Below are 143,562 nucleotides of genomic sequence, written 5' to 3' on the forward strand. Positions count from 1 at the left end.
GATCACAACCGCACGTTTTTACGAACTCCGTCCATCAAACGGTGCATAAAGTATGATTGGTAATATGCACACACGTCATGTACAAGTGCAGTTCGTCAAAAATTATTAATAATCGAATTATATTATTATTAAACTATTCTTAATATGCATATGACCAGCCGCGAAATATTCTTTTTACTTATAAAAAATAATTAATGGAAGATAAAAAGTTAGAAATCACTCATCAAATCAACACTCGTTTACTGACCTGATACAGATGTCAACCATGAGCTGCGGGGGAAATGAGGCTCGGTGCATCAACGAAGATGGATGATCGATAACAGTAATATCTATTTTAGAGAAATATTAGATTAATTGTTTATCTTTAAAGGTGAATAGACTAGAGCTCTTTTATGTGTATCCCAGTGTAACTAAATATGAATTTTGTATAAAAATAAAAAAGTTAGTTATCAGTATAGCAAGAAAAAAATAAATTATTTTTATTGAGGTCTCATAACTTTCTATTCCTCAATTTAAATATATGATGGGCTACAATTTAAAGAATATTTTTTTTTTTGAAATATATGTTGTTGCTGGAATTTGGACCCGGAGGCGACCACTAGGCCAGGAAGGAGGAGCTCCGGTGAGAATCGGGGAGCGCACGACGTCCTCCGGGAGACCTGCAAGAAGCCGGTGGCCGGAGTTTCCGGCGCCGGCCCTCCGATGCTTAAGTCAGAGGGGCAAGTGTATGAACGGAGGTAATAGCGAATAGTCAGAATTTCAATCTCCCGGCCCCCTCTAAAATGGAGAAGTTCCCCTTTTATAGAGGGGGCTGGGTTACCTGTGATGTGACGGGGCAAACGGTCTGTCGTACAATTGGGCATGCAGTAGAAATTAATGCTCGATCGTATGAATCAATGCTGTTACTGTAGGAGATTAGGCCAAAGCTCTTAAGTCGTCGTGGAGTCATGCCATCATTCGTAGCCAAGCAGGTTTGCCGTAAGAGGCTTGATGTCCGTAGACAACAGAAGCCATACGCTTTAATTGTTGAGTAGGCTGAGGGCCTGCAGGGGCCATGCGCTTTGATTGTTGAGTGAACCGGATGCCTGCAGGACCCATACACATTAATTGTTTGACGAAGGCAAGGCGTAGTCTTTCGGTCGCGCTGCGGGGGGATGTGACCTCAGCGCATAGGTCGGGCATCTTTGGGTTGGTAGAGCTGTTCGGATGCTTCCAAGTCGGAGGGGATCTGCTCGATCGGCTTCAGGTCGGAGAGGGTCTGCTCGGTCGGCCTCTGCTCGGAGGGGGTCTGCTCGATCAGCCCCTGCTCGGAGGGGGTCTGCTTGATCGGCCCCTGCTTGGAGGGGGTCTGCTTGGTTGTTTGTGTGGAGTGATTGATTAAAACCCTATTTGATTTTGATGAGATCAAAGCAATTGAGTATATTTCTTGTTTACTAATGAATTCAATTAAGTGTTTCAGTAAAAATCTTGTCTAAGTGTCTCAAGACTTGGTTCATAATTTTTGGATAAGTTAAGAAGACAGCTTGAACCAAAGTCTGAGACTCGAGTCGACTCCAAGCGTATCAAGTTCACTGGCACGGGCTCGAGTCGACTCCAGATCTGTACGAGTCGACTCCGACTGAGAACAGACAGAAGAACAGAAAGCTTCAACTCAGAACCTGTCAACGAGTCGACTCCCAAAGTGCGCGAGTCGACTCCGATGTTCACCGAGTCGACTCTAGGATAGTAAGAGTCGACTCCAAGAGGAACACAAAGAAAAAGTCAGAGAGCAGTTTTCGGGTCTGAGATTCGAGTCGACTCCAGTGAAACGCGAGTCGACTCCGATGGATGGCAAGTCAACTCCAAAGAAGGTGAGAGTCGACTCTCAGAGGAACACAAGAAAAAGTCAAGAGCAATTTTCGGACTCTGAGATTCGAGTCGACTCCCGCAATATGCGAGTCGACTCCAAGACTCCGCGACCATCAACAGACAGAAGACCAAGTTACTGCCTCTGAGATTCGAGTCGACTCCCAGACAGCTCGAGTCGACTCCAAGACAGCTTCACATCAAAAAGGCAGAAGACCAAGTTTCGGAAACTGAGAGCCGAGTCGACTCCGAGGAAGTTCGAGTCGACTCCAAGACTGGACGAGCCAAAAGACAGAGAATCGGGAGTTCGGGCTCTGAGATTCGAGTCGACTCCCAGGACAGTCGAGTCGACTCGAGTGGATCAAATTCAAAATTGGATCCACGGACTTCAGTGGATGAGCCGACTCCGAAATTGCTAAGTCAGCTCCAGAAGTTGGCGAGTCGACTACAGGTCAAGACGAGTCGACTCCCAGTCGTGAAGGCAACTTTAATTCAAATCTGGAACAGTTGCCGAGTCGACTCCGGAAAAGCTTGAGTCGACTCCCGCTACAGCCGAGTCGACTCCTGATCGCGCGAGTCGACTCTAACCCACCAACGGACACATTGTCAGGCTGCGCAGAGTGTGCAGAACGGGCAGAAAAAGCTCTCTAACGGCTAGTTTCCGTGGGGGTTGGTTTAAATAGCCACAGAAGACTGTAGCAAGGCAGAGAAGAACCATTCCACTCCAACTAATCAAGCATTCAAGCTCTGCAACGTGTTCTTCAACGAAAAAGAGGAAGATCTGCATTTACTGCATCCACCTACATCTTCCCAGCAATTAAAGCCTTCTCCTCCTGCATTCAAGTCGACTACTCACTCAAGAGGAGACCAGAAGTTTAAGAAGCCATTCCTCTTCTCCAACCTAAAAGCGTTTGAGGCTTCTTAACTTCATTTATTGTTCATATTGTCTTTTATCTGCTTTTGAGAAGCTGTATTTTTCTGTTTCTTCTTTTTATTTACACATTGTATTTGCTTGGTTCAATCGGGGGATTGAATCAAGGGGATTGAGGTTGGTTGGTGAGCCGAGTGTAAAACCAACGTGTGTAAGGGTTCGATTGTGATCCCGAGAAAACAATCGGGGTGGTTTTAGTCGGTGAGCCTGGGAAAACCGACCGAGTTCGTTGTGAGCTCGTAAAACAACAAGTTTGGTTGTGAGCTTGGAAAACAACCGGCTGTAATCCAAGGGGGGTTATAGTGAATTCCCAAGTGAGACTTGGGGAGTGGACGTAGGAGCAAGGGTTAGCTCCGAACCACTATAAAATTTGGTGTTTGTGATTGCGTGTCTCTATTCTTCTTCCTTTCATATCACTCACAGCACATAGTAATTAATTAAATAACTTACACTAGTTTTAATTACTTATCCACATCGTTTTAAATACCCAAATTATTTTAAAACCCAATTCACCCCCCCTCTTGGGTTGTCTATCTGGGCAACAAGTGGTATCAGAGCCTAAACTCTTCCACCCAAGAGTTAAAAGATCAAAATGACAACCCCATTTGGATCTTCCTACATTGAGGGTCAGTCCACCCAAAGACCCCCTTTCTTTAATGGATCCGACTACTCATACTGGAAGGCTAGGATGAGAATATTCATCCAAGCCGAAGACTATGAGATGTGGACCATTGTAGTAAATGGCCCATACATCCCATCCACATATGTAGAGGGTATCACGGTACCCAAATTAGAAAAGGATTGGGATGAACATGACATGAGAAAGGCACAACTAAATTCTAAAGCTATGAATGTGTTTTACTGTGCCTTAGACAGAAATGAATTCAATAGGGTCTCTACTTGCAACTCTGCAAAAGAGATCTGGGATAGACTTGAAGTGACCCATGAGGGCACAAATCAAGTTAAAGAATCCAAAATTAATATATTGGTTCATAAGTATGAACTATTTAAAATAGATTCTAATGAGACAATCACTAGCATGTTCACTAGGTTTACTGACATTGTCAATGGCCTAAAAAGCCTTGGCAAGAACTATACTAACAGTGAGCTTGTCAGGAAAATCCTTCGGTGTCTACCAAGGTCGTGGGAAGCTAAAGTGACGGCAATCCAAGAAGCCAAGGACTTGAACAAATTACCACTCGAGGAGCTTCTTGGATCCTTAATGACGCACGAGCTAACCATGAAGCAACACAACGAGGAAGAGTTCTCCCACAAGAAAAAGGTAATAGCTCTGAAATCTACTTCATCTAACAAGGAATTATCTTGCAGTAGCAGCAGTGAAGGAGAAGAACATGAGGAAGATGATGGTGAGGCACTTCTTGTGCGCAAGTTCAAAAAATTCATCAACCACAAGAAGGCTTATCATCAAAGGAGAGGCCCCTCAAATTCCTACCGCAAGGACAAAGGTAAGGAAAGGGAAAATGAGGGGATTGGGTGCTATGAGTGCAAAAAGCCGGGACACATCAGAGCTGAGTGTCCCTTACTAAAGAAGGGCAGCAAGTACAAGAAGAAGAAAGCCCTTGTCACCACCCTATCGGACTCCGACACATCATCTTCATCATCGGATGAAGAACAAGAAGAGAAGGCCAATTTCTGCTTCATGGCCAATGAAAATGAGGTAACTTCCGAAACACAGCTTGATTTTACATTTGATGAACTTTATGATGCTTTTAATGAATTAATGATAGAATATAAGGCAATAAATCTTAAGAATAAAGAACTAAAAATAACTAATCAATCATACCTACATAAATACGATAAATTAGTTAAGGATAAGGATTTAATCACTAAAGAAAATATAGAACTTAAGACAAGCAACCAGCTTTTAACTCAAAAGACTAATACCTTAACTAAAGATAATGAAAAACTAACTAAGGAATTTTCAGAATTTAAAAACCATAAACAAATCTTAAACAAGGATCTAACAAACAAACTAAATGATCTAAAAATAGAAAATCAAACACTAACTAAAGAACTTAACAAATATAAATCCTTAGTTGAAAAATTTACATATAGTTCTGAAAAGTTAAATATGATACTCAATAGTCAACGAGCGGTATTTAATAAAGCGGGTTTAGGATATAAACCAAAAAATAAACAAAAACTTCTTAGTAACTTCTTTGTTAAAGCTGGGGAAACTAAAACTAAGAAAATAACCTGCTTTTGTTGTGGAACTATAGGTTATAAAGCAAATGTGTGTAACTTTAGGAAAGGTAAATCAAGAAGAAAAATTAAAAGGGTATGGGTTCCAAAAGGAACCAACTTGACTAACCATGAAGGACCCAAGAAAACTTGGGTACCTAAGTTGACATGATTTGCTTGTGTAGGAGTGTCTTGCAGCCAAGGTCAACAAAAACTGCTGGTATTTGGATAGTGGCTGCTCAAGGTACATGACGGGTGATAAGGATCAATTTTTCACCCTTGAAGCGAAGAAGGAAGGTGCTGTGACTTTTGGAGACAACAACCAAGGTCACATCATTGGTATTGGTAAAGTTCAAATCACCCCTTCAACTTTTATAGATAATGTTAGATATGTTGATGGTCTTAAGCATAACTTGTTAAGCATTAGTCAATTATGTGACAAAGGATATGATGTTATGTTTAAACCATCACTATGCATTATAACAAACCCTAATGACAATAGTTTAGTTTTTAAAGGGATTAGACGTGGAAATGTATATGTTGTTGACCTAGAAGATCTTGCAAAACATAACCAATGTTTAGTTGTTAATGAAACTAAAGATAATGATGCCAGTTGGTTATGGCACCGTAAGTTAGGTCATGCAAGCATGGACACAATAACTAAACTAGTTAAAAGAGATTCCGTGATAGGTTTGCCAAAATTAAAATTTGAAAAGAACAAAATATGTGAAGCATGTCAATTTGGCAAACAATCTAGGAACTCATTTAAATCCATAAAATGTGTCTCTACCTCTAGGCCTCTAGAATTATTACACATGGACCTATTCGGACCAACTAGAACAACAAGCCTAGGTGGAAATAAATATGGTCTAGTTATTGTAGATGATTACTCTAGGTACACATGGGTCATGTTCCTAGCACATAAGGATCAAGCATTTTCTGTTTTTAAGAAGTTCCATAAGGAAGTAACAAATGCTAGAGAGTCTTCAGTCATAGCCATTAGAAGTGACCATGGAACTGAATTCGAAAATCAGTCATTTGAGGAATTTTGTAGTAAAAAGGGGATAACCCATAATTTTTCTGCACCTAGGACACCACAACAAAATGGAGTTGTGGAAAGGAAAAATAGGACTCTAGAGGAAATGGCTAGAACTATGTTATGTGAAAGTAACCTCCCTAAGTACTTTTGGGGAGAAGCCATTAATACTTCTTGCCATATATTAAATAGAGTTTTATTAAGACCCATCATAAAGAAAACACCTTATGAACTTTGGAAAAACAGAAAACCAAAGGTTAATTACTTTCATGTTTTTGGATGTAGGTGTTTTGTTCATAATAATGGGAAAGATAATCTAGGTAAATTTGACTCTAAATCGGATGAAGGAATATTCTTAGGTTACTCTACAACTAGTAAAGCCTATAGAGTCTTTAATAAAAGAACCTTAGTTATAGAAGAATCTATACATGTTGTATTTGATGACTCTAGTGACATCTCCTCTAGTAAGAAAGTTAATTTTGATGATGATGTTGAAATTCTTGAAGAAAAGATAGATGAGATGGCATTACAAGATGATAATCAAAAGTTGAGTGAAGGAGCATCATCAAGCCAAGAGGCTATTGTAGATCATGGGCTAACTAAAGCTTGGAGGTATGCTCACGGGCATCCTAAGGAACTAATTCTAGATGATCCATCTCAACCGGTTAGGACTAGAGCATCCCTTAGAAATTTAAATAACCATCTAGCTTTTGTCTCACACTTTGAGCCCAAACACATAGAAGAGGCCGAAAATGATGTAAATTGGATAAATGCAATGCAAGAAGAATTAAACCAATTTACTAGAAACAAGGTATGGAATCTAATAGAGAGACCTTCTGAATATCCTATTATAGGCACGAAATGGATTTATAAAAATAAACTTGATGAAAATGGAATTGTTATAAGGAATAAGGCTAGACTAGTAGCAAAGGGTTATAATCAAGAAGAAGGTATAGATTTTGATGAAACCTTTGCTCCTGTAGCTAGACTTGAGGCTATTAGACTATTATTAGCATATGCATGCTCTAAGGACTTCAAACTTTTTCAAATGGATGTAAAAAGTGCATTTTTAAATGGGTATATTAATGAGGAGGTATATGTAGAATAACCTCCTGGTTTTGAAAATCATCAATACCCTAATCATGTATATAAACTGAACAAAGCACTTTATGGTTTAAAACAAGCACCTAGAGCATGGTATGAGAGACTTAGCAAATTCCTATTAGAACATGAATTCTCTAGGGGAAATGTAGATACAACCCTATTTCTGAAAAAGCAAAACAAAGATATGTTATTAGTACAGATTTATGTTGATGATATCATTTTCGGTGCTACTAACAATCGCCTCTGCGAAGAATTTGCTGATTTGATGCAGAGTAAGTTTGAGATGAGCATGAGGGAGAGCTGAACTACTTCCTCGGGCTTCAAATCAAACAGTCTGAAGGAGGCATCTTCATCAATCAAGCCAAGTATATCAAGGAGATGCTCAAGAAGTTTGATATGGAGGGAAACAAGTCAATCAGCACCCCCATGAGCTCATCATGCAAATTAGATCAAGATGAATCAGGTAAATCTGTAGATCAAAAACTTTATAGAGGTATGATAGGATCCTTATTGTATCTTACTGCAAGTAGACCTGATATTATGTTTAGTGTTTGCATGTGTGCTAGATATCAGGCTAATCCTAAAGAATCACATCTAGCTGCAGTTAAGAGAATTTTTAAATACTTAATAGGAACTAAGAACATAGGGCTATGGTACTCTAAAGAATCTAGCCTAAACTTAATAGGATACACAGATTCAGACTTCACTGGATGTAAGCTTGATAGAAAAAGTACCAGTGGGTCGTGTCAATTTCTAGGAGAAAATCTTATCTCATGGTTTAGCAAGAAACAAAACTCGGTTGCATTATCTACTGCTGAAACTGAATATGTTACAGCCGGGAGTTGTTGTGCTCAAATCTTGTGGATTAAACAACAATTAGAAGATTATGGCATTAAACAAGATAAAATTCCCATTAATTGTGATAATACAAGTGCCATTAATCTAACTAAAAATCCAATTCAACATTCAAGAACTAAACACATTGAGATAAGACATCACTTCATAAGAGATCATGTATTGAATGGTGATGTGACACTCCAATTTGTTTGTACTGATAATCAATTAGCAGACATTTTTACAAAATCCCTAAGTGAAGAGAGGTTTAGTGTGCTTAGGAGGGGATTAGGAGTGATTGATCCATCCTAGTGGTGGTTTCCACTAGATTCATTGATTTTGATGACTAGATTGTGGTTAAAATAGAGTTTCTTTTCAATAATCATCAAATCAGATCATACTTTAGTGTTTTTCCCTCATTTGGCACGATTATAGCATGATTTTTAGGTGCGTGCCAAGGTTAGAGACGACTCAAGTAAGTTTCAGAGTCGGCTCCTAAGGGAGAGTCGACTCGCGCATTTGCGGGAGTCGACTCGCAAAGATGGCAGCAGAGGGGGAGTCGACTCGCATATAGTCGGGAGTCGACTCGAAGTCTACAGGCGCATAAGGAGAGTCGACTCGCGCATATTCTGGAGTCGACTCGAGGTCGAGTCGACTCGCGACTCAGTGGAGTCGACTTGCAGTCGGGATCCGACTTTTTAACCCTAGATTTGTCGTTTCGAAAATACTTTTCTCTCAAGCCGCCACTGTTCAAAAGCCCTAGAGCCGACTCCTAGGTCGTCCCCGATCGTCTCCAACCCCTTTTCCGTCGATCTTTCACCGGTTCTTAGGTTTTTCATCCCTTCCTAGGTCGCCCCCGGTCGGTCCCAAGCCTCCTCCGTCGACCTTTCTCCGTCCTTTAGGTTTTTCATTCCGTCTAGGTCATAATGCCGCGTAAGACCGTTGTCCGGAAGAGGTCCCGACCCAAGGCCGGTCCCGAGCGGCGCTCCAAGGTGCGGCACGATCCCGCGAGGCAACCACCTCCGGCTCGTTCCCCGCCTAGGGCGGTTCCCGCGAGGCCATTGGCCGGGAAGGCCGTCACCACCGGGAGATATGTCGATTTCGACTATCTCTCCCGAGAAGGGTTCACCATAGGTGATAGGCTTAGGGCACAGGGATTAGAGTACTTCCTCACTTTAGATCTCCCCACTTACCCTGGCCTTGTTAGAGAGTTCTATGGTACCGTCCATCGGGAAGATGGGGGTATCGAGGGCACAGTAGCCGGTGTCCCTCTGTTTGTTACGGAGGATCTTATTGCCCACATCCTCCACCTTCCATTAGTAGGGGTGGCTCCCACACACCCTGAGGACAGGGTTGAGGCCCTTACGGCCGTTCTAGGGCATCCACCCCAGTCACCTCTAGACGAGGTTTCTGCTAGCTCACTTCCGATTGAGGTGAGAATCCTTTTGAGTATACTGTCTAGGTCCATCTTCCCTAAGACAGGGAGATTTGATTTTGTAAATGAGAGAGACCTAGCTCTTATGTTTTATATTCTTCAGGACACCCCGATCAACTTCCCCAAACTCATCTATAGGTATATGTGTGAGCCCCTAGATAGACCTAGGCTCACCCTCCCATACGGCATGATATTCACCCTTCTGTTTAGGGAGTACGAGATTCCCATTCCTGAGGGGGAGCCCTTTTGCGCATTGCGATGGACTGATCGCATGCGTGCAGGGACCCTACACAGGATGGGGTTTCGGAAGAGAGAGGGGATCTGGGTTAGAAAGTCGTCCCTCACCTCACAGACCACCAGACCTTCCCCCAGTCCTGAGCCCGATTCAGACTACCCAGACCTTCCAGACCATCCAGATCTTCCATCCACTCCTGCTCCTACCACCTCCGCCGGACCCTCCTCCTCAGCTCCACCCACTCAGCCTATGGAGGTCCGGATCTCGTCTGAGCAGCTCCGGGAGCTGCGGTAGGAGATAGTCCGAGATCTGCTCCAGGAGCTCCGGGGTGCGGTGCCTACTCCCTCTCCTGCGCCCACATCTTCCGCATTGGTCCCTTCCCTGACAGCCGTGACAGACATGACGGCTGAGGTGCGGCAAGAGATATACAACATGAGGACCTTGATACAGGCCCAGTTCCACAGCATGAGTGAGGTCACGAGCACCACTCGACAGATGCGGGATGACATCGGCCGTGACATGTCCACCACCACCGCAGGGGCCGAGCGCTTGTCGAATGTGCTCATCGACAAGCTGGACGGACTGCAGAAGTCAGTACTCGAGCTGGATACGACACAGAGCAGGGCCATCCAGGCCATCATTCGCCAGCTAGAGAACGTGACCAATGCGGTCCAATCACTCGTGGAGCGCATGCCTCGAGGAGATACATCCTCGAGAGGAGGAGCCACATCCTCGAGAGGAGGAGCCACATCCTCGAGAGGAGGAGATACATCCTCGAGAGGAGGACCTACATCCTCGAGGAGACCGTAGCTACTTTTTGTATTTTGCTTTGACATATATTGCTTTACGTTACTTATTGTATTCTGAAATGTACTTACATACAAATTAATACAATGAGTAGCCGCATTTTTCTTCAATAATGTGCCTTTTGATCTATGTTTGATTATGTGTTCTGTTTACCTTCTTTTTGATATGATGACAAAAAGGGGGAGAAATATGTAAAAGGAAGAAAAATATGCATAAAATATGTAAAAGGAATCAATGGAAATCAATAAAAAGATAAACTTTTAAAACACACAAATTTGTTCTAAGTGGATTCGGTACCCCGAGGCTCATAATCTCTCTTTTGGGGCTCCTAATGGAGTAATCTCCAGAATCTATTCAAGGGATATTCGGAGATTAGCTGAATCCTACTCAAGAACAAATTGATAGATTTTCCCTCTAAAAACCAAAATTTCAGTTCAAAAACTTCAAAGCATTAAAAAGAAAATTCAAAGAATCAAAACAAAGTAGAATGCATATCTTGAGGGGGAGAATCTGAATTTTAATCAAGCAAAATCATTAATGACATATAAGCCAAACAATTGATTGTATAATATGAAGGCTTATATAATTCCAAATGAAAGGGGGAGCTTTAACTCCGAAATTTATTGTTTCACTCCTTTCAAGCTTGGATAAATTGAATTACCAGACATTTGAATTCATTTATGGATTTTATTTCATTGTTTATTATGCAATTCACTTTACATATACTCAGTGTTTTGTCATCATCAAAAAGGGGGAGATTGTGGAGTGATTGATTAAAACCCTATTTGATTTTGATGAGATCAAAGCAATTGAGTATATTTCTTGTTTACTAATGAATTCAATTAAGTGTTTCAGTGAAAATCTTGTCTAAGTGTCTCAAGACTTGGTTCATAATTTTTGGATAAGTTAAGAAGACAGCTTGAACCAAAGTCTGAGACTCGAGTCGACTCCAGAGTATCACGAGTCGACTCCAAGCGTATCAAGTTCACTGGCACGGGCTCGAGTCGACTCCAGATCTGTACGAGTCGACTCCGACTGAGAACAGACAGAAGAACAGAAAGCTTCAACTCAGAACCTGTCAACGAGTCGACTCCCAAAGTGCGCGAGTCGACTCCGATGTTCACCGAGTCGACTCCAGGATAGTAAGAGTCGACTCCAAGAGGAACACAAAGAAAAAGTCAGAGAGCAGTTTTCGGGTCTGAGATTCGAGTCGACTCCAGTGAAACGCGAGTCGACTCCGATGGATGGCAAGTCGACTCCAAAGAAGGTGAGAGTCGACTCTCAGAGGAACACAAGAAAAAGTCAGAGAGCAATTTTCGGACTCTAAGATTCGAGTCGACTCTCGCAATATGCGAGTCGACTCCAAGACTCCGCGACCATCAACAGACAGAAGACCAAGTTACTGCCTCTGAGATTCGAGTCGACTCCCAGACAGCTCGAGTCGACTCCAAGACAGCTTCACATCAAAAAGGCAGAAGACCAAGTTTCGAAAACTGAGAGCCGAGTCGACTCCGAGGAAGTTCGAGTCGACTCCAAGACTGGACGAGCCAAAAGACAGAGAATCGGGAGTTCGGGCTCTGAGATTCGAGTCGACTCCCAGGACAGTCGAGTCGACTCGAGTGGATCAAATTCAAAATTGGATCCACGGACATCAGTGGATGAGCCGACTCCGAAATTGCTAAGTCAGCTCCAGAAGTTGGCGAGTCGACTCTAGGTCAAGACGAGTCGAATCCCAGTCGTGAAGGCAACTTTAATTCAAATCTGGAACAGTTGCCGAGTCGACTTCGGAAAAGCTTGAGTCGACTCCCGCTACAGCCGAGTCGACTCCTGATCGCGCGAGTCGACTCTAACCCACCAACGGACACATTGTCAGGCTGCGCAGAGTGTGCAGAACGGGCAGAAAAAGCTCTCTAACGGCTAGTTTCCGTGGGGGTTGGTTTAAATAGCCACAGAAGACTGTAGCAAGGCAGAGAAGAACCATTCCACTCCAACTAATCAAGCATTCAAGCTCTGCAACGTGTTCTTCAACGAAAAAGAGGAAGATCTGCATTTACTGCATCCACCTACATCTTCCCAGCAATTAAAGCCTTCTCCTCCTGCATTCAAGTCGACTACTCACTCAAGAGGAGACCAGAAGTTTAAGAAGCCATTCCTCTTCTCCAACCTAAAAGCGTTTGAGGCTTCTTAACTTCATTTATTGTTCATATTGTCTTTTATCTGCTTTTGAGAAGATGTATTTTTCTGTTTTTTCTTTTTATTTACACATTGTATTTGCTTGGTTCAATCGGGGGATTGAATCAAGGGGATTGAGGTTGGTTGGTGAGCCGAGTGTAAAACCAACGTGTGTAAGGGTTCGATTGTGATCCCGAGAAAACAATCGGGGTGGTTCTAGTCGGTGAGCCTGGAAAAACCGACCGAGTTCGTTGTGAGCTCGTAAAACAACAAGTTTGGTTGTGAGCTTGGAAAACAACCGGCTGTAATCCAAGGGGGGTTATAGTGAATTCCCAAGTGAGACTTGGGGAGTGGACGTAGGAGCAAGGGTTAGCTCCGAACCACTATAAAACTTGGTATTTGTGATTGCGTGTCTCTATTCTTCTTCCTTTCATATCACTCACAGCACATAGTAATTAATTAAATAACTTACACTAGTTTTAATTACTTATCCACATCGTTTTAAATACCCAAATTATTTTAAAACCCAATTCACCCCCCCCCCCTCTTGGGTTGTCTATCTGGGCAACAGTTTGTGCAAGCGTGGCGACTCATATTTTCCCCCAACATATGTCATGATCCGAGATTGAGAATCGGAGGTCGTGGCTAGGAACCCTCCTCACAAGCATGCAAGGCATCTCAACATCATATCATGATCAAGCATTGAAATAAATTTAAATAACTAATGTTCAAATTTAAATTTAAATAATTAGAACCAAATTTTAATATTTTACAAAACTAACAATATTTAAAAGATCTTATATCAAACTCTAGTCAAATTCTGAACTAAAGTAAATATGTCAAACTTTGCCTCTAATCACTCTTCCAACCGTACTATTTTAGTTCTTAGAATCTGAAGAAAAAAACAAATAATAAGCTCGACAGCTCAATAAGTAATGAATACCTTAACTAGATAATTCATATAATATCATAAGATACAATATTAAAGTATAAATTACCATGAATCAGTGTAAAAACATAACTAATTCTGTTAATCAATTAAAATCTATATCTTCCAAATATTCAAATATATAATCATAAATCCGATTCGAAACAAATCGTATTCAATTCAACAGCCTTTAACTATGGCCCCACTTATACTCTATAGCTAGGCCAAAAATAAAACCGCACTTATATCTAGTAAAGTAGGATAGAATACTGCACTTATATCTTGTAAAAGGGCCAAAAATAGAATCAGCGAGTTCAATAATAATCGAAGTACCAATGTATAACCTCCAATTAGTAGAGTCTAAAACGTAGTTATGCTAAAAGTTCAAATCTAATACATGTCAAAAAATTTTATTAAAAAAAATATGTATCAAAATCCAATTAAAATATGCATAAGCAATGTACAAACAATAAAAATATAAAAATAGTCTAAAAAATATTACTCTGAATTACATATTTATTTTTCATTCAAAATGCCATCTCATGAAATTCATAAATCACATAAATCGATTAACAATTTATTTGATATAAAAATAATACTATATAAATAAAAAATTAGAAAGGACAAATCATTATTTACTTTGCAAGTGAAACCAAACTATAGGTCTACATAATTTCGATAATCTCTCTTCGAACCTAAGACTTCTGCGTGGTCTAGCAGAAATTATGATGGAGGAGGAGTCCATCTTCTAGTTTACGTCAAACAAAGCTCTATCCCTTTTTTCGATCTCCTGCTCCAAGTCGAATAGGATTTTTTTTCTTTGTCTCCTACTCCAACCCTTACATCTAGACCGCCCAAGTAGACTAGGCTCAATTTCTTATAAGTTGTTACAATATATATATATATATATATTAGATATTTAATAAATGTATATTAGGTGTCTTGATATATTTGTTTCATCTGTCTCATACTCAAGATCAAGCGCAAAATTATCTCAGACTCCCTGAATTACATCATTATTTATGAATAATCTGATTTTTCTATACAAAATTAACAATCAAATAAAACTTTTATAAGATATTTATTAATTGAAATAAGGTTCTACTGTGATATAGGTGATTTGTTCAATCTAAAAGAAGCATAGTCTAATCATGCCTTGAGGTATCTATATCTAAAGAACTTTGCAGTTTTTTTTTTTTTGTTATTGCTAGGACGGACAATTCATATGTGACGAGTACGAATATATCTAATAAAATTAGAAAACAAAATATCTCGAAGTGCCCGAGGTAGCTTTCTATCTTCAGCCTACACGGTACTATCTGTATGGCTGGCCATATAGGCGGCCACCCAATCCGCAGCCCCATTAATTTTATGGAAGACATATTTGGCTTGAAAGGCCATACCATCCCTCGTCATCACCCAGATGTCACGAAGCAGACGGTGGTCGTCATCCATACCCCTCGGACTCCTCTGAATCCATCTGATAACCATGGCCGAGCCGCCCTTCAGGATGACTAAACGAGCTCGCAAACCTAGCCGGACATGTCGAAGGTCTACCCACACGACCTCAACTCTGCACCAGAAATCGAAACATCGAATATCTGGCAGCCACCTGCTGCCAATATCCTGGCATTCGGGTCTCTCATAACAAACTCCGCGCCAACTTGCGTACCTTCGAAATAGATCATTAAAATTAACCCACCAGAACTTTGCAGAGTTCGGTGTTGGTTTATTATTATTTTTTAATAAATAATGATTATTCCGTAACAATAATGTGCGGGAGTAAACAAAGTCATGGGTGGGATCATCCCATAATTAGCCCCAATAGATCTGTGTTGTAGTGTTCTCTAGTCTACATAAATTATAGACCAGATCTTCTTTGATATCATTTGTCATGGCTTAGGACCTCACCAAAAAATACTAGCCGGAAGGTATTTTTGAGGGTTTCTTAGTCCTGTATAAGTATCCAAGATCGGCGAATAACCGATGTGGGACGAAACACATGCCCGCACGGATCGTCACATACTCCCCCCTATTCAGGCCCTAACGTCCTCGTCAGGCTAAGTGTTCTAATTTATTCAAATCTAATCACAGGTACTACGATAGGCCCATGGTCAGCCTCCATGAACCCGTCTGCATTATCCGCTAGTTCACATAGGTTATGGGCTGGGTCCGCTCTGATACCATTTATCATGACTCAGGACCTCATTCAAAAGGGCTAGTCGGATGGTATCTTTTTGTGTTTCTTAGTTTTATATAAGTACCCAAGATTGGCGAATAACCAATACAGGAATAAACACCTGCCTGCATAGTTCATCACACACTCCCCCTATTCAAGGCTTCAAGCCCTAACGTCCTCGTTAGGCTAAGTGTTCAAATCTATTCAAATCTAATCACAAGCACTATGATAGGCATGTGGTCAGCCTTCATTAATCCGTGCTACAGTATTTCCTAGTCCACATAGATTATGGGCCAGGTCGGCTTTGATATTATTTGTAACAACTCAAAACCTCATCCAAAATAGCTAGTTGAAAGATATTATTTGAGTTACTTGATTATGTATAAATACCTAAGATTTATCCAATAAATAACCAATATGGAACTAAACACACGCTCGTACGAGTAGTCACACATATAGTTCGATAACTGGCTGGGCTGGCAACGATAACTATGGGTAAGGCAACTATGCCATTGGAAAGATGAAATTGTAATGTACACAATTTTAGGAGGGAATGTTGCTAATTCTAGATCCATACCTTTAACATACATATATGTGATTTATGTTAGATATATGGCTCTCACTAATGTTGTCCGCATAATAAATTGAATCTCGTAAATATAACTTCCATTGTAAAAGTTGCAATTTAACATAAATATCTAGTGCTTCCTGACCTCGATGGAGTTATCATCTCAGTCTCTATTGATGATCATATATAGCAACGTACCCAAAATTTCTGCTTGGAAGATAAATTCTGTGTATCCAAAAATATGCATGGCTCTCTTGATAGACTTGGCTTCTGGCCTTCAACTTGGGTTTTTATTTGATCTCTAATCACTTATCGGATCTTCAAGAATTGCTGACGCATCGTTTTTGCAAGTTTACCAATGACATCTTCTCAATAGATTCCTGTCGTAGATTTATCAATAATGGAGTTTTTCTTTGCCCGTTTTATATGGCAATGTGAAAAGCAGTTGTGCTCAAGAAGATGGATCTTTTCTTTGCCTTGCCTTCAAGAATAGACGGTATACAGCCAAGTTCTCGCCAAAAATATGTTCGGCTGCAAGCTTTGAAAGTCCCATCACAGTACAAGTATTGAAACCTCTTCGCATCTTTTAATTAAGTGCCCTTTCATTAGAAGCATTTGGTACCCTTTCAAACTTAAGCTCGAGTTGGTCAGATGGTGCGGGAGTTCGGCTTAAGCCTGACTTATTTTTGTGGCTTAGTTTTTTAAATTTAAATTTTAAATCGATTTTGGTTTTGTCTTTTAGCAAACATAGTGTCATTTAAAAACATCTCTTTCTTCTTTTTAAACCCTATCAGATCCGAGAGTTAAAAATCAGAATATCTTTCCTATTCTTCCTCTTCATATTTTTCTCTATTTTCGTGTTTCTGAGCGATTTTGAGTTGTTTGCTAGTGTCATTGCATCTGTGAGTGTACTTTTGGAGTGATCTGGTTGTTATATCCTGAAAGCCGCCATTATCTGCTGTACCGAGACTCATTCTCCGAGAGATGCGATCTATTTTTAAGGACAATGACACCATGCCGCAACCGATAAATTTTTTTTTTTTACCATCTATTCTTCCCATAACATGTTTTAAATCACTTGAAGACGTAAAACTCTCATTGTAATCACTACCTTCTTTTCTTTTTCTTTTCGTTTAGTCATGCTTTCACTTCCTTAATAAATTGGGGAAGCTTTCTTTATTAAATATTTTAATATTTAGCAGTCAATAATTGTGATGGTATTTTTCAATCATGATGTCATATGACATTGGAAACATGATGTAATGTTGTTTTGGAGTTGGTGACCTTAGACCAATCGTGCACGAGCAAGGATGAGCAGGAATGCCAAAGCGAAGGAATAGGTACAAAATCTCAAACTTTGATATCAAACAATGCAGTATAAAAGAACTATACGGTGAAACACAATGCATTTTTTGATACACCCCTGAAAAAATTTATTAACTCATATATATTATATCTTCATTTCTTCACTATCAAAGAAATAAATGATTGATAAAACAACAAGCACTTCATGTAATCCTTGAAAAAAAAAATAAAGTCACATTAAAATTTATTTTCTTTTCACTCTCATGTGCAATTCTATTGGGTTCCATCCATTGACTCTATCTTTAAAGACAAATATTTTTCTTAAAAAGAAGATACTTATGCCCTCTCCAATGACAACAGATTTTTGATCATCAAAACCGTGAAGGATGATGAAGAAAATAAACTGAACGAGAAGAATCCTAGGAGCCGTTTGTCCTTTGTCCCACATCGGCTACGTGCAACATGTAGATAAAGTGCGCTTGGAATAAAAGGAGGTGGGAGCAGGCCGTTAAAATCATACCTTTCTCGGCCTTTTGGCTAAGATCAAGTGTAGTATCTGTTCTTATCAGTTTAATATCTGATACGTGGGCCATTGGCCCACTATGATATTAAATTAATTTTTCTATGGGGGAGGGCCCTTCACGGTGGCCTGCCACCGGGGCCCTCGAGCGTCGCCCATGCGTTGCACTACTGCACGGGCCGGGCGCACCCCACTACCAAATCTAAATTGCAAATAGTACCCTCCCTATTGGACTGGGCCAAGGCTCTCACGACTCTACTGTTGTTTAATTTTCATTAAACAATCGAACTTGAATTTTTGGAACAACATTTGCCCCTCAAAAACAAAGAAAGTCGGATTTCTCAGATTTTGATTATATTTGCTGATGATTCTCATTTCAGCAAGTTCCATGTGATTGTTTAGTGTTTAGCAAGGTTGTTTACCAAAAGTTAGACAATTTACATGATTATATCATGTGATGAAACAACACAATGTCAATTTTAATGATGAGTTTAGGTGGGAATTAGTCAGATAATCCCAAGAACACTATTGGGATGTGAGTGATCCCTGAGAATAGCAAAAGTCACATGTGTAAAATTAAGTTTTTATCATTTGCTAGTTGAGTGTCAAAGTAGAACCCCAAAGTCACTTTGAGGCTTAAATCAACTTTAAACTGTTTTAAACTAAAATGATCAAAAATGACTTTGGCTCCCAATGGAGCTAAAGTTTTACTTTCAGGTGGCGATAGCTTACTGACTTTGGATAGGTAGGTTATATTTTTATTGATAAAATATATCATAGTGATAATTACTAATAATACTATTATTATAATATATCTTTATATTGAAATATAATAATATATATTATTATATGATGTATTATTTATTATAATTAATAGTAATTTTACCAAATTATTATTAATTATATTATTTTATTGATTTCTATATTTAATTAATAATATATTGATGAAAACTTATTGCAAAACTTACTATTGAAAAGTTCATTTTCAATGTCCTTATGCTACAATGTCAAATATTACATTATAAAATATTTATTGATAATTTGTCTGATTTTTCGAAATATATGAGATAAAATTATAGATGTAGTTTTCAAGAGAGACAAAGAGATCAATATGCCGCATTTGAAAATTTTCTAGCAAACTCCTCGCATTTGCTTAAATTTTAATATTATACCGTATCATAGAACCAATTTAATAAGAATTGACTTGTATTTTTTTTAATTCAATAAATTAGATAAACATGGCTAAAACTATTGCAAGAGTATTGTAAACTTGCTAATAAAGTGACCCCGAATTTTAGTTCGGACTGTGCTTTTTCTTTTTTTTTCCCCTCCAAGCAAGAGATCGGGGGATTAATTCTTGATTGGTAAAACCTGGACTTCAGAATTAGCCAATAAATATTCTTTGTCCGCCTGCCTCCAGCCTCAGCTGAGTGTGAAACGGCAAAAAATTCTGGACCATTTGATCCAATAACGGACGGATCTACGCGACATCAAGCCGTTAAAAAGATTCTCCTTTCCCACGTTGCGAGCCGGAGACGAGTCCATCGCATGGGGTCCACAAGATGAACCTTTCTGATTAGACCCACTAATCATGAACAGTGACTGGGGTTTGCCTGCATAAACTCGATCATGCGTTCAAAGGCTTTCCGATCCAAAGCTAGCAACCATCTGTTCAGGATCCAAGGGTTTTCAATAACATAACTTTTCTTTGGGATGTTAGTGTCATACGAAAGTAATTTTTTATAGACACCTTTAATTATTATTATTATTATTATTATTATTTGCTTAAGCATATAAGCAGACGCTTTTACCTCGTCACTTATCAGCAAGGTCAAAAGTACATAAAATTCAACCCCGCTGTCTAAAGTTTTTCTATCAATAATTATTAAAAAAAACATTATAATGAACGGCAGAAAATTAGCTGTTCAAGACAAGAAACAGCCTTTTCCCCGTACCACGAAAATTAGCATTCAATTTAACGTGGACCCCCACCACGAGTCACAAGATTATTAGCAGAAACATCTCCGTTTTTTTTAATCTGTCCTCGAACGCTCGGTTCACCCCATCCGCATGGCCACAGCTGGCCCAGCATAAACTTATCGTCGAAACGACCGCATATAAACTTCCTTTTGTGCGCAACCTTAAACGAACAGACGAGATTCTTCCACACGTGTGTGATCAACGGCGGATCCAAACAGCGCATGGAATTCCCAAACGACTCACGTTCAGCTTCTCCTCTTCTTGCGGACTACCGCACAAATTCTTTTTCTGATTCTTTATTTGATCGACAATAATTGTTAATAAAATAAAAAAGGAAAAGAAACGCTTTTTTTTTTTCTCCTTCTCCTCTATAAAGCCGCCTCCCTTCGCCTTCATTTTCTTCTTTTGTTTCTTTCTATCCATTTCCGTGTTCTTCTTCTCTGATCGGTGGGCGGCAATGGCGGGCGAGAGGGAGGAGAACGTGTACATGGCGAAGCTCGCCGAGCAGGCGGAGCGCTATGAGGAGATGGTGGAGTTCATGGAGAAGGTGACCGCCGCAGCGGCGGCGGCGGAGGGGGAGGAGCTCACCGTGGAGGAGCGCAACCTCCTCTCGGTGGCCTACAAGAACGTCATCGGCGCCCGACGGGCTTCGTGGCGGATCGTGTCGTCGATCGAGCAGAAGGAGGAAAGCCGCGGCAACGAGGACCACGTCGCGGCCATCCGCGACTACCGTGCCAGGATCGAGGCCGAGCTCACCAGCATCTGTTCCGGGATCCTCAAGCTCCTGGACGCAAGCCTCATCCCCTCCGCCTCCGTCTCCGACTCCAAGGTCTTCTACCTCAAGATGAAGGGCGACTACCACCGGTACCTCGCCGAGTTTAAGACCGGCTCCGACCGCAAGGACGCCGCGGAGAGCACTCTTGCTGCCTACAAGTCCGCCCAGGTTTCCAGTCTTTCTCTAGTTCTCGTCTCCCCTCGGTTTAGGGCTCCGATTCGATCCGGTGATTCGATCTGCTTGTAGGATTAGGGGTTCGGAACTGGCTCGGAGATCCAGTTGTTTGATCTCATGCAATGCTAGGGTTAGGGTTAGGTTATTGATTTGATTTGTTTTGATATGGACGGGTGGTAATGATTTGTTGGGATGATTAATCTGATGTGATGCGATAGGATATTGCGGCGGCGGAGCTGGCGCCTACGCACCCGATCCGGTTGGGGCTGTCCCTCAACTTCTCGGTGTTTTACTATGAGATCTTGAACTCGCCGGACCTGGCTTGCACTCTCGCGAAGCAGGTGAGCTGAATGGATCTTGGAATTTTCAGTTTCTGGTATTTTGATTTTTTTTTGTTCTTTTAGTTTATAGTTCTTTTGCTATTATTAGAACGTTGGTTTTTGACTTCCAGAATATATTTCACATATATAAATTCGATTCATATTTAGATCCATAATTTGCCAATCAATGATACACATTTGGAAAAATAGCTCTGCACCTAGAAGATACACAAGGTAGACAATTCAACAACTGAGTAGATGACCTGAGACCACATTGTTCCCTCATTCTCTTGTAATTATAAGATATAAACATGTATGCATGATGCGATGAATGACAAATCTTGAGCGATGCTGTTCGTGAATTGTACTCCTTTAAAATGGCAATGGACTTATGTGATGTGATTTGATGGTCGATGTGTGTATTTAAATGATGTGTGTGACAAATGTGAATGCATGCGCCTACTTAAGATGGTTTGGAATGCACTAAATTAAATAAAGGAAGGGCGGCAAGGTAGTCTTTTATCTGAGCTCACAAGCTCATGTCTATATGTATATTTTGTAGGTAGATGCTAAAATATTGATTATTTTTATGAAAATTCCCCTTTCTTTTTCAATCTTTCATGTTTTGCTTCTGACTTTCAGCATGTATGATATCATTGATTTGGTTTTTGTTTTCTTTTCTTTGACTCTGCTGTGTTTTGCTCGGGGGGCAATTTCCTCCTTTAAGAAAAAGAGCAATTTCTTTTCAACTGCAGGATATTTGTTGTAGTAGCTGTGGCATGATTGAATGAAATTGGGCACCTCATGTTCTTTGATTAGGCTATAATAGTGGAGAATTCTATTGGGTTGGAAGGTTTTTAGTTTCTTCACAACTAAAATTTTTGGCCTCACTCTTTTTATACTTAGGTGAATGCCCTTTATTAGTATTTGGGTTCAAATTTTGAAGTTGTTGCTCTTTTGATTGAAGGTGATTTCCTTTATTTAGTACTTCAATTCAAATATTGGAGGATCCTTTATTTGTTTAGGATATCTATCTCATTCACAACTGCATTTATAGTTAGGATATTTCCTTTTCCTTTTGTGGTCGATCGGAGTTATAGTGCCTCTCTTCTCATTGTGTTTATTCAATGTTGAATTACTCCATCAGCATGTAATCAGAATGCCTGAAGTAAACAGTTTGTTTGAATATGTACTATAAAATTGGGCATATAAAATATGCTATTGCTTTAGTCAAGTACTTCGGAATAATTATGTTTAACAATCTGACATGGATACAATCTGATCTTCTGACAATCTGATATGTCCTTCATGTCATTTGAATGCTGGTATTATTTGATTCAAGGAGGGTTAGCCTCTCTCTCTCTCTCTCCCTGATCCCTCTCAAAAAAAAAAAAGATCTTTTATTAGGGTTATACTTCAATTTTAAATCACCTTATTCTATTAATTCATTTGGGACAAGCTTTAATGGATGTTTTTGGCTTATGACGGCTTCTTAAAATTTTGTTGGTCCCTTTAGGTTAAAGTTCCAGTATTATTTTCCCTTTTTTGGTCGAGCTTTTTCTTCCATCCGAAAAAAATGTAGAGGATCATTTAAGCCCAGTATTTCTTCATCTTGTGCTATCAGGCACTTCTTTAGATCCTTGAATGGGAATTTCATGCAACTCTTGATGTATTGTCAAGATATTAATCTTACTTTTCAATTGGTGCTGTTAGGCATTTGATGAAGCGATTGCAGAGCTGGATACGCTTGGTGAGGAATCGTACAAAGACAGCACTCTTATCATGCAGCTCCTCCGAGATAATCTTACCCTGTGGACCTCAGACATGCAGGTCTTTGAAAGTTTAAAATAAGTAGCCTATATTTTTTTTATCTTTAATGTGTGATCACATTCACTTCAAGAATCCAATTAATTAGTATCTGTTGTTTCCAGGATGATGGGGTAGATGAGATCAAAGAAGCACCCAAGCATGAGGATGAACAGCAGTAGGTGGTATTTCATTGGTTCCTCATAGCTGATCAAGGGTCCCCGCTGATTTGCCCCATTAGAGATATAGATATTACTTCTTCTCATCTGGCCGCTTGATGTCTTGGCATTCCATTCGTCACCTATCTACTGCCCTGTGAAGTTCCAAATATCATTTTGTTTGTGTTTTTGGTTTATCTTGCTCTCTCTGCTTTTCCTCTTAAATTTGAATCTTTTGCTTTTGCCTGTTCCTTTTATCATCATTAGGTTTGCTGCTGTTGGGTTTGAATTTGAAAATGCCAGACTCTGATATGTTGGCCGTCGAAGCCCCCTCTTTTATGGTATACAATGGCTTTCCTGGATGATATGTAATGACAGACTTCATCTCATGTTATTTACAGAAATAGCTTATGTACAATTATGTGCCTGCTTTTGTTATTCGTTATAGTATTATGCTCGATGAGCTCATTCAAAGGAAAATCTCGACAGGCTGTTTTTATGACAATCCCAGGTATCAGGCTCTTCTTGGCTGAAAAGTTCTGCTTGTTTGTAGAAATGGGCCAATACTCCTTCTGCCATCACTTGTTTTTTTTTTTTTTTTTTGGCTGAAAAAAAAAAAGGAAGGGGGGAGAAGGAAGGGACAAGCCCACTCCCGCGTAGCAGCTCTCACCCCGCTAGGAGAATGTTCGGCAAAAATGACCGTGTGTTGGGTATCCTAGCCGGTTTTACTCATACCCTTTCCACCCATGAGTCCGGCTCGGTTATTCCTCTGGGCTCTGATACGAATACCATGTGTTCTGGCACCACCGAGCCACTCTAGGTTGTGTCATCGAAAAAGAAAGCCACTCTAGGTTCCATCATTGACATCAACTTCCGACACTAAAACATGACAGCATCGCCACTAGGATAAATGTTTTGCAGGGTGAGCTGCAAGACCAGTCAAAGTGACGACAAGCCACGTTGGCCAACGTCTCTTTTTTATGCTTTCTATGGGTGCGGAGTTTGTTGCAGAACCAGTTGATCCATATCCATCTCTCTCGGTCACGTCATGTCTGTTGGTTGTGGAGTGAGGCGTGCACCCAATTGGACCGCATGGGCTTGGGATTCCATTTTTCTTTTTTTAATAAATTTATGAAAGGGATGTTCGTGGTTGACATCTCGTGCGGCAAGCAGGAATTCATGAACCTCCTTTTTTTTTTATTATTATTATTATTATTATAATAAGATAGATGCTTATGCACAAATATATATCCAATAAAATTAAAAAATAAAATATCAATAAGATTGCTTTTCGAAAGATATGTCTGGCACCTTGGAATACATACTCTCCCAATCCTCCAAATATCGTGTAGGAGCGAATAAGCATTAGCCGACCTCATCTAGCCTTGAATCGACCCGACTATTGCGGCAGAATCATCCTCAACGGCAATGAGATCAACCCTCAAGATCTATCTCGCATAAGTAATACCTGTCCAAGCCATCCTTAGCTTCGCTCCAAAAATTGAGATAGTGAAGATCGGACACTCGCCTATAATCATTAACTCGGAGTCCGGGCGTTGGATCACGAACCTCGCTCCTGCTCTACTGCCGTCACCAATTACACTACTGTCGAAATTTACTTTGAGGAAGCTCGGATGGGGGCTCTTAGGTGATGAAAATCAATTAGGCCGCTATAGGAGCAAAATAGGAGTTTTAGGTATCCCGAGCTATCCCAGTCTCTCGAATAGAAGATGGGTTAGTGATCTCAGCAGCCTGAATCAGAGCTCTCTCTAGAATGAACCTCACAGCCTGACTGGTCTCCTCGAAGATGAAATCATTCTTGCCTTGCCAAATGCGATAGGCAATGTAAGCAACTCGGATACTCCAAAGTTTGGATGACACTATTAATACTACCCCACAAGAACTCAAGGAAGGTCTAGACATGCATCCTCAACTGAAGGATCACCGAGGTTGAAGTGGTGAGCCTCCATACATGCATTGCCCTCCAGCACTGGAACAGAACATGTCCAACAGTCTCATCATCCATATCACAGCAAGGGAAGGTTGGAGGGATGTTAATCCTCAAGGCACTCAACACGCTCTTGGTGGGAAGGCTACCTCGGCCACCTTCTAGATAAAAAAAGATAACTCTAGGATGGACCCCAAGCCTCCAAATCCAAGTACCATCTAGCCTCCAAGGCGGCTCCCTCTATACAAATCATAGAGATCCTTCACCCTTACCTTTGGACTGTAGGAAAACCTCCAGACCCACATATAATGATCATCGAAAAGGAGAATCGCGAGAGAAAGGACCACCATGGCTAGCCGATTGCCGTGGACAACCAAATTAGTGTTACACGTCCTCTCTTCAGGAAGGAATAGGTCACAGACACACATGCTTATTCTAGCGTCCATGCGGACCATGGTTGGCCACCGCCTTAAGGGTAGGTCAGAGAGCCAACCATCCTCTATCATGTCCACTAATTGGCCATCCTCTATCAATCATCCGATGTTAGGCATCACATTCGGAGCATGGGCGCAATTTTCTTTCTACATGAAGTAGCAGCTTCGGTTAGCCTAAATATCAGCACCAAGAGTCCACGAGCAATACTTGGCCCTCATCACTGCGCTCTAGAAACCCTCCAGCTCTAGCAGAAATCTCTTGGCATGTTTGGCTATCATGGCCTCTCTCCTAACCAGCAACGGTTGAATACCGAAGCCTTTTTTGCGAAGTGGCTGGCAAATTGTCCCCTAGGCCACTGGGTGCATCCCTACTCCCACCTATGCAAGCCCTACAGGAAACTCATGAATATATGCTCAAACTTCAAAAGCAAGATTTTCGTCAAGATGGTGTTATTCAGAAAGTAAATCTCCTGCTTCATTAGCTAAACCCATTGGTGCAGAGCAAACCAGAACAAGATTGCCCTCGCTAGAAATGCCACGAGATTAACCTGGATGCGAAAAAGCATAGAATTGCTTACCAAGCACAGCCATGCTTGACCGAAGCTTTCTTACCCGAACCAATGGCAAGGTGCGTCAAACTATGTCAAACCATGCACCGCACCATCTTGTGCCAACCTTGAACAAGCTTGTTCTTCATCCTGTTGAACCACAAGGGAACTTCACTCAGGTTTTCACAATGTATATGATTTCACACCAGCCACCAATCTCATAGCCTGGACTCATCTCACGTCCAAGATGCACCAATCTCACAGCCTGAATTCAAACCACTGATAGCTTGCTTGCTAGCAAAACCCACCAATGCTTGTGGTGGAATGCCATCAAGGGCTAAAGGAGCCAGCTTACCGGAGCTGGCGTCTCTAGGACCCAGTTTGGAACCAAAATAAGCATCTCGGGAATAACTGTTGTCATGCAATGCCATACTTAATTTCAGAAGAAAAGAGAGATAAGTGGGAAATATGCAATTTTACTTTTGGAATCAGTATTTCTATCTCCATTTAATCATTACCTATTATTACAGTATAACTGATGTTTTTTGGAATAAGTATTTCTGCTACTGATATGCAGTTGCATCGTTGTTTTTTGATTTTCTTTGTTATATCATTTTTCTGTAAGCTAATCTCTGTTAGCTCTCTGTAACTCTTTCCTCCTTCTTCTGTAATTACGATGGCTGCTTTACTAGCATCCTTTATTATCAAAAAAAAAAAAAACATGGTCAGAAACATAATAATTTTGATTTTTGATTACTCTTCTTATCAACGAATGATTTTGTATGTACTTCCACTAAGCAAGTTTGGGATAGTGGAATTTAAAAGAGATATTTAAATTAGAGATCCTTCGTTCAAGCTCATTTCTCATCAATGTCCTCCGTATACACAGGAAAAAGAAAAAAAAAGAGAAAAAAATGGAAAAGAAAACTCTCTAATAAGATCTCCTTCAAGTCCAAATTATTGTTGGTGAAGAATCTACTTTATCTCTCTCTTCTTTTTTTTCTTTTTTTTTTTTGTTTTTTTTTGGATAAAAGTGGCTACTCATATCATATAACTCTAACGTGAGTACATCTTACCAAATCACGAAAAAGTAAGAAATATAAAGGAGGAGGAACATCTAAAGCAGCATTCAGAGAAAATCTCCAGAGTGCCGGACGACAAAGGAGGCGACCCAGTCTGTTGCCCTGTTCGCCTCCCTAAACGCGTGTGCTGCTTGAAAGTCGCTCATCATCCGAGCCATCCTGCGAGTCTCCCGGATAAGGGAATGATCATCACCATACCTATCTGCCCCTGGAGCCAATCGATTACCATAGATGAGTCTCCCTCGAAGTACACCCGCTTGGCACCAAGTACCAATCTCGCATAGGATATACCCTCCCAGACTGCTCGTAGCTTAGCCCCGACTACTGTAAGCCCTGGCGTGCGCCGTCCTCCTGCTGCTATCATCCTACTAAGATTGTTCTGATCACAAAACCAACCCCTCCAGTCACACCATCCATTGACTTATTGCCATCGAAGTTTATTTTGAGATAACCAAAGGATGGGGGTACCCAAGAAACAAGGGCAAACCGGGGCGCCGAAACAGGATGAAGAGTACCTCAGGTGTCCCTAGCCATTTCAGAAGAAAACACAATAGCAGACGCAATAACCTCCCTCGCATGTATCGCCGCTCTATCCACCACCATCTTCGGAGAAATCCTCCTCCCCTCAAACAGGCCGGCGTTCCTATCCAATCAAATGTAGTAGGACAAGTATGCCATCAGAATCTCTGCCTCAGTAGACCAAAGGCTCCTCATGGAATCTATCAGCATGCAAGTCAGGTCCTGCGCCGAAACCACCAAATCGGGTAGTAGGACTGGTGACCTCCTCTATATCTCTCGGACTTTAGGGCACTGCAAATCTACTTTATGTCTAATAAAACCAGAGTTGCACCTAGAAAATAAATTCATTGGCCTTTTCGATTGTTAGGTTTTACAACAAGAAGTTAGAAATTCTAAAATGAATGAGTTTTATAAAAGGAATATTTATTTTCTTGCTTTTTGATTAAACTTGTTTTATAAGTCTAGCAAGTCAAAAAACTTGACAAACAAAGTAAAATGAATGAAGAAGTAACCAAAATATTTACAAGCCCACGGACTCAACCCACCGCTATAAGCTAGGAAAAGGCCGTCGAACTATTTGACTACATAGCATCCAGCGTGACACGTCGAAATGGGGCAGCGGGCGTTCTGCTTCATGTCAAATCACTCCAGGCTAGAATCAGAATGCTTGGTTGGTAGTCACCGTGGATTTATTCATTTGATTCCAAATTGACTGGGTATCGAACTCAATTTTCGAATTGCGAAACGATTAAGTTCCTCTATACTACATGTGTGACGTGTGAGCTGCCGTTATAACAAAAAAAAAATGATTAAGTTTTTCTTTACGGTAGCCTTTATCCTACAATGGCACGTCGCCCGTTTGTTGCTGCCAATGATAGCCGTTCATGTTGCGATGATGCACCAAGATAACCCATAACAAATGAGGCCTACAGAAACGAATGGTGGTGATCGACGATATATTGTACGCATGCACAACAATGTGGTGTATGCCGTACAGGATATAGTCTTTTTAAGCTTACCTCTACAAAATGGTAGCCTATCCAATCTACTTGGTAATCTTCTTTGCTTTATTTTATCATTGCATTCTTTTTTTTATCTTTTTTGTTAACCCAAAAATTTAGACTAGTTTTAAAAAATAACCTAATGTACTATAATTAGATGTGTTAATATTTTTAAGAATGCACCATTCAATAATAATTAAAGCTAGAATCTTTTACTACTAGATGGAGATGTGTGACCTAGCCGCAACTTAGATAATTGAAGGGAATCATCTTGCCCTATCTGCAACACGTCATTGCTGACTTTCATGAGCGACATTCACCAGCCATTTGGTCACTCAACGTTTATTGTTATTAAGAAACTTCTCAGTGATTATGGTGCAGGTTTCCATCCATACTCTGCATGCGTGTGAGAGAGCAATCCACCCACTTTATAATGACCTAGGTCCAGATATTTGGGGAAGCGTCAGCATATAGTATTTGGACTAATACAATAAGCCCTAATTCACTCTTTGATGTTTGTGTGGATACCTTGTATCTTGGTCCAGAATAATCTTTTTATTTATTTTTTTTCAAAGAGAAACGCAAGAATCCATTCTTGACAACCAATAACTCAACCAACGACACCATTGATTCTTGAACGCTGAAAGGGTTCACCATCATGATACCCATATCAGCAATGAACTTGCCTATCATGGATTGAAGCAACTATATAAATGCCAATCCAATCTAGTGGTGGTGGATGTACTCAGCGTGAGGCAGCTACCGCAGGATCCGCTTCCTCACACCTTGAACAATCATCACACTTCGCATCAGATTTCACCCCTCTTGCAGGGCCCACTAAATTTGCACTTCATATTCACCACTAGTTCTCAATAACATAGCATTCTTCCTATCAAACTAAAAGAGAAAACTTCCTTTTATATAAATAAATATATATATATATATTACTTAAAAGATTTTTTTGAAAAAAATTAAGCCCATCATTTTAAAAATTTTATTTTGGAGAACCACACTTCTGTCTTTTCGTTCTTGTACTCTGTACTTCTTTCTGATCTCATATGCTAAGTACTGTATAGATCCCTGTTGTTTAAAAAAAAATAAAAAATAAAAAATTAGAAAAAAGTTAAAAAAGTATCACAAAATTACAAATCGGCATGCTTATCGGGACCATCCATCACAGAGATTTTGCAGTATAATATTTTTGTCTAGAAGGTGGCTTTTGCCGCTTGATTTCAGGCCCACAGATTTGATAAGATCGTGTTTCATCCACTCAGCTTTAAATGATGACCGCACTGGTGGACCCCCTAAAGGTCAGGGGCAATGGAATTATATATTTTAAGTAGCATGATTTATATATTTTAATAATTTATAATGTACCATCAAATATCTCTTCTATTAAGAAGACCCTCTCATCATCATCATCATAAAGTTGTATAGAAAATACCTTTATCTGCATCCACATCTTCTGGATAGAGCCGCTAGTATTTCTGGTAATAATATAATTTCCTATGTCTAAAAGTTAGTAAATATCTCGATACAATTTTTTTTTTAATTTACTGTGGTGGTAATAAATAATTAAGGAAAAGAGGAATATTTTAATACAATTATTAGACCCTTATTCTATAAATCTTGCAACATTCTAGAGCATTAAAATGGTAATAGAAATAGAAATTGGAATAAATGATTCCCATTACAGCCATTTGGTTAGAAAAAACTCCATTCCCATTCTAATTCTAGAAAGAATAAGAATGCTCAATCCCTCCAAAACTCAATTCTGATTCTTTCCTAGTATTCAAATTTCATTACGATTCTAATTTTAATCATGAACCAAATATGATAGAGAATATGGCCATTCTGATTTTAATCATGAACTAAATATGATAGAGAATATGGTCATTCTGATTCTAAAACTCGCTTGATGAAATGGCTGAGTTTGCAAAATGTGAAAACTGAGTTGGACAACCGGCAACAAAAATCTCTACCTAAAATATTAATGAGATCAGCATGATTAAATCAAATTAGATTTTTACTAATGAAAAACCAAAATAACCCATCTTAATACCAGACTTCGTATCGATACCAATATGTTACCATATTGATATGTCCAATACATATGCCGTACCAATTTAGTACCTATATGGTATGGTATGATCGGTATGTACTGGTATCAACCGATATGGCATTCTTTGATGAAACAATTGATATAGAAATGTATCTGGCCGCCCAATCCTAAGGCTTATCGGCCATAACAATTCCTTTCCCCCGAAGGAACGATTCCATCATTCGCAGGCTCCATGAAGATTGAATGGGGAACATCTAATTGAGTTCTAGCTTGGGCGAGATCACTTCAGCTGCATAGCAGCTCAAAGAATCATAAGGCCAACTTTGTTTTAGCTGTGGGACCGTCAACACTCCGGCATTAGGTAATCCAGCATACAGCCTAAGGTATTCCAGCATATACCTCAAATGCTATTGCAGCAACAAAACCATGGGCAAAGCTCCCCTGAACCATCCATTAAAAGAACTTTCTTGGATAACCTCTTGCATCAATCAGAGCAGCAGATGTTTTTTGCCAGTAAAACAAATTATGGAAGGGTCCAACCTCAAAATTCAGATAAATACCTGTTTCTATGTACCTCGGAGATATGGCTAAAAAACCCTGTTTGCAGAATTAAGATGGAATTAACCTCAATAAGCAACCGAAGAGGCCAAAGGGCCGTCTAAGTCTGATATGGATAAATCTATGAAAACTAGATACAGTCGGATATGACCCAGGTAGATTAGGATATTACAAAACAGTGTATGCATATGAACCACGTCTCCATCATAAAACAATTAGATAAAAACGAAAAATAATGCATACAAATTATAGTAGATTAAGAAAATGTCCATCCTCTATGTGGATTATACCTGGATCAAAACCCATAACGTCTCCCGCCTGGTACACTAATCAACCTAATGTGAACAGTGGGTCCAACAATGGAACAGGGAGGACCTTAAGAGATTAATATAACAAAAGAGGTTTGAGATAGATCGGTCACCCAGTGGTCAGCAACTCAGTTGCAGAATATGACTGACATGATGCTTAAAGCAAAATGATGTTAGAGGGACAGGAAGCAACAAAGTGGCTGCGAAAAGAGAAACCATGAAGGTTATGATGTTGATGGCAAAACATATCCATTAGCAAGCGTGCCAAGCCAGGTATCCTAAAAAGTTACAGAAAGCATGAGGTTTATCCAAAGAAATAATGAGTAGAGATCAAGGTTTGCAATCTCGGTAACAGAGCATACCACGGCAGGGATGAAGGCCACTTGATCAGGTTATTATGATTTTGATCCAACCTCTAAAGGAAACCCTGAGGCAGCTGTAAAACAGTCGAAGTAAACTGATAGTTTGATTCAATATTTACAATGCAAAACTATATGCCGAAGAATTTGGTAAAAAAAATACAAAGTGGACAGCAAGAAGCTAAACATGCGAAAAAAGTAAAAGAGCAGCAGCACCGCCTGCAAGCAAAGGCTGTGGAAAGGAGGCTCAACTGCAAAACAGAAGCAACTTGTAGATGCAAGCATTGTTTCAATTCAGCCAACATGTAGTTTCGTATCAGTATCTGGTACTCTTGATGCCATATATCATGCTTGACTGACCTACCCGAGCCTACTTGGCCCTTAAGTTGGAGAGCTGTGGGCTATCCTTCAGGGTGGGTTGAGTATAAGATGAAGCCGATGAAAGGAGAGCAGAACAATTAGGCAATAACCCTCGCACTATTGTCGGTTGCCAAACACTTTAACCTAATTACAAATCATAAGTTTCACAAACTATTAGTTGGTGTTTTTCTTTTTATAACTAATTTGGTATCAAATTACCTGTAATATGGCTTGTTTCATTATTTTAGATGAATTATTGCGCTTTAACTTGAGAAGATCAATGAATGATGTTGCGGAATTTGCAGGAAAATATTATCATGCTGCAATTAAATGGTTCTCCAAATAAATGCATAAGCATATCCATAGATTACCCTGTTCTTTTTCCCCCCTCGAAAGTGTTCAAGCCCTTACATATGTTCGCATGTATATATGTATGTCTAAGTATATATACGCATTTAGGCATACATATGCATGTATGGATATATGCACGTATATGTACTATAATTTAACATAATATACTTTAACCCAAGATTTACAAACTCGGCTTCACTTGTGATTCTGGTGGGGCAAAATTAGTTTTGGCTTCAGCAATTTCTATTTGATGTTTGATTTCAGATAGCCAAATATAATAGGGAAAATGAGAAAATAAAAGTCATCAAAAAATCACCCCAAAAAAAGCAATTTGGTACCATTTTACGGTCGATTGTGTTGGTTGAAATCTTTGGGTGTGTTACATATCTTCAGTGATCTAACAGAATGTAAACATTGTTATGAAATACTAAAAATAAGAGAAACAATAAGATATAAAAATTGAAAGAAGAGGAGTAGAAGATCATAAATTTAGAGAAAATATATTACATACCATTTGCCATTTGGGCAGATCACTATACATGATATGTATTCATGTTGAAATAAAAAGTTTTCTTTTGGTATATATTAAATTTTATACTGAATTTGGTCATTTTGATTGAAGGATGTAAGCTAATCAAAACTGAACCTATACCGATGAAACTACTGAAAAAACTCAGGCAGTTTCAGATCAATTTCTCTTGGAACTTTAAACACTTGCATGCTAGTTGCCTCCTAGAATGTTGCTGTAGTACATCATCACGTGTTTTGAAATGCAGGAACCAAATCCAACCGTAAATAGGGCTGGAAGTGGGCTTGGCTCGGCGAAGCAATGTCCCCACCCAAACCCAGCCTGAAACTTTTTTTTGGGTTTCGGGCTGAACTTAGAACCAAAATTTTTTCAATAATCGAAGCTCGAGCCTGACCCAAACCTAATTGGGCTGGCCCAAATTAGCTATTTGGGACAATAATAAGTCTGGCACGAACCTGATTGAAATTTAATATTTCATAATACTGCTTCACAAGAAAATGAGCTAGCTAAAAATTGGGCTTTCTCTAAATGATACATGATACATTATTTTCAGCTAAACCCATTTTACTTTGTCCTTTACTTTCTCGTTATTCCTCCAAATAACAACATACAAAAATAAATTCATTCAGGCTTGAATTCGGGCCTAAATTCAGACTCCGTTTCAAGCTTTATTTGCGCTCGGGCTTGAACAGGGCCAATGATATACTTGAGCTCGGCCCGACAAACAAATGGGCTCTACATGTAAGCCCAAACCAGGTCTGAACTTTTTCGGGTCTGGCCCAAACCCCGGCCCAGCCTGATGGACCTCAAGTTGGCCCGAGCCCATTTCTAGCACTATCTGTAAAAGATTATAAATATTTTATTACTGTGTTATATAACATCTTTTTAAGTGCTCATGCTTTTTTATTTCTTAGGCATCATTTCTTTGCTCTTGCACTCATCAAGCTGCTAAGGATTGTTTCAGAGGCTGAAGTCAAAAAATAGATGGATTATAGGTAAACGAGATTGAACAATTAGTTGATTAAAGCAAAAGCAACCCAATCCAATAGCAAAGAGAAACCAGGCTCATGTATTGCATCTTAGATGCAAAACGACAAGACTGACATTCGAGGTGTATGATAAATAAAATCTCAGTGGGTTAAATAGGCCTAAATTCAGCTTAAACCCAACTCAATAATACTATGGTCCAGATATCCGAATTTACGAGTTAGTTTTGGATCCCAAACCTAGGCCTGATTTCCCAACCTAACTGGGCAGTCTCTTGCAAACTGAACCCAATAACCCCAAGAAGACCAACTTTGAAGTTGATGAAAAAACAATCATAAGTTTGAGTTAATTCCATCAAGATTAGATCCAACTTCCAAGGTGACACAGCCACATCCAATAAATGGGTTGCGTTTAGGTTTAAATGGCATATCAAAACCAAAATAACCTAGATTTGGGCCATGCTAGGTAGGTGCAAACCTAGCATAATTTTATACACATCATGTTACGGGGTTCAGTCTCAAGGACAAACCGGCATTGGCATTATAAGGACCAAAAAAAAAAAATCATCAAGGCTCAGTCTCATCATTCTCCATTCATCCGCTCCAAAATTTAAATTTTATTTTGGGGAATTACATAAAAGGGCAATACAATAATCTTACCCCTATGTGGTTAGATACCATAAACAATGCCCAATCTCATCCCCAAAGCAAAGTATGCATGCACGCTTTTACGCTCAAGTGATGTTTCAGAATTTTCTTTACGATCATCAAAATTAACAATCCATTTGGTGCATACTAAGGAAGAACTAATTGATCGACCATCCAATTCAAGATAACTCCATTGCCAGATTGTAACCTTTAGGTGGCTGTCCCGTGCTAGTTTCCCAGGCAGCTCAAAAATAGTGATTTTAACTCCAAAAGTCACTCTCTAGTGGACAGGCAGCAGATCAAGGCAGGCTTATTCCAAATTATACAAACAAAGAACGGAACTATGAGAAAGCACAAGACAAGGCCAGCTTATTATACCGAGCTATTTGATTTCATGGATGACGGAAACGAGAAACAATTTGACCTTTTCTTATCCAATCTCTTATTTCACCTCAAAAGAGGGCTAAATAGGAGCATCAAAACCATTTCACCATAAGAAAACTTGTTGCACACTAACTTCTTCATAAACAGACCAAAGTACAATACAATTCAACACCATACCACCGTCATTTTACAAAAAATATGTATATGGATGTCTAACCAAAGGTATCATTCTTTTCAAGCACCAAACAACAACATTTTTGAAAGGGTTCTACGTCCACATCATCCATTTACAAAGATGAACATATTTTTTTCCACTTTCACCAGCATCAGATCTCTCCTGATGACTTCAAAAATGCTGATTAAACTTTAAGAGTACATATTTACAGGAATTTAAAATAACGAACGCATGGAAGGATATCAAAGATAAACCCTAGCAGATCTGCGGCAGAGAAGGGGCTTACCTTCTGAGCTGGAGAGCAGGCTGATCCAGAGAAAGGAAGCATCGGAGCCCTCCCTTCACGGATCCCCCAACCTCGGGCTCGGCAAGGGCACTCCTGGCGAGGTCGGGAACACCATGCCCGGCGAGAGCATCATCTGGTACGCTGACCGGGGAGACGGCAGGCACCCGAACCCTAACGGCGAAGTCGGCGGGGGGAGCAGCATCGCCGCCGCCGCCGCCGTCGGCGAGGGCACCAGCGGCGGCTGCCCGCCCCCGCCGCTGTGGAGGCGGCGCATGTAGGCGGAGATGGGCGACTCCGCGGCGGCGCTGACGGTGGGGAAGGGGGGGAGCGGGGAGAGGGGGGGCCTCGTCCAGACGTCGGCAGCGGAGGCGGCCGGCGGCGGGGGCGCGGGGGTAAGTGGAGAGTGCTGGGGTGCTAGATGGGCGAGGGGCGGCGGACGGATGCGATGGAGGCGGGAGGTGGCGGCAGGAGCGGCGGCGGGAGGGGGAGGAGGAGGAGGAGGCGCCGCCGGGCGGGGGTGGTGGTGGACGGGGGATCCGGTGAGCTTCTGGACGACGTCGCGGAAGTCGTTCTTGTCGATGTTGTAGACGGGGGGCTGCGACTGCTGGGGCGGAGCGCCGCCGCTATTTATCGCGGCGGGCGGCGGGGAGGGGCGGGCGGAGTTAGGGTTTGGATTTTTGGTGAGTGGCTTAGAGATCTTATAAGAGGCCTTGTTGAGGGACTTGAGGGAGGTTCGGATGTGAGAGCTAGTGGTGGTGGTGGAGGAGGAGGAGGAGGAGGAGGTGGTGGTGCTAAGAGAGCTGCTGGTATTGGCGGCGGCGGCGGCGGCGGGATTGGGGATGGTGGTGGAGGAATGACAGCTTTTTTCCATGATACCTGGGGACCTCTGAATCCTGCCTATAAAGAGAGGAAATCTATGCTAAGGAGATCAGAGTGATAGAGAGGGTAGGATTATAATCCAACAACAAACTCTCCTCCCTTTCTTTCTTGGGGGGATCCTAGCAAAAAATATACATATATAACAGCTGTCTGCGGGGGGTTGGCTGTGAGTTTTATAGAGCTCAGCTCCGCTGGTTGTGATGAGACGGGAGAGGAAGAGTAGAAGGTTTCGAGAGTGCTGATGGGTTGGCGAATGGTGTGAGAGGACCGAGCTTGGGGGGTTGTTGGCGTCTCTTGTAAGAGTTAATTACATGGAATTGTTGTGTAGTGAGTGACTATTGACGTAACAGAGAGTATGTGCTCGGTATTTGCATTTTTATCTGGGAGGAGGCGTTACATGTTTGTTGAATAAACTTGTTCTACAAGGACTGCTTATTTTTGTCCTGTAATCGTCTTGCTTGCTATTGAGTAATGAGTATAATAAGCTAGAAATATCATTCATATTTAGGATTGTTAATGTTAAACTATTTACTTGCTAATGACTGTGAATATAATTATTATACACTGCCGTTGCTGGCTTCTCCCTCATTTTCTCTTAAAAACTTATTATATGATGTCATTGATGTCAAACACAATGTTAGCACATGCAATGTGGAGCATTCAATGCAAGTTTGTTATAGAAATATTAGAAATATATTTTTTAAAATTATTAGAAATAATTTTTTCCCGGAATGGATGAGGTATCTACTATATAGGCAATTTTATACTCTACAAAAGGAAAGTACTCCTTTACCGCCAATTTTTTTTTTAAAAAAATATCCTCGCCGATATCCATAGAGACTAGTATTTTTGAGAAGAAAAACTTTTGGTCCCAATGAATAACGGAAGGGCACCGGTCTCTATGACTAAGTTTTTTTTTTATTTTTTTACTTTATATATATTTAGTACGGAGGCATTCAAAAAAAATTAAAATTGCAACATATCCCAGAGCGAAAGCTCATTTTCTCCGATTTAAAAAATGTTTTTGGAGTCGCCGACCATATACTAGGCCTAAGCCTTGGCTAGATACATCCTTTGTTAGGAATTTCAAGTACCAAAGAAACATTAAATAGGTTGTGAATCATGTAATATCTCAGCAAAATTTTGTGGAACTGTATAATTTTTTTTTATGTGGATATGTTGTTATTTGGAGCAAGAATATTATTTATCGTCTCCGTGCATGACACGTGGCGGTCATCTAAGGCACCGGATAAGGTTGCGAGGAAGGGCAAGAACACGTGCAAATAGTTAAAGTGAGAGGTTGGGGAGAGGACAAGCGTAGAGGGAGACCGTCAAAAGGATGCGTTTTGGAGACGTCGGATGGCGACAACGTCTAGGCGATGTGGAAAGGCACGTGACGAAGGCTGTAGTTTTTGGGTTCCCGTGGATTTTATAATCCTTCATTAAAATAAAGGACCCCATGAAAAGGAGGTGCCTTGACTTGAAAGCACGCCTTTTTGACCGAGTTTGGTGCGGCTCCCTCGTAAAATTTTATTTGGTGTAGTGTCTCTTGGGAAACGTTGGAGAGGGGGGCTGTGATCGACCGTTAATCAATTGGGTGGCTGCAATTGATCTGTGTCCGGTACATGGGATGAGGGGGACCCACATAGACGTGACGCCTGCGAGACCAGAAGAATCCGTGTGCTGCCAAAATCCGGTTTGACGCATCATCACTGAGATCAGCTAAAGATGAGTCCTACCGGATACCAAAGGCAGAAGCCACAGAGCACTGCATGTGTCCCGAATTAGATTAACAATGATCCCTCTAGTTTGTTACAACTTTTTTCCCCACCCTCAATGAGACCGCTTGCGTAATTGTGTTAAATTATACATACATACATACATACATATATATATATATATATATATATATATATACATATATATATATATACACACACACATGCATACATGCATGTACATCCATATCTATACATATATACATATATACATATATACATATATACATACATATCTATACATATGTACATATGTATACATGCATACATGCATACATACATATGTATACATGCATACATGCATAGATATATATGTGTACATGTATGGATAGATAGATATATATGTGTATACATGCATATATATGTGTATATGTGTATACATGCATATATATGTGTATATGTGTATGTATCCATATATATGTGTATATGTGTATGTATACATATATATGTGTATATGTGTATGTATACATATATATGTGTATATGTGTATGTATACATATATATATATGTATATGTGTATGTATACATATATATATGTGTATATATATATATATATGTGTGTGTGTGTATATGTATGGATAGATAGATGGATGGATAGATATTTATTTTCTAATGTCGCAGTTCTCTAATTTCCACAATGTGCACACCTACTTTTGAATTAGCTATCTAGCTAGCAATCTTTCAAAATCATGTGATGCACTTAGTTATGTTTAATTTAAACCAAGCATGGAGTCGGTTCTAAAAATATTGGTGTGTATAAAAATTAATTTTTGCAGCAAAGCAAAATATTTGATTTGTGCCAAGATATATATGGGTGATTGTGCTGGTTATGTACTAGTTTATAGTTGAACAATTTATTGTGGGATGTAGATCATCTCCTAATCTTACTCTAACCTGCCTTGGCTTGGTTGTACATTTATTCAGGGGCGGCCCAATACATTTGGGGGCCTAAGGCGAACTTGCTAAGGAAGGCATTTTTTTTTAATGATGAAAAAATTTAATAAGTATAAAATATTTTAAAATTTTACTAAAAATAATTCTGGGTAGTGTTTTGATGGTTTTAGATTTAATAGAGAAGGGTCCTAGGGGCTGTAACATTGGCTGTTCAAACAAAATTCTTATTCATTGAGTGGTTTATTCAAAAAAAATATGAAATAAGTTTTCTAAGGTTAACACAAATAAATAAAATATAGCCTATCTATAACCTATATTAAGAGACAATCCAGAGAGGGGCAAGAAACTGTGTTTCTTGACAGTTTGCTTGGGTGAGAACTTACGAAACCTCGACGCCTAAAAACAAGCAACTCATATTCACTTTAATATAAACCATCAGACAGAAAGGGGCAAAAAAAATGTAAAAAAAAAGCTATTTTTATATCAGAAGACCATAAAAATAAGAAGAACAACAGAGAGAGAACCTATCTAGACCAATTAGTGTGATCAAAGCAAAGGGCGAATTCATCCAAAGAGTTATAGATTACCCTTGATTCCAAGAGATGTTTGGCCGGATCCGACGGCCATCAGAGCGTACTCGATCTGCACCAGCTTCTCCAAAGGGCTGAATCAAGAAACATGAGTTAGGTTCTGGGGATTCGAGGGTTCGGGAGAAGGATTGGAAAGGGGTGGAAGGAATTAGCGTCGCTTAAGGAATCCCTCTTTCTCCCCAGATCTGGCATTGGCTGCCCTATCCTCCTTAGATCTGCGATGTTGTCATGCTGACCCTCCTCCGCAGACCTTGTGGCTCACCCCCCACCACCCAAAATCTGCGATGGGGGCCCTTCAAGACGATTAATTTTTAAAAAAAATCCGTTCAAGACGATTAGAAGAGAAGAGAGACTCTTCTTCCTCCCTAACGTGGATCGGAAGACTAGATAAGGAGAAGGAGAGAGAGAGAGAGTGATATTAAGGAAGGAAGAAGACGACGCCGCGCTGGAGACGAGTGGATGTTTTTATCCGAAGTGGGATTTGAGAATAGCGAAGGTTTCACTGTTTCCCGGTAATTTTACTGTTTGCGGGCGGCAGTGGGCCTTTCTTCCTAAGGCCCCGACGGTAATTTTAGATTTTACTGTAGCTTTTGCCTGCGGTGGGCTTTCCTCTGGTCTAGGAGCGCCAGTGTAACTGTTACTCTTGTTTAATACTCGTGAATAAACTAGCAGAGAGAGAGAGAGAGAGACAAAAAGGCTTGGAAATATGCTACAATGATTCTTGCCAAACTAAATTGATCATTAGGCTAGTTAAAATCAGATAAGTGCATGCCAAGCTAACAAACATTAAAATAGGTGATGTAGGATAACAAGCCATAATAACAAATTAGTTGTTTAAATGTTTGAGTCTCGATAATAAATTGAAATAATATTTTCTTCTCTGGACTAGAGATCTTTTTTGAAAAAAATAAGCATGTGCGGGGTTGGGCTTGTCCCTTCCTCCTCCTGCTCCCTTTTTTTAGCAAAAAAAAAAAAAAAAAAAAAAGCATGCAGAAGGGTATGTCCAAGGGTTTTAACCTAATGTCATCACGGATAGGTGTCACCTGTCCTTTTATGATTTAAGAGTTCACATTATGTGTACAGCTCACATGCCTAAACTACTCATTAATAATAAAGACATCGCATCATTTGTTATTGAGTTTAAAAGTCCTGATAATTTGTAGATTCCATATATATGCCAAAACTCAGAGTTTATAAATTATTTTAGTATTTGGTAAACCTGTTTTATATTATACAACACCAACTCCCTAATATAATCTCCATTTTAAGCACTAATGTATTTTTCTTACCCTTTATTAGTGTACCTGTCAACTGTGAGGTGAAGAATAGAATCCTCCTTACATAAATTTTATTAAATTTCAAAAATTACAAAATACAAATGTATCTTGTTTTTATAGTCGCAACGATTACTCATGCTATAGTTATCAATATGATGATGAAAAATATTTACAAATTTTGATATTTTTATTCATATCATGGATGTCAAATCATTTAATAAATTTTTTTTCAACTATATTTATCTTTTCCTCAATTTTCTTTTTCTAGGAGCAATGCCACAAGACGATGTTCCTAAAATAAATTTTTGTGATCAACAAGCAGTACTAATCTCAAGAATGATTTCAATAACAAACATGGGAGTGCCATAAATATTGCTGCTAATGGTGGAGGGGAGAACATAATTCTGCTATCATGAACATTGAAATAATGCGCATTAAAGCTATTTTCTCATATTTCTCTCTCTTTTTTTCGTCTATTTCTCAGCTATCTTTCTCAAGACAGACTGCCTACATCATTTCATCATAATTGCAATGAAATGGCAGCTCTCTACCAGCTCTAATGCTCTTCGTAGTGTCGAATATAGATACCTTTAATAAGAATCTTTAAACTTTAGATTGCATCACTCACGTGAGAGGACCAGGGAGAAATGTTTTAAGTTGACTAAAATATGGGCGATGACACAATTGTCGCGATTGATTTGAAAGAAGCCAAACGGTAACATTCAGCCATGAAGTCTTCAACTCTCGAGTGAGATGCATGAAGAAGATTTCCAAGGCCTACGTAAGATTACAAAATTTTCAATTTGTTTCTTCCAAACCTTAGAAGTCCGGGCTATGATTACACCGTTTCCAATGGATCTCCAAGTTGCTCATATTTTATGAACTTTCAAAGTCCAACGAAGGTTGTTATTTTAAAACAAAAGAGTTTTGATAATGACTAATTTTGAATTGAAATGAAAACCAACAATTGAAACAGCGCATGCCCCATATTTTATCAAGCCAAAGAAGATTAAAATAGTCATATATCATGATATCATAATATTTATTCTCAATGCAAATCCACTGTATGCTACTTGGATACATTTGTTCGGGTGACCATTGGCAAGCCAATTTCAATACCATGATTATTAGAAGTTAATGCATCTACAGATTGCAATCTACTTATATTCCTAATGCATGGGCTTTGTAGTTTCTTCCATTCTTCTCTTTTTATCTTTTTTTTAATAATGATGGCTTAGCTTGTTATTGTTTTTTTTTTCAACATGCCGTATATGTTATGAATTTATTTGCTATATTTAGTATCTGATTTTTATGTAGCTTTAGTTAATATCTTACAGGGATTGTTTTGCAAATTGAGTAGTTCAAGCAATCAGATTTTGTTGAAACTAACTATGCCCATTTCCGGGCTTAGCAAAATTTTTAAATATGTTTCCAATTTCTTTGTGTGCAAGAGCATCTTTGCCCTGTACAAGTTGTATCAGTGCTTTGGCAATTGGTTCAGGTTACTTTAACCTAGAGTTGGACTGTTTTTTTCTGGTTGGGTCTAGGATGAGGCTCCATTGCTGCAAAAGCAACAATGTCCCCAATTTGATATTCAGGAATGATACAATAACATAGGCAAAAAGAAAAAGCTAGAAAATTTAATAACTTCGAACTCTTAAAAAATAAACATTCACATGACATTAAAATAAAAATATTATTTAGCATTGCAATCAATCTGTATTAGATTAGCATCCCGACTAAAATGAAATGTTTAATAGAGATTGGAGCATAATTATCCAGTAAAGTTGAAGCCAGAGTATTTTTACAAAAAAAAAAAAAAAAACATAAAGTATGTTTTTGCCATATGAAAATGAAGTGATCTTTTCCGCAAAATATCTAATATTTATTTTAGCAGCAAAAAATCAATTGGCAACAATTGAAAGAAAGTAATGAGTATCTCAGAAAATACTTCAAATTTTGGCAGATAGCCATGATTTCTTTTTTCCATTAGCACCTGAACGATATCTTCATCTTGCAATCAATAATCTGTACGTGGAAGGACCAAGGAAGACTTTGCTGAAGCACCAAAGGAAGTGTCAAAGAGACATCGTCATGGTTTACAATGAGAATTTGGGCTAAATATCATAACCATGAAAGCAACGCAAATACAAAACAAAATTTGAATGTCTTCTTTCTCCACCAGTCTAATATTCTTTTGGGATATTCAACATGAGTTGTTAGCTACCTTCGTCAGAAAAAAAAAAAAAGAAGAGTTGCTAGCTACCTAACCACGCATTTGTTTGGGATTAAAGGGCACTCGACTTGTTCAATGAAATGTAAGGTGGGCGTCCACTGATTTTCTCCTTAAAAGATATAAAAAACTTCTTGGAAAAGGATTATAAAAGGATTTCAAGAAATGTATGTCACGGTTCATTCAAGAAAGAGACCCCAAAAATGATATATTTTATCATAACTCCCATACGAGGCTAAGAAGATACCCAATGCCTCCTACTCTAGATAGGAACGGGAGGCTCTTGGCTGCTTCAAACCTCAAATCGATTCCTAACAACGTTTATATTGTTTTTATTATGTCAATATTAATGCCTTGCAGCTTGCATGTCTTTATAAATGGAGATCCATATTATTTGACGTTTGATTTAAATTATCTTAATGCAAATATCTTGATAATGACTATTTGGTTCCAAATTATAGAAACAATAATCACATGCCTTGATAGAAACCGATCCTAAGAAGATGAGAATAGGTATCAAAATATAATCTCTAGCATCGTCGTCGTACAAACTCATAAGTGCACTTCCAAGGAACTTTTACTTGAGCTAAACAAGAGTCGGCTAGGTGGATAGGGGATTAATGTTGCTCAAGCAAGTAGGGCGTAGAAAGTCTCATGAGAACTTTATCCAAGTAACATCAATTGAACAACAACCTTAATTATCAGGATATTAATTAAATTACTTGCAGATAAGAATGATTAGGTTGCAGACTTGCAGTTCCACATAATTGTCATCTTTAGTGATAATAATTACAACAAGAATGAAGGTCTAAACTGATAGCCGAAGAAAATTGGACGTCTAGAACAGCCATCTGCAGAATGCCTTCTCATAAAAGAGAAACTCATGAGCTGCGAGTCTGGCCTTTCTTCGCTTGATGGACTGCTCCAATTTCATGCTCTCTTTTCCTACTTTCAATTAATGGGCCGTTTGCTAAGTAACCTTATAAATGAAGGCATTACAACGTTATTGTTGCATTCAAAAGGTCGCAATCTGGTTGGGAGCAGTACTAGTTCAGGTCTGGCACTCAGTGGAAACAAATGGTTTTGTTGGAGCTTGGTGCAATTTCCTACGGACTCTGAGATTATGTCGAACTCAAAAGTTGTCATGAAGCATAAGCAGATGTAATTCTATTTTGGAGCATTCTAAAAGCATTATTATTAGCAGCCATGGTGATTTTGAAAAGCAGCAGTTGATCAATCGCAGCCTTCATAAAGAGAAAGAGGATCGAGGAGGAGGAGGAGGAGGAGAAGAATGATGGCAATGATTGATGAACCTCTTTAGAACCCTGAGCTGAAGTGGATTTGAATTCGTCACCGTCTATTAAAGATTATGGAGGAAAACAAGATGGCGCTCCACAGTTTTTAAGTTGTACAAGGTTATGATTGCAAAAAAAAATTTCAAGATAATTGGGAGCTATATAATGTATGAAAGGAGGGTTTGCAACTAGTAATTGACTGCTGTTTGTTCCATTTTCTGAATGAATGAACGATGATTCCCCATCTTTTTTTACATGGGGGAAAAAATTAAAAGAAAGGAAGAAGAAGAGAGGAAAAGAAACTAGTAACTACTGAACCTAAACTAATGAACATTATGACTAATAGGAATTATCTGTTTGATGGAGCTGGGGCCCCGTCCCACACAACAAGGCCCAGATTATTTCAAATTAACGTAAGGCTTGCTCCATTTGGCCCATTTCTGGGCCCTAATTTAAGGAGAAGCAGCTGGAACATTGTCCATTGTTTATGTACTTAGGCTCCATTTGGTAGAACTGTTGGCACTAGAGTTTTTAAAAGTAGAGCCTTTTGAAGTAGAGTTTTTATAAACAATTATTTATTATTTGATAATTATATTTCTAAAGTGCTATGGAACTTTAGTATGTATTTGACAAACAAACCAGAAAAGTACTTTTAGTAAGACAAAATAACCATAAAGGACATTGCATAGTATTATACAACAGAGTATAATAAAATATAATATATATTAATACTTAAATATATGATATAGTATAATATTATTGTAATGTAATATAATATTATTCTAATATAGTTAATATCATATTGTATACTATAACATAATAATATAATATAATTTGATATTATATAACATAACATATCAACGTATTATGATAGAATATAATATAATATTATATTTATAGTATAATATAATAATTTGATATAAAATATTATAATAATTATTATTATATATTAATATTCTATTAATATAATATTTTTAGGAACTAATTTTTGGAAAAAAATATAGAGGCGCACAATCATACTTACAAAAGTGAGTTTTTACGATTTTTTTCTAATGCTTTTCTTGTTTAAAACAATGGATAAATAAATGGAGAAAAGAAATAATATCTTGATGGTGTGGCAAGAGAGAAAGCTAAGACTGATTAGGATTTTTTGTTTGTTAGGGCTCCTACAGATTTTTTTTCTTCGTGCATTATGATATAAAGAGACACTTTCTGTAGTTATATAATTTTATCATAGATATTTTAGTTTAAAAAAAATATAATTTTAAAACAACTTTTCGGCGTGTGCTAAAAGTACTTTTTCGAAGAAGCTTTATTTTAAAGCTTCTTCCAAGTAGACATTTTCAGCTTTCTGGCAAAGCTAAAATAACTATTTGATTTTTTTACCAAACACCCATATTCCATGCAAAAATACTTTTGAAAGACCAAAAAGCATACTTTTGGAGGGCTGAAAGTATTGTCTACCCACCAAAAGCTCTACCAGAGGGACCTTAACCAATTAGCCATTTGCACCTCAAATTTTGGGCCCATACAAAATAAAGGGGCCATTCATAATTTGTACGTTGCCAAAATAAAATTGAACATTAACAGACATGAGAGTTAAATTTGGTTTTTGGTCCAAAAACAGCGTTCTATACATGCAGCAATTTTGGAGTTTGGGACCTTAGAGAAGCAGGCTGATGTTATAAATAAATAATACAATGACAAGTATTGTTCTTGGGATGAAAATTATGGAAAATGCCTTTTCTACCTGTTAAATCTCCGATAAGGGGAGGCTTTGGCTTTGGGTAAATTATCGTGTAACTTGCATCGATAATTTTTCCATATATATGAAGACTGCAATTAGAGTGGCCCTATGACTGCTTGATAAATGGATGCGCATAGGATGGATTCTTCGAAGAACAAAAATCCTCCGGTGAGGTTACCAAATTATGTCATCCGGGGAGAGACTCCCGGCGTACCATATTCCCCATCTCGTGACTCTCACGGCATCCTCAAAACTTACTTGAACCCGAGGTCTTTGTCTCGCCACCACCGGCTACTACCTCACAGCACCATCATCCTCTTCGTGTGAGAATGATAGCATGAGCAAGAGGTCGGGTCCATCTTCTTTTTTTTTTTAATTGAAACGACAAATTTTATATAGCTCTAACGTGAGTACATTATACCAAATCACGATAAAGAAAAAAGTACAATAGAGAAGGTATGTCTACTGTAGACGTCGAAAGAACATCTCCAGATTGTTGGGCAACAAAGAAGGCGATCCAATCTGCTGCCCTGTTTGTCTCCCTAAATATATGTACTATCTGAAAATTGCCCATCTCCTGAGCCAATATGCAAATCTCCCGGATAAGAGAATGACCATCCCGTATCTATCCACACCATAAATCTAATCAATCACCACCGATATACCCGCTCTGTGCTAAGCACCCGCCTCGTATAGGATAAGTCCTTCCAAGCTGCCCGAAGCTCTGCCCCAATAACCGCGAGTCCTGGCGAGCGGTGCCCACCAGCTGGTATCATCCTGTCAAGAGAGTCTCTGATGAAGTCAATCTAGCTCGGATGAAGTACTAAGGAGGCTCCGGTGTGTATTGCCCGGTTCTATACTACATATTAACAAAATAACAGCATTGACTATGTATTACTTAGTTTGAGGTGTGTATCGAGAAAGTATAAGATATGCACCGACAAAATAATAGATGTGTATATATGAACTATTGGATAGGTCTCATCATACCAAGAAAGCTCATTGTGTATTAGTTAGCATAGACTATGTACCGGAAAAACAATAATTAAACGATGTATTCTCTCAATTTAAGGTGTGTATCGATAAAAAATAAGATATATATTAGTAATGTATTGGGTATGTATCATTGAATTAGTAGGACTCCGTCGGTCTATCGTCAATCAAGACTTTCTGAAATTTCTTGTTGGGGCCTGGTATGGATTTGCATTGGTGCTAGGGTCTTCTTTTGTGAAGCCCAAGCGTTGGGAGAGGACGAGATCCGTTCATAATCTTACGTGGGTGAGATCGAAGGCCGATTTGATTGAATTGGACCTTCTAAGCCCAATATTGTTGCAACCACTACTCTCGAAGGAAAAGGTGGCGGACCATAAGGAAAGGGCATAGGATTGTATAGAGATGGAGTATTTAGGATGTGGGGTGGGGAGGGGGATCAGCAATAGTGTTGGAGGAGGGGAGTGTGGTCGCCATTGAGGCCCCTCTTCTTGTTCATCTCTTTGCTCCTTTCTTTTTCTCTTACTTGTTTCGATTAGTACTGACTCTATTAAATAATTTTATTTTTAATTTATATTATATGTGCTTTAGGATCCATGAGGTGGGGTACCTAGCACGCGAAGAGGCCCTTCCTAGATGTTATGCTCTAGTGACCTCAAACAACTTAGTGGAAAGCTTTTTAATTAGCATAATTTTAGCAAATTTTGTAGGAAAATAGTAGGTTATTGTGCTAGTTCTAAAAGACTGCTGTGTCAGTTATGCATTTCGCTCTTTGTTTTTTTTTTTTTGTACAACAACTGCTCACACTGCTATAGGGTGAGTCAACCAACAGAGTCTAGAAAAAGGAGATGACGCAAGGGTGGAGGGGCGGCTACAAAATATGTCCAAAAAATCACTCTTGAATAGTGAGCAGCGAAGGAGGCGGCCCCTTCTATAGTCCTGTTTGCCTTCCAGTACCTGAGGAGTGGATGGCCATCGCCCCTCCATTCCTCATCCCGAATCCACTCGACCACCATCGTTGAGTCTCCTTCTAGAAAAATGTTGTCAACCTCTAGAATGCGCCTCATGAAGGTGATGCCCTCCGCTTTTTAACCAACAATTCTATACTAAAATAGATTTTTTTACCTTACAACAAAGGATATCATTACCCATTCCGAAGTATCCAACTCAAGATACATTAGAATGGTATAAGATTGGTTCAAATAAAATGAAGGTTCGAGATATGCATAGGTATCTTCTTGCTGCCCCTGAGGAGGATATTGGCACTAGTAGAACCTTGTCTACTATTTGGAAGATGATTGCAGATCCCGGAGTTAAGCTCTTCCCGTGGAGAATGGCATAGACTTCCTTGCAAATCTCTATTAGCTGAAAGAGGACTCATTGATGAACGCTCAGCTAGTTGTGATGTATGTGGCCTTCTTGAAGACGTTGAGCTTGTGCTGATTGGTTGCCGTATTGCAAAGGAAACATGGAGGGTGATCTCCCACAGGTTTGGGTACTGTGGCTATTACATTTCATTGCAAGCCCTATTAAATTCTATTAATTGTTTCTATTGATCACACAGTGATGCAGTCGATTATTGGTTATATTGCCTGGATGCTTCGGTCAGTTGGAAATAGCTGAGTGTTTCAAAATAATGCTTCTAATCCTCTCTTGATTGCTGAACATGCTGTAAGGCTGGCTTCAGAATTATATGATCTTACCCTTGATGGCGCGTTGAGCAACTTATAGCACTGCATGGACATCTGCAGCTCCAATAGCTTATCTTCATCTTTTCTTTTGCAGGTTTGCTGGGTGCCCCCTCCCTGTGGGTTGCTCAAAATTAACTTTGATGGGTCTTTGTGAGGTAATCAAGATGGAGCTAACTTCGTTGTTAGAGACCATAATGGCCATTTGCCTCTTGCCGGTTTAAGAAAATTTCATGCTTCATCGTTCCTATGGCAGAGTTAAGGGAAACTTGGGAAGGGCGCACCAATGCCATCAAGTATTTACAGTGCAAGAAAGTAATTTTGAAGGGTGATTCGCCCGGCCATTATCATTATATGGATCAATGTTCTAATGCATTCTATGGCTTCTAGTCCTTTGCTTCATGATATCCAGTATATTATTTGTTCACTAAATTACTTTAGAGCTGAACATGTGTTAAGGGAGGCCAACTTTGTGGCGAATTGGCTGGCAAGCGATGCTTTTGATGCGGAATTTATTCTTCCTTTAAAGCTTAATCTTCTGTTGCAAACGGAGGCAATAGGATTAGGCTATGTTCGTGGGGTTTTTTTGGATGCTGTGCTGTTTTGTATTTTGTTGTTTTCTTTTACTGTTATTTGTTTTGTTTCTCTTCCATTCATTGTACCAAAGGAAAAAAAAGAAGTAGATTACTTCCTTGTCTTGATCTTGATGGCAGATTATGGCTATACGGTAATAATAGGTGACCCACTAACTATTGCAATGATATAAAGAGCGTTGATTACACGTCAGCTTTCGAACTCCACATGAGATGAATGCATGGTGATATCCAATTCATGCAAATATACACTTTATTAAAGTTGGATGCTTGTTTCGATTGAAGTGGGAGGTTGGACCACCTAATATTACGAGGGCTGCAACACTGCTTCTGAGTTTGGCCTCATTATATATGCGCGATCGAGATCCAAAGAAAAGGTCCCACTAGGAAAATTTTCCCCCATCGCTTTTCTGCTATTCTCACTGCTAAGAGATGTTGTTGACTGGCTGTAAACGTAGAGAGATTTCCAGGCTATTTCGATGTACAAAAATTTTACCTTGCTCTCAAGAGCTATTTATACATACATATATACATACATACATACATGTATACACAAAGAATTGCTAGATTCCAGGGATAAGCTAAATCATCTCAGAAAAGTAATTAGCTATCCTTGAAAATGATGATTAGTTATATCACTGGGATGCCCCCTCGCTTTTGGATCGCTCCCGTTCCTTCAGGTTTTTAAAATAGATTCTCCAACCGGCCAACAATTAAAAATAATTGGTAATTAAATGACCCACGCCAACCCTGTAACAACTCCTTATTTTATACAATGGCCTGAAGACCCCAATTCCTCGGCTTGTATTGGTCAAATTAAGTGGGGACAATCTTCCGGAGATCCATCTCAACCACCATGCACGCCAAGCCTGCAACAAGTCCTTGTCTCATACAATGGAAGACCCAATTGCTTTGGCGTGGAGTACTGGTTTGGTTGTGTCAAGTGTTTTTCTTGTCCCTTAATTATTTTATTTTAATTTACTTCTACCCTCTTGCCCTTGATAGTTTGAGTACATAATTTTGACTTCGGTGCGTTAGGCTATTTGTTAAGCATGCCATGTCGCATGACACTCGCGATGGTCGACCGGCGCATGATGGGGACCGGACATGCAATTAAGTGCCGTGCGAGGCTTCTCAAAGCACACATGTAACTCTAGTTTTCCTTGAGAACATGAGAGTCTTTCTCATAGAGTCACGTTGGGTCGTCCTGCATGGAATTGGAGGACATTCATTATTGAATTACTTGATGGTGATATGGTTCCAACTATTGATTATGAGCCGTTGCTATGTCTGCCAAATTTTAATTGAGATGGGAGCATAGCTCAGCCAGCCCTAAAGTCCGATGAAGGCAAGTTAAACAAGCATTAAGGTGTTGGATGCTGCTGGTGGTGGCCTACAAGAATTCTGCTTGTTGGAGAGTTTCTGATGGAGGACCTCCGATGCCTAAGTCAGAATAGAAAAATAACAGTATGGAAGGAAGAGATTTCCATAGAGTGTAACTCTATAAGTAATATTGTATGTATTATATCTTGCGTATCCGAGATCTTCTAGGCTGCCCATTTATATAGAAAAGCTCATTTTGTCATTACCTAACCTGACGTGCCGTGCAATGATGGCCAGATAACGGCCGGTAATACGATTGTGGCGTGAGAGCCAATCTGTATGGACGGTGGGCAGCGCTAGTGGGGCACAGGCCATGGTGCTGTCACGATTGCGGACTGCTAGAGTTATCGGTTGTTGGACTGTTAGTCTTTATTCTCCTCGGTCGCTACCGAAGTCATTCACTTCGGTTGGTTGGCTGCTCGACTGGGGCGAAGTTGTTCACCTCGATTTACATCCAAGGTCAAGGAGATCAGTCTAGCCTAAGGTCAAGATGTCTAATATTTTTTTCGTCACTTGCCTCCTACTTCCGAGGCCGAACTACACTCTAGTTCGGATATAGAAGTCAAGTCGCCACCTCGGTCGAGGGCGAGGCTTTCATCATAGGCAATAAATGCGTCGATCTATCTTCTTGAAGTGTCATTGTATCCGGGTTGTCCCAAGAAGACATCATTGCGGGGTTTCCCTTAAGGCATCATTACTACAATGATCTAGGCAATTCATTGCGCCGTGTCCCGAGCTGACGTGTGGCTTGATCCGCTCGAGTACCCGAATAAGCACTTTGATCAAGGTCGTCTGCGCCTCCATATAAGGGTGGTTCCGCCCTTTAGTTTACACTTCTTACTTCATCTGTTGTTTCGGTTGCGTGCACAAGCGTTTAGGCCTTCGATTGGTACTCCAGTGAATCTCCGTTCCTCCGGCATCGGCATCCCCTGTGCTCCTCCATTTTCTGGTGGGTTTCTGCTCCTTGGCTGCTCCACCACTCTTCTTTTCTTACTCTTTCCTTTCATCTTTTTCTTGCCAGTACGAGTAGGGCTGAGGCTAATGCTTCGAAGGAGAGTCAACAATCTGATCGCTCTTCTCGAGGTCGGCTGTCGTCGCTTTCGGGCAAGGCTGAGTCCAAGGTCCAGTCAGGCCCAGATCATGAGGCATTCATTCTTACTTAGGAGAAAATGGACCTTGTCCGAGCTCAAAATTTTGTGCCCCTCATGTTCACTTTTGAGTTCGCCGGTCTTGGTGACTAGGTGACCAACCCACATCCTTCTTGGCTCGACCTGTATGAGGAGACTCTACGGGCTTGGCTGAGGCTTCCTCTCCACCCCTTCTTTATGCAATTGATGAGGTCTTACAACCTCGTTCTGACCCAGCCGGTGCGAAATCCTGACGGGTCTTAGTCGGTTTCCTTTCTCTTTATTTTCTCTGGGGCATCCCAGCCTCGATTCCCCTCTTCCGGGGATGCTTCACCTTGAAGAGACATCCACAGGATAGCATATGGTGGTATTTTTCTTCTCAAAAAGACCGCTAGTTACTTCGAGGTACTTTCTCTTCCATCCATGGATGGAAAGGGAGGTTTTTCTTCGTTCACTCTGAGCAGTTAAGGGGGTTTGAGACCGAGTAGAGGGTGCCTTAGAGCGATTTGAATCAGCCCTCGAGATTGTCTAATAACGATCAAAAGGCCTTGGACAAGCTTCTTCAGTCTTGATCTGGGATTTTTTTCTTGCGGGAGTTGCTGTCTAGGGAGACTCTAATTAAAGTTGGTCTAAGTCCGCCTAACCCTCAGGGTAAGCTCCTCCTGAATTTTCTCTATCTTGCACCTCGATGTTATTGATGAACTTTATCCTTGGTTTTGCAGCTCTCTTCACCATGAAGACTGACCTTGCACTGATCCATTAGAGGAGGAAAATAATGAAGTGGTCTGCCGCAGCGTCCACGGATGAAGCCCCGCAAGAGAAGAAGTCGAGGGGAAAATCCTTTCCGGCCCCGCTACCGAAGCTACCAAAATCACCGCTGAGGTCACTGCTGAGGTTGTTGAAGTTGCTGAGGTTACCAAAATTGCCTCTGAGATTGTTGTTGAGGTTATCGAAACTGGCTCCGAGGCCACTGTTGAGGCGTCGGTTCTTGAAGTATCCCCCGAGGTGCTCGTATCTCGAGGTAAGACTGTGGTCATTGACCCCTAGGTCGAGGTTGTACCACCAATTAGGTTGGCTCCTCTGGAGGGGGGTCATCCTCGCCCAACCTCCTGTTGCCACAACGTCTCTACGCCGGTCATCCCTCGAGGTTCATGCCTCGACTTGGTCAGATTCGGGCCGTCTATCTTTGACATTTTTTTATCATAATTATTGATAAAGGAAACTTTTAGATGCATTTTAAGTTTTTCAAATGTTTTTTTGCAAATTGTTCGTTCAAACTTACATAAAAATCTCACTACAATAATTATGTTAGGTGAAGAAAAATAGCAAAAATCCATATTTTGCCTATAGAAAATTATATGTTTATAACAAAGAAAATATTCATATTTGTACTATAAAAAAATATTTAACTTATATGAAGTTTTAATTGCATTTACAGAAATCTAAGTAGATATCCAAAAAAATTTCGAAAATAAAGAGAACTAGAGTTATGATCTTAAATCAATAAGAAAGTAATTAAAGATTGATGCCAAAATCATGGGCTTAATGATGGTATTATAACTATTATGATGGCCATTAAAATGGCTTAAGCCACCCCCTTATGTTATTAGGATAATTAACATGAAAAAAATATCACCTGTTATTTTCTATTATAGTGAATGTACATTATAACATAAATAATAACCTTTTTTGGCTTGTAACTTTTTTGGAATAAAAGAGTATCATTTTCAAAAGTCAATTTTGTTCGTTGATATTCTATCCAAAAATAATTGTACCATCCAAAGAAATAATATAATTTTGTCTATTTGAACTAAAGAAAAAATGACACTATTATTTTTCCTCATGGCTCATTATTTGCTATTATAATTCTGTTGCAATAATCACTATATTAGTAATTATTTTCTACTATGCAGTAATCCTTGCATGAAGGATTTGAGAAGCACCATTCTATCTATTGTGCTATCTATCATTTTCTACTAATATTGATTCAAGTCATCATGGGGCTCAATGATGGACCATAGGGCTGAAAACGGATCAAATATAGATCGACAATTAATATATCCATATCCGTATCCATATTTTTCAACGAATATGGATATGGATATGAATATTAAATAGACATCAAAATTAATATTCATCTTTGTTCTAAACAGATACGGATACGAATCGGATATTAAGCATATTCATATTTGTTATAAACAGATACAGATATAAATTGGATGTTAAACATATCCATATTTTTTTAATCTAAATACGAATATAAATTAGATACCATTTTGGATATTAATCAAATTTGAGCAAAATTCAATGATAAAAACTAGCAATAAAGACATGATCATTAAAAAAATAATTAAAAAATATAAGTTTAACAAGTATTTATTAATAATAAAAACTAGCAATTTTATAAAGAAAATATCGCTCAAGGTTACTCGTCACCGAAGCAGACGAAACCTATGGAGCCTCCAAGGTATCTTATAGTTGTCGCCAGTTGTAGTTGTCGGGTGGAAACTAGAAAGTGAACGAGATATTCGAAATTCTAGTTGCTTGAAAACGACTAAGAGTAAAGAAGGACGAAACTAACGAATAATAGTTTTGAGCCTTTCAAGTGTGCGGGGTGATTCAAAGGAATTTATTTGAATCAAGTATTTCGTATTCGGATTACTATCTTAAGTGACAGTCATTCGATATTTGAATTCTTTTTAGTTTAGGTTTGGTTAATCACTTTATTGGTTCCACGATTTAACTTAACTTAAACTTCTCTTTTTCACTTATTTTTGTTATACGGATATTTACATCCGTATCCTAATTTGAAAAAAGTAGGTATATCCGCATCCGTACCTGTATTTTGAAGATTTTTGAATTGAATATCTAGATCCATATCCGAATTTGATAGGACCAAAAAGACAGTATCCTAATCCGATCCAAATTAAATATAAAAATGGATGCGGTCGGATATAATCCGACCCGAATTGAACTCTAAATTGTACAAATAAATAAACAAAAGGGGTATTTGATCTTCCTTCCCATGCCCACATACATCGATACACTTTTAAAATATTTGCTGATAAAAAGTCAATTAATAATTTAAAAGTCTTTATCTTTTGGAAGTCTATATAATTAGTAATTGGTTGGACTAAAATTGCTCTTCAGCCTTGATCAATAAAGGCCACCCACCAAGATAAAACAAATGTATACACACGCGTGAGAGAGAGCGAGAGAGCGCGTGCGAGCTCAGCACCAGGAAAGAAGGTTAGCAGCAGCGCTAAACCTACCGCCCTGAGAAGTTTCCGGCGATTCGTTCGTGGGGCCCCAAAGAGCGCCCCTCAAGTTTCCCGACCCTCAGCTTCTTTTTACCCACCCAACCCGGTGCCGGCTCAGTCGTTCTCGGCCCCACCACCTGACTAACCACTGCCATACCTCTATAAATCCCGCGGTGCCTGGAGATATATCAAGAAAAAGAGACAGAGACAGAGACAGAGACAGAGAGAAGACTTCAGCGATGGAGAACAGCACCACCCCAAAGCCTATCCGATGCAAAGGTATTACTTTTTATCCTTTTAATATCTTTCTCTTTGAGCCCTGAAGAATTCCTCTGAAGCTTTGCTTTCGGGGTGGTAACCTCCAGCGGCGGTGAGCAGAGCACCGGGGGAGCCGCTCCGGATCGAGGAGGTGGTGGTGGCTCCACCCCAAGCCTACGAGATCCGCATGAAAATCCTCTGCACCTCCGTCTGCCACACCGACGTCACATTCTGGCGCATGAAGGTATACATATACCCCCATCCATCCCCCACCCTAGCTCGGCGGCCCTCATCTCACCCTCTCTCTTGATCCCAGGGCTTCCCTGCCGTCCTGCCCCAGATCTACGGCCACGAGGCAGTCGGGTACGTAGATTAGATACTTGATTATAGTTGTTAATTAGCTAGTAATATTATTGACCGTGTGATGAGGATCGTAGGGTGGTGGAGAGCGTGGGGGAGCACGTAGAGGAGGTGGTGGTCGGGGATTTGGTGGTGCCGACGTTCCTGGCACAGTGCGGGGAGTGCGGGGAGTGCGAGTCGGAAAGGAGTAATATGTGCGCGAAGCTGCCGTACCGGGCGGTGGGGATGCCGAGGGACGGGACCACCAGATTCACGGACGCGGAGGGAGCGGTGGTACACGGCTTCCTCGGTGGGGCCGCGAGCTTCAGCGAGTACACCGTCGCCGATGTCGCGCACGTCGTCAAGATGGACCCGGCCATCCCGCCGGAGAAGGCCTGTTTGCTTAGCTGCAGCGTCTCCACCGGTAAGTAGAACGAAAGATGGCGGTAAGAAATGGACGGATGGGATGGGGTTGACTTCATTATGATGATGGACCATAAGGGAAAGGTCCATGATTTAGAAGTCGACCAGTTGGACAACACACACTCTTGATAAGGATTTATTTAACTTGAAGCCTCGCTTCCAAGTAATATTAGAAATTTGATATTGAAAGGGATCTCGTGCGTCAGCTTAGGTATTATTTACAAAATTAATTTATTTATTTATTTGTTTTGGCGGGAATGGAATTATCCTCGACTTTAAAAATCTCACGGCCCAGTTACAATATTTTAGCGATTTTTTAAACGAAAATCTAATATATTTTTTGCTCATTATGTGGCACCTTTGCAGGGGTTGGGGCAGCGTGGAAGGTGGCGAAGGTGGAGGCGGGGTCCACCGTGGCCATATTTGGACTCGGAGCCGTTGGTTTGGCGGTAATATAAAAATTAAATATAAAATAATAAACAATAAGTTATATTTTTGGCTCATTAAATTAATAAGAATGTATTCTTTCAAACAAAAAAAAAGAAACTTTCTCTCTCTCTCTATATATATATATATATACACTCATAGCATGAATAATGGCAGTCTCCATCATACCGGCGACATCCAACCGTATTCGCTACTTGCCCGTCAATCATTTGTCTTAAATATTGATACCATAGTTATACGTGGGCCATCCACGTATGTTAGCCGACAAGTAGATTTTAGTTTGGAATATCTACTTCTTAGATTCGGGAGAATTGCAAATAAACGCACTCCTAAGAATTTTCCACGGATTGTTTTGTTTTTTCTTTTGTCAAAGGCCGTGAGGTGTTTTCTAGTTGTCACGATCAGACAGCTCGCATCTCCGTACCTGGTAAAGCCAAAGATAAGAGCTTAAATCGGTGCACTGTTCCTTGTCCTCCACGTGGAATGGGGGAACATCTAGTTTCCAGTTGTGTAGGAAAAAAAAATTGAAAAGCTTGTTTTTACAAAATTGCTTCTACTCTAAAAAAACCAGAAAAAATTAGAAACTAGATTGTCCAATTTCTCCTAAAAATACTTTTGATTTTCTTTTATTGTAAAAGCACTTTTTAAATAATATTATCGAACCTTTGTTTGCTTTAAAATTTATTAAAATATTTTTTTTGCACAATACTAAACATGCATGTTTTGGGTCGTTGACTATTGCTATTATAAATCCTTTTACTTGGTGATATAATATCTGTCCGTCTGCCTTACTAACGCCATTATCGGTTCATTGTTTTTGTTGGTAATTTGGGCGTAGCAGTTGATAACATGCAAAACCTAGCAATAGTTTCTGAATATTTTATGTTGAACAATCGAATTTATTGACTTTAGGCTAGTTGGTACGTAGTTGTCATGTGGGATTATTCTTGGGAAAGTAGTTAGTCATTTCTTAACTTTTATTGCTTGATGGGCATGACTAGGTGGTGTCCCTCCCATGGTTTCTAAAGCATATATTTTAGGTTTTTTGACAAAATCTGAATCCAAGGTCAAAACATGAACAGTTAGCCTTTGTCTGTTTTTAAAAAAAATCCAGAACAAGGATTTTATGTAACCAAGTATTCTCCGCTTCTATCAGTGGTGATGGAAGGTAGAAATCAAGATATTTGAGATCTGAACTGATGCTTAGAAATATCATATTGGAATCGACCAAGATACCAATATTCTGGTTGATAATTACAAGATTGAAACTTATCAATGCTGGTTTGGACTGTAACTTTGATGTTTATGTACTACAATTTTTCTCAAATGTACATACTTTTATTCCTATTTTATACTCTTAACAAAATAATTATAAGTGGAGATTTTTTCATCAGTTGCTTTGAAGAATTTTAATATTATTTATTGCAAACTGAGGAAGATAGTAATATTCTACTGCAGTATAATAGATTGACCTGGATGCAAAAGATAAGCTTGTTGACAGAAATTATTAAGGAGCATGGTCCAAACTAATTTGTTTCTCTCCAACTAGAAGATAGAGATATTGCTTCCTCTACATTTTTCTTTAAGATAACAACATGCAATCCCATTCTTCTCTCCCACTGCCACAGACTAAGCAAAATCTATTAATTGTTTGCAGGTGGCAGAAGGGGCGAGACTTCGAGGAGCTGGGAGGATCATAGGTGTGGATTTGAATCCTGACAAATTCGAGATTGGTAGGCTCTCCAGACCCCTCATCCCTCCCTTCCATCTTTTTATAGGTTATCATGTATCGATTTATATGGGGTGATCTTGATTATTTTTTTCGAATGAATGAATTGTTCTTAATAGAATAAGTCATTAGAATGAGTAGAACTGCAACGGTGGCAAAGATCTGGGGCTTTAAACCCACGATGGAAAGATACAAGGCTACCCAATCTTGGGCTATAGAATTCTGAAATTGGCTGAAAGAGATCCACAGATTGGGCACGGATGATAGCCGTGCATTTACAGAGAGCAAATTGGGTGACTTTTGTAGCCGTATAACTAAATATGATAGTACAATATCCACCTCCATGTATATCTTATTGTTTTTTGAGAGAAAGGGATCGTGTTCTACATATGCCATACTACTAGGGCTGCAAGTGGATTGGATTAACCCATTTTCGATCTGAAAATTATTTGGATTAGACTTGGATTCAAAAACATGACCCAACTTCAAAACTATATTAGGCTTTAATTATTAAATTACCAATCCGAACTCGAAATGTTTCAGATCAATCCTATACTAGTGTAAGGTATATTTTAGATTCCTTGTTGAATATAAGATGTTTTTTTTCATATAGTTGATCATTGATGTAAAATATGTTTTTATAATATCTACATAAAGCATACTATCATTTTATTTTATAATATATCTATAATGTGATTGAATAATTACTTTACATGCTTATTATGACATGTTAGCATTGTGGATGATCCAATTTGGCCTAAAAAATTTATTGCATAGCTTAATTTAATATTTTACAGGATCTGATCCAATCCTAGATTTGGTTCAGATTTTATTTTCAACCCAAATCAGATATGGATCGAATCCACTCCAACTTAACTTGCTTGCAATGCTAATAATTATCCAAGTCTAAATATTTGAGATATATCATCTAAGATTTAATCCAAAATTTCGGTTGCTAAGCCGAGAACAGTGTGACCATTGGGATAAGCCTCCATTTTCAGCATTATTATTGTAGCTAGTACTTGCTCAGACCAGACCAGCACTCTTGGGTTAGCTTCTAGCTACAATTTTTTTTTTGAATTTTAATATTAGAAAGCAAGGAAAAATCGTTAATTTAGATTATGCGTTGGGAGCTACCAAGCTAAGAATGTGGGTTGAATTGTCAATATTCAGAACATGTTATCTTTGTCCTGATCTAACCAGTGTTTTTTTTTAAAATATATATACATATACTTACATAACATTCAGGTAAGAGACTCGGAATCACTGATTTTGTTAACCCAAAGGAGCTTGGAGAGAAACCGGTTAGCCAGGTTCCGTTCCACATCATTTCCCATTCATATTGTGTTCTTGAATACCATCTACATCAAATTGACAACTGACTAAGAGCTTTCTTTTTCCGTTCCCACACTTGCCAGGTTATCCGGGAGATGACCGGCGGGGGTGCAGATTATTGCTTCGAATGCATCGGTTTAGCATCCTTGATGTCTGACGCTTTTCAAAGCTCTCGAATAGTCTCTCCTTCTCCCTTCTTCTTCTTCTTCTTCTTCTCTCTGTTTCTCTCTCTCTCGCACGCGCACACACATACACACTAGAACACACACTTAGGTAGAACCCAAATTAGTTCGTGTGCTTTTGTGGTGCGTGTGGCATAAGATACACCCTCAGAATCATCACATTAGACAAGATTCAAATTCGATATCCATCCCATGCTTGCATGCGTATGCATAGGAACAATTCATCCGCATGGCCACACATGAATTAGCCTCCATCAGAAGCCCAACCTACGCTATTCTAAAGTCTAGCTTTCCACATGAATGTAATTTGTTCAACTCTAATAGGACATTTTTCATGAGAAAAGCATGTAGAATACCAAAGAATGTGGAATGCCAAACGTTCATTTTCTTTAAAAAGAAAGAAAAATTAATAATTTAAATAGAAAAACACACACGTGCGGTATGATCTCATAATGCTTGATTTCGAGCAATTAGTACTGCTCTTTGATGGAAATTAACCGGTGAAAGATGAACGGAGTGAAGATTCTTTGATTCCGACATACTAGTTAAAATATGGTCTTAAAAGAGTACCTATTTTTTTAAGAATAGGATACTATTTTAGAGCTAAGTTGTTTCCTTGAAAACCTGATCAAGCATATATAGCATCTGCTTCCACACCCATGCATGCGTAAAATAAATATTAAGTGCCATTATTAAGTTATGATTCTTTTAGACTAGGCAAAATAAACTTAAATTTCTTTCTACCGTGTAGTTTCAAAGCATTGAGTAAATAGGAAAGAGAATAGGCACTATTGCTTATACTAGGCACAATCAATAAAAAAATGAGTAGGCCATTGATTTTATCTATAGGTTACAGGAAAAAAATTGACATTTCTATTAATCGGTTCTTTTTTATCTTTTTCTTTTTTAATGTAAAATGCAGGGTTCGGGTAAGACAATCATTCTTGGGGTGGAAATGCATGGCTCGCCAATTATGTTGGATTCTACAGAGATCTTAAGAGGCAAATGTGTTATGGGTTCATTATATGGCGGAATTAAGCCTAAGACCGACATTCCAATACTCGTAAAACAATATCTTAATAAGGTAATCTTTTAACAAAAGTTCGTCTCCTTAATTAGTTCTGTAATGGACTTCCGATTTGAACTATAATTCATTGTGATGTCATTTGCTCCAAGATTTTGAAAACCACAAAATAATTAAGCAAACTAACCTAGTTTAACTTATATTTTATTTTAATAATGATGTTGATCATTTAAACAATAAAGAACTTTTAACTAATTATAACTGAGCCAAAACAAAAGTGATTCTGAAAAATTGTTATGTATCTTTGGCAACTCTAAGCATAATCCAACATCAGTTGCGATGTTATATGACTTGATATTTGGTCATGGTGTTCATGGAATCAAAGTCAGTTTAGACTGAACTAATTCGGCCATAATGTTTTTCGTTTTCACCAAGCCTTGTGTTACCTAATATGATTAGACCATGGTTTAAATGTGAAAATTTTGATATTAAGATTTCTCATCAATTATGTGATAGATGTGCATGGAATCGAAGTTGGTTTAGGTTGGATTTTGTTGGGCCATAATATTTTTTTTCATTTTCAATAAGCCTGTCTTGTGCAATTAGATCATGGTCTCAGCATGATAGTTTGGAAGTTGAGTTTCATCACTAGTTATGTAATATTTGTGAAAATAGGTTTCCTCTAGACATAAGATTTAAGCTAAAATCAACTTGCATGCAACAATTTAAACATAAATTGCTTATTTGATATAATCGAAAATTTATTTGAATATAGTACATTCTACGTTTAGCCGCATCCCAACCTTTATATTAGTTTAAATAACGAATCACTACTCATTTCGGGTTGGTTTTTATGTTGAACAGGAGCTTAAATTAGATGAATTCATAACTCATGAGATGGGTTTTCATGACATAAACAAGGCTTTTGATTTGCTCATCCAAGGAAAGAGCCTTAGATGTACCATATGGATGGACAGATAAGATGAGAAAGAGAAGCCCCATAACATTTATTATTTGTGATTTTGTTTATTGATGTAATAACAAATAAGTGTAAGGGGAAACTATAAATAGCTTTTTTTTTAATTTCATTTTTGCTATTTTTTTAGTGTATTCAATAATTGAGCCTGCATCAAAAGGCCCATCTTGTGAACAACATTGTAATGATGATATAAGTATGCGCGACCGGAGTTTACTCCATACTTCTTCTTCTTCTTCTTTTTTTCGCTCAGACCGTGTATTACACAAATCTAGTATGAATATAGCCACAAGAATCAAAAAATAAAATATTTCTAAAAGCTATATGTACATGAGCTTCCGAGCACAAGGAAAGTCCTCTCGAATAATCCATCACATACGAAGCTATCCAGTCCACCGCACCATTCGCCTCCATGCTTACCATATAATGAGCAACACTATCTCTTACAACTTAAAATTCTAGAGTTCTCATGTATCTAGTGGTTAGATCTCATGGTCTCCTCCAAACAACTAAAAAGGCATAGTTTGTTGGTTGCATTCCCAGCTTCTGACAATATACCTTCTCGGTTTGCTTCCTGTGGCTCCCTTACACAACTACTTACCGTCACAATAAACATTTAGCCATAGAAATCTATTTGATTTTCTTCTAATAGAATGATACAAATTAATGATACATCAAATTCTCTTCTCTCCATATATTATTGCTGGATGCCATAAAGTTTCAACCTGAGAACAATAACTATTAAAATTTATATTTTCCTTTCAGAATTATGGTGGTAAGAAACGGGGACCCACTATTAATTGATCTCAAAAATAACATTTTGCTCTATATGCATGATAAATTGACAGGTATTAATTAGTAGCTTATCTTTATCCTAGAATTCAGGTTATTATTCTAAAGGTAACTAAACACGAGGATTGCGCTCGTTGCGTTGCGGAACTTAACCCAACATCTTATAGCACGAGCTGATAACAACCATGCACCACCTATGTCCGCGTTTTCGAAGGCACCTTTTTCTTTCAAGAGGATTCACGGCATGTCAAGCCCTGATAAAATTTTTCGTTTTGCATCGAAATAAACCACATGCTCCACTGCTTGTGCGGACTCCTGACAATTTTTTTAAGTTTTATTTTTGCGAACATACTTGTCAGGTAGAAAAAAATACCAAAAAATAGTATCTTTCTCACATTTATAATAAATTATTGAGTATTGATTTGTAGCTCGCCTTTATCATAGAATTTATAATACTATTTTACTAGTGTTAAAAAAACAAACTCATAAATAACACTTTGCCCTACATTTTGATGTAAATTGTTAGATATTAGATTGCAGCACGTCTTCATCATAGAATCTGCTATATTATTTTAATGGTATTTTTTTTTAAAAAAAAGGCTAGAAAATAATACTTTACCTTGCACGTCTTTTTTTTTTTTGGTGCAAACCTTGCACGTCTTTACCTATGCTAGTTAGACCGTCGTATCTTTTCTTCTAGAAGCATTATACGGTGGGTACTCTGGTGCATCGCTATGTTGCACCGCTTCTTTTGCAATTCCACCTTTCTGATTTGAATCTCTTTCCCCGCTACACCAGCTCTATCTCAACACCCTTGCTTCCTTAACACCCTCACAGGTTACTTTGGACGCCGACGAGGCGGTCACGGGTGCGGGTTAGAGATCTTCACATTTTACTCAGCAGGGCGCCAGTTCGACAGATTGCAGGTGGCTAGATATGGAGGCTATAGATTCATCCCTGATTGGCACTCTTCATCTGGAAGGTGGCTTGAGGCTGCCTCCCAACTAGGAGTATGCTAGCCCGGCGTGGTATGCGGGTCCTTCAATACTGTGAGGCGTGTGGTGATACCGTGGAGACCACCGAGCATGTTCTTATGTAGTGTCCTAGAGCCTGAGAGATATGGCGGAGGTCTCCGGTCCCTCTACTTGACGCGGTGGCCTCAGCGTAGGATTTGATGCTGGTATTGAGAGTCTCCATGCGTAGCCCTAGTTCGGCGGTGGATAGGATTCTGAGGGCGTATCTGTCCTATCACATTTGGCTAGACAGGAACGCTGGCATTTTTGAGGAGAGGCAATCGCCTTCGAGGATGGTGGTGGATAGAGCGGCTCGACATGCGAGGGAGGTTATTGAGGCTGCCACTGTGTTTTCTTCTGGAATGGCTAGGGACACCTGGGGTACTCTTCACGCTGTTTCAGCGCCACGTCTTGCCCTTGTTTCTTGGGTACCCACACCCCTTGGCTATTTCAAAGTAAACTTCGATGGCAACAGATCAGTGGATGGTATGACTGGAGGGGTAGAATTTGTGATCAGGGATCACTGTAGTAGGATGCTTGCCGCAGGAGGGCGGCGTACACCAAGGCTTATTGTAGTTGGGGCGGAGTTGCGGGCTGCCTGAAAGGATTTATCCTACGCCAGGCAGGTACTTGGTGTCGAGCGGGTACACCTTGAGGGAGACTCTGCGGTGGTGATCGACTGGATTCAGGGGGCTGACAGGTATGGTGATGTTCACCCCCTTATACGGGAAACTTGCAGGATGGCTCAGCTGATGAGCGGCTTTCAGGCAGTTCACGTGTTTGGGAGGCAAACAGGGTTGCAGATTGGGTCGTCTCTTTCGTGGCCCGGCATGCCGGGAACTCTTTGTGGACGTCTGCTTTAGATGCTCCTGTTGCTTTGTTGTCTTTTCTTTCTTTCCTGTGACGTGACTGGTTGTACTCATGTTAGACTTATATGAATGAGCAGCGGTTTATTACCACCAAAAAAAAAAAAAAAAAAAAAAAAAAAAAAAAAGCCACCAACGCCGTGGCCTCTAGCAGGAAACCACCTTGGGCAAACCACCTTATACTTTATTGATAAATAAAATGAGATAAGAAAGCAGGAAACAAAGGAATCTAGAAGGCAGAAGAGAAGAAACAAAATGTCAGACAAAGAAATCCAACTAAAATAACAGCGAAATCGAACAAAAAGATTATTTTGGTAGACAAATTGTCCGGCATCAAAGCAGCCTCCCATTACATTAGAAAATTCATTTGATGGACATGCCAACGCCCCGAATGGCGACAGAAGCTCCCTTTTTTACATCCTAATTTAAGGTCAGCCCGCATAAATCCTTCCACCACCCGTATCCATACATATTATGCGGACCTTTATCTCTTGACACGATGATTATTATTTTTTTTTACTGAAATCAATGATGTATACCAACCTAGATACATCTAAAAAAATTATAATACAGTATATTTTGGAACGCACTAAGCAGCTTATCTTTTTCAGGTCATAGGATGTTTTGGGAGTAGTTGGCCCGCTATTTAGTTCATAATTTTGGAACGCACAGCCATCCCATGTACATCGTGACGCAAATGTTTCGGATCAAGACACAGTCGACCCCATTGGACGCATTGCAATTTACCAGCGGATCCCATGTACGCTGCCCCGCTGGTGCAACCTAACATCACCATATCACCGAAACCATATATATATATATATATATATATATATATATATATATATATATATATATATATATATATATATATATATATATATATATATATATATATATATATATATATATAAATAAAAGCAAGAAAACAAGACGTCCTATTCTGGATGGCGATTGCCTTCCTTACCCTCAGAGAAAACCAAAAAGACGTCCCTTCTTCTTCTATATAAGACGACTCTCCTCTGCGGTGGAAGTAGACTTGCTGTATGTAGGGTCGCCGGGCGAGAGAGAGGTCGTAAGAGATGGAGGAGAAGAGCCCAAAGCCAATCAGATGCAAAGGTACTCCGTTTGCTCTCCCTTCAGTGCTCTAAATCTCTCCTTTTGATCTTTATTTCTCTCATTTTGTACTTAAACCAACAGCGGCGGTGAGCAGAGCCGCCGGCGAACCGCTCCAGATCGAGGAGGTGGAGGTGGCTCCACCCAAAGCCCACGAAGCCCGCATAAAAATCGTCTGCACCTCCCTCTGCCACAGCGACCTCACCTTCTGGCGCATGAAGGTAGTATATACACCCATCCCCTACCCTCCGTTCCCCACTTCACGGCCCTGATCTCTCCCTCTCTTCCTCTAGGATTTCCCCGGCGTCTACCCCCGAATCTTCGGCCACGAGGCTGTCGGGTACGTAGATTAGATAAGACACTCGATTGTAATTTGTATGATTTTGGTTGCTATTTACTGTTGATCGGGTGATGATAATCGAAGGGTGGTGGAGAGCGTGGGAGAAGGGGTGGAGGAGCTCGTGGTGGGAGACACGGTGGTCCCCACATTCCTGGCACACTGTAAGGACTGCGTGGACTGCAGGTCGGAGCGGAGCAATCTGTGCTCCAAGCTGCCGTTCAACCTCATCCCCGGGATGCCGAGGGATGGGACCACCAGATTCACGGACTCCAATGGGGACCCGGTGCACAACTTCCTCTTCGTGTCCAGCTTCAGCCAGTACACCGTAGTGGATGTGGCCCACCTCACCAAGGTGGACCCCGGCATCCCCTTCGAGAAGGCCTGCCTCCTTAGCTGCGGCGTCTCCACCGGTATGCCCAAAGTTAACGGACGGTCGGGGGTTCATCGCTTATCCACGTTGATGGAGATTTTTTTGTTTTTGTTGCTTCGATCGTCGTGCTATGACGCGTGATCTGACGGCAGGGGTGGGCGCGGCGTGGAAGGTCGCGGAAGTAGAGGCGGGGTCCACGGTTGCCATTTTCGGACTCGGAGCTGTTGGTCTGGCGGTAATTACCATATATTTTTCCAATAACTAAATTGTTTTATATGATTAGTTATTATTATTATTATTTAATTTCCAAGAATAGATGCAACGAAAGTGCTGCGCGGATCTCAGAATAGATGCGGTTGAAATTTCTGAGATTCGTGCAGTTCTCAAGTCCGGTTGCTGACGACGGCTGGGGTTGAATGGGTTTCATCAGTCCCTATCCATATGTATCGTGGAGGTCATTCTAACCTCGACCGTCACGCTAAATACACGATTGTGATTGGATAACTGATCCTTGATGTACGATCTTAGGGGGTGGCATCAAACGTCACAAATGTATAAATTGGACTTTGGGATTACAGCATAAGACGTTCTCTTAGATACCCTTTTTTTTTCAACCATCTAAAAGTGTAATTTGAAGTGTAGCTGCCAAAGTGCCAATACGTTTTATTCTAAAAAAAATTCCTTTCAGATAGAGTTTGGACATTTCGTACAAGAAAATGTCGTCCAATACAACCTCGACCCGATCTTTCTCCTTCTTGTGTATGCTTTCTAGAAAATGAATATCATATTCTTTTAATGAAGTAAAAGCCGTTCTGAATATCTAGATTGCATTAAAAAATAAATTTAGTTGGTGGGTCGAAAGATGGCATGACCTTACGAAAAGCAATCCTGTTTTGAAGCTATATATATTTTTTAATTTAAGATCTTATCTAAAAGTTGCTTGTACGAACTAACATTGCTTATTTGCATGCAAATAACATTGTTTGGATGCTTAGAAAAGGTTCCTTGCTTGCATTACCTGGGTAGGTTATTCTAATTATAACATTTATCTAGCATCGGAAATTTAGCATCGGAAATTGATATGATTTGTGTCTCCGCTTGGTCATATTTATCTGAGCCTTAATTCCATGATGGCCTAATCTTTACCTTTTCACACTAGTGTTCTGGCCCAGAGTACTGTTTATAGATCAGCTGATCTTGCCAAGCTGATGATAGCTAACGTTGTTTAACAGGTTGCTGAAGGGGCCAGGCTTCGTGGAGCTTCAAAGATCATTGGTGTCGATTTGAATCCCGAAAAATTTGAGCTTGGTATAGCCACTCTTCAGAAATGTTAAAAAAAAATAAATCATATGATGTTCTTCATTTAGAAGAGTTAGAAAGATGGTTAGTTCACTGCCACATAAGTATGCTACATGTTCACATTCATTTTAGGGGATGTCATGTCCATGATAGGACTAAATGCCACGCTTAGCTCTATGTCAACTTTGGTGGTAGTAATAAATATAATAACCAAATAAATGGTATCTTGAAAATTCTTCTTGGACCCAGTCTAACTGGTTATTGGTGATGTTGAAAGAGGGTTGGAATACTTTGAAAGGTTGTATTGGCTTTGATGTGCTTTGGAAAGTAGATGCCATGTTTCAACCTTTCTTCATTTGAAAAGCAGGATGATGGCCATGGCAGAAGGAAAAACTGAGGGTATTAACTCTTCTTTTCTCTAATTTCCTTCTTGCAGGGAAGAAGTTTGGGTTAACTGATTTCGTTAATCCAAAGGAGATTGGGGAGAGAACCGTCAGCGAGGTCATACTCCGAAAGCTTCTGGGCGTTCCCAGATGGCGCTGACTTGTTATGTTTCATCAATACATACAGTCTGAATCATGATTATTGACACATTTTGTGCTCTTGTTTGTTTTTTTGTTATTATTGAGCAGGTTATCATAGAGATGACCAATAGGGGTGCCGATTACTGCTTCGAGTGTATAGGTTTAGCATCCCTGATGAATGATGCATTCCAAAGCTCTCGACCGGTCTCTATCTCCTTCATGAGCTTGTTTGAGATAATCTTTTTTTTTAATTTTTTTTAATTTTATATTTTTTAAATATAAAAGTACAATATTCTGTCAACATCATGAAAATATTATTCTATTCTTATTTTTTAAAAATATTTTTTATTTTTAAAATGAAAGTAAAGAAGCCGTGCCTCCAATTTTTGAAAAATTTCAAATTTTTCGAGCAAAGTCGATGTCTTTTGATACTTTCCACTAGCACTATCTCTTTTTATAATAACTACCACCAACATCACTATTATTGCTTTTATCGGATCAGTTATTGGTGTAGGCGCTATCGGCATTGGCACCATCACCATCGTTATGCCACTACAATGTCATGATAACAATATCAGTTAAATCTAAATATCATGTGATTTCATATTGTTTTTACTATAGAAATATAGACCAAATAATCTTAATTCTAACAATTTTTTTGCTAAAGTTTGGAAACCATGATAATGCTTAAAAATAACAAGCAAATGTGACTAAGCTTATATCGTTTCTTGTCGATCATGGATAGTGGCATAACAATGTTTGCCACCACCTGAGACTAAAAATATCTTTTCTTAAAAAGTCGAATATAAAGAAACATAATAGCTATTAACATGAAAAATTATTTTTAAAATTCAAAAATATACTAATCTTAAATAATCTCAACTAGTTAATTTCGTTTAAAAAAAGTTTTAGAAACCTTGATTTTTTTTTTTGATTGAAAACCACTAAATTGCTAGAATCTTTTGTTACTAGCTTTCTTTTTTGTTTTTCTTATCGTATGCAGGGTTGGGGAAAGACTATTATATTAGGAGTGGAAATGCATGGGTCACCATTATGCGTAAGCTCTGCGGAGATTTTAAATGGTAAATGTATCATGGGTACACTATTTGGAGGGATAAAAGCGAAGAACGACATTCCAATTCTTGCTAAAAAATATCTTAATAAGGTGAGCTTTTTGAAAGCCTTATAACTTTGTAGTCTAAAGGTAGATCTCTAGCAAGTTCATTACAAGAAAGGTTTATCTCAAAACAACTTATTTTTCCGATGTGTTTATTATGATAACTACATCGAGCAACAATATAAAGATTCTTAAAATAATATAATCTATACTTATCCCTCAATGTTGGTCTAAGAATTACCAAAATGTTAATAAGACCCTAGAAATTGTCTCTTATTCCTTCTAATTATCCATACTAGTATTGGCACAATTGATGCACTTGACAAAAGGTATGAATGATCATATAATCTTCATTTGATTAAAACAGTTATTGTTCTATATGGAGCTCAAGAAATGCACTTCAACTTTTGAGGGCAACCCTTCTCTTATTTCTCAATTTTAAAGTAAGATAATAATTGATTATGGTTTTTCAATCAAGAAGGGGGAGTAGTTGAGTAATTATATACGTGGAGAGAGTTGTGTGTGTGTAAAGAGGCATTCGGTCTCTAGATTTATGTTACAAATTTGGATAGCATTAAAAGCCATGTGTCCTGTATTATATGTATATCAAAAATCCATAACATAGTCAAATAGCATCACATAATTATGTAAGGTCTGTTAATTGAAGTATATTGTATCAATAGTTTGCAAAGCAAAATGGAAAAAGAAGATGGAGCTTTCAAATATCTCATGGCTGCAATAGCAGAAGGAAATATCCTCTATTTCAAAAATTCTGTTTGCATTGTTATTTTTATAGTTTGATAAGAAAAAAATATCTAGAATATACTCTATTAGGTTTTCACATGCATCTTTTTAGTCTCACAGTTCTTTCTAAGTTTTTCTATGAATGCAAACAAGATAGAAGTGAGAATGAGAAGAAATTATCGAGTGCTTCTTGAAAAAGCAAATCAAGATGAGTTGCATAATTCTTTGCAACATGCCTTAAAGATTGACAATTGTATAAAGCTAAAGCAAATTGGTCAATATTGACAATTCTTATATCTATTTTTATCTTTTTATTTTTATTCTTTTGCTTTGAAATTTCAAAGACAACTTGCAACCTATTTTTGGTATGCCCAATGGTTAAAACCCATGAGAGGATGGGTTTCTCTATTAGGTCATAAGATGAGTATGGAGCTACTAAGACCAACTTTTTGCTTAGTTAGTTATTACTAGAAATCTGGTAGATATATTATATCATATAGTGAGTATCTCTATCTCGTTTGCGATTCAAAGACCTATTAGGTGATTGACTTATTGGCTTGTTCATATGTTTATGTAGGAGCTTCACTTGGATGACTTCATAACCCATGAGGTGGGTTTGCAAGAAATAAACAAAGCTTTTGATTTACTCATCCAGGGGAAGAGTCTTAGATGCACCATATGGATGGACAGATAAGAAGATGAGAAGTACACAATATCACCTTATTATGTGTGTATTGCTGGTGTATTAATAAAGCAATAATTATGTTGAGAAAATTTATATATGAAAAGCAAACTATGCTGAGAAAATTCTATAATTGATTTCGAAGGATCTTTTGCAAATTATGGCTATTGAAATCTAAATTCTTTTTCGCTCAAAGACTATTTTTTTTTTTGATTATGACTTTAAAAGTTCAAGTATTAAGTACTTTTTACTGAATATGTGCATGAACCAAAAAATAGTAAAACCTCAGAAAAGAGTAGGTAAACAAAGAAAATTAATGATTTTCATTCAGATCTACTGCGAGTTGTATGAGATCAGGTAATCTAGTGCCAGATTTTCATTCAGATCTGCTGCGAGTTGTATGAGATCTAAGGTAATTTAGTGCCAACTTCGATATAATTCCTTATATTTTCTTCATCCACCCCAACACCTGCTAAATATAAAAAGTTAAAATTATGTTAGCAATAACTATTTAATATTTTTAAATAATTTTTTTGCTATTAACATTAACTTAATTGTGTCTATAAATTAGTTTTATTTGAAATGATCTTTTTCTAATACTGTATATCACTGCATCTTCTCCATTCTTGCAATTGAATGTCCTGCTGTAAATGCACTATATGGTGTCCCTCTCTCAAGTTTGAGAAACATACTAATACTTTATAACAAACAACATATTTGCGTTGTTACATGAAATTCTTATGACACAATCGAGCAAAACCAACAGGATCATGTTTAGATTATAATTGACTTTGATTTGTTTCCTTTTTTTTTTAAGCAAAAGGGATTTGTCCTCCTAGCCTCCACTTACACTGAAAAAAAAAAAAAAGAATCTGATCTCACAAAATCAAAGAATAAAAGTTAATTTTGCTTGAATCCAATTTCTTAACCCAATTCAAATAAGACCCAAGTTTAGGTGATGCCAAACACGCCAACTTGATTTCAATTGCTCTAACGATATATAAGGCAATACCAGCAAAATTACGTTGAAACATTAGAATTAGTGCCTAATTAACTGTGTTTAGTGGTGGTGGATAAGGATTAAGGATCATTCTTACATTAGATTTTCCCTCCGAGCGAACAGAACCGAACCATTGCAGAGATTCCAATCTCCCGCTATATTTAGTGGCCCTCGCATTGGAACCGCAACGAAAGGCCTCCCACAAAGGAGACCCGTCTCTCTCTCTCTCTCTCTGGGTTCATCTTCTTTTTTTTTTGGGTAAAAGCAGCAATTTATATAGCTCTAACTTGAGTACATCCTGCCAAGTTACGAAAAAGTAAAGAGTACAAAGGAGAGGGAATGTCTCCTATAGAAGTCCAAAGAAAATCTTCGGAATGCCGAGCAAAGAAGGAGGCGACCCCGTCTGCCTGGGTTCATCTTCTTCTTTGTCGTTTGTCATTGCCATTGGCTATTGGGTCTGTGAAGAGGAGATAATTGAGAATAAGAGTAAATTGAGAAGAAATTGTATCTCAGAATAAGAGTAAATTGAGAAGAGATTTCCAAGCTGCGGGATATATTAAAGCAAGCAATAAAGGAGGCTAATGTGGTGAAAGAAGCCTTGGAGATTGCTAGGACTGAGAATTCTCAGCTCAAGGATACACTATCAGGGAAGGATAAGGCTTTGCAATGCATGAAGCAAGAATTTGAATTTCTCAAGGTCAGTGAAGCTGCTGCTCTTGATAGTGTTAGGGAGCTGCAGAGCGAAAGAAGGACCAAACGGTTGCATTGATAGACAAAAGTTATGAACAATCAGTGAACTCTGATGATTCTGACCCCATAAATGGAAGACAATTAGAAGGCTCGGAGTATGGATGGGAATCAGCAATGAGGCAGAGAAAGAATTCTTCGGAGATTTGGAGACTACCTGAGAAGGAGAAGCTTCCACAAGTAACGCTTGTCCTGCCCATTTACTTCATTATTTTGTCCTTCCAATTCATCTAGATTTTTCAAACATTGTTCTTGTAAAACCCTTTGCTTGTATCAAATGCCCAAAAAGAAAAGAGGAAAAAAAAGGAAGAAAGCTTACATTTATTCTACCTGCAAGGTTTTTATGATTGTGAAGCTATAAGATTTGAGGAAGATGAATGTCATGCCGGTGATTTGCTTGCCATTAACCTATTTGACCAATATGAGACTCAAAGATTACGTAAACTCCTTTTTTTTTTTGTGTGGCTAAAGCAGGTAAACTCCTTTGACTCCATCTTTTACGCTCTTGTATCCTCCTTCCTAATACTCTACTCTTTATTCTTTATTAATAAAATTAGGGGAAGGCTTCCTTCCTCCATCCGCGGTGGTCATCCTATCGCGGTTCTCAACCAAAAAAAATGGAAGCTTTTACTTTGAGTAGAGTTTTAGTATTTTCCCTCAACACAACGTGGACGAATGGGGATGTAGCTCAGATGGTAGAGCGCTCGCTTAGCATGCGAGAGGTACGGGGATCGATACCCCGCATCTCCAAATCTTTTTACGAAGCCGCCGCTTACTTATCAACCAAGTAGCCATTTTTTTGGCAAGCCTCCTTTTGGCTGCTGCTGCGGACGGCTAAGGATTCAACACTTATCGGTAGCTTTTTTTGCCCCTCTTTTTCCTTTTGTTAAAAAATTATGTGATCAAACTCTATTGAATCGATAAAAAGTACTTATAAGTGGATAAAGCTAAAGATATTTCTAAAAGAAATAAAGTGAGCTACTTTGCAGGCACGAATAAAGTGATTTTTTTTTGCAAAATTGCCAAAATAATTTAAAAGAAAAAGAAATTAAGGTGAAAGCAAGCACCAAATACAATATGTAAAGAGCTAGGCCAGTTTAATATAACACAAAAAAAAAAACGATAGAGGAAAAATAATTTGCTCAGCTAGTTGATCCATTGGGATCTTGAAAAGAAAATTACAAAAATATTTGTAGGACAATGAGAGATCCATTACAAATAAAAAATATTTTATTCTAATTTTTATAGAATGAACTTATTCATGATGCAAAAAAGTGATCATAATTGAATAAGCTAACAACTCTCTTGGTCGCTCCCTCTCAATCTCTCAAATCTTTTTTATTACTCTACATTTTAGCTTGTTGTAGTGCTAGGCAGAGGCACGTATCTTATACTATTATTAATTACGAATGAGATGAATCTTTAACTATAATTTAAATCAATCAGTGAGCAAGTGGTGTCGATGTCATTGAAGCCTACCGGTGGAGCCTTGAGAAGGGGAAGGAGAGTGCCTTGATCCGGTCTCATCTAACACGCCATTTACGAAATGTCAACTAACCAAGTCGCATATTTGTTATCGTTGCTCCTAATTTTGATATTAAAATTTAATAATCTTTAGCTCCGGTTCTCATACTATATATATATATATATATATACTAATTTGGTTTATTAATAAAGTTGCACTAGAGATCTAGATTGAATTCTCGACTTCATGAAGATTGCGTACGAGCTCGCGGCCGTCAAGCCTAGGCTCAATCCAAATGCAAAAGAGACTCGATTTAGGCGGTCCGAACCCAACCGCCGATTGGAAGGGTTGTTGGCTGAGAGAAGCCCAACGAATTGGTCCGTCGGAGGCGATGAGGTGCTTCTCGCGTCATCTAAACTTCTATTTGGATGCCAAAAGCCCCCTTTCTCTCCCTCTTCGCTTGTGAAAAGGCGCCGCCTTCTTTGAGCCTCTGAGAGCGAGAAGTCGCCGGCCATGGCGGAAGCCGCTCAGGAGAAAAACCCCAGCCTTGCCGAGGTAATCGCCACCTTTTCTCTTCGCTCCATCGATTTCTTTAAATGATCAATACTCTTTAGATGATGCAGGCGACGCTCTCCTTATTCTGCATCTGATCTCCCTCTGTTTACACCTGTAATTGATCCGCATTTTTTCTTGTAGATCTGATGATTTGATATATAAATTTTAGTTCATTTCTTGTTATGCTAGATCTCACTGAAAAGATCAGTAGATTCGGGGAAAGATTCATGCGGAATTAATCGTTTTTGTCATTATAGAATCTATTAATGAGTTTTTTATTGGTCAGGTATTAAAATAGAGAATTTAATTTAGATCTGAATGGAAGAAAGAGGCTAAAAATAGAGCATTTAATTTAGATCTGAATGGAAGAAAGAAGCTATGAATAGATTCATGCTGCTGTCATAAACTGACTGTTGAGGACAACATGATCTAATCAATCGATGTATGTTTATGTTTGTCAAATGGTTGATTTCGGTGGTTATCTAGGTACGCGAATCTAAATGTAGTTTTATGTGGGTAATTTCTTAATATCAGTTTCTTTATGTTCTTAGTGAACTTATAGGCATAAATAAAGTAATATTGAGATAAAGGACGAAAAAGAAAAAAACTATTGGAATGGAGAAAAGAAAATGCATGGGAAAGGTAGATTTTTCTTTCTTAAATTCTCAATCCGCTTAATTGATATAGGACGAATCTGTACTTTGTTAATATTATTTTTCTACATTGTAAATTAAAAAAAACCGATAAATCCCAATACGGCGAGTGTTAGGTAGATTTCATGCCTAACCTTTTCCTCAAAAAGAGAAGGGGTGTATTATGTTTCTTTTTTTGTCTAGCAGGTTATTCATGGTCTATTTCGTCATCTTTCTTTCTTCTCCCATAATTTTCTTTTTCGATATAGTAATTTTCTTCGTTGAAGAGTTTTGTTTCATGTCTTGCAAGCATTACTGGAAAATCTGGGTAGCTTTGTTTTTTAACATATGCAGATTCATGTCCTTGCTGTTAAGGTTATATTGAATCGCGTCCTCTAGAGATGCTTTAAGTAATTCTCATTTTAGTATATGTAATCGGGCATTATGAGTTCACGAATCCTCTTTGGATACCTATAAATTTCTACATAGTTTTATTGAAAGGTGATATTTCCTGCCATGTACCATACCATGCTACCCTATAATATAGGATGGTCTATGATTTCCTAAGCCTGTTGTATCACATATGCACTCCATTTCTTGGTTATCTATTCTGCAAATCAAGGTTTGAAGTATCATTAGTAGTGGTCAATCCCAGTTGGTTTCTTTATATGGTGCTATATATTGCCATAAAATGATGACATGGTGACAGAAAGTATACACATACCATGCTTTTTTATAATAGAGGATGATCTTGATTATCTGTCCTGTAAATTAAGGTTGAAGTATCATTATTAATTGTCAATCCCAGTGAGGTTCTGTTGCATGGTGTGATAGAGTGCTACCAAATGATGACATGATGACATAAAGTATACCTAAATCTGTCTATAAAACCTAAAGAGACATGCAATGCGATACTAAGGAAATCCATTTCCTTTTCTTATTTTTGCACTATGCTATCATGGGTAACTTCATGCTGATGATAGACATTGTATACATTTAAACCATGTATAAAGACGTGTAATAGTGTTGATGTAAAATATCGATGTTCTTAGATCACAGACAAGCAACCTAAACCATTATTTTGTATTGAATAAAACAAAAGAAATTCGCTATTACCCTTAAGGCATCAGGGAGGGTGCTAGGCACCAAAAGGTCACTAGCCAGAAGAAAGCAACATGCTAATTTAAGATAAGTTCGTTAGTTGCATTAGATTAAATCACTATTATCCTTAAGGCATCAGGGAGGGTGCTAGGCACCAAAAGGGCACTAGCCAGAAGAAAGCAACATGCTAATTTAAGATAAGTTCGATAGTTGCATTAGTTTAAATACTATTTGTATCCAAGAACAACAACAACATCATGGAATTAATCAATCAGGTTTCAAGATTCTAAATTGTGATCATCTCGAACATGAACATGCTCCTTATCTTTCAAGACATCACATGGTAGTACCACTTTTCATGACCTGTTTTTAAGTAAAATGTAGCAAAAATAAACCATTTTGGACATCCTAAAGTAGCTCCAGTGTTTAAACATGGCAGCAGAATACCACTTCTTGTGACATGTTTGATGTTTTTAAACAGAATAACAACAACCCAAAAACAAACATGTGAACATCTTAGAGTTACTTTTGTTTTTATAATAGTTCGAGTCGACCATACTGACTCTCATAGTGAAGCCCAAAAAGCTCTAAAAGAGTAGGCAAGAAAGGGACAATAAGAATAGTGTTGGACATTGGAGAGGCACTTGCTTGAATGCCTCTTGCTTTGTCCCAGGCACTCGCCTAGGCATCACCTTAGGAAATCTGCCTCACTTGTGGACTACTGAGGTGCTCCGGAATGCCCTTGCCTCACCTCTAAACAAGTGCCTGGTGCACCTTCGATAACAATTAAATCAAAACACAAGGTACAAAATAGAATTTAAGGTAATTTGATTCATAATGCTTGCTAAGATATATTATACAGTTAACTTAAGATTGGTTTATAGACATACCGATAAGATTATAAAGTTCAGACAATAGTAATGTTTAACCTGATTTTGCTATCACTTCACCATTGGTTTGATTCCAGCAATTACCCATGGATTTCTAAAGAATTTATGGAATTATGAGCTCTCTGTTATAAAAAAATGAGTTTCTATGGATTTCAGTCAGAAAATTGCAATTATGTGTTACTGCATAATACTGAATCTCATCGCTGCCCCCCTTCAGTCAACTTTATTTGAATCTTAGTATATAGTGAAACAACGGTGGTAATTATTTGGGAAGTAAAAAAAAGTCACTTTTAAGCATCTTGAAAGAAACAATACTTGCTAGCTGCGTTCATATTGACCTATGTCAACATGTATCTTGGTCGACCAGTGTCGCATAGTTTAATATTAATTGACACAATTTGTTACAATCTGAATTCATGATTTCCTAAATCTTTTTCATTTCAAAATTTGCCAAAAAGCAATAGTTTGTACAAAAAACTTATCTGTCTGAAATGGAACAATACTTGAAACCCTGAACAAAGCAAACTTTCCTTCAGTTCATAAGAACTTTTTACATTGTTATAATAATGGTCAAATGATCTTAAGATATACATATTGATCCACTGTTTGGTCTCCATCAATGTTTATGAGAATAATACTTAATCTTGTAGCGAATAGAACCCAAAAACAAAAATATATTGTCATCACTTACTATCCTGAATACTAGCACTAGCACAGAAGGACATAGATGGAGACATAAAGATAATTAAGCTACATTTACGCTGTCATTTTTAAGGTATACAAGATTTTTTTTTTTAATTGTGTAGATAAATTATATACATAAATATTTCAAGTGGCCCTAATATTGCTGACAAGAATAACTGATGCACTTTGTATACCATGTTAGGAGTACAAAAGTAATGCTAGGTTTTGAGGAAAGGAACTTTTGTACACAAAAGTACATCAACAACATGCAATTGCACGATGCTTCATGCCTATGCAATGCTTTTAATTCCGAATTTAAAAATACTTTCTAAGTGATTGTTTCTTTGTAAAAATGGTTTTTCAAAATATTAGATGCTTTATATGGGTGCATAGTAATCTACCTATCTTGTTACGACAGGAATGAGCATTTTGGTGATTTGACCAGAGAACGACAGGATGCTAGGGTAATCTGTTAGACAAGATCACATTTGTTTTAATCTAATAATAAGAGGAAGCTTCTACAAGTTTGATGCATTAGTGTTGGACTCCCTGAACTTAAATACTAATACTCTGTCCTACCAAAAGAGAACTGTGTGGAAGCTTCTCAGTTCTAGTCTTATTTATATGGTTAACTGTGTCAAGCAGAACTTTAAACAGTTAAGCATTACTGTCATATGAAAAGCATTATAGACATTAATTTGAAAGCCAAGACATATGAGTCAAGGTATTATTTTAGTTGTTTTATATTGTTTTGTGTTAATCTGTTGCATAATGTACTTAGAATGTACTAATGTTATAATTTAAGCAAGGATCAGACCCATTCTAGTAACCCATATTACACTCATGTCTATGGGGACTGTTTACTGGAATATTGATTAATTACATGTCTGTTGCTGCAAATAATTTGTAGGCCAAAAGTTGATCTATTCACAATGTTAACCTGTTAATGTTGAAGGATTAAATTTTTCTGTATGACCATATATTTTTTAGGATGGCCAAATTGTATTTTAATCCTAGAATGAGTATCCTCAAGTCACATAGAGCAGTTCTACAATAAATGTTTCTATACACATTTATTTCAGAGCTTGCTGTCTCTCAAAACTTTCAGGAGGATGAATTACTCCATTTTATTTCCTTCTTTGCCCCATAAATCATGTCCAGTTGTGTTTCATATGAACCTTTTAATCTAAATCCAATGGCATGCAGCAATGGTCACTCCAGGACAAAGAGGACAAGTCAGCTCAGAGTGAGGTCCCTGTTGAGAAAACAACAGGGGATGAGAAGCCTGCTGATGCCACTGCTGAGGAAGTTGTTTCGGAGAAGACTGGTGAGACTCCTGTTGTAGATGATGCTAATCCTGTTGCAGAGGAAAACAGCAAAACTCCCGAGCAAGAAGAGACAGAATCACAAGAAGCTGCTGAAGAGACACCAGCGATAAAGGTTTGATTCCTCAATGACTAAAACATGTAAACCTAGGATTCAAATATTTCTTGATGTGTACAGGAATTTCAATATCATTTTTGTAAATTCTAATTCATAGCATGGATGCAAATTTTAATTTATAAGAATTCCATATCATTTTTGTAAATTCCAATTTATAAGTATGGTTGCTTTACAGCTTGAAACAGCCCCAGCAGATTTCCGTTTTCCAACAACAAATCAAACAAGGCATTGCTTTACTCGCTATATTGAATATCACAAGTATGACCAGACTACCACAATCAGAACATTTGTGCTCCTGTAGTAACATTTGTATCACTAATGGCTCATGATAACATGTGGATTCAGGTGCACAGCTGTAAAAGGGGAGGGAGCTCCTGAGTGTGAGAAATTTGCAAAATATTATCGCTCACTTTGCCCAAGTGAATGGGTATGCATATTTTTTTTCTTCCTTTTATGTTGTCACTTTTCTAATGCAAATTCAATGTTCAATTAATATTTGTTAGCTTTCCAAGACCTGGTCTTTTAAGATAAGTGTAAAATTTTTTAGTTTCTACATGAATTTGTCCCAATGCCCAATGTTCCATAAATATAAAAGCCGGTCTAATTAACATAAGTGAATGAACCCTTGCAGTTTGTGCAAACAATTTTTTCATGGCTTGTTATATTACTGTAAACCTTTGTTTAAAGGGAACCTCATCTTCATCACAGTTGTAGAAAGCATTTAGTGTGTTTTTTATGAGGCATAATCTTTTGGTTGCTTGTAGGTGCTTATGTTTGTAGTGTTGAATTGCACATTCACACATAGAATCATGGATGACAATCTTGTACCCTGTGGATATATGATTATTATTCTTCTGGACTCTTTTTGTTATCTATTTGGATCCTTCACTTAAAGCATTCCCAGCCCGCTCTACTTAAGATCTTGTAGAAAAGTAAACAAAATTTATCATCTTGGATGTCAATGCATTTTTCTTTGCAAGGTTGGCACTTATCAAGTTGATGTTATCTAATCTCTCTGTTCTCAGTGTTTGTGCAAGTATCTACAGCATGTTATCTAATTTATTTTGTCCTAGGTTACCAATAACTTGGGTCCTACCTTTTACTTGTGCATCATATCTAAAGATTTGACAAAGAGGTTAGCATAGCCTTTCTAAGCAAAACCTTGCTAAGAAATGACGGGTGGCTATTGGCACACACTAACATTTGTAGGATATTTGGCTAAGAGGTTAGTCATAGCCCAAGCCTTTTTCTTACATTTTTATTTTTATTATGAATAAATTTATTCGTAACGTACCTATGCACCCACCTAAGTGGCTGCATGGTGCGTACTGATACCTTGACTACCTCCATCCGTTCACCACTTTTTGAAACCATGATGGACGCTTCCTCAAATTTAATGAGGAAGATTATCTCTGTTAAGTCAATATCACAAACGTAGGGAGTATAAGTTGATAAGGTCAGGTAGATGCGCTTAGAAAAGTAACTACAATTTTTTAGCTGGATGAAAGATGATGATAAGAGTTTGGATTCTTTACAGGATGTTAGTGCTTGGTGGGCTGCATGAATAGGGTTAGATGGACTGCATATAACATCATTATTTTTTTTAAAAGGAAACGTACCCAAGAAAATGTTCCCTGACCTTTGCATATTGGCTTCAGACATCTGTAAAATTTTGGGTTCAAAGTGATCCAGAATGTAGTATTTAATAAGAGATGTCTTGTTTTAGTCGGCAAGGTCCTTTTGCCATTTCTGTTAAAAATACAAGATGCATCAGTTCAGCCAAGAAGTTCCTTGATTATTGTCCAAGAATATTGTTTTCGGTAGCTCCTCAAAGAGTTCCCACCTGATAGATGGTAGTACACCTCTGAGAGCAAATATCCTTGTTTGTCTGGTTACTGGAAGAAAACCCCCCACTTGGGATTACTCTCAAAATAAGAATCATCTGCAGCACCCTCATGTGTGTCATGTTGTCACGAGGTGAGGTAAAGCTTGTTCATTTTCATGTGTCTAGAACGACTGCATGTTCCTTTTTCATGGTCGTACAGGGTACTCCTAAGTAGTTTTTTGGATGTCATTGTTGGATGATAGTAAATTTGCTCTGTTGGGAAGGATACATGCTATCATGTAAAGCATGCTCTGGCAAAACCAATAGCAAGAGAAATAGTTACATTTGACAAGAGGAGCTTGCCAATTTTACAGATGCTTTTTAGCACATCATATAATAACCGCTTACCTTGCCCGTAAGATCTTATTAGTCCGCCCTCTACAATTGAAATATGATCTTTCTCAAATAATTGTATCACAACCATAAATCCTAGGGCTTTTTGGTTATCATAGGGTTCTAGCTCGTTGTTTCCTTCTGCTGCTGCATGTTTGCCTTTTGTTAGTTCAGCCCATAAGCTTGACTGGGCTATAGAACAAGGGTAGCCCTTTCCCAAAAATGGGTCAAATGGTTTGCACGCAAGCTTGGCAATAAACACACCTCCGGGACAAGTTTTCACGAAATACTTAATGCTATGCAGTCCACCAGGGTACTCAAAACAAACAACCTCCCCCATGTATAGCCAGTTTTATTGGTGGAATTAGAGTTCATAGTCTACCTGTATCTGATTGTGAAAAATCTATCACAGAGCTCATTCCTTCTGTGCACACCTAGACACACCAATTGCATTATTAATTTTTGAAATAAATTTGACTTGTGAAGCATGATGGGAAATAAATTTGAAATGCCTTGTGTTTCAAACATCAAACAAATACTTCCATAAAGGCTGCATTTGTTAAGATCATAGTGAAGTTATGTTTCAAGCATTACTATATAACCATTGGAGTTCATAGCAATGTTTTGTCTCGGTACTGAACCCATAATGGTGTATACCAAGGTCTATATCATAAATACTGTTATGGTACGATACACCCTCATACTAATACGTGGTATACTGTTGCAACTAGTACAGAAGGTGTACCATGTGCTGGTACAAGGGCATGCCAAACCCCATAGTGGTACCAATACCTTACGGGGTCTTGTATGGTACACCTCCTATTGCCCAGTACAGTACAGTAGACTTAAAAACTCTGGTTGATAGCATGTATGCTAATTGGGGAAACCTGGTGCCATCTTAATATTTCATTTTCGAATTATTTTGTGATTCTATCAATTCTATACTGGTAGATTGATTCCATCATCTCAGTAGGCAGAACCTTTGTTAGACTAGTTAAGCTCTAGGTAACTTCAATCCCTTCTATATGCAGAGAATAGACATGGAATGTTTGTCTGTTGTAATGCTGTCTCTAATGCCTAAGGAAAGGAAAAAAATAATGAAATGGAAGAGAGAGAGAGAAGTACTTTTCAAAATTCTATTTTACTGCTGAAGTAACATATACATTCATGTTTGCAGATCGAGCGATGGAATGAGCAACGAGAAAATGGGACTTTTCCTGGTCCCTTGTAGATGACCAGTGCAAACAAATCTCAGTAAATTCACTTCTGAGATTCTGGAAACTGGAACACCAATATCTGTACTGAGAGAATTCGGAAGCTCTTTTTTCAGAAAAGAATAATGAATAAAAATTTTGGCTTGTTCTAAGTCCAAGGAGAGGTTTAACACATAAATGAATGGATTTGCTTCCAGATGAACTGCTTTTTCACCCAAACATTTGACTGAACTATCGAGTTCGGTTAGCATGATGCAGTTTGTAACAGCTAGAAATCGCCAACATTTGAATAATTGCTTATTGATTGGTTTCTTTATTAGCTCCTTGTTTCAAATTATTAATCTGATGCGTTGTCGGATGCAAATTGAGGACTTACAAATGCTCAGAATATTTTGATTTGGTACTGGGAGGGCATCACCAATAACCCCGGATCACTGTACCACTCCCACCCTCGCTCCATTTCCCGTGCACTTGTGGGATGGTACGGAGGGCCCATGTCTCATCATCTATGTGATCCCGTGTATGCATCAAATCCCTAGCTGTTCTCACTATTTTTTCTCTCTTGTGAATAAGAATATGAAAGAAGAGCGCATATTCTATATATATATATATATATAGGGGATTGATAACCTACTCTCTGTTATGGTAGGTTATCAATCTACCCATTTTTCATTGGACAAAAAATACTCTTATTTTTTGTAACTCTTAAGGATATTTTATGTCTTTTTATAATCTCACCTTAACTCACCCTCTCAATCCCCAATTAATGCTCTCTCCCTCTCTCTCTCTCTCTCTCTCTCTCTCTCTCTCTCCGGTGTGTGTGTATATGTGTGTGTATTTATGTATGTACATACATATGTATGCATGTATGTATATGTATGTATGTATGTCTATATATGTATGTATGTATATATATGTGTGTATGTATGTATGTATGTGTATGTATGTATGTACATATGTATGTATGTACATATGTATGTGTATGTATGTATGCATGTGTATGTATGTATGTGTGTGTATGTATGTATGTGTATGTATGTATGTATGTGTATGTATGTATATATGTATGTATGTATGTATATTTATATGTATATGTATGAGAGAGAGAGAGGGAGAGAACATTAATTGGAGGGGTTAAGAGGGTGAGTAAATGTGAGATTGTAAAAAGACATAAAGTGCCTTTAAAAGTTATAAAAAGTAAGGGTATTTTTTGTCCAATGAAAAATGGATAGATTGATAACCTACCATAACAGAGAGTAGGTTATCAACCCCCACATATATATATATATATATATATATATATATGGTTGTCTTTTGTATGAGCTGGTCACTGTTGTCTGCAACCACTTTGTTTTCACATTGATTTGCAAATTCTTCTCCAGATGAATTTGGCATTCAATTTTTTAGATAAAAGGAATATATGACGGTGCCGGAAGGTTGAGCAAGCGAAGTCTCGTAGTATTTATATGAAGGGCCAATTCCTATTCTTATATTTCATGATCTCAATGTAATTATTGGTAGGCTTTGCCTACCTTTCTTAAAAGGAAAAGAAAACTAAAATGGAATGCGTTTCTCTAAGGAACAATCATGATGTGTATTTTTTTTAAGTTCTCAAAATTTAGACAACCTTATATTTTTCCCATTTAACAAGCATTCGATAAGATATCTCTACCGAAAATCTGAGCCATTTGGTTGGACTCAGACTAACTACAGAGCATCGAGGAAGAAAAAAAAAAGAAACAACAAAATCAGCCATGCAAAACAGTTGTTTTGAATTATTTACATGAAAATATTAAATCAGAAGCCACAAAAGTCTTGGGGGCTGCTGCGTCCGGGGTTGCCTCCGGCAAGGCAGGCGCTATCGCACTGATCGCCGCACTCGACACGGGTGGTCTCAGGCAGGATCATGCACTGCTCATGCATGCACTGGCAGAAGCACCACTCCCTCGGCACGCCCCAGCTCCCAACCACCAGCGACGATAACACCATCACCACCGTTAGCATCGCCACCATCTTCTCGGAACCACCGGCCATCTCGTCTTCTTCCTCTTCTCAGGTCTGCAATCCTTTGATATATGAACCAAGAGTTTGTTGTATACGGATAGAACGAAGGAATCTATATGGGTGAGTGAGAGGAAGGTTTGATAAGAGAGGGGCCATATTTGGGAAATAGTTGTTAGCGTTGGAGGTCTGCACTGCTTCGTAGGGAAAGATGAGAACAAGGGTGGCATTCGTCGAATGGCCATTTCTATCTTCAGTAGGAGAGGATATTTTAGGAAGTCCATTGACCCTTTCCAACGGCAATTAGAATATAGCACAGGATTGCATGTATATATGTATGTATGTATCTGTAATTATGTATATGCATCCATACATGTATGTATGTATGCACATATATGTATATATATTGAGGGTTCTTAAATTCAAGTTTCAATCCATGAGATACAGAATCAACATTAAGATTCATTATTGAGTAGAAATATTATATCCTTGAATTAGATGTTTGATGATCTAGTGTTCACCTTAGCCTTTCAACTTTCCATTGGTAGGAAACAATCAATATAGATCGAAGATTGATATGCTTCCCAAATTAAATTGTTCTCTCTGAGACAGCATATCCCTATACTCTAAGCATGCTCAATAATGAACTGATGGCAATTTTGGGCCACTTAGGGCTCGTTTGGTTCGCGGAAAGTATTTTCCCTCCTAGGAATATGATTCCTGGGAATCAGATTCCTAGGAAGAGGATACCTAGAAAAGTACTTTTGGCATGTTTGGTTAACCATGGGAAAGTGACAAATTTCCAAAGTGCTTATGTTTGGTTGACCATCCACTTTCCTAGGAAAGTTATGTATAATTCCTATTATGCCCTTAATAAAAATTAGGTCTTTAATGCCTCTTTAATGCTTCTTTAATGCTGAAGGGTCTTTTTGGGAAAAAATAAAAAAGGAGTGATTCCCACCTCATGGAAAAGTAACTTTCCCATGTTTCTCATGGGAAAGACTTTCCCATGAAATGTGGGAATCATATTCCCATGAGAATACAACTTTTCCATCTCTCTCCTTTGAAAACTCCAACCAAACAAGAGGCATTTCATTACTTTTCCGTTGACCACACTTTTCCCCCTCTTTTTCTTGCGAACCAAACGAGCCCTTAATGTATTGTGTAGGTCTAAAATCTATAGGACAATCTTCCGGTTGGGAACCCGTATTCAAAGATAGAAATTTATACCACTTTCATCAATCCATTTGCAAAATTCGCATCATTGGTAACACCTGCAACTCTGTAGAAGGATTTTGGCTTTTCTTTGCACAGCAGAAGTTCGACGAGTTTTCTTATTAGAACTCTCTTGCTGATTAGCACTACGCTAATAGCATTAGCGGTCCCTTTTTGGCCACCTTATGTCGCTAATCGTGTCGTTTTTAAGCATCATGGCTACTTTATTATTTCTGTGCTTATGCTACCTCAAAATTTATAAGGCTTCTCGAAGAAGCAGCATCTGAGAGTGGTTAATTATCATAGAGATTTTTGTTGTGGGAGTTCTGATTGGCACCGTGGGGACACTCCTCTTTACTACAAATTATCTACAACCCATAGAAAACATCTTTGATAATCTTGCCATATTTCTTCCTCTAATTATTAAAAAAATAAAAAAAAATTAATAATTTGGCAATGTATTCAAGAATAGATAGCTACAAAGTAGTTGAAATATATCTTAACATGATGGCCGTATCTTAACATGATGCAAGGAGATGTCGAAATATATCTTTTTCTTTTTCTTTGAAAAGGTTGCTGTGCCATCCATTAGATGTTATTGTTTGTGTTTGTGATGCCCTAGCTAGGCTGTTGTTCAGGTATTTTTCTTTTCATTCATAGTTTTTGATCGATATATATTTCTTGTACCTTTTGTTTGCTCTCTATAAACCTCCCCTCCACGCCGATTGAAAGTTTCTAACATTGCAACTTCGTTGGATATATTGCTAGAACTACAAATGGCTGGGTTTGGACTGAGGCATGCTTGCCTCTTGTCCCAACTTCGGTTACATTTCATATCATGATTTTGGATCCAACCTAACCTATTAGTCGATCAGTTCAGGTCTGTCGAGTTGGACTCATGAAAAAGAAAATAAATCCGCCAAACCATCCAGACGGGTCTAGATCAAGCATAAACCAAGTCCAAATCAAAATTGATGCTAAGCCTACGTCGGCATGCAGAAGAAAAATTATCTATATGCATTGAGAGTCACTCATACCACGCCGGTGAAGTAGTCTCTACATCCAACTCGCGATGGATTGCACGAATTTCCTTCAAGCTGAGCAGTCGGCAAATTTTAATGGATTAAAAAAAAAGAAGTTATGGTGAGATTCTGTTTTCTTTTATGACTAATAAGAATTCCTTGGGAACATTTTACTTGCAATAATTTCCTATAGCTACCAATTTATCCCCATGACTTTTTCCACGGATTATCCATTACTTTATTGCTGCATTACATGTGCCAGTGAGATTGGGATCATCACTTCCACGTGGTGTTATTTGATTCAGTGAGATTGTCTCCTCAAACCTAAAACAAGCTTGCACAAGGAGCAATCCTCAATCTGACGCTAGGATCCGACAAAGTCGAGGTAGGACATTCAAGTGAGAAATATACAACACCTTATTATAAGATTCTCAAAATTCCCTCGAAGTACAGTTTGACATAAGATCCTTAAAATTTATATCCAACGAAATCTAGGTGATTGAAAAGCAGAAAAGTCAAATTCACACAAACAACCGTAGCATTTCCAAGTCGTCCAAGTTCTTTATCTCTTTTCCACCTCCATCTAAAGATAGGCACCATAGCTTTCCCCTCGGTACTAATTTTAATCAATCAACAATCCAAACAGTTCATTTAGAGAAGGTACAAATAGAGCCAAGCCCATACAAAGAGGGAAGAGAAAAAGAACAAGAAAGATGGAAGAACTTGCAGCAAAGATCTGGCATTCAAGTTTCATTTGAGTACAATCATCACCATTGCTCCCTGAGAATTAGCAGACTGATCTCTCAGGCCACCATAGCAGGAACAGGGAGACAGCTTATTAAGGGATCAAAGGAAACCAAGCAAGGATCCATTGAGCTGATGACAGACGGCTGGATTCGCATCAATCCCTGGCCCTTGATGGGCCTCAGTATCCACAGTAGTCTGCCTCATCTATCCGGCCCAATTGCCCGGCCTCGAGGCAGCTCTTATTGCAGGTGTCCTGACACTTCTCACGTGAGGCATTTGCGGCCTGCATGCACCGCTCGATCATGCACGTGCAGAAGCACTCGTTGCTCGGGCGCTCGGCGCCGTCGGCTTGCAGGGAGGAGGATAGCACCGCCATGAAGACGAGAGCAAGGGTCAGGGCCTTGGCGCACGCCATGTCTTCTACTGGTGTTGTTCTCTTCTTAGCGCTTTTGGGATGCCGGGGATGTGGCCTTCTGAAGAGTTGGATTTATTGGGGTTGGGGGTTGGGGGTTGGGGGTTGGGGGTGACTTGTGTGAGGTGAATTTCAGAGGGGCCTCCTCAAATTTTGGGCTCTCTTGAATTGAATTGGTCATCAGACAAGAAAGGATGATGCATCCTTGCGTGGGGGCCAATGGTCAATGGTCAATGGTCAATGGTCAATGACCATTATTAAGTGGTGGTGCTAGAATTACGATGGCAAGTAGGTGGAAGAGCCAGCTAATTTGTCTCAGATTGTGTCTAATATTGCATGATGATGTGTCATGCATCAATTGAAAGATGACCTAGAGTAGATTTGATGACTTGATGATGGATAGAACAGCAGGGATGGATGGCACAATACGAATGACAATGCTCATGCCTAGTACTGATGTATGAGTAGATTGAATCAAATGGTTAAGTGCGAAATCACAAGGAAAGTTTTTGTAACTAATCTCCTTTTCTACATGCTCACCTCCCTTTAGGTAGAGGTTCCACCACTAATGTAACCACCTAAATATGTTGTAAATTTTTCTTAATGAAGAGGGGGAAGTACTCTACTTCCTCCGATCTACCTCAAAAAAAAAAAATCAAGTGGTTAAGTGTCTGATAATGAATCAATAAAATCCTGCTTTATGCCAATCAATACTAAAGGGCATGCTTAATGTTCATGCACCCATGTGTTGTGTCACATATGGGCATTGTTTGTCTATGAATAAAGATATCATATAATATTCATACTAAAAAATATCTATTACCACGGAAATCCTTATAATATATTGCAGATGCATGTGATATGAGGGCAGACTTACGTAGGATCGCTCTCCATTAGTCCCATCCCTCCGTGCTTGTACTACTAGAGTGATTCTTTGGGATATAATGGTACAACCATACAAAGAATTGTCGAACTCTCTTTTAATGTGAAGGAGAGCTTCGGTGGTTGAAAATGCTACTTAGAAAATATGATTACATGTAATGTGCTATAGTTTGGGTAAAGACTCTCTCTCTCTCTCTCTCACTCATCGTATCTGAACCTCTCTACCATGTATAAAGAATATTTTATTTAGGTATAGGCTAGTTACATTAGTTAGTTAGTTTATGTATGCACCACGCTCTACACACTATGCAGCAGTCCTACATATCCTTCAGTCTGTTAAGGGTACATTGTTCTACGATTTTTATTTCTCAACCTACTCTACCTTGGATATTCAAGCCTATTCTGATGCTGATTGGGCTGGAAACTCTAGAGATCGTCGCTTTACCATCGGCTATTGTTTCTTACTTGGTTCTTCTCTCATTTCTTGAAAAAGCAAGAAACAGACGGTTGTCTCTCGCTCCAGTACAGAGGCTGAGTATCATGCATTGGCGGCTTCAATGGCTACTCCATGACATGGGCATTTCTTTGACTAGTGGTTCCTCTTTTAATTGTGATAATATAGGTACTATGCAGATTGCTCATAATGATATGTTTTATGAGCGAACGAAACATATTGAGATAGATTGCCACTCATAATGATATGTTGGTGCATGTTGCTTCTGTAGATCAGCTTGCCGGTATTTTTGCAAAGGCCCATCCACCGGGGCGTTATCGAGATTTGGTTCACCAACTCAAGTTGACATCTTCGCTACCATCTTGAGTTTGAGGAAGAATGTTAACAATATATGACTTGTCTTATCTTGTTAGCAGTATATGACTTGTTCTGTCTTAGTAGCTGTATACTAGATGTATTATTAACCGTATACTAGCTGTACACATAAGCTCTATCTTAATTGTACATAGCCACCCTCATCTATAAAGAGGGGGCTATGAAACCGTTTGTTTTAATGGATAAGAGAACATAATCTTTTCTTCTGTCTCTCTTCTTCGTCTACTTCAACATATACTACCTTGTTGAATCCATGCACTTCTTTTTGTACTTCCTTAAAATTCTATACACTGGTCGACGGCAGGCAGCACGTCCAATGGAGGAACTTGTGCGGAGCTAGACATATCTTCGAGGATCAGTCCTTGGGATCACTGATCTCAAGCTATGCCTGTGTCGCGAGCTAGGTTCTTCATAAAACAGTGCCCGGCAGGCTTAGCCAAAGCTTTTTTTTTCTTTCCAATTATCGATTATTTTTTATTTTTTACAAAAATAGAGAGAGAATGCCACTCATTCTATTAAAAAGATGGAAAGAGCGATACAAAGGAGTTTAGCCTTTTAGGTGGGCAGAAGTAACTTACAAGGACCATGGTAGTACAGCCTTTGTTTATCCCTTCTGCCAACGGATATATAAAAAGTTGAGCCAACGAAAACCAAGAGTAGAGAAAGCGCCAACGGCTAGTATCCCGCCGTTGACTGACGTTCACAACGGCTAGTATCCCGCCGGAGAACCTCTCGGCGGTGTGCTAGGCGACGGGGTCTCCTCGGTGTTGCGGAAGGCCGGCCACCTGAGGTCTTCGGGCGGCGGGGCGAGCGACACGAACTGCTCGGCTCTGAGAAAGCGGCTCTGAGACGAGGCCGGCACAGTGGACTACAGGCACTGAGAAAGCGGCTCTGAGAAAGCGCTCTGAGAAAGCGCCAACGGTATCCTGTCGGAGAATCTCTCGGCGGTGTGCTAGGCGACGGGGGCTCTCTGGTGTTGCGGGAGGCCGGCCACCCAAGGTCTTCGGGCGGCGGGGCGAGCGACACGTACTGCTCGGCGCTCCCAGGGCCACTCCTACTTACCTTCTTCTTCCTTGCAGGGCCCCCGATGGATCCGAAGGGGAAGCAACCGGCGGGGACGGCAACGGAGGGAGCGGCGAGAGGAAACGGTAAGGGTTCCGACGCTTGGACGAGGCCGGGGCCGTGGGTGACTCAATGGCCCACGGCCGCGGAGGTGGAGCGGCTGAGCCGCTGCTTCCCGGAGGTGTTGACTCCTCCGGAGGAGCCGATTGCGGCGGCCCGGCTCGAGTGGGAAGGGCGGGCGGCGGTGGTCCGTAGTTTCGGCCGCCGCGTCCCAGCCGAGTGGGTGGCGAAGGATGTCGCCGCCCGCTCAAAGTTGAAGGAGGTGGTGGCCGTCCCGCTTGCGGACGGCTACCTGGCCCTGAGGTTCCGGTCGACGGAGGACCGGGACAGGGCACTGAGCGACGGCCCATGGGTGGTGGCCGGGCAACTGCTCGCCATGACCCCATGGGTTCCGGACTTCGAACCCGGGGAGGAGGCTGTGCAGACGGCTATCTTGTGGCTCCGCCTGCCCCGTCTGCCGCCGGAATACTGGTCGACGTCGACCATTTTCCATATAGCCGCTCGGGTGGGCCGGCCGGTCGCTGTGGATAGCGTCACGGAGCAACGACAGGCGATGGGGTTCGCCCGGGTGAAGGTGGTGGTCGACACCACCAAACCCCTGTTACCAAGTGTGCTGATCCAGGGGAAGACGAAAGTGCGATGGCAGCCTTTCGTCTTCGAAAATGTCCCGGCTTTGTGCCCCCGGTGCGGGCGAATGGGCCACCAGGCAGCGGCTTGCTGCTTTCCGGCGACCCCTTGCGCTACAGGGGATTCGGGGTCGGCCCCAGCGGAGGCGAACCCGGGGGGCGGGCCTGCTCAACCGCCTCCGGGCGTTGGGGCGGAGGCACAGGGACCGATCTATGGTCCCTGGATGGTGGCGTCACGGCAGAGACTCCATCGGGAGAATCTGCCGCCGCGGCCGGGGAAGATGAGCGAGCCGCACTCGGGGCCCGGGTCGTCTTCGACTCGGCCGCCGCCCCCGGTGGCTCGCCCAACCACGCCGGTGTCCCCGGCGGACACTGAGGGCTGGCAAAAGCCAGCGAAGGTGGCACGCCGCCGGTCTCCGCTCGCCGTTGGGGGGGACGGGCACCCGGAGCTCCCCTTCGGCCCCCTCCAAGCTGACTCGGCCGATGACCTCCTGGCCGAGTCGGGGGACCCGGGGCTGAGTCCGCGTCTCGGCGATGGCCCGAGTCGGGCCGATCCGGCGCCCAGCCGGGCGGCTGCGGCCCGAGCCCAAACCCAGAAGCGGCCGAGGCCGCTGGCGGGCCTTGGCCCATCTGGGGAACCTCGGCAGGGGGCCCAACTAGCCCTCACATACGTGGGCCGAGGCCAACTGTATGGGCCAGCCCAGCACACCCGGGCCCATAGGGCTGGGCGCCAGGGCCGGGGCCGTAGGCCGGTGGGGGCGGCCCATGACGGGGCTCGTGAGCTAGGCGTGGCTGACGCCGTCGGCGCGCCGCGCGCCACTGTGGCGCCGCGCGCTATTGGCGCGCCCAGACCCAGGGACGCACCGCGCGCCCAGACCCAGGGACGCACCGGGCGCCATGCCCTCCTGAGTGAGGTACAGCCATGGGATGTGCAGGGTGGTACTGGCCCGGATGGAGTCTTCCGGTTTGGCCCTCTGCCCCTGGTCGCGGGTGAGCAGGGGGAAGCTTCCTCTAGTGGGAGTGGGGCCAGGGATCACCTCAGGTCTTTTTCGGAGGGGTGTCAGGCCGCGCCGCCGATACCAGAAGAGGGCACGGACCACACGACTGCTGTGCAGCGTATTAGGGCGGCAGTCATGCAGACCACATCTGACGAGCAGCGAGTGGGCCCAGGTATCGTGCTTGAGGCTGGCTCCGCATACCAGGGGGAGGATGGGTCTGAGGCCGACTACGTGGACTGTGATCCATGAGGGTCCTAGCTTGGAATTGTAGGGGGGCGGCCAAGCCGTCCTTCATGTCTTCCTTCAAACGGTTAGTGCAAGTTCACTGTCCGGAGATCTGCGTCCTTAGTGAGACCCGGCTATCTGGTGAGGGGCTTGTACGTCTGAGACGGCGCCTGGGGAGGGACTGGGAGACATATGCAGTCGATTCCCAGGGGTTGTCGGGAGGTATCCTGCTCCTGTGGAAGCGTGGGGTGGCGACCTTTGATGTCTTCCACAACTGCCCCCAACAGGTAGTTATGGTTGTATCGGCACCTGATGCTCCTCCGTGGGTTTTGTGTGGGGTGTATGCGAGCACGGATTACAGGATCAGGAGAGTCCTCTGGCAGGAGATTACCAGTCTCACTGCCCAGGGTGTCTCGACAGTTGTAGTTGGTGACTTCAATTGCATCTTGAGTTCGGGTGACAAGAGGGGAGGGGCAGCCTTCACGGATAGAGTGGACAGGAGAGAGTTTCGCAATTTTGTGTCACGTACGGGCCTGGTGGACTTAGGTTTCTCAGGACCTCAGTTTACTTGGTGCAATAATCAGCTCGGCAGTGCTAGGGTTTGGGAGCGTCTGGACAGGGCCTTTGCGTCCCCAGACTGGTTTCTTCTTTTTCCTACCTGCAGGGTTAGTCACTTACCTCGGATCGCCTCGGACCACTGCCCCCTGCTGATTTCCACATCATTGGGACCCAGGCATTACAGCCCCTTCCGCTTTGAGAAGGTTTGGCTATCGTACCCCCAGTCCTGGGATATTGTACGTGACGCATGGCGCCTCCCGGTGCGTGGAGATGCTATGCACCGGGTGTCGCGCAAACTAGAGTTGGCCAAGAGGCGTCTCCGGCGATGGAACCGCGAGGTTGTGGGCAATATCTTCCGGAGAGTAGAGGGGGTTGAGACCGCGATCACCGAGTTGCAGTCGAAAGAAGATTTGGAAGGTACGCTTTTGATGAACGATATGGGTGACCTTCGGGGGCTCCTGGCGACTCACCACTCTCTACTACGACAGCACGAGATCTTCTGGCGACAGAAATCTCGAGTTCAGTGGGTGCGTGAGGGTGACCGCAATACTAGTTTCTTCCACCGGACTACGATTATTCGGAGGCAGCGGAGCACGATCCACTCGCTGCGAGATAGGTTTGGACATCTGGTGGAAGGTGAGCCCTCCATTCGTCAGATCTTGTTGGATTTCTTCCGCACCAGATGGACGGAGGAGGAGGATTCCGATGACAGTAACCCCCTCCCTCCTCCGAGGGTGGATGTGAGGATCGAGGATGATGAGAACGCAGCCCTGGTCCGACCGGTGTCGGCACAGGAGGTACAGGAGGCAGTCTGGGCTTTGGCTCCAGACAAGGCCCCGGGACCAGATGGGTTCCCCCCGTTCTTCTTTCGACGATATTGGGGTATTATTCAGACAACGGTGGTAGAGGCTATTCAGTGTTTCTTCTCCCAGGCGGTGATGCCGGGGGATTGGAAGGCTACCTTCATCACGCTCATTCCGAAGCGTCAGGAGGCGGCGGAGCCCTGTCACTTCAGACCCATTAGTTTGTGTACAACCTTGTATAAGGTAGTGGCCAGAATTATGGTTCGGAGGATGAAGCCCCTTTTGCCTGGCATCATCAGTCAGGAGCAGGGGGCGTTTATAGCTGGCAGAAACATTTTCCATAATGTTCTGCTGGCCCAGGAGATGATGTGGGACCTTCAGCGAGCATCGAAGCGGCGTAGCCTGATGGCTATTAAACTGGATATGGAGAGAGCTTATGACAGGATCAGATGGAGATTTCTTCAGCAGGCACTGGAGGCGTACGGATTCCATAGGCAGTGGATCGGTTGGGTCCTGGGGTGTGTCAGGGGGCCAAAGTTTTCGATTTTGGTCAATGGCACACCTTCTCCTTTCTTTGAGTCTACCATGGGGCTGCGTCAGGGATGCCCTTTATCTCCTTATTTATTTATTCTTTGTGCTGACATTTTGTCTCGTGATTTGCAGAGGGTGTGTGCCCGTAGGGAGCTGGAGGCCTATGTTCCCGCCCCGGGGGCTAGTCCTCTTTCCCACTTACTTTTCGCTGACGATTGTCTTCTTTTGGCCAGGGCGCGGGTTTCTGATGCACGGGTTTTTCGTAGGGTGGTAGCGGATTACTGCATGGCGTCGGGCCAGAGAGTTAACTTCCAAAAGTCAGCTGTTCGCTTCAGTCCGAGTACGGAGAGCAGGGTCAGACAGGAGATTCGTGGGATTCTACATATTCCTGAGCAGGAGGAGACATTGACCTACCTGGGAGTTTCCATCACAGGCCGCAGATTATGAGTGGCAGAGTGCTCCAGCCTGGTGCAGCGGGTAGAGAGCAGGTTGGAGGGATGGAGAGCAGCTTCCCTATCTATGATGGGGAGACTGACCTTGATCAGATCAGTGTTGGGGTCCATGCCAGTTTATCTCATGGCCAACACTGTGGTTCTGAAGACGACCTTACTGAGGGTCGAGCGACTGCTGCGATGCTTCCTGTGGGGGTCACATGGCGGAGGCCGCGGGGTGCATCTGGTAGCCTGGGAGCACGTTTGCCGGCCTACCAGTGAGGGCGGTCTCGGGGTGCAGTCCCTGCTGGAGCGTTGCGAGGCTTTCATTGCTCGGCATGCAGCTCGGTTCCTGCTAGAGCCACACGGGCTGTGGAGTCAGGTGATGGCCGCCAGATATGGACGCGACGGCTCAGAGGTGGCATGGAGTGGGCGGCGAGTCTCCTTCATGTGGCGTGAGATTGGGAGGTATGTGCCGACGGTGTCGGCAAACACCAGGTGGATAGTCGGCGATGGGCGGAGTATTGATGTGACTACGGACCCATGGGTGGACACTGTCCCATTGAGGTGCTGGCCGACCATGATCGATGCTGCGGCTGCGGAGGGACTGCGGGTTTTTGATCTTCTGGCCCCAGGAGAGTCAGCATGGGATGACGCCAGGTTACGTCAGCTGTTCGGGGGTTACCTAGCTGAGAGGATCCGGTCTCTTCCAGTGCCAGGTTGTGGGGGGCCTGATGTCAGGGTTTGGGGCACCTCATGCCGATCCAGGGTCCGACTGGGAGATCTCGCCGGTGTTATCCAGCAGGAGCATGAGCCAGGGCAGGACTACACTTGGATTTGGAGGTCAGGGCTTCACCCAAGGGCTGCACTCTTCCTATGGAAGGTGGCGTGGGACCGTCTCCCGACGAGAGCAGCGCTGAGTAGGCGAGGATGGGAGATTCCTGCGGAGTGCGGGACATGCAGTGTTGAGGAGTCGGTCGACCACGTGCTCTTCCAGTGTACGTGGGCGAGGTCGGCATGGCAGTGGGCAGGGTTCTCGCAGGAGGTCTGGCGTGGGAGGCCTCAGTTTTTACAGATGATGCAGCAGTGGTTGGTCCGCCCTCGGACATGTCAGGAGGCTATTCGAGCGACCTGCACAGCACATCAGATCTGGCTGGCTAGGAACGCTCGCACCCTCGGTGAGCGCAGGGTGTCACCGAGGTTCGTGGCGGAGCTAGCGCGCGCAGGCATTGGAGATCAGATCTTCTTCAGATGGACCTCTGATAGCTCGGGACACCTGGGGTTCTCTTTCTGCTTCGGCAGCTTCTCAGATGGTGTTCTTCACCTGGGAACCCCCACCCCCGAGTTTCCTTAAGGTCAACTTCGATGGATCGGTTCTGGATGGAGGCGCGCGAGGTGGTGCGGGCTTTGTGATACGGGACCCGCACTCCAGAGTGGTGGCAGCAGGTGGCTGTCAGTTGTTCGGCACGTCGGTCCCCGGGGCAGAGTTACGAGCTGCCTGGGCGGGTCTTCGATATGCGAGGCAGGCTTTGCAGGCTGGCTCGATTATTTTGGAGGGCGACTCAGCCACAGTTATCAGTTGGATTCAGAAGGGGCTGAGGGGTGAGGGCACAGACCACCCCTTGGTTCGGGACATAGGGATGATGTGTGGGGTTGGGGTGGCCGTTCAGGCCAAGCATGTATTTAGAGAAGCCAATGGGGCAGCCAATTGGGTGGCTGCCTTCGCGGCTCATCATTCAGGATACACCCTTTGGGTGGGGGAGGGGGAGCTGCCACTGGCTCTCCGTGAGTTAGTATTTTTTGACTTTATTGGGTGTATTCGTACACGTTTTGTATGAAAACCCGTCTTTAGCAAAAAAAAAAAAAGAGGATATATATATATATATATATATATATATATATCTCCCCGGTTTTGGGAGCAATGACTTGGTCCATCTAAAAGCCCGGGCTCCGGCCTCGATGGAGATGGGAAGGATGCAGAGCAGAGGGTGGGAAATACCTCTTCAGATTCTTTAAAAAAACTTACAAGTAAGATAATAAGTGCAGATACAAGCATAGAACAAGAAGAGAGCATCTTAAAAGAAGGGGACCGTAAAGGGAGAAACATAGAGATGACATGAGAAAGGTACTTTCTTCTTCTTCTTCTTCTTTTCCTTTTTTTTTTTTTTGCAGCCAAGAGAATCAAGACCTACAATATGGCTCAAGGAAGAGGGAGCGCAGGCGTGACCACACTCTTCTGTCACCCTTGATGGCCCATCTACCTATGAGACATGCTGGGCTAACATCAAGGATGGGTCGTGGTTGCTCCATAGCCGTCCATGTTTATATGATGGAACAACACAAGTGCACGTGTGTTTCACGTGACTAGCGCTTCAAAACAGGAAACGTAGAGAGGGGGTTGGTTTATTCGCCGACGATACCTACATCGTCACCGTTCTCTCTGTCTCTCTCTCTTCTAGTCTTCTCACATCTCAGAAGGAATATAAGAGTATTGGAGAAGAATTCCGGACACACGCATACAGAGAGGGAGAGAGATGTGGGTCTCCTGGAACGTGCTCTTCACCGTCGGATACGCCTGGTTCTGCTCCCTCTCTCCGTCATCATCCTCGTCCCCGCCGATATCTGGACCGTCAGATCTCTTCCCTCTTTCATCCCTTGATTTCCTTTCTGAAATTGAAGTGACATCTTGTTTGTACTGAAAAAAAAGGTAACATCTTATTCCCTTTTACTTGAAGCACTGTTTTGTAGTTTCCGTATGATGGAGCTTGCTGGTGATGTTGATCGACAATGAGCTTGGAGCAATCGAACTTAACCGTGCTCTCGGAATTAGTCGGAGTAATAGAATTTCTTTACCGGTTAATTACTTTGATTGGGCTAGGGGGAATGCAGCAATATAATTTATTTTTCTTAATCACATGATAGGCAAAGAAGGGGCTTATACTAGTAGACATTGGGAAGCAAGAAAACATATGCTCAGTGCGTCGATCCGTACAGGCGGATGTTTAGTTCCACATCAGTTATTCACTGGGTAAATATTGGATGCTTGTATAGAATCAAAAAATTCAAATAATACTTTTTAGCTAGTTTTTTTGGGTGAGATTCTGGGTTGTTACTCATGGTACCCAAGCGGACCTGACCTATAATTTATGTGAACTAGATGGCACTGCAACATGAATTTATTGGGGTTGATCATGGGTCGATTGTGGTGCTTATGATTAGATTTGAATGGATTTAAATCTTTAGATTGACGAGAACGTCAGGGCTTAAACATGAAAGTATGTGAGGACACGTACGAGCATGTGTGCAGTCCTATATCGGTTATTCGTTGGATAGATTTTGGGTACTTATACAAAATCAAGGAGCCCAACTAATACTTTTCAGTTAAACTTTTTGGGTGAGGTCTTGAGTTGTTACAAGCATATGTACTTCTTCGCCTCATTTTCCACTTGTATCCATGCATTAGCTGCCAATGCGATGTAAATAAATTGTTGAATCTTTTTTTCTTGATTGACAAATTGATATATCTGGAGTCTTCGGTCATTATGAATTTAACATATGGTTCGAGCATCTTGCTATTGTTCTTTTACATCACTAGAAGGCTAAATGTCTTGACCCTTCTAATGCTTCTTCAGCCTTTCATTCTGGACTAGAAGGCCAGGATCATGTTCATGTTGGCATTGGTTGCTTCCTGGAATAGCTGTTATGCTGGAATTTAGCACCTTGACTGCCGCATGTTCTGTTCCAATTGATGGCTTGGTTGTTGGGACTCGGAGGGAATGTGAGGACCCTTGTGCTAAGGAGAGTGTTCTGGAGGGCCTTGCTTGCAAAAGTATTCTTGTCATGGTCTGCAATGGAGCCAAAGAGTGTGATTTTCCAAAATACACATATAAAAAACTGTCATGTTGTTGGCTGCTTTTGGCAGGATGGTATACCCTCTATTTGAGTTGCTATATATAACTTGTTTAAAATTTTTCAAATATATAAATTTAACAATTCTCATTGGTTCATATGCTTTCGATCTTGTTCTAATTCATAACAGGATGCCAATAAAAAGTTTCCCGGACTTTCCATTCTATATGTCATTCACAATTTACTTAAGCTAAGCAGTCTTGCGAGTATTTTGATGATATGCTAATAGTGTGAGTTGCTGCGTTTAGTTGCAAGACATTGGTACTGCCTTTTTTTTTTAACCGATGCTTGAATAATCATACACATTTTTGTTCTGAAACAAACGTTCAGTATATTTTCCTTTGGTTCTACCATGAAGCTTAGTTGCTAGTTCTGCTAGTTTATTTGGTTTATGATCCCCAAATATCTCGTGCGGATGATAATTGGCAAAGAGAAGGGAGGAATTGTATTATTTTGGAGCTGGTCATATTGGAGTACATTTGCTCTGACATGGTATGTTCACGTAGTTGGATTCTCTAGATTCATACGTAATATATCTTGTCAAGCCGTAGTTATCCTACTCAGAAAACCAAGAATTTTATATATATGCGTACATACATATATACATTTATGTTATCTAATACTTCCGAAATACGGTCTTCCTAAAGATGTTTCTTTCAGACCTGTGAAGACGTATTGATCATAGAAACCATATAGTTAGTTTAGCTACAAGATTACATATAGAGTAGCACACTTAATTGCACCGTTCAATATCTGCATCTAAAATCCTCTTCTTCTCGTTGTCAAAATGGGTGGTGAGCTTTCCTTTACAAGTCAGAATCTTCTAACTTAGATTAAGGATATCCTTATTAGAAGATATAAAAAGCAAGCTGTTATTTTGATGAGTGTCATTTTAAAGCTAATTTTATGGTTTTTCTTAATATTATAACATGCCTGGTAGTATTCTAAGAAAGTTTAGCTAAGTGCAACCATATCTATATAAATCATGTTACAATAAAACCACATGATAGAACATAGCCACCAGCTGGGACCATTTCAGACCTCTAATTTGATGTCTAGGTAAACCTATAAATAGAGGCTATAGAGAAAAAACCCAAGGCAACCCATTTGGACCTTGTGAGTTATAGTACACTAATATAAGTTGTTTTCAACTTTTTTACTTTTATTTATAAATGTTCATACTTAAATTATTAATTGTATCTTTTGACCTAATAAAGTCACCATGGAGTAGAAAGTTTTGATGATTACCGTATATTTTGGAATCGTAATAGATGTCTTCTGTGGTTGTATGTATGCGATTTGGTTATGTAATTCACTGATGTATAGATTCTTATTTATTTATGTTATTTTATGTCTCTAAGCAGGGCTATTGTTCCCTCTATCAGGGTTATGAAGATGCTGGATATTTCTGAGTGACAGAAAGACTAAAAACTAGTCTTCAGGGGAACTGTTTTTTTTTTAATCTAATCATGGGAACTATTGGCCTTATTGGACTTATTCTGCTTATCATTATGCAGTGAAATTGGTTGTGCTTTTTACCCCTTCTTAAAGTCATTTTCATTCACTTGTTCCTTGTAACTTTTGGTTTGTTCTGCTACGACATTTTAGAACAGGTTCATGTTACCATAAAAGTGCTCAGCTAGCGTTACATGTGTTGTGTTGGAAAGTTATGGTTGCATTTGCTTTCTTGCTTGCTATCTGTTCCCTTATTTTCATATTTGTGCGTATCTGCAGTCGCACCACTATAAACGTGTTCTCTGCACCACATGTATATAGACACAGGCATAAGAATTTTACCTTCACCAGCATGCAAATGTCCTTTCTCACTGACACAAAAAATTTTCGAAGAAAAATTCAGTGTTACTTTCCACTATGACAGAGATTATTTAGATCATTCAAACTGTTCCTTTTGGGTTATGGTGGTGCTGGTGGGAAATCATTAGACAGCACTTAGGAGTGTTTTCTTGTGTCTCCCTTGGGTTCACAAAGAGTCGGTTATTCATTTTCCTAGTTTCGATCTTGTGATGCAGGTTGTGAATGGAGAAACCTTAAGCTTTCTGTTCATTTTTTTGGGAACCTTGACGCTTGAGATGCTAATATGTCATACACTACATGCATAAGGTTGGGGGATGCTTGTATGTATCTGTATATGGTTGATTGACACATGCAAATTTATAGTTACCCTTTTTTCAAAAGACAAGGTTTATAGAAGTAATAAATTTAAATTAGTAGGTGGGAGTTGAACCCAGGTCACTGGTACCATTCCCCAATGACTTAACCAACCCAACCAGTTGCACAGCAGTACTTACATTTAGCATTGGACTTGGCTTTAAAGGGACGTAACATTTGGTTGTAATCTATTGCACCCAGTGGACATTCTGTTATCCTATTGACTGCATGCATGTGTTCATGCGTGCATTGCTTGAATGTAATTTCAGGATAAAAAGAACTACATAATAATAGAGGATAAAAGCATACTAATTAAGTTTAATAGCATTTTAGAGCTGGGCGTTAGTTATACCATTATATTTAGAGGATCGTGCTTGCTCTTAGATCGAAAGTGAAATGACAGGTAGGAAGGGGTAGGGGAGAGAAGGGCTATTGGGGATAACTTCTTCAACCCTCCTGTATTGACATTTCTTCTCTTATGGATGTACAACTGCTCATGGAGATCCTGCCCGTTTTATTAAAGGCCAATGGTATTGACATAATATTCTTTACTGGGTTGTGAGGCATGTTTGAGAGAAGCGAATCTGCCAGCATATTGACTTGCTTGCTAACTACTTTAGAAGAAATTCTTCTTTCGCTCTGTGCCCATGATCTCATAGGTTATTACAACAGAATGGTTAGGGCGTTTTTATGTAAGATGTAAAGGTTGACATGGGCATCTGTTCTGATATTTCTGTAACTTCTGTTTCCCAATAATGTGAAAACATGTCTTTTGAATTATTAAATTAACCTCTCGTATTTTACAGAGAAGTTAAAGTAGTAGTGTCAAAGCTACTCTTGTTTAGTATATCAAACTAGCTTTGCAGGCCTCAAAGTTCAGACAAGCTCTGAGAAAATGCATATTAAGTTGAATCTCATTCAATTATTTGCTCTTTATAACTTAATCTAGTGAGGAGAATCGAGATAATTCGTACTCAAATTTGTCAAAGTCACTGTATATGCCTATCTTACAATCTACAAAGATAAAAAGCTGAAAAAGATTATCTGTGCTGGTTTCAGATTTCTGGTACTTACCTCTTAGAAAGGTTGTTCATGTGGCAGTGAAGGATATGAACTCTAGAAGTGATCTATTTAGCTTTTGTTTTTTCTTTTCTAAGGAAATTATACCATATTGCTAATAACCAAAGGGCTTTTTTAAAAGGTGAGCAAATGCTTGATGGCTTTATGGTTGTATATGGAAGCTTCAATGCCATGCACATCGGAATTTTAATGACAGTAGCATGCTAGAAAACAAATTGGTATCTTATTTTGCTTATAAGCAATTTGGAATTGATTTACACTACTGTTCTTTTTCTTTGTTGAATGCCTATTTCAAATGAAAGTGGATGCTATACCACAATTGCATGTCATCATTTTGGAATATTACACTAGGGATAATCATAATTTGGAAAAATATTTAAAGAATTCTGGGAAATTGGGATGTTCTCCTTGAGCAAAAAGAAGGGACAAATATGAAGATTTGATTAACATGTGAATGACAGGGTAGAAATTTGATAATAAAGAACTATTTAGATTATTTTTAAATCCCAAAAGCACTTGAAATGTAAAAACTAGGTGCTTTATAATAAAATTTTATTTATAAATTATATGAATTATGCAAAAATCTTCATTAACTTGGAAAAACTAGCTAAATGTAGATGGTAGACAATATGAAATGAAATATATACCTACATATATACATACATATATTTTCAAAAGCTTTTCATTCATGCAAATAACTAGCCTCATAGGTTGCAACATCATATTAGTACAGTAAATCGATATGAAAGTCCTCCTGAATTTTGATTCTTCTGCTGTCAGGACTGGAGGTGTTGTTGGCTTAGCTATGGCTTGCTCAAATACCTTTGAGCTTGTGACAGGTGCATTTCTTCTTGGTTTTGGTTTGAGTGAAATTCCTAGGAGCATTTGGAAGAATGCTTATTGGATTAATCACCAAAAGGTTCTTTCTCATGAGGTTGCAAAAATGGCTGTATGCCTTCATAATGCTTATCAAGGATTCCCAAATGCAACAGTGGTATGGACATATCTTATTTGAGCAGTTAGGTATTGTTTCACTATGTTATTATTTCATTTTATCTTGTTCAACTTATCATGTATTTGTCTCCTTCCCCTTTTTTACTGTATAATAAGCTCTGACAATCTTGACTGTCTAAAATTGCAACTATTAATTCTCAATCTTTGAGCTATAAAATCATGAACTATATATTGAGAAAAATGTTCATAATTCAAATAAAGCCACGGACAATTCAAAAGAATGGTGTGTTTCTTTTTATGAGGATAAGTTTTGAAAAAGTAGAAAGATAAAAGCTTCCAGAATAATTGGATTTCTTTTTTTACATATTCCAGGGAATTTTGTGATTAGAGTATTGGTGTCTGTAGATCACCCATGGCACCTGAGCAAACTATTATGAGAAGTTGTAAAGCTTATCGATCTCATTTAACTTTGTTCATGCTAAATGCTGTACTATGGTTGTCTTATAACAGTTGTGTTAACAAGCAAGACATTGCTATCTTAGGTGCTAGCTGCAGCGATATGGGTGAAGGGGCAGGAAAGAGATCAATGGAGGGAAAGATAAAATTTATGTTGTTCACTCAGTTCAAAGAGCCAGGGGAAGGATTAGAGTGGGATGGGGAGCTGATTGCAGTTAAGGATGGGTTCCATAGAGCATTCCTTCTTCTAAAGTTGGTAGCAGTATGATATTCATATTTCTGATCTTAAATATATTATGTTGTTTGAACACTCGAGTGAACCAGTAGCCTTCATTTCATATTCTTAGTTCTGGATATAACTTCTTTGTCTTCTTGCCAAATATGCCTCTGTGAAAAATCTTTAAAACTTGTCTGTCATGGAGTAGGAAAGTATAGATGTTCCAAGACTTGAATAAAATGAATGGAGGCATTTGAAACTATGACTAGGCTCCCTCTAGCTGGTTTCTTATGTGAGCTTCCTTGCTGTGCTCATCCTTCCTTATAGCCCATGATCTATCATCACCTTCAGCTTGAGCAAAGGAAAAGAATACACGGGAATAACTGGTATGGAGCTGCTAGTTGGAGGCAGCTTGGACTGGTGCCCCTGCTACCCGCCATCATAAACTAATTAGTGAAGGGGAAGAAATAGAACTACCTTGGTTCTGCTTATATATGTGCTCATAGTAGAACCATTTCCAGCAGTTCTCATTTCATCTTTACTTGGTTCTCATGCTTTCTCTTACTCACTTTTTCATGACCTTATACCTATTAATGTACCATGCATGCACAAAGGTTTAGAATAGTTTAATATCATGCCTGGTTTTGTAATGTAAATAATCATACTACACTAAATGGTGCTAGTACTGTCACAAATAACAGAGGATAGATGCAAAAACATCTTAGTTACACTAAAGTTAATGTGGCTTTGTATATTCTATAATTTGTCTAACCTTTTTTCTCCCTAATTGCTGTACCTAATCAACTATCATCTCATCAAGTGAGAACAAAACTGAAGCAATTGCATCACACACCAACTTTACTATGAATCTTGATGCTGGTAACGAACTTAGCGCAATATTTAACAACTTCAAGACATAAATTAACTTTAGAAACATATAAAGAATATAAAATCTGTTATTCTGGGTGTGGTAATTATGTTTGTCAATACCTAGCATGATGTATCAGGGAAGCTGAGCAATACTGACCCCTTGATATACTAGATCTGTATTGTTTCCGTTTAGTCCAAAATTTGTATGTATTGCATGGAGAATTTCAAATGGTGCACCTCTCTCAGTATTCTGGTGATTTGGTTTTCATATGACTTTGTCTAATGCTTGTGATATCTCTTTATGATTAGATATTTTCATATATACAACAGAACTTGTATTAGAACTTGACTATTGAGATTTACTTTAACCCTTATTCTTATTAAGTGACCACATTAAACTCCAAAATTAATTTTACACTCAAGCCATTCTACTGTCGTTCTACTTTCTACCTCCCCATCTATCACTTCATATAATCATTTCGTGAAAAAACATATTGTCAGTGTGATGATAAATGATGACTTATAATTGCCACTCACTTTTATCGGTGAATTCACATTCTTCTGCTTATTCTTTCAGGTTCAACTATTCTATTATTGATAAAATGAATTATTATTGATAAATGGTACTTTGACAAAGTTTGCAGTTCTAGTTATGAATATTATATAGAGTAAAGAAAAGGTTTGGGTCATAGACATTAGTTTCCTATAATATCCAAGATTCTTTTCTTTTAGTTATATGAAGATCCAACTTTCAAGCCATCAGGGGGTAGATCGGGAGAAAACGATATGGATTATGATATAGATGAGAGATCAATGTTTGCACATTATACCAGAGTCTATTGCTTTGAATCCCTCGATGAAATCTTTCAGAGATTGAAGCAGCATCCTAGTAGGGACCATAACAACGAATATGGTTATGGTGGCAATGACGACGATATGAAGTTCAGGGTCATCCAGAATAGTATTGGGCATGTTCATAACAGAAACCCAAATTCAAATCTTGTTTTATCGTATCAGTTTTCTGTTTCATGAAACCGAAATGAAAGGTGTACAATAGCAATTCCTGATATTTTTCCAAGGAATGTGGGTAATGTAGAAGATTGATGATATACCAATAGCCATATTGTTGTATTTACTAGTAGTCATAGGGGATGGCCACATATCTTAGACAGCAGCGAAGATACCAATGTTCATTTTGTTTCATCTCTGTTACATGGAACCAGAGGATCAATAGAATATCTGCTGCTTTTCTGACAAAAAGAATCAATGAAACTTTGTTGTTTTTTATTTTATTTTATTTTTTCTCATAGCTAAAGAAGTGTTTGTAAATACTTTGATATGCTTGTAGAATTGTGGTTTCTGGCTCTGCAGTGAGAAACTAGTCCTGATGAGCTGATCTGGTGGTACTTCTACATCAAAGGTTGGTCCACTGCGTCGATGGTAGCTGAAGGGTTACCAGTTCCTAATGGGTGCAGCCTAACAATTCAAATATGATTGATGGATTTACGACAAATCTGTCGGCAGGTGTGATGGCAAGTTGATGAATTGGTCAATTCGGTTCGAGGAATAGGTTGTATGATGTAGAAAGTTGTTGGCTTTTTTATACGTTACACCATCCACTGCCATACTTCACCTGTTGGAATGTGCCTCGGATCTTCATTGCACGGAAGCTAGGAAACATCTATAGAGGATATTTTACAGCCTCTCAGAGTTTGCTCATTTAAAGGAAGTGATGATCCACACAAGAAAATTAAAGCAACCAAAAGTGCAAGCTAAGAATCCCTAATCTCAACTAAACTTTGTAAACACGACCAAAAATTATAGCCCGAGGGCTTATTGTAGCTACAAAAAAGAGCTTAAAGAGAACAAACAAATTGTTTAGCCTTATGATTATTAATTCCTCGCCTTCGCATACTCAAAAGAAAAGGCTTCACCAACATACGTAATACACAATATATTTCTTATATACATGACCGACTTCTGATAGCTTCTCATGTCCTTGGTGATGCTTTATCTTATTCCCTATGTAGAAGCTCAAACAACGAGGGGAAGAGAACATCCATCAGAACAATGCCCACTTGGCAGAAGACTTCTCCTTCATGGTCTTGGAGTGCGACAAGCTTCCATTCACCTCCCTTTTTCTCCTGTCCGAACCAATCATGAGCTTAGACCAGAAACTTCCTTCCTTCTTCCTTGTCCTCCTCCTTTTCTTCTTCTTCTTCTTCTTGTCCTTCTCCTTTCTCCCCTCTTCTTTCTGCCTCTCTCTGTCTTCTTCCTTGTTATCTCTCATCACAGAAGCCAAGGATCGACTCTTCCTCAGTGGTTCGGACTTGCCGGGGTTTCCTTTGAGTAGAAGGGAGAATCTCGTGCTCCTGGTGCCTTGGCGAGGAGGGGACTTAGTTGAAGAAGAGAGATTGGAGTCGGAAGAGTATGAAGAGGTGGAAGAAGCATTGGTGGTGGTCGTAGAAGAAGTAGCTGAGATATGAGAGAGCCTCTCTCTGAGGCAGAAGGGACATACCCCTTTGGACTGCCTGTGCTTTGGATGCCTCTTGCACCTGCCATCCATCTCTGACCTCCCCATCTCTCTCTCTCTCTCTCTCTCTCTCTCTCTCTCTCTCTATCTATCTATCTAGGATGGCTGAAATCTTCTCAGACCTGTAATAATGATCTCAGTGTATTATTATCTTGAATGTGCTCTATATATGGACTATATAGAAGGAAGAAAAAGGAATTGAGGAGATGAGTTTGGGAGAAGGTGAGCTTCTAGGATTCTTCATGTTGTAATGTGATTCAACATCACACTTTGGTATTTGGTCATGCTTTCCTTTATTGTTGAGTGGGTTTCCTTAAGTTCCCCACTCAAAGCTATAAAAATGACCGTGGCCCACGCAGCCCAGTCTAAGGAGAACATAAATCCCGGTGTGAATCATGCACACAGCACATAAATACCGTGTGTCACCAAAAATGGCTCTCCCATCTTATTGTTTCAAGGTCAAATCATATATATAAATAATGCCTGACATTTTGAAGCTGATTCAGATAATCAGATACCGAGCCTTTCACGTCATAAATTATAGAGTTTAGACTTTAATTTAGAGCAGTCATGCAAAACGTGGGCTTGATGTATTTTAGATGATTCTGTATCATTTTGGAGTCCATGGTGATAACATAGCAAGCTTCCAGTTGTGCCGGAATCACACCAAAATCCGTCTGTCCGTCCAAACGAGTATCAGCGACTCTCGTGAATCTACGGCGCGGTGTCCTTTTCGGTCCTCATCGTTCTCAAACTACTCCATCTTCTGTCTTCTAAGATCGGACGGCCAAGATCGCGTCGGCCTATAGCCTCGCATTCCGTCTCCAATCTCGCGTAGATCGGCGCGAGGAATTACAAAAGAATCGGCGACTTGCTTTGGGGGAAGGCGCGTGGGAACGACGCATGGGCCGGAGTCGTTCGGCTCCACGTGTGCAACGACGTCCCACTCACGACCCACACACGTGGGGACTCCTCGCGAGGGGCCCGTGTCTTGGATTGCGGGCGGTGGGGTGGGTGCTGGAAAAGTCGGTAGGTGTGCTAACCACTGATGGGTTGTTGATAGTTATCCAAAAGGATCCCTTTCACACGTGAGACTTCGGGGACAGCGATGTCCACCATCTCCGACGGGGCCCACGAGATAGCGCAAGGAGCTGGTTGAGAAATCCAGATAATATGGGCTGAAGCCCATTTGAGTAGAGCCCATATCAACACAACCCTTCAGTCCAAATCCCGCAGGATAAAAGAATTAGTCGTTCATAGGCTTTTTCCTTCAATAAGTTCATATACGACTGCGGGCTGGGCAGGCCGATGGATCCGATTCCTATAGTATATTCTTCTAGAAATACCCAAACAAGATCTAGTCCAGTAGTCCACCAACATATCATTGTTAGACCTAGATGTCTGTCAGTTTGATTGGATCATGATTTAAAATAATGGCTGTATAATAGCATTTACAAGTTCCTTTCTTATGTTATATGTAATAACCGGAAAAAATAATAAGATTGTTATAACATGTCATTTACTATTTAACAAGATGCTATAACATACATGATGTTCGTTGTTTTGTTTGTACATGTTTTAGATACATATATTTTCATTCATTTTTTTTCTTTTTGGGTACTGATTTCTCCTTCAAATTTCAATTTTATGTAGTCACAAGTAATAGGGGAAAAAAAAAGAATAACGATGTTACTGAAACCTTGACTAGATGGAAATAAAAGAATTGATGAGAACAGAGTTAGCAATTCACATGTATCTTCCTAGTGTTATTATCCTATTGTGTCCCTGTTGTTCATTAGACCACATTGTAAGATATACCTCTTTGCATGCCTAAAGTCACCTCCGTGCGGCCGCCGATCAGGGAATGTAAGACTGTAAGCCAATGTTTTACAGGTTTTGATGAAGTTCTTTGGGTTATCCAACAACTTGTATTTGGTAGTAGAAGCTATGTGGCTCAAACTACTTGCCTAAATGGTTCTCAACTTGCTGGACTGTCAAGGTTGACATGGCGCATCGTGAATCTTGCATTCTTGTGAATCACGTCAGCGGCGCGATCCCTCTTAAATTGCACCATTGGTTTTGGTGACTTCCATTCGGGTTCAAGACAGTGATTCTAAAGTCCAATAACCCAACCTAAGCAAGCCCTTATGCGCATCCATGGCTGCCCAAAAATCCATGTGTGTGTAAACAGAAAAAATGGCTTTTGTGGCACTTTGTTTCAAGGTATGTTAGTATTTAGGGAGCTCAAGCAATAACTTTGTTGCTTGAAATAAATGATGTAAAGTCTAAAGATTCGATTTGTTTTAACAAAATTGTGCAAACATGCTTAAAGCCACATTTTTCCTATCTTCTTTCATCGGAAGAAGGTTAATGCTGGCTGGGCTTGGTTTCAACTAGCTTTCAATATTCTTTGCCGACCTAACGGGCACTGGTCCACTAGTAGCCGGCCTATTTGTTCTAATTTGACAACCAGGGTTGGCGAAAGCCCAGCTAAATACCAGAGCGAGTACAGGAACTTCGAACCTAGCTCTCATGTAACAGTACAGGAGAGTCGAGCAAGTTGGCTACTAGGCTCCTGTTACCTGGCCTTGGTGCATTGGCTGCAAACTTATCAGGGAACACCTTATTTATCTCCTCAATACACCTAATCCTTCGCCTTAAAGCTTGCATGAAATGCCAAGGTACCGAGCAGGCCTGGAAAGTTAAGTTCAGAAGCTGTCGATCTTAAATAGCATGCACGTACGTCGCATTACCGTTCATGCACGGGTGGGCGAAAGCGACGCCACTTTGGCGCATCTTTTTGATGGGGCCATGCACGAGCTGGCCACCCCGGTACCGCTTGCCAACGCTGTTTCTAGGTCAACCTTGCTGTGCACAAAGAGTGCTAGTTATCATTCATATCAGTTGATAAGAATGTCATGAACTGATTTGGTAAAGATTCATCCGGTAGCTGCCGTCTTTATCTAAAGTTTATTCTTTCCAACCTTCACTTCCAGGGGAAGGCAATATATGTGCTTAAATCATGGAGAATGCGATCTTTTAACATCTCTCAATGGAGTAATGCCCACCATCTTCCTTTGCTTAGTCCCGTACGTGGTCGACCCATGCTTCAGTTGGTGATTGGTGCAGTATATATATAGAAGGTAGGTGCTCTCAGGAGGGTTCATGTCGACTCCAGAGTGCCGCATCAATGCTTTAGCTTCTTCCATCTCAATAAGCCAAGCCAATTACCCTTCCTCTGTTTGTCTTCTGTTCGTTCGATATGCATCGTCAACCTTTATTGGGACAGTGATCGGTAATCATCTGGATTGCAATTATTTGATTGAGATTGGACTGCTGCAGTTGAATTCAATGATACAAGTTGTGTATTGTAACAATTGCTGGGACCTTACGGCCTAGGAAGAATCATGAGGAAAATTTAAGTTGGTCAGGAAAACACCATTTGAAGGATCTGCCTTCGAATCTTTTGCTCTTGGACTTGGGTGGTTTAATATAGTATCCGTGAAAGGAATGTAACGGGAGCAACATCTGGCCTGGGCCTAATGCTAGAGATTTTGGAGGCCTTTCTTTGGTGTAGCCTAGGACCGTCCCGTTTCCAGCGTTCCAGGATCAACCTTTTGTTTTAATAGCGACTTAATTTGCTTTCGTGAAAACATATGTCCGGCTTTGCGCTTTTATACACGGGTGCTTGTTCTGTATGGTTGTTTGTTGGACCTAGCCAATAGACTCGCCCAAGCAAATAATGTGACTTGCACCCTCAAGTCTCTTGCATCCAATTGGTGGGATGGAGGTCGAGGAAAATCTTTAGGATTTTGCTCATCATTTTTGATCTTAAGTTCAGACATAGCTTGGCCTGATTGGTCACTTAAATCCGATGGTTCGAATTTGCCGCAGCTAACGGTTAGTTTGTTCCTCACTCCTAAAAACTTACCTTTTAGCTGTTCAAGTGGTAAATATTATTCTTATATTAAAAAAATTAAAGGTTGCTTCCATGGTTATACCTCTTCGCCTGGCATCCAACCGGATGTCATGGGCTCAAAGTTTTGGTTAGTTATCTCCATAATTTGTACTTCAATAATTACAATGTGAATAGATTTTTTTTCTTCATTTTTTTTTTTTTTTGGAAGAGATGTGCCTTTCTTCCTCTTTTCTCTTTTCCTAAGAAGATCATGAATTAAAAACATTATAAGCTTACACTATTTAAGATAAATGATTTGATTTGTTAAGGCTGATAGAAAAATTATTTTTTACACCATATGCACTATGCACCATGTGAAAGTATACAATGCCAATCATAGCCACTCATTTCTATTACAGAAATATATCGAAATAAGTGCTTGATGAATGGGTCTATAAAAACAAGCAAGCAGATATAATTAATACGGTGCATTGGCACGCGGTGTATGTGTTATAGGATATGGTTTTAGGTTCAACATTATTCCACGAGGTTTTGCATTGTTTCTAAGCCACTTACCTTTCAGGTACTTGTGGCAAATAGCATGAAAAAAAAAAATCGTTTTTTCCGGCCCTATGGTTGACTGGCTTGCCTCTTCTAGAAGACCCAAGGGCCACGCTTTCTCCTACAGTAACCAGCTTGATGACGTTGATGGTGATGGCGATGGCGATGAAATGGGTAAAATGGGACGAGTCGCAATGGTACGTGCCAAGTCACGCTTGGGTAAGAAACTTTAGGTCTACTCTCCATGACGTTTGGTATTGCTTTCATTAGATATATGCTAGTTTTAGCGGCTCGCTTGCCGTAACAAGAAAAAAAAGTTCGGTTTAATACACTCACACATGCGTCATGTGCACGTAATCTGACATCAAACCAAAATCCAACATGAATTGGCCTAATTAAGTTGATGATCGGTCCGTTTTGGTTTCGGGTTCCCTTTCTCTTTTTCTTCTTATTGCTGTATGCCAAATCTGGCTTAAACGAACTAATTACACACTTCAGTGAATGTGATCCAAAAATAATAACTTTAATAATAAAGATGAGTCTCTTTCTTTTCCTCCAAAGTTGTACGAGCATGAACGGGTTCTAAAGAAGTTACCTCCATCTCCATTTGAAGGACGTCTTACTCCAACCAAACTAGTTCCAAACCAACAAGAAGTATACTAATATCATAAAAGAAGGTTTAATCCAACACATTTTAATCAGATCAGGCTAGGTGGTCGGGTCTAAATCACAAGTCATCTGATCTGACATGATCCGACCCGATTGCTGCCAAAGGGGGTGGGTGTTAACCAGGTAAGCTGTATTCATGAACAAGCAAACCCATGGTTAGGGCCAACTCCAAGAGCCACTAGAAATAGACTAGGATGTGAACTGTCCCCTGACCTTTTAAAATATCGTGGCTCCCACAGTCCTATGATATACTTATTTAATTTCCAGGCCCCATGAAGGAAGGGGACATCTACCAAACCATGGGGCATTGAGGGATTGAAAGAGAAATGAACATGACATCTTTGATAACCTACGAGTGTTTTAAAAGGAAAATTTCTTTTTTCTGCATTCCCCTTGGAAATAACAAGTTAGCTTCCAAAAACGGAAGGCCTGATTTCTTTCTTCTTCTTCTTCTTCTTTTTTCACCTGAAGGCTGAAGCCGTATTTATAATCATTAGAGAGGTTCTCGTGTTTGGCCACTTGAGCTTATCTTAATCCTTCTTCTTTTATCTGTGTAACATTGATTTGAAGGTGGATGTGGCTTAAACAAGTATAGTTGGTGTGCTAATCTCTTTCTATTCAAATACTTTATTGAGAACAATGCAATACCCATGCAGCCACAGAAACCGCATTTAACTTTGGCATTTAGCCTATTTAGTGAAGGACATACGCAAGCATGGAAATGTCCTCATGATAAGGACTTGGCGTTTCTATACAATATTTTATCATTGAAAAGGCCAAGGGGAGTTGGGTCTACTAGTTGGCAGTTGGGTTTGCACTGGAAAGAGGTTCTTATTTCTAATTTAGAACAAATTCTACTATTATAAATAGTTTGTGGATATTTAAAAATTGGCCGCAGTAGGGAGGATATAAATTTATCTGAATGTTAATCTACCATTGATTTGTAAATAGTATCCTGATATCTAATTCAAAAAGAGAAAAAGAATTAAAAGATAAACAATATAAGTTAATTGGAAACATAGAGTAGCAAGAGGAAAAAATGACACCTAGTATGAACCAAGGTTAAAAGATCAGGATTGAGAACTGATGACCATATGCCAAGGTGACAAGGCCCCTTAAGAAAATTTTAATAATTTGCCTAGTTTGAACGTAGGTTGTCCTCTTTCAAGGCCCCCCGTAGATGACAAGGCCATCTCTACTGATTTCAAAAGGAGGTAACCAAGAACAAATTAAATTTTGAAGTAGCGGGTCAGGATATGATATTTAACAAATTTAATGAGTACATTATGAAGGTTTGTTGACCTCAAAACTTGAAAAGGTTCTTCCATCTTATTCTATGTTAGGGGAATTTCTCGCTTCTCCCTTAGATATGATTAGATTGCCTAGTAATAGAATAATTTTTTTGTTGAAGTAAGCAGTAGCGCCTATGTGAAAACAAAAGGAAAGAAAAGGAAGAAGAAGAGCCCTATAATTGTACTAACTAGCTATTACTTAAAGCTACGACACTAATTAGTCTGGTTTGAATGGGTTCAAGTGTTAATAAGTTATCCTCGTGTTGATTTTGGTTGAGTTTCCTCCGGTCTTAATTCTAAAAGACATACTGCTTAAAAAAATATACGGTAGCATTGCTATCTTTTTTATATATATATTTATTTTGAGATTAGGAGGGGCTAAATCCTCACTGCTACTGGTTTCTCCCACCTCTTCCCGCACCAAGATCAGTGCCTAGGCTCCAAAGTAAACCAAGTCATAGAGCCCGAGCTTCACTAATCTGGGTTGAAGTGGGAGCCAGTGCTACTCAGAATCAAACCCTCAACCTTCTCACGAGATACGAAATCGTTCATTTATGATAATTCTAATCTTGAGCTAGTGTCTGAAATTCAACTTGACAATGATGCAATGTAGGTACAAATTTTCATTTCCATGGCACCATGAAAAAGAATTTGCACTAAAGATGTATTGTATTTAAGGTACATCTAAATAAGGAATCTAATTTTTTTTAAATTGTTTGTAGTAAAAAGTTTATCACACATCAGACAAGGATGAGAAATTTTATCATTTTACATCGTGAATAATACTTGTTCATCTACCAATATTGAAGCATCACATGCATTTATACATGTTTTATACATGTAAATTATAGATGCAAAATTAATAACATAGGAAAAAATAATTTAAAACTTCACAATATGTTTATAAAAAAAATAAGAAATATCATATGAATGACTCATACGTCCACATTTTCTCATGACTCATATGTTGTTTCCCTTAACCTTAGTTTTTCTTTTTTTAATCTCCAAACCACCGAGACCTCTCCCTAATTATTCGCTAAGCATCATAACAAAAACAACTAGGTGATATTTGAATGCTACATAGTAATTTTTGAACAAATCATGAAAGAAGTTACCAACATTTAGCTCACAAATAAACTAATACGAGTGGTGAAAAGCCCAAAAAAGTGTTGGAAAAATATTTTCTAGGAATTGCTACATCTTTATTTTTATAAAATAGTATAAAAAAATAATTTATTAGAATAAAATTAGAGAATTAAAAAGAGCTTGTCTGGATCGAGGCTTGTAATATATACTATCCTAAGAACGTGATTCAATCTTTACGTGCAGGTTTGCGATGATCTTGTCCCTATGATACAACAATCTGGCTTGGCCCGATCTTCCTCTAACGAACATAATCACTGTGGAAGCTTGACCTGACTGATTTCTTTACATGCCCAGAGAAAAAAAAAGATGGAAAGCAGAAAGTTGAGGGGCAAAAAAATTTTCTATCTGTATGTCTGTAGAAGAAACTCTCGGAAGATAGAGTTTTAGTAAGAAAGAGAGAGAGATCAGTTTATTTTTGAATTAATTCTAGAAGAGTCTACTTATAGACTCTATTCAGAAGACTGAAGATATGTGACGATTCCGAAGATATGTAATGTCGTATCTTTTCAAAAACCAACATTTTCTTTCAAAGAGTTACAACTCTTCTAAAAGAGGCATCTTAAAAAAAAAAATTAAAGCATTTAAAACAACAAAGTTTATGAGATAAGAAAATTTAATTTTTCTTAATTAAAATTATAAAAGATTTAAAAATTATAAAGTAGAATATCTGGACAACTTATACTGTGTAATGGGTGAGATATTCCATGGACTTGAATCTCACTTAGTATTAATAATATCTATCTAAAGAAACCATAGTAGATTAGACCTTGAATAAGGTCATTTGACTCAAACTTTTAATTATCACACACGCAGTTCGGATCAATTGGGTCTTTATGCGGTTAGCGCCATTTAAAGGTCTTGTGCTTGGTACCTTGATTTTTCATGAGAATTTTATTAAAGTTAGCCCAAAACCCTAGTCACGGCCTATACAACAATATCCAGAAAATTTTTGCATAGACTTTAAAGTTACAAAAAAATTTTGCAAATATTTTAAATCTGTATAAAATTTATGTATAGTTTTTAAAGTTGCAAAAAATTAGTTTGCATACTTTTCAGAGTAATATGACTTTCTAAAATGACTGTTTTTTATAAAAAAAATTGTCTAGAAAATAAAAAAATATAGAAAGTGGAAAGTAAACTTCCTGTATGCAGAAAAAATTCTCGAAAGATCAAAAAAAAAACACGATGTTTCAAAAAATACGAAATGTTCGGAAAGACCGTATCTTTTTAAAAATCAACGTTCTCTTTCGAACAGTTACAACTCTCGTAAAAGAGGCATCTTATAAAAAAATATTTTAAAATATTTAAAATAATGAAAAGTTAAAGAATAAAAAAATATTTTTTAAATTAAAACTCTAATAAAAAGTTATGGGCAAAAATATTGTACTACACACCAACTATGTGTACTACACACCAACTTCACCTCCATTGATGACCCAGATGCATCGTGTATTGCAAAGATGCACCACTTTAGGTAGTGGAACAAAGCAATTCTAGGTTCCTCAAAAAAACACTAATTTTAAAGTTAAAAAGTATATTTATTATAATTCCATTATCTTTTATCCCGTTGCTGCGTGGTTGCCGGGGAGCATGCCACCCTATGAGCTACCTCCAATAGCTGCCTCGGAGATTCGCGAAACCACCCCCGAAATAACAATGCTTATAGCATTATTAAAACCTATCATATAACCCCAATAGTTATTTCGCGTAATAGAAAATGCCCACGATTTCCGATGGAATATCCTTCGCATCCACTCCCCCGCGAATCCCTCTGTTTTTTTATCTGTTCGTACGGAGAGAATCTCCCTATTTTAATCTGACCCCTCTGGTGGAGGCGAGAGGTGCTGACGTGGATGATGCCGATTGGTGGACCCCGCGTAACAACTCCAGTGGCGAACCACCTCATCCATCACATCAAGTGGCTGAGATCAGAGAATCATGTGATTGTCAGCACGTACGAGCGACACGCGTTGTTTCCTTTCAAGTCCCCCATGTGCGGTCTTTTTCTTTGGTCTGCCGTTGGACTCCAAAAGTGGCGCAACCATCAGAAAAACGTAAGAGGAGAGGGAGAATAATAAAAAAAAAAGAGAAAAAGAAAGTTGGAAAGGAAAAGGAGAGAGACGAAAACGACGTTTAAGGCTCCGGCTCGCCCCACGAAAACACCCGGACTTGGAAAGAAAGGTCCAACTTCACGGTGCGCAACCCTACTTTTTCTCAATCATGGAAATAGAGGTGAAATTACGGACACTCTTTTTACTGATCGAGTCGATCTGTCCCATGATTTAAAAAATTAAATAAATAGTATTTGTGAGATTGTCTACTCGTATCTCTCTATCCGTCTTTGCCCTCCCTTTCAAATCTCTCTCCTCCTCTGATGAAAGCATCCGTCCCAAGTATGCATCATAAGGCTATGGACTATGATCGATGAATACACCATATTCTGAAAGTTATATATTAATTTGTGTAAAAGTATGTATTGAGTTACTATTAGATATACAATAGAAAACTTAAAGTATGTATTTAAAACCCATCAAGTTTGTATCATCTAAACATATATTTTATATTGGTGAATATCATATTTTGAAAACTGTATATCTGGATAAGTATCAATTAACTTGGAGGCGTATAATAGGTCGTTATTGGATGTATACAAAGAAGCTTAAAAGTATGTATTAGAAACCCATTGAGTGTTTATCATTTGGATATGTATTGCGTACTAATGGATAAGATGTTTTAGAAACTATATATCAATTTGTCTGAAGATGTCTATTATGTTGCTGCTGGATATGTAGCCAAGAAGTTTAAAAGACGTGTTAGAAACCCATCAAATATGTAACACTAGGACATGTATTGTATATTAGTGAACACGATGTTTTGAAAATTATGTATCAATTTATTTGGAGGTATATGTGGGACATTAGATAATTAATTTGCTAGGTGTGTATCATCTAGACATGTACTTGTGTATTGGTGAATTCGGTCTATGGCTTGTTGGAAATATTTTGCTTAAAAACTACTATATTTGTATTTTATAAAAGTTTTATAAAGGAATAATATCCTAAAAAAAATCAGAACATTGAAAAGAGCTTGTCTATATCAAGGCGTGTAATATACATTGCTCTAAAAACGTGATTCGCTCAGGTTTGCGGCGAACTCGCCCCTAAAGTACAACAACTCGGCTTGGCCCAATACTCCTCTAACGAGCACGATCGCCGAGGAGGTTTGACATAACCAACTCCTTCAGTTGTCCACCTGAAAAGAAAAACTTGAAAGAGGTTTGGAAGAAAAAAAGAGAGGAGAATTCTCTGTTTTATCTCAAGAAGCAAAGAAGTAATATGAATTGAGTTGTCAAAATACTAGACCAAAGCCTATTTATAGACTCTATCTAGTTACCGATACGGTACTGCATTTCCAAAGATGCGATGTTTCAAAAACATTGCATTCCTATAGAAACCAGAACCAACATTCTTTTCAAAACAGTCATAACTTTTCTGAAAGAAGCGTATAAAGTTTTAAACCATCTAAAATTTAGGGAATATAGCTGGTATATTTATCTTTTTAAATTAAATTTTTTTTCTGAGTTAAAGTTCCAACATGACTATGGGAGGAAGAGGCTGATCCATACTTTAGAGGAAAACAAAGGAACTCGACCAGGAGAGGGAAGGTCTCACCGACGGACAAAGAGGGAAGAACCCCTTGACCAGAAAGAAAAGAGGATTATAGGAGGATAGCCCCATGGACAGCTTTACGTATTCTTTTTTCTTTTTTTAAGTCATGGACAGTAGGTTGAGTTCTATCCCACTTTAACTCTTTTTTTCCACTTTAAGATGGATGCAAACAATTACTATTTAATCTCAACTATATGCATAAACTTATGTTTGTTTTTCCTTGTGTTCTCCTATATTTCTTTCTCCTTTAGGGATACGTTGACTTGTGAATGGAATGCTATCTGTACTTTCTCTGAAAAAAATATTTTATGTTGCAGTGAATCCCTTGCAATATCTAACATGAATTCTCTTTTGAGAATAAAAACAAATGTATATATTTATATATGTATACATATAAGAAATGAACTTATTTCAGGAGATCTCCGTATTATTTCCTAACCAGACTCCCAGGTAGCAATCCCCAAATGCCATGAGGGACGAGTGCTGAGCGATGATGAGTGGTGCTGGAAAGCAAGACTCTTTTACAATTTTATATTTCAATAATTACTCAACTAGCTAGTTAAATAGTATGCCATCAATAATTGTTGGACATTCATATGAACGAATTATGCTAGCTCTCATCTCAACTTATCACTTAGAAATAGTTTAGCAGAGATCCTTCAAATCACATAAGATATTAATCCACTTGTTGAATAGTTTAACAGATTTACTTATAGACTACTATCTTTTGTAAAAAAAAATTTGTTACTTTTTTGTATTTTTCTTTCTTACAAATCTTTTATCAATAGTTTATATAAACTTTTCTTTTCTAATAAAAGCTGAATGGCTTTGCCTCCCTATTATTATTATTATTATTATTATTATTTTGGTGCAAGCAGCGCAACTTATTGCGAGTTACATTTTAACTACCAAAGGTTTGTTTTAAGTTGCTTTAAATTTTGGCACAAACATATCTTAGCATATATTTATTTTTGAGAAGAGTAGCATAAATTTTAATTTTTTTTCTTTATAACTTGAAACAGGGCTTTTTCGAACTCAGAAGCCCAGCTAGAAACATGTTCAATTAACTATATAGAGAGCTATAAATACATACCAAATAGTGTAAGGTATGGCCAGGATTAATTAGGAAAATGTAGGCTACCACTTAGTTCTCTTTATTTCAGATTGCAACGAAAAATCTGTGCGGACGTAATAGGCATTGAATTGGCACGTAGAGGGAGGCCATCAGACTAAATAAATAGGACCTAACATACCGCAATCCTTAATTCCTTGGCTTGGTATGGCTCTAGATGCCTCTCGACATCAAGGCCCCACTTTCCATGATGGCCGGTTGAGGCAAGACAATTCAGCCATATCCAAACAAAGTCACAAATGTTCTTGCGATATTGTTTTCGAGGAACAAGCTCTTGTCATATTTCTATTAGGGGAGAATAGAGTATTCATAGAATACTATGCATCACTAGGATAAACAAGAAATGAGCAAATTAAACACTCAATGCAAAAGACCTAAAACAAATGTTGAAACTGGATGGAGTTATCCAGAGATCCCTCGATCCGAACATGAAGATACAAATGCTCATCAAGCCAACTCAAAGAATTAGAAAATTAACACGAGGAGTCCCCCACTGGCTGAAGCCTGCACCATGAAACATGATTAAGACTTCTAGTAACATGCATGATCTAATAATAAACCTAGCGGGATTAAAAAATTCTTCTGTTGGATGCTGAACTAGTTCACCTATCTAGATATTGTGTCTACTGCAGATGTATTTCTGTTAGGTAACACTATCAGGTTGTCCTTTTGCACACATTTCTTTTTCGAATTCAAAAAATTCTCCTTCTGTTTTAGACAATGGTAGAGACTTCCATGAATTTGCACCATTGTGGAACTCTAACAATGCATCGAAATACACTTTGAGAAATGCTTCATTAAACAAAGAAAGAAAGCATGCAGACAATATGTAATTATCCAATGTGCTGGCTAGTTGACTAATATTCGGCTTCAGACCGACCTGGGGAGAACAGCACTAAACATTGAGATAAGCAGGCTGCAGCTACCAATTTGTTTCTGGTAGGTATGATACCAGCTCTTTTTTTCTTTGGTGCAACTTAATTCTAGCTTTGAAGCTGAGTAAAAAACATGAGGGATCGAGACTATGGTAGTCACACACTTGATACTTGGTCGATTAACCTTCTAGAGAAAGGGAATGCTGTCACCACAAGTGGATTTATTTGATGACACATATGACATATCAGTCTGCCTTGAGTGGGGCTGTCTTTGCTTCCATCCTTCACACTACGGCATTCTTTAGTTGTTCCCTATTGGCTTTGATTTTGCTGCGTGACCACCTTGACAAGGCCCCATGGGATGCTTACCGAAGGCTCTCTCTCTCTATTGTGACTGAAAGGGAGATCTCAGGTATATTTATGTGGATGCAAATGTCCTCATAGCAAACTAGAGTAACCACTCTTTTTCTTGTCTTGTTTGGAAAGGACAAACTATATATGACAGAGCCAACGGACCATCCTCCTTGATGCATGAAGGGGTAGGAATGATCAGGTCAATGGTTTGAGGATTGGTGACGCAGGTGCGACTCCATAGGCTCTCTTGCCTGCAGGAGGTCCAAATTTTCGGGCTCAATTGTCATTAAATAAAAGCAACATCCATCAAAGTTCTCTATGTACATTGCGAAAATGTTTCGCAATTTAAGCAGTGTGAAAGCATAAAACACTAGATGCTCATTGGAGGAAAGGCGATACGACTTTCAGTATAGATTTGCCCCTCTTTTCATCCATAAAGGGCTTTCTTTCAGCTGCGATTACAAAGTTCGGGCGAGAAGGCTTGTCCAAGCCAGCAGGTTGGATTTGCTTTTAAATAATTACGGTGGTATTATTATTATAACAGACATCCCGTAAAATAAAGGATTTAGTGGTCTGGTGTTAGTTGAGTTTCACGGATAATAAAGATAATTTTGTCGCCCCCTAAAGCGAATAATGCTTTCGGTTCGGCTAGAAAAATCTTGATATAAAAGTTGGAACTCAATTTAACTATGAAAAGTTGAACCGCTAAGTTTTGAATCCAATCATCCATATCAATCTATCCATCTTCTTCTAATTATTCCATCTGGGACTAAAACTCTCACATCCTCCCATTAATTATTTCAATCCTCAACAATCAAAACAAAAATAGTAATTACTATCTTTGGATAATTAGAGTAAGTTTGGGAGTTTTGAGCCAATGTAAAATTATTTTTAAGTGAAAGGTGCTACTAGGTGTATGAAGAATGGAAGATCCGGTATGAGATGTTGAGAAACCTTGAACATTACCAACTTGCACATTGTCAAAGCCATGACATTTGTTATGCATTGTCGGATTGCTCAAATTAGATGCGATATGATGAGTTGTACTAATGTCAGTGAGAACCAAGCAGTAATCATGGTAGCCATGCTCAGGTGGATAACATCATCGGTTGGCATGATCCATTCGGTGGTAGGAACCGATGGCAAGATGAGCAACTCGATTACAAATCTAGCATGTCGGAAGGTTGGGCTGATTAGATGAAGATGATGGTGGACGTGTGTGTTGAAATTACCACTTGTCCTAAAAGCTTAAGCTAATAGGATGAGGTAGATTTATTTATATATTTTATATTTTCTTATACTCCCCCTTACATATGGACCGGATTTGCTATAATACCACGTTGAGATTACTACTTATTCTAAAAGCTTAAGCTGATAGAATGAGGTAGATTTAGTTATATATTTTATATTTTCTTACAGTGTGCTCCCTAGCTACAGCCCTTGCTTTTATGACTATGGCTACATCGTCGTCTGGGTCCTCAATTGGAGTTCAAAGGCCGACTTGTGTGAGCTTGGGATGCAATAAGAGTTGTTGGAGGGTTTGCTGCAGTGGATGCGGGTGATTCTTCTTCAAGATTGAGTTCTTCACAAACCAAGGGAATATAAAACTCTTAGAGGCAAAGGATCAAAGTGACATTTGGTTCCAATGGAGGTTTGGATTGACCGATAGGCTGCAGGTAATCCATCCAAATATGCTAGATGATCATATCATCCTCACCGATAGAAGAACTATAATAACCTAGTACCTCGCCCAAAAAGGCTAGCCACACATATTTATCCGGATCCTCACATATACTATCCATTTAAGCCTTAGTAAACCTGCAAGGTTAAAGGTTCAAATCCGTTCAAATCTAACTACAGGTGCCATAAATCCAAATACAAACATCATGGTCAGTCTGTGATCAATCTAAATGCGTTTAGACTGTAATATCCTTTAGTCCATATAGGCCACGAGTCAGGTTCTCTTTGATACCGTTTGTAACAACTTAGAATCTAACTCAAAGGCCAGTTGGAAAGTGTTATTTAGATTTCTTGATTTTATATAAGTATTTTACTCAATGCATAGCTGATTTGAGACTAAATACATATCCACATATATTCTCATATGAGATCTCATCCAAAAAAGCTAGCGGAAGATGTTATTTGAATTTTTTAGTCTTGTATAAAAATCCAAGATCAACCTAGTATATATAATATGGGACTAAATACATGCCCACATCGGTCCTCACAGGAACCACAGGTTGATAGTTGATCGGCAACGACCTTGTTTTGTTGCAGATAATTGGTCATTCGAGCCGTTTGTTTCTTTAGATGTTTTAACTTCTTATTGCCGTTGAATGCTATGATATCAAGAGAGAATGCAGTGTCTCTTTGGTGCTTCCCAAAAGATAACTGAAGCTGGATGGCCTTTTCAGTTTCGGAGCGTGCAGTTGATCTAAGACAATGAGTTCCGATCTTGCTGGCTCCACTCCAAGAACTTTGGATTTGCAATGGTAGAGAGAGTGCCATCGGCGCCACTCATGTATTGAGGAGGAGGTTGGGATCCATCAATAGATCCCACCAACCCATGGCCCCAAAGTGTAGGAAGAAAAAAGAGTGCGCCAGGGAAGGTAGTTGCTATGGTCAGGTTTCCTAGGCACAAGGTGAGTAATATTAGAAAGAACAAATGTTGGGACAATGGAAGTTTGCTGTGGGAAAAGTTGTATCGGTTGACGGAGAAGAAGAGGAAGACGATGCTATATATGGTGAATCGAAGGACTCTAGAAACATGGAAGTTTGGGAGCAAAGACTTATCCAACCCAATTGGTAGGAGTTGCTTTAAATAATTTGAATAGTATTATTACAACAGAGTTTGAGTAAAAAAAAAGGGATTCAACGGGCTGATGTTTCCTGAGGAATTACATGGATAACAAAGGCAACAAAAGCTGGTGTAGGGAAGTAGATGGTGCAAAGAACTATTTGAATGGATCAGGATAACTCAAGGGATAGTTGTGTTGTTAACATGATTCAGACATTTTCTTTCAGATAGAATACAACTTCTCTGATTTGCCAGATAATGTTCTGTTGGATGAGGCCCACAGACATACGAGATGGGACACTGGCACTGCATCACTCACCAATTACAAAGCCCATATATTTGCCAATGGAGGACCTAAGTATGAGCTAATGAAACATACCCTGCGCGAACACAGGTTGCCATCTCTTTCTTCTTCCTTTATCGCTGTCCCTCATGAAATTAGTTTTTTCCCTTTCTGGAGGTGCTTGTAGCATTTTTCCACATTAGTTGCTCCATAAACTCCATGAGCTAGCCTTTCAAACTTACCATACTTTTACTGATGCAATGCAAAGGGCCCCAAAGAGGTAAAAAAAAGAAGAAGAATAAAGCCATGAATTTGATGGAAAAGAAGAAAAGGATTTGATATAACTGAGTCAGAGTGGCTTGCTGTCTTGTAATAGTAAAAGATAATTTTATATAAAATCTCAATTATAGATAAGGTCCAACATAATATTGCTTCATAGAAATAAGAAAGACACGTAGATGTTACCATGCCCAAAGAAGTGAAACATTCCCCACTTACCACCAACAAATATCCCATCTACATCAGTCCATTCTCTCAAAATTACCCCTTTATTCCCTAGCTTCCCCTACTCTAACCGGGGCGATTCCGCCAATAAAACCTCACACAAAGCAATGGGCAATTTTTTGGGTTAGAGAGATAGGTCGCTTTCCACCCCACCTTTCATCATCCTTCTCTCCTCTCCGGCTCCAAAAGCTAAGCCCCTTTCTACACGGTTCGCATTACAGAAGCTCCAGTTACACTGCCATTTTACAAGAAAGAAGCACTCCAGAATGCCTACTCCCATGGCTCGGAGCAGTACCAAGAGAGGCCCGCTGGCTGCTCCTCCGCGAACAAGCCACTGCAAAGCTCCTCGCCGCTCAAAAACCCCTCTTCCAAGTAGTCCTTCTGATCTAAAGCTCTGCTCTCAAACAAAGACGAAGAAGAGGAGTAGGACTTGAATCCCATAAAGTAGTCTTGGTCCAGCGCCACCCCAGAGTAAGGGCTGTTCTCATCATTAAACACCACGCTGGAATCGCTGTCCGAAGCCCCGTCCCTATAGATCAAAGCCGGCCTCTCCTCCGCATCTTTGTTCTTCAATCTTGTTGTAGTTGCAGAATTCGCTAACTTGGCTTTAAGCTCCTTTATCTGAAACAATTAAGATAAAATTCAAATCATCTATATGCATGTATGAACTGATTCAGACAAGGAAACTGTAAGTGACTCGTTAAATCAAATGTAATTTGCAGTTGTTCTAGACCTCGCTGCGAGCGACTCACTAAATGAGTTATAGTTTGTTTGATGGTGTTGCTCGGATAGCCATAGCCATAGTAATTCTAGAGCTCACAAGGCCATGATCTCCTCGGCTTACCTCGGCGGTGAGATTCCCCTTGTCGTGGCGGAGGGCGTCGCAGTCGATCTTGAGGGCCTCGTAGCGGGCCCGGAGGGCGCCGTAGTCGCGCTCCAGCTGCTTGGTCTTCCACCGGGCGCGGCGGTTCTGGAACCAGACCGCCACCTGCCGGGGCTGGAGGCCCAAATCTTGGGCCAGCCGGGCCTTCCGGTCCGGGTCCAGCTTGTTCTCCACCTCGAAGTTCTTCTCCAGGGCCTTCACCTGGTCCACGCTCAGCCGGCGCTTCTTCTCCCCCAGCGCAGATTGACCGTGGGAGCACAGCTCCTCGTCCTCGCACTCCACCCCCTCCATTCCATCCGACATGGATTGGAATCTACCTTCATACTTCCCTTTCTCCTCCACTGAAGAGTTCGATGAAACAACAAGTGATTAAAGATTTAGAAGGAATAATATGAGAGAGAGAGAGAGAGACTGAGAGAGAGTACCTGATGGTGAGATGGGAATGAGACCAGGTTCCTTTCCTTCTATTCCTCCAAAGGAGCCTGAGCTGCTTGGCCTTTTCATGGGCGTGTTCTTTTGGTGCTTCCTGTTTGTTACGGGTTGTTAGGTGGTAGTGGTACGGATGTAGGTGAGGAGGAAGGGATGGAATAAGGGATAGGTTTCTAAGAGGTTGCGGGTCTTAGAAGAGATGAGGAAGAAAAGATGGAGAGATGGGTGGAAGGTTTCAAGGGTAAGAAGGAATAGTCAAGCTTCTTCCATGGCTCCTTTTCTTTGCTCATCTTCCTGCCCATCTCATCTCCTTCTGAGCTCATCATCAGATGACCAGTGGATCTTCTCAACTTACGTTTCTCTCCAAGTCTGCTCTCCTGTCAGAGAGAGAGAGAGAGAGAGAGAGAGAGAGAGAGCAGGGTGGTAGAAGAAGGGCCAGGCGGGGGCTGTGGGATGCCAGCAGGCTATAAATAAAAGAAAGCAGGAGAGTAGGGGTTGGGTGGGGGTGTTCAGTGGGGTTAAGGGGACCCGACCATTGGTTAAGGGGAGAGGGAGAGATGAAATGACAGCCAAATGAAATTCAGACCAAATGCAGATGTGCATTATTTTCAGAAATTTTATATTTTATTTTTGGAAGAGGTGACGGCGGTAGGGCGGAGGAGGAGATATTTTATTAGTATTTGTTTAGATATAGACCATCTTAAAGTTTTTATATTAATAACCAACCTTTCTCCCTTGCTCTGTTTTATTTTTTCCGTAAGGCACTGTTCCTCGCCTGCTCCACCAAACTTTGCAGGTCTAGAGTCCTCGTTCCACCATTTTCATCCGCAATATCAGTGGCTTGCATAAAGAGCACCAACTATGGTGGAGTATATAGATATAGACATTTACAGCAATCCCATATAAGTTTTTTTTATAAAAAAATGACAACAATTTTATATAAGTGGTCACTTTCTCGAATGACAACTTGCTCTTAATATTCTTCTATATTTTTCATTCTTCTTCTCTAGCTATTAGTATGCTTGGATTTTTTTTTTTTGCCATGCAATGGAATATCCTCATCAATTTATAACATTCACTCACAACTCTCTGTGTCTAAGAACAATCATATTTATCTTACGAGACATCCTTTTAGAATTTTGCTTCTATGCAATTTTTATTTTTGATAAGTATATATTTTTATCTTAGCCTTTGAATCTAATAAAAGCATAACTAGTATATATCATGTTAAACAAGCTGATCAGTTGACCCCAAAGAGTGTATTAGATGTATAGAACACAAATACACACATGCACACATATCAAACCGACCAACACTGTTAATTTTAGAAATTAAAGATATACTAATATGTGAAACGTATAGCCTTCATATGCAAACTGACTATCAATGTTAATTTTCTTTTGTTTTTTTTTAGGGGTGGGGTGGGGGGTGGTAAGAAAAACTTGTCGACTATGCTAATACTTCTATTTCCAATGTTTCTAGCCAAAAAAATCGGCAACACTGTCCTTGTTTGATGAAAAAAAACTCATCTAAGCTCCATGATATCTTGGTACAGCATTTCTGAACATCCACAAAAAAACTTACAAGTCTGTGACATGAGGAAGTTTCTCATCGATTAATGCAACATTAGCAGTTGCCCACAATGTAAGTTCAGGTAGCGTACAGACAGTGGGAACGGGCTCAAAAGATGATATCTATCAAGTCATGTGACTTGACAGAGTTATTGACTTGGCCCCCAGTCGTGAAGCAAGTAGTAGTAGTCTGATCAATTGATCCAGAATTTCCACCGAGCTTTGTTGTAGTGGGAGTTGTTGGAACCTAGTCTTCCAGCATTAAGTAGACTCCATAGCAGACAGCCTTTGGTTGGAACCTAATATCTCTGCTACGACTCTGGTTTTCTCACACCCACGCCATGAAAATGTGAAGGCAAGGCTCCAGGATATTGCACTTGTCCGCAGGTTAGGCATTGGGGCGTCCATGTCATTTTGTTCTTTTTTTTCTACTCGCAAGTACAATTTTGGGCATGCTTGTTTGAGTTCCGGGTTGGTCTAGTCCATCCCAGAAAAAGTTGTCAGGGACTCTTGGAGTATTACTAAAGTTTCACTGTAACTGTCGAAATATCAGTCCAGTTGATGATAATAAATTGATCTGAGGGTGTTCATGTTCCTTGGAGAATCCTTTGATATAAGCCTGGTAAGCTAGGTGTCATGCTGCATCACTTTTATTATTGTCTGCTTTTAGGATTTTAAAAAATAAAATTTTATTTTAATTTTTCTTTATTTTAAAAATATATAAAAATATGTTAGCTTATTATTTTTTAAAAATAAATACAATGATAATGGTAGAGATCGTGCTAATTACGGCGAAGATAGTGAAGAAAATGATGGTGTTGGTAACAAGCCTAATAGCAGTACAGTAGATGTGTTTGCGATGGTGATGGTGTGGTGGAGGAGATTATGATTACAGTAGTGATAGCGACGGTGATGGTGGTAATGAACACTAACAATGTGGTAGAGGTGACAACAAGAATGGAAGGTGGCGACGATGGTGATAATATTAGCCACAATAATGGTAGCAGCGATGAAGGTGCTAGCAATATGATCGAGATGATAATGATGGCAATAATTATAGGGCAACAAGCTCTTTCTCCAGTGATAATGATAGAAAGGGTGGAGGTAAAAATATAAGTTTTTTATTTTTAAAATATAACAAATAAAAATTTCTTTCTTCATTTCTCTAGAAATATAATAAAATATAATAATACCTGTTGTGGTTTAAATTTGGCCCGAGGGTGACCACACCGGAGGAGTGGAGGGAGCCACTAGTCGTTGGAGGAAGAAGACAGAGGCCACTTCCTGCGCCGTCACCACCGCGGCGGACCTGCACAAAGCCTCACCGGTGTTTCTGGTGAGGGCCCTCCGATGATTAAGTTAGAGTGGGGCAAATTTGTACCAACCAAAAAGTCTCTTAGAAGTTACCTGACCGGACTATTTGTAGTCCCGGTGGAGAAGTTTAGGTGGCAGAGGTATTATCCGCCCTCATCATGAGAGGGGGTGGCTCTGAGTCGAATGGCGCGCAGCTAAGGCTGGCCGGTGGCGTGTGGTGCTGTTCGTTCTCGAGAACAGTAAAGTATTGACAGTCGTAGCAGAGTATGGCCGGAGTAGTCATGGTGCTGTCCTTTGACTGTCGAGAGCCAGTTATTGAAGCGTGGCGTGGTGGCGTTGCAAGTACGGCCACGTAAGAGAGCATGGGCGCACACATGGGTGCGGCTGTTGGAGAGGCCGAACCTGTTGAGAGGTCGCATCATGCATTTGGCGTGGTCGGCTAGACGGGTACCGAGGATAGCTCAGCTCCCCGGGTTCCAAGATGTGCTCGGTGGAACGCCCCGAGCTCGAGGGTCGAGGAGTACTACTGAAGCAGTCGCCCCGACCAAGTGGCGAATATTGGAGGTCGATGGAGCTTTTGGCGGAGTCCGAGGTCGGAATGATTCTGAGCCGAACCGAGGATTCAACCGGTCGGCGTTGCCATTTGTTGGGCCAAAATTGGGCGGCCTTTTTGTTGGGGACAGGACGATCCATTTCACCCTCCATCAAAACCTAATATATTTTTATCCTTTAATTTAATTTTTTGAAAAATAAAAAATAAGAAATAAAAGCGATGGCGGAATGGATCCTTAATTTTCTTTGGTATCATATAAGCCCAAGAGTTCATTCTTACTATTAAAAAAAAAAACTGTCAAATTCAAATATGAATCAAGGCAAGTTTGAGTTTCCCGTCATTTTATTCTAATATATTGCCCTCTTGTGCGCTTGAACGGCAGCAACTCGGGGGAAAGCAGCTTGTTCTTCTTGTTGTTTTTTTCTTCTTCTTCTTCTTCTTTTTTTACACCCTTATCAAGTAACAATGGTTTTTTGTGCATTGGTTGGATTCTCTCTCTCCGACATCTTTGTTGTCCCAGAAATTTTATGTAGGACCAAGTTAACTTGTCATCAATTAAAATAAAATTCATTTTCCCCTCGCTGAATCCTCTGGAGCTTCTACCTAGAGAGACGCTTACACTTCTCATTCGTGTTGTCACTAAATCTGAGTTTCTCAACCTTCATTTCAAGATCCTGGTTTTATCCTAAATTTGAAGATGATGGTGCTATAAGTGTACTTCACTGGCTAGGTACTCCAAAAAATTCAATTAACATATCAGAATGACTCATGAAATGTTAGTTTGAGGTCTTATTTTAGAATTTCTGGAATAAAAGAGGTCTTGAAAATGAAAAATTCTCTCTCTTTCTCCTTTGTTAAGTCTAGTGTCTGGTATAATCTTTTGAAGTACCTATAACGTTGATAATGTCTGAGAAGAAAAGAAAACCATTAGATAATACATATTAAAAATTATTGAGAAGAAAAGAGTTCAATTAATCAGACGCGTAACTTCAATTCATTTATTATCAAAGCATGACAAACGTAGGCAGGTAGACAACTGGCATTCTAACTATTACGCGCCAAAACTTAGAGCCATCTCATGCAAATTCTTAAGAAAAATATATGTAAATCGCTCATAATAGAACCTATTGGACTATTTCAAAATTCCAAACCTACGTTTTTTTTCTTTTGTGTACTTTCTTTAGCCCTATATTAAAAAGAGATAAAACTCAAATTGTCTTTACATAGTCTTTAACCTTTTTAACTTGGTGAAGCAAAGAAAATAATTAACCCACGCGCGCAAAACCTGTTCGAGGCCTTAGGCAATATTGGCATATCCGATCCAAAAATGGGTTAACTGGGCGCGTCGCGCTCGATCATCACGCGCAGGCTTGTTTTTTGAATTTATCTTCTCTTTTTAAATCTTATCAGATCCGAGGATTAACATAAGAAAAATCATATCTATATCTTCCTGTTCTTCTTTTCGGTTGTTGTATTTTTAAGAATAGGTCATTATTATCTGCTACACCGAAATTCATTATTCGAGGAGCGCGATCTATTCTTAAAGACAGTGACAGCACGTCTCAACCGATAAATTTTTGTTACCGTCTATTCTTTTCTTGACAGAACTACAGTGACAAAGTTAATGGAGTCCTATCAAATTGGCAGGGTGCAGAGCCGGAGTTGACGCACCACCATCTAGTTTCCAAGTACCAGAAACATTGAAAAAGACCTCACTCTTTTTGCCTTCTGTTCCCCCCCTCAATTTGAGGTGGAGAACATGGGGAACGTTGTAGTCTTGTTACCTAGTCTTCTCAGCCAATTCTCGCCAGCCTAGAAGGGGGCTCCAGTAGTCCACGCTTCCAGCTCATAGCAAACCACAGCGTTTTTATGTGGGCCACGTCGTTTATTGAGTTTGTCTTTGGACAAGCTGGCCTTTTGGAATCAAATAATGTGGTTGACTCGCGCTACGTGGACACTTTTTTGTACATCTCTCATGTCCTCTTTTTTTTTCTTTCAAGGTTGTGACTCACAGCTCATTCCTGTTGATTGATGAGGTTTGTTTATTTCAGTGAATCTTCTCTTCTCTCCAAGGACATGGAGAGATCATTAGTCACTTGCGAACGAGCCTAAAGAATGAAATGGTCTCCTTAGCCACATCTGTGAGGTTAATCTTCCTTCCTAATTAATGCTTATAAAAAAGATTGCAAGTAACGTTTCCTAGGCTAGCTTTTATGTTGTTAGCGCTTGTATTGGTCTTTGTAAGAAATTAAAGTAGAAAAAAACAAGAGCAATACTAAGCCTTACAAGCTCCACCAAGGACTTAGCATGATCAGGTAATGGTCCGTCAACCTGCCTTCAGCTCTCCCACAAATCATGCCAACAGTCTTGGCTCAACCTAGTTGGCAGATATATAGGACTGACAACTTATAGGCACAGCCCTATAAATAGAGAAATTGGCTCATGTTAGAAATCTTAATGAAAGGAATATTCATAGTCTGGCAGGGCTAGATTGATGGCCCATGAAATCTATGCTCACGAAGTTCTAGAGAAATTTCATCTGAAAGTCTTAACTTGGGTGATCACTGTCACCCCTAGTCACATGTCCCTTTTCATTTTATTTTATTTTTATCCTGTCATCTCTCCTCTTCTCTTCACATCACTAGTTGGCAGAGGAATCCTATGTTCAGAGAAAAGCAAAGGAGGATTTCTTTTTGGCTCCCAAAGGAGGAGCTTTGAAACTACAAGCAACGCACCCACCCGGCCTAACAAAGTGATGGCTTGGTCTTTTTGCCATGTCTCTGGTTGCTTGTGGCCTACGGGCCCTTGTGGAGTCTCACACGGAAGGGAAAAGAGAAAAGCTGGGACTGATAGGAGGACTAAGGGAACCGTGCCTATTGAGCCGTAGGGTTCTATTCATCTGCATCTTTCTTTGGATGGTACCACGGTCTGAAAAGATGGGCTGGTTTGGATTTACATTTCCCTCCCTTCGCTATCTCCCTTCAATGTCATGGTCATGGATGGCGTGCATGGCGGAGGTTTTGGGTGCTGAAAACCTCGCGAAAGCTTTGGCCAATCGGAAAAGGTATGACTGCCTGGGATTGCACGGCATTTCCACCAACGAAGATGTCAGGCGATGCAATTAGTCCAAACTAGCCGGCATCGAGGTTTAATGCTCCGTGCGAACGCTGAAATCATAGTTGAAAATAGGACCACGCATTGCTTACGTCCGATCCGAATTGGCTTTTGGAAATATAAGATTCAAAGACAACTTACTGCTGCTTTTTTTTTCAGTGGGTTTGAATTGGATTGGCATCATTTTGATCAGTTCGAGTTGGCTCTGAGATCCAAGAGTTTTAGCTGACGATGCAATTCGGGTCAGCGTTGGATCTAGGCCTCTAAGACCACACAACACACTCACACACACTCATCAACTTGACGTCAACTAGTCATGATTTGTTCTTAATTTTCTCTTTTTGGTTGGAAATGGATTGTGATTTTAAAACATAGAAATAAGAGGAAGATTTGGGCATAATTTGGTGAGCTTAATTATTTCAATGATAAAAATTATAGGACTAGGCCATCTTGGAAAACAAACAAATCGCAACGTATTCTGAGTTTTGCTTGTTTCATCATTTACAGGGTTATAGTGAAATAATGGTCCTATCATTTGCATCGAGGGATAAAAATCACATTGGGGTTATTCAACATACTACCAATCATTGTACGCAAATATCTTTGTTTGTAAATAAAATAAAGCCTTAATAACACTAAAGTTAATAAAGCTACTGCAAACAGTGTCCAGCTGCAGAGTGGAAAATGCTGTAGGAACACTCACACACCCAAAAAAAAAAAAAAAGAAAACAAAGAAAAAAAAAGGTTCAGTTTGAAGCACATTGGAGAAGAACTGGAACAAGCTGATGGCATTGAGTTGCAGTGAAGTACACAGTTCCTAACTGTTAAGGTCAACCAAGAGCAACAGTGCCATGGACACTATATTTATCTCCATCAAAATTTTGGAGGTCTTATATCATCATCAGAGTTCAAAGATCCTAGAGTTTCTGCAATGGCAAAATAAGTGTAATAGTGGCATGGGCACAATATTTGTCTGTATCATAACTTTGCAAATCACCGTAAGTATATAAAATGGAATCAACCTCGAGTACAAGCCATCAAATAGTATAACCACTGCTTGTGAAAGCTGGGGCTTAGTATAACCATAGTTCAAGAAAAGGTTAATGTCTTGCAAAATCGAACCCTTGGGAGGTTGTACCATCCGAACCAAAATCTACTGGTACAAATATATATTTGTATTCTTGACGAATTTTAAGTTGAGTCTTTCAATTAGGCTTCTTTGGGCTCGGCCCGAGCTACAAGCCGGCGTAACCGGCAAGTCATTTGGGCTATAAAATTTTGGCCGAAGCCCGATCCTGATGTAGTGAATCTTTATGGGCCAGACGCAATGTTGCAAAATCGAGCCCGATCCACAACAAGATCAGCCTATGGGCCTAAAGCTGGATGGGGCCCATTTCCATCCTCGCCTAGGCTTAGGCTTCCTTTGTATGTAACACTTCAGTGCGGCCGAGCTTTGGTCTACTCTGGAGGACAACATCGTTGCTGTGCAAACGTTTCTAGTGAGTGGCATCTGGCTCCATGATTTTAATATTGTGGTCTGCTGGATCCCCTTGGCCAAGGCCCAGATCACCCTCGCCTTCTTTATACTCTTGTTGCTACTTGGTTCATGGGCTCTTGCATGGTGATGGTGACCCTTTACGAGACAGTAACTAGCTCTCATTCCTATAAGCCTAATTTATAGTGCAATCGTCTCGATGACTGATTTATAAATAGGAGACAATATGATTGGCATAGTGTACGACCATGTTGGTGCACATAATGCCTCATGCAAATAATAAATATTGGACTGATAAGGACAATCACCCGCCAAAACTAAACAAAAAATCAATTACAGAAGGAAAACAAATTTGATATAATGGACATGCTAGAACCTACTCTCATATATTCAATTGATTACCAGCTCTTGCATTTGCACATTCACTTTCATTTATATGTATGCATCAAGGGCCCGGTATCCAATTGGTGACCTTTTCTTTAGGGCTTAAGCTATTAAGGTTTACACTTAGCATGGACGAAAGTGGAGTCTCCGGCTTCAAATCTTTGTTCACACAAATTTGTTCTTTAACTCACTTGTTTAGAACAATATAACTACCACAGTGACTTTTATAATGTTCATTACAACAGCATTATGACAGAAAATAATGGATAACAAACCATAAAAGTATTTTTGGTAAGAATTGAGAAGATAAAAGTTTCCATTTATTTATTTTTATTTATTTTAAAAAGTATAAATGAAATTATGATCATTATTTACTCTAGAAACAATAACAAGAAATAATGAAAATAATATAATGATTATTTTAATATTTTTATCTCAACCGTTATAAAACTTATTTTAGATATAAAAAAAAATAGAGGTTTCCAGGCCTGCGTACCGCTGTAATTAACTTCGACAGCTATTCATTATTCTCACTGCTTGGAAATTTCGTGCTTGGCTGGCTCCTTCCAGAAGCTTCACAGCGGAGCCTTGGACTCCGTCCTTCTGCACCCCGTCATATTCTCCTCCCTTTATTCATCCCCCTCCCTCCGATTCAACCCGCGCCACCTCATCCTAGCCGTTTGATGCTCGATGGACGAGTGCCAGCTCACCACAGCTATGTTTCGTGGGTTCTCCGGAAAGTCGCATGTGCTCCCCACGTTCTAATTTGCTGTATTAAAAGCAAAAAAGAATCAGTCATATAAATTCTATTTTTTTACTAAGTTTTTCTGAACATAACCGCCTTCTCGCCACGCGACGCGACCGGTCCCGCCGGTCGCGCTCGCTGCCACCTTTCTGACAAATTTTTCAAACTTCCCAACGGCTAGTTGGACTTTGACGCGGCTTTCCAAAACCTACAACGTTCATATCTGCAACAAGAATGGCCGTTCGATCACCAACCTACGGCAGTCCCGACCGTTCCTTTTCTTTCCGTTCGCTGCCGAAAGTCGCCAGATTTTTGGTACCCCAAAAACGGAAGATTCCTCCAGAAAAGAAACGCGGAAAACCAGAGCTTGACGAAATCCAGCCCTAAATGACGCGTGGACACCTACAAAACACACCAAACCGAAAGTCGGCACCGCCCAAACTCCATCAGACGATCCAAAAACAACCGACTCCAATCAGGAACGTTTCCATTTCAAACCCACCAACCAAGCACCCACCTCATCAAAATATGAAGCATTTTTTAATTAAGGCTCTATAAATATAACGGCCATGATTGGCTCGTGTTTCTTCTCAGAAAAAGATGATGGTCTCCTGTTGCTTAGCTGTCGCTTTTATATACATTTACTTTTTTTCATAATAAAAAATAAAATTTCTCATCTTTCAACCGCCATTCCCCATGCTCCACTTCTATATATACCCTCAACACCCCTCTGGTATTCCCATTCAGAACTCGACACAAACCCCAGCCGTAACCATATTTTTTTCTCTCTCGATCTCGGTCTCAATCTCCTCCTCTGTTGCTCTCGCTCTTTGGAAAAGATGGCGATCTCCTCCATTCGCTTCTCCGTCCTCGCTCTGACGTTCGGATTACTCGCGGCGGCCTCCTTCGCCCAGGCGCCCGGAGCAGCCCCCACGAGGCCCCCCACCGCCGCCCCCGTTAGCCCCAGAACCCCAACACCCGCCCCGGTCTCAGCCCCCGCCGGCACTCCCCCGGCCTCCACCCCGATACCCTCCACCGCTCCGGTCGCCTCCCCCCCGGCCCCTCCGACAGCTAACACCCCCTCGGGCTCTCCCGCGGGCTCCCCGACCACCACCATCGGCGCCCCGTCGTCCGAGCCCCCCTCCGCCCCCGGGGCTGACAGCGCGGCCGCGGCGCCCGTCGTCAGCTGGATCGCGGTCGCCGCTGCGGCCGCCGTTGCTTGCGCGTTCTAGATCCGTGCGATCTCTCTGGCGCTTCCTTGGCCGTTGTTTCTCGATCATGTGATCATGCTATTATATTCATTTCTTTTTTTTTTTTGTTTTTTTTTCGTGCATACACATGTGACTGAGTTTAGCTGAGGGTAGGGTGATGATGGTTGTACCTTCTTTTATTATTATTATTATGAGTAATTCTTTCTATTTATTTTACCATTACACCCTCCAGTTTAATCTATTATTTTCCTCTGTTGTCCTTGTGGGACAAGAGTTAAATGGGAATTTGGACTCGATGAAAGTGGGAGGCGTGTTTCAAAACAGGAAAGTGGGGAACGTGCGAGCGGTGCCGCTTCGTCGGCACGTTCGAAGTGAGTTGCAGGTTTGGAATTGCGCGTCTTTCCTTTGCGTGCTCCATCACCCAATTGAACAGCGCTTTATTGAAAAAAAAGCTTATAATTTTATTAATTTGAAATACATGAATCATTTCTTTGAATATGTCATAAATAATGCATGAATAACAATGAAAATCTTGGGACTCATTTGAACATTTTTTCCATGTAATTTCAGGAATCCGAAAAATAAGAATATTTTGAAATTCTATCAATAATTTTTGAGAAATATTGTTAATATGGTCGCTCTAGAAAATCACACAAGTTAGCCAAGATTAAGAAGGTCTTGTGGCTTAACTTTTTTCTCTCTTTCCATAAATTTGCTTCACAAATAAAATCTAAACATATGTATTGCATAGTATATACAGTTGGGATGGTGTGTGTTCCTCTCAACTATAGCTTTTAATTTCAGATGGGCCTTTCAATTAAGAAGGAACGTTGTGCAAGTTTTTGTTGGGAGAAAAAACTGCAAAATGAACTAGACAAAACAGTACGTATCACCAAACTTTTTTGTTTTAAAAATTATTTATAAAATTTCGGTCATTGCATTGGCCTCAAGATTTGGTGGAGTCTGCAAATTTTTCTCTTCTTATTGTTCCTTCTACCTTCTCTAGTTCCTTCTCTTGTCATCTATCCTCCTAGAAAGATCCAATAACCACTCTTTAAATCATTATTGATAAACATTATGGTAAGTAATGATGTAATGATATGTTGCCATTGGAGATCTAAAACTCAAACTTCCACAATCTACCATAATATGAATATTTAATCCAGCCAGCCTTGGCTAAAACCAAGGCATGTACAAGCGATGATTAACTATTTGCAGATGGTAATATGCAGATAAAAGAATCAAGGGATTCATATGCAAACAAAAAATGATCGGACTATTATGCAATAGACAATTATAAAATTGTTATCTTGATAATTTAACCTCTATCAAGAGAATACACCACTAATATTTTTTCCAATTGTGATTAATTAATTAGACCATAAGGACTCACATATGATAGATTATATAATTAATTACGGGTTAATATAGAAAAAAACTGAAGTTGTACATAGATCTCCGCTGCCTAAAGGAAAAATCGAGCATTCTTTGTTCGACTCTACTCTGAGAACTAGATTAACATCACAATGTATTATAACTACAATCTTTTTCTCGATACAAACATATAGACGATAAGAAAATTATATATCCAAAAATAAATAAGTAAAACTCTAGTAAGATCTAAATTTAAGAAAGAACTGGTATCAAACATGGAATAATTAGAAAGAATCATATAATTTTAATCCACATCTTCGTCTCATCATTTATCATCATTAGTTACTATGGCAATATATAGTGACCTAAGTTGTTTCCTTCTGCTTAACACAATCCACAACAATTTGTTTCCTCTTACTTGCAAAATATTCCATAGGAATGTTCAAGACAAAGTGTTTCATGCATCGAGCCAAGTAGTTTGGTGGGTTCACACCAAAAGCGGCACCATACTGGCTCAAACTCAAAACAGGACAGCTTCTGGCCCCAACCTTATAAATTATCAGGGCAATGAGCTATCTTTTTAAGAAGTAAGATAAGTCTGTTCATAGATTTACTGGGGTTAATACTAGTGGCAACTGATCCTATCCTGCATTTTATTGCCACATCAGCAAGTAAAGTCCTAAGTTAATTGCAAAAGTTCACCTGCAGATGTGGCACTGTTAAGTTATGTCATGAGCACAAAACAAAGATGCTAGTAAAACTGTGAGCAGATATAACTTTTCTTCAGAAAAATGCCAGTTGAATTTGACCCTTCTCTTCTTTTTTTTTTTTTGTTGCTGAAAACGGGTTTTCATACAATACATGTACGAATACACCTAATAAAGTCAAAAAACACTAACTCACGGAGAGCCAGTGGTAGCTCCCCCTCCCCCACCCAAAAAGTATATCCTGAATGATGAGCCGCGAAGGCAGCCACCCAATCAGCTGCCTCATTAGCTTCTCGGAATACATGTTTGACCTGTATGGCCATCCCAACCCTACACATCATCCCTATATCCCGAACCAGGGGGTGGTCTGTGCCCTCACCCCTCAGCCCCTCCTGGATCCAACTGATAACTGCGGCCGAGTCGCCCTCCAAGAAAATTGAGCCAGCCCGCAATACCTGCCTCGCATATCGAAGACCCGCCCAGGCAGCTCGTAGCTCTGCCCCGAGAACCAACGTACCAAACAACTGACAGCCACCTGCTGCCACCACTCTGGAGTGCGGGTCCCGTATCACAAAACCCGCACCACCTCGCGCGCCTCCATCCAGAACTGATCCGTCGAAGTTGACCTTGAGGAAACTCGGGGGTAGGGGTTCCCAGGTGAAGAACACCATCTGAGGAGCTGCCGGAGCAGAAAGGGAACCCCAGGTGTCCCGAGCTATCAGAGGTCCATCTGAAGAAGGTCTGATCTCCAATGCCTGTACTCGCGCGAACTCCGCGACAAACCTCGGTGACACTCTGCGCTCACCGAGGGTGCGGGCGTTCCTTGCCAGCCAGATTTGATGTGCTGTGCAGATCGCTCGAATAGCCTCCTGACATGTTCGAGGGCGGGCCAACACTGCTGCATCATCTGTAAAAACTGAAGCCTCCCACACCAGACCCCCTGCGGGAACCCTGCCCACAGCCATGCCAACCTCGCCCACGTACACAGGAAGAGCACGTGATCAACCGACTTCTCAACACTACATGTCCCGCACTCCGCTGGGATCCCCCAGCCTCGCCTGCTCAGCACTGCTCTCGTCGGAAGGCGGTCCCACGCCACTTTCTATAGGAAGAGTGCCGCCCTCGGGTGAAGCCCTGACCTCCAGATCCAAGTGCAGTCCTGTCTCGGCTTATACTTCTGCTGGATAACACTGGCGAGGTCTCCCAGTCTGACACTGGACCGGTAAGAGGAACCTCAAACCCTGATATCAGGCCCTCCACAACCTGGCACCGGAAGGGCCCGGATCCTCTCAGCTAGGTATCCTCCGAACAACTGTTGTAGCCTAGCGTCATCCCATGCTGACTCTCCCGGGGCAAGAAGATCGAAGACCCGCAACCCCTCCACTGCCTCAACATCGATCATGGTCGGCCAACACCTCAATGGGACGGTATCCACCCATGGGTCCGCAGTCACATAAATACTCCGTCCATCGCCAATCAGCCACCTGGTGTTTGCCAACACCGTCGGCAAGTACCTCCCAATATCATGCCACATGAAAGAGACTCGCCACCCACTCCATGCCACCTCTGAGCCCTCGTGGCCATATCTGGCAGCCATCACCTAACTCCACAGCCCGTGTGGCTCTAGCAGGAATCGAGCTGCATGCCGAGCAATGAAAACCTCGTGCCGCTCCAGTAGGGACTGCACCCCGAGACCGCCCTCATTGGTAGGCCGACAGACATGCTCCCAGGCCACCAAATGCACCCTGCGGCCTCCGCCGTGTGACCCCCATAGGAAACATCGCAGCAGTCGTTCGACCCTCAGCAGGGTCGTCTTCGGAACCACGGTGTTGGCCATGAGGTATACTGGCATGGACCCCAACACCGATCTGATCAAGGTCAGTCTCCCCATCATAGACAGGGAAGCCACTCTCCATCTCTCCAACCTGCTCTCTACCTGCTGCACCAGGCTAGAGCACTCTGCCACCCGTAGTCTGCGGCCAGTGATGGAAACACCTAGGCAGGTCAATGACCCCTCCTGCTCAGGTATCTGCAGAATCCCTCAAATCTCCTATCTGACCCTGCTCTCCATGCTCGGGCTGAAGTGAACAGCTGACTTTTGGAAGTTAACTCTCTGACCTGACGCCACGCAGTAATCCGTTACCACCCTGTGAAGGACCCGTGCATCAGAAGCCCGCGCCCTGGCCAAAAGAAGACAATCGTCAGCGAAAAGCTAATGGGAAAGAGGACTAGCCCCTGGGGCGGGGACATAGGCCTCCAGCTCCCTCGGGCACACACTCTCTGCAAATCACGAGACAAAATGTCAGCACAAAGAATAAACAAATAAGGTGATAGAGGACATCCCTGACGCAGCCCTATGGTGGCCTCGAAGAAAGGTGAAGGTGTGCCGTTGACCAAGATAGAAAACTTTGGCCCCCTGACACACCCCAGGACCCAACCGATCCACCGTCTGTAGAACCCGTACGTCTCGAGTGCCTGCTGAAGAAATCTTCATCTGATCCTGTTGTAAGCTCTCTCCATATCCAGCTTAATAGCCATCAAGCTACGTCGCTTCGATGCTCGCTGCAGATCCCACATCATCTCCTAGGCCAGCAGAACATTATGAAAAATATTTCTGCCAGCTATAAACGCCCCCTGCTCCTGACTGATGATGCCAGCCAGGAGAGGCTTCATCCTTCTGACCATTATTCTGGCCACAACCTTATACAAGGTTGTGCACAAACTAATGGGTCTGAAGTGACAGGGCTCCGCCGCCTCCTGACGCTTCGGAATGAGCGTGATAAAGGTAGCCTTCCAATCTTCCGGCATCACCGCCTGAGAGAAGAAACACTGAGTAGCCTCTACCACCACTATCCGAATGATACCCTAGTACTGTCGAAAAAAGAACGAGGGGAACCCGTCCGGTCCCGAGGCCTTGTCTGGAGCCAAGGCCCAGACTGCCTCCTGTACCTTCTGAGCCGACACCGGTCGGATTAGGGCTGTGTTCTCATCATCCTTGATTCTTGCATCCACGCTCGGGGGTTGGTCTCTGTCGCCGGAATCCTCATCCTTCGTCCATCTGACGTGGAAGAAATTCAGCAGGATCTGACGAATAGCAGGCTCACCTTCCACCCGATGTCCAGACCTGTCTCGCAGCGAGTGGATCGTGCTCCGCTGCCTTCGGATAATCGTAGTCCGGTAGAAGAAACTAGTATTGCGGTCACCCTCACGTACCCACTGAACTCAAGATTTCTGTCGCCAGAAGATCTCGTGCTGCCGCAGTAGTGAGTGGTGAGTCTCTAGAAGCCCCCGAAGGTCATCCATGTCATCCACCGAGAGCACACCTTCTAGATCTTCTTTCCTCTGCAACTCAGTGATCGCAGTCTCTACCCCCTCGACTCTCCGAAAGATATCGCCCACAACCTCACGGTTCCATCGCCGGAGACGCCTCTTGGCCAACTCTAGTTTGCGCGACACCCGGTGCATAGCATCTCCACGCACCGGGATATGCCATGCCTCACGGACAATGTCCCAGGACTGGGGGTACGATAGCCAAACCTTCTCAAAGCGGAAGGGGCTGTAATGACTAGGTCCCAATGATGTGGAAATCAGCAGGAGGCAGTGGTCCGAGGCGATCCGAGGTAAGTGACTAACCCTGCAGGTAGGAAAACGGAGGATCCAGTCCGGGGATGCAAAGGCCTTATCTAGATACTCCCAAACCCTAGCACTGCCGAGCTGATTATTGCACCAAATAAACTGAGGTCTAGAGAACCCTAAGTTCACCAGGCCAGTACGCGACACAAAATCGCGAAACTCTCTCCTGTCCACTCTATCCATGAAGGCTGCCCCTCCTCTCTTGTCACCCAAACTCAAGACGCAATTGAAGTCACCAAATACAACTGTCGGGACACCCTGGGTGGTGAGACTGGTGATCTCTTGCCAAAGGACTCTCATGCTCGCATACACCCCACACAAAACCCACGGAGCAGCATTAGGTGCCGATACAACCATAACTACCTGTTGGGGGCAGTTATGGAAGACATCAAAGGTCGCCACCCCTCGCCTCCACAGGAGCAGGATACCTCCTTATAGCCCCCGGGAGTCGACTGCGTATGTCTCCCAGTCCCTCCCCAGGCGCCGTCTCAAACGTACAAGCCCCTCACCAGATAGTCGGGTCTCACTAAGGAAGCAGATCTCCGGACAGTGAACTTGCACTAACCGTTTGAAAGAAGACATGAAGGACGGCTTGGCCGCCCCCCTACAATTTCAGGCTAGGAACCTCATGGATCACAGTCCACGTAGTCGGCCTCTGACCCATCCTCCCCCTAGGACGTGGGGCCCGCCTCAAGCGCGCTACCTGGGCCCTCCCGCAGCTCATCAGATACGACCTGCATGACTGCCGCCCTGATACGCTGCACAGCAGACGTGTGGTCCGTGCCCCCTCCTGGAATCAGCGGCGCGGCCTGACTCCCTGCCGGAAGCGGCACGAGGTGGTCCCTGGCCCCACTCCCACTGGAGGCAGCCTCCCCCTGCTCACCAGCGGTCGGAGGCAGAGAGCCAAACCGGAAAACTCCATCAGGCTCAGTGCCCACCCGCACGTCCCATGGCTGCACCTCACTCGTCACGCCCAAAGTGAGACGGGCATGATCATCGTGTACGCAGGGTACTAGCTCCAAATCAGCTCCTCGATGAGGAGGGCTGAACCGAAATGGCCCAGCTGGTTCTTCGCTCGGCCCTGCAACGCCAGTACAGCAAAACTCCCCAGGCCCAAATCAGACTAGGCCTGTGGGCCTGCTGAAACTTGGCCCAAGAAGACAACCGCAGGCTGGGCCTGAAGGCCCATAGCCTGCATTTCCTCATCTATCCACGCGGCCCGTCGGTCGCGCGCATCCTCGCATGGGCCCAGCGAAGCCTGGGCTCGCG

At 40.4% G+C, this 143,562-nt stretch overlaps 8 protein-coding genes and 2 non-coding genes across 20 annotated transcripts; 8 read left to right on the forward strand and 2 right to left on the reverse strand.

Annotated features, from left to right (window-relative positions):
- The first annotated feature begins 18,097 nt into the window (after positions 1–18,097).
- Positions 18,098–18,295, forward strand: LOC113463451. The gene has a single exon (XR_003387684.2). It is a non-coding gene; the product is annotated as a U2 spliceosomal RNA (small nuclear RNA).
- A 2,182-nt stretch (positions 18,296–20,477) lies between these two features.
- Positions 20,478–23,761, forward strand: LOC103717965 (14-3-3 protein 6). 2 transcript variants are annotated; one of them, XR_605758.3, is made up of 5 exons: positions 20,478–21,024; positions 21,249–21,371; positions 23,064–23,180; positions 23,282–23,471; positions 23,582–23,761. XR_605758.3 is itself a non-coding variant. In XM_008806559.4 (4 exons), the coding sequence occupies exons 1-4, from the start codon at positions 20,539–20,541 to the stop codon at positions 23,336–23,338; spliced, it is 783 nt and encodes a 260-aa protein (XP_008804781.1). In that variant the 5' UTR covers positions 20,478–20,538; the 3' UTR covers positions 23,339–23,754. The 2 variants fall into 2 exon arrangements, 1 of the variants encoding a protein (XP_008804781.1); XM_008806559.4 differs by having other exon boundaries at positions 23,282–23,754.
- A 6,756-nt stretch (positions 23,762–30,517) lies between these two features.
- LOC108511678 (VQ motif-containing protein 9) lies at positions 30,518–40,472 on the reverse strand. 7 transcript variants are annotated; one of them, XR_005507244.1, is made up of 4 exons: positions 39,991–40,472; positions 35,853–36,749; positions 32,137–32,201; positions 31,635–32,052 (listed from the first exon to the last, which is right to left on the reverse strand). XR_005507244.1 is itself a non-coding variant. In XM_039116786.1 (2 exons), exons 1-2 carry the CDS (start codon positions 40,028–40,030, stop codon positions 35,908–35,910), a joined length of 882 nt encoding a protein of 293 aa, XP_038972714.1. In that variant the 5' UTR covers positions 40,031–40,471; the 3' UTR covers positions 35,478–35,907. The 7 variants fall into 7 exon arrangements, 1 of the variants encoding a protein (XP_038972714.1); XR_005507243.1 differs by having other exon boundaries at positions 32,137–32,210; XR_005507246.1 differs by lacking the exons at positions 31,635–32,052; positions 32,137–32,201 and adding an exon at positions 30,518–31,505.
- Positions 40,473–51,512: 11,040 nt separating this feature from the next.
- Positions 51,513–62,522, forward strand: LOC103717966 (alcohol dehydrogenase-like 2). The gene is made up of 11 exons (XM_039116774.1): positions 51,513–51,549; positions 55,611–55,865; positions 55,952–56,088; positions 56,161–56,207; positions 56,282–56,607; positions 56,973–57,055; positions 58,711–58,786; positions 60,031–60,095; positions 60,201–60,296; positions 61,222–61,383; positions 62,188–62,522. Exons 1-11 carry the CDS (start codon positions 51,513–51,515, stop codon positions 62,302–62,304), a joined length of 1,401 nt encoding a protein of 466 aa, XP_038972702.1. The 3' UTR covers positions 62,305–62,522.
- A 3,456-nt stretch (positions 62,523–65,978) lies between these two features.
- On the forward strand, positions 65,979–71,357 carry LOC103717967 (alcohol dehydrogenase-like 7). 2 transcript variants are annotated; one of them, XM_008806562.4, is made up of 10 exons: positions 65,979–66,089; positions 66,171–66,307; positions 66,380–66,426; positions 66,511–66,836; positions 66,949–67,031; positions 68,029–68,104; positions 68,532–68,596; positions 68,728–68,823; positions 69,623–69,784; positions 71,058–71,357. In XM_008806562.4, the coding sequence occupies exons 1-10, from the start codon at positions 66,053–66,055 to the stop codon at positions 71,172–71,174; spliced, it is 1,146 nt and encodes a 381-aa protein (XP_008804784.2). In that variant the 5' UTR covers positions 65,979–66,052; the 3' UTR covers positions 71,175–71,357. The 2 variants fall into 2 exon arrangements, with proteins under 2 accessions (XP_008804784.2, XP_008804785.2); XM_008806563.4 differs by lacking the exon at positions 69,623–69,784 and having other exon boundaries at positions 71,058–71,335.
- A 2,229-nt stretch (positions 71,358–73,586) lies between these two features.
- TRNAA-AGC lies at positions 73,587–73,659 on the forward strand. Its single transcript has one exon. It is a non-coding gene; the product is annotated as a tRNA-Ala (tRNA).
- A 1,113-nt stretch (positions 73,660–74,772) lies between these two features.
- On the forward strand, positions 74,773–83,430 carry LOC103717968 (cytochrome c oxidase subunit 6b-1-like). Its single transcript, XM_008806564.4, has 5 exons — positions 74,773–74,929; positions 79,443–79,676; positions 79,855–79,937; positions 80,025–80,106; positions 83,075–83,430. The coding sequence occupies exons 1-5, from the start codon at positions 74,888–74,890 to the stop codon at positions 83,126–83,128; spliced, it is 495 nt and encodes a 164-aa protein (XP_008804786.1). The 5' UTR covers positions 74,773–74,887; the 3' UTR covers positions 83,129–83,430.
- Positions 83,431–97,892: 14,462 nt separating this feature from the next.
- On the forward strand, positions 97,893–106,460 carry LOC103711018. Of its 3 annotated transcripts, XM_039116788.1 has the most exons (4): positions 97,893–98,220; positions 99,146–99,439; positions 103,452–103,665; positions 105,901–106,460. In XM_039116788.1, exons 2-4 carry the CDS (start codon positions 99,216–99,218, stop codon positions 106,198–106,200), a joined length of 738 nt encoding a protein of 245 aa, XP_038972716.1. In that variant the 5' UTR covers positions 97,893–98,220; positions 99,146–99,215; the 3' UTR covers positions 106,201–106,460. The 3 variants fall into 3 exon arrangements, 2 of the variants coding, with proteins under 2 accessions (XP_038972716.1, XP_038972717.1); XR_005507247.1 differs by having other exon boundaries at positions 97,893–99,439; positions 103,452–103,694; XM_039116789.1 differs by having other exon boundaries at positions 97,893–99,439; positions 104,168–106,460.
- An 18,281-nt stretch (positions 106,461–124,741) lies between these two features.
- LOC103711020 (homeobox-leucine zipper protein HOX4-like) lies at positions 124,742–126,659 on the reverse strand. The gene is made up of 3 exons (XM_008796988.4): positions 126,189–126,659; positions 125,725–126,104; positions 124,742–125,501 (listed from the first exon to the last, which is right to left on the reverse strand). The coding sequence occupies exons 1-3, from the start codon at positions 126,265–126,267 to the stop codon at positions 125,151–125,153; spliced, it is 810 nt and encodes a 269-aa protein (XP_008795210.2). The 5' UTR covers positions 126,268–126,659; the 3' UTR covers positions 124,742–125,150.
- A 9,548-nt stretch (positions 126,660–136,207) lies between these two features.
- LOC120104881 (classical arabinogalactan protein 10-like) lies at positions 136,208–136,600 on the forward strand. Its single transcript, XM_039116775.1, has one exon. It carries the CDS (start codon positions 136,208–136,210, stop codon positions 136,598–136,600), a length of 393 nt encoding a protein of 130 aa, XP_038972703.1.
- The last annotated feature ends 6,962 nt before the right edge of the window (positions 136,601–143,562 follow it).

The sequence above is a fragment of the Phoenix dactylifera genome, unplaced genomic scaffold (assembly GCF_009389715.1).
Source record: "Phoenix dactylifera cultivar Barhee BC4 unplaced genomic scaffold, palm_55x_up_171113_PBpolish2nd_filt_p 000139F, whole genome shotgun sequence".
NCBI lineage: Eukaryota > Viridiplantae > Streptophyta > Magnoliopsida > Arecales > Arecaceae > Phoenix > Phoenix dactylifera.

What these genes read in the sequence shown, in the direction of transcription:
- LOC108511678 (XM_039116786.1), bottom strand. Translation starts at nt 40,030, where the DNA reads ATGGCCGTCGGATCCGGCCAAACATCTCTTGGAATCAAGG. An exon ending in AACATCTCTTGGAATCAAGG is followed by an intron (nt 36,750 to 39,990) that starts GTAATCTATAAC and finishes CTCTCTTTATAG; the next exon opens with GCAGGATTCAGAGGTCCCCA.
- LOC103711020 (XM_008796988.4), bottom strand. Translation starts at nt 126,267, where the DNA reads ATGAAAAGGCCAAGCAGCTCAGGCTCCTTTGGAGGAATAGAAGGAAAG. An exon ending in CATTCCCATCTCACCATCAG is followed by an intron (nt 126,105 to 126,188) that starts GTACTCTCTCTC and finishes CGAACTCTTCAG; the next exon opens with TGGAGGAGAAAGGGAAGTAT. An exon ending in AGGGGAATCTCACCGCCGAG is followed by an intron (nt 125,502 to 125,724) that starts GTAAGCCGAGGA and finishes TAATTGTTTCAG; the next exon opens with ATAAAGGAGCTTAAAGCCAA.
- LOC103717968 (XM_008806564.4), top strand. Translation starts at nt 74,888, where the DNA reads ATGGCGGAAGCCGCTCAGGAGAAAAACCCCAGCCTTGCCGAG. An exon ending in AAGAGACACCAGCGATAAAG is followed by an intron (nt 79,677 to 79,854) that starts GTTTGATTCCTC and finishes GTTGCTTTACAG; the next exon opens with CTTGAAACAGCCCCAGCAGA. An exon ending in CGCTATATTGAATATCACAA is followed by an intron (nt 79,938 to 80,024) that starts GTATGACCAGAC and finishes ATGTGGATTCAG; the next exon opens with GTGCACAGCTGTAAAAGGGG.
- LOC103717967 (XM_008806562.4), top strand. Translation starts at nt 66,053, where the DNA reads ATGGAGGAGAAGAGCCCAAAGCCAATCAGATGCAAAG. An exon ending in TAGCTGCGGCGTCTCCACCG is followed by an intron (nt 66,837 to 66,948) that starts GTATGCCCAAAG and finishes ATCTGACGGCAG; the next exon opens with GGGTGGGCGCGGCGTGGAAG. An exon ending in GGGAGAGAACCGTCAGCGAG is followed by an intron (nt 68,597 to 68,727) that starts GTCATACTCCGA and finishes ATTATTGAGCAG; the next exon opens with GTTATCATAGAGATGACCAA.
- LOC103717965 (XM_008806559.4), top strand. Translation starts at nt 20,539, where the DNA reads ATGGCGGGCGAGAGGGAGGAGAACGTGTACATGGCGAAGCTCGCCGAG. An exon ending in CTTGCACTCTCGCGAAGCAG is followed by an intron (nt 21,372 to 23,063) that starts GTGAGCTGAATG and finishes TGGTGCTGTTAG; the next exon opens with GCATTTGATGAAGCGATTGC. An exon ending in TGTGGACCTCAGACATGCAG is followed by an intron (nt 23,181 to 23,281) that starts GTCTTTGAAAGT and finishes TGTTGTTTCCAG; the next exon opens with GATGATGGGGTAGATGAGAT.
- LOC103711018 (XM_039116788.1), top strand. Translation starts at nt 99,216, where the DNA reads ATGCTGGAATTTAGCACCTTGACTGCCGCATGTTCTGTTCCAATTGAT. An exon ending in TGGCTGCTTTTGGCAGGATG is followed by an intron (nt 99,440 to 103,451) that starts GTATACCCTCTA and finishes TTCTGCTGTCAG; the next exon opens with GACTGGAGGTGTTGTTGGCT. An exon ending in GATTCCCAAATGCAACAGTG is followed by an intron (nt 103,666 to 105,900) that starts GTATGGACATAT and finishes CTTTTCTTTTAG; the next exon opens with TTATATGAAGATCCAACTTT.
- LOC120104881 (XM_039116775.1), top strand. Translation starts at nt 136,208, where the DNA reads ATGGCGATCTCCTCCATTCGCTTCTCCGTCCTCGCTCTGACGTTCGGA.
- LOC103717966 (XM_039116774.1), top strand. Translation starts at nt 51,513, where the DNA reads ATGGTGCTGTCACGATTGCGGACTGCTAGAGTTATCG. An exon ending in TCACATTCTGGCGCATGAAG is followed by an intron (nt 56,089 to 56,160) that starts GTATACATATAC and finishes TCTTGATCCCAG; the next exon opens with GGCTTCCCTGCCGTCCTGCC. An exon ending in CTTTTCAAAGCTCTCGAATA is followed by an intron (nt 60,297 to 61,221) that starts GTCTCTCCTTCT and finishes TGTAAAATGCAG; the next exon opens with GGTTCGGGTAAGACAATCAT.